General features: G+C 37.9%; 1 protein-coding gene across 1 annotated transcript; it reads right to left on the bottom strand.

Annotated features, from left to right (window-relative positions):
* Positions 1-90,098: 90,098 nt before the first annotated feature.
* On the bottom strand, positions 90,099-142,754 carry AGTPBP1 (ATP/GTP binding carboxypeptidase 1). Its single transcript, XM_068176365.1, is given in 26 exon segments — positions 90,099-90,324; positions 103,024-103,184; positions 108,380-108,556; positions 110,206-110,337; positions 110,698-110,827; positions 112,186-112,366; positions 113,124-113,277; positions 115,980-116,124; positions 116,809-116,896; positions 118,341-118,489; positions 118,576-118,659; positions 118,915-118,998; positions 122,462-123,177; positions 123,817-123,933; positions 124,950-125,047; positions 126,470-126,647; positions 127,058-127,266; positions 128,787-128,824; positions 130,436-130,529; positions 132,372-132,503; positions 132,759-132,905; positions 133,266-133,329; positions 133,754-133,821; positions 134,365-134,495; positions 141,593-141,663; positions 142,685-142,754. Coding segments are annotated over 25 exon segments (3,684 nt in total). The 5' UTR covers positions 141,625-141,663; positions 142,685-142,754; the 3' UTR covers positions 90,099-90,149.
* Positions 142,755-144,179: the final 1,425 nt, after the last annotated feature.

The raw sequence follows: 144,179 nt of genomic DNA, 5'->3' as shown, positions 1-144,179 counted from the left end.
ATCACACACTGTTCAACAGAGATCTGAACTGTGGCTTAAAAGCTATAGGAGTAACAGGTCTTTTAAAAACCCTTCCCTGTTGCATTTACTTTACATCTACACATTTTTCACAGCTGCACTAGTGTTTGATGGCCATTAATGAAGTAGAGTTGCCCTCTGACATTAGTCCCATACTCTACTGACTGTCTTTCCTTTTACCCTCCCAGGGCAGGACTCATGATTTACTGTATGAGACAGCTATTGGCAAAGTTGTTTCAAGAGTTCACTATTTTGCAAGACAAACATTTAAAATAATATTTTGAACAGTTTTTGCTAAGATGTTTTTGCTAAGTTTTTTGAAAAGATAATGTAACAATTGCTTACTGAGTACTCGTGACAGCAAAAGTAATTCCATCTGACCTCTGTTTCAATAACTCAAAGTTGTTTCCTAATAGTACAAATTATTTAAAAGGAATACCAAAATAACTTGTAATATAGCCAGAAAAAGTTTATTTGAAAATGGCTTCCAAGTGTCCTGAGACTTGCACCTTAAATGGCTACAGCTTTCCAAAGTAATTCTTCAGCAGCTGAAGCCTTTCTGACTCCAGACTTAACACTGACTACTTTTCAGTATGTGGTCTTGTTCTCTCTGGCTTTAGTGGGATTGCTGTCTTCAGTGTAAGGCACATTCTGAACTACTGCAGTAAACCAGGCCACAAAGAGGGGGTCACTTCACTGTGCACTTGCAAAAGAAGGCAGCCTTTCACAACCTAACTTTTTTGCCATGTTTTTATTAAAAGCTTATTGACATTGGCAAAATAATAGAAAATATTATTCATATAAAATATTGCACTTATTTACAAAAGTGTTCCCCAAATTTTGTGTAACATCACAAGCCTACTATCAGATGTCTTACATGACGCTTATGTGACACTTATGTGACACTCACTTTCAACTAGGATTATTCAAATCTAATGTGCAAAAATGTATATAGCCATTTACATAAGATTTTCAACTTTATGGAGAAACAAGAATTTGTCTAACAGAAAACACAAACACAAGTCAGAAAATAATGTTCCTATTTAAGTCTCAGATACAGACTTAATATTGTATTTGATTTAAACACATTTATTCTGAAGTCTCCATTAGGTGAATTTCAGTTTTCTAAGATGTCCCATTAGCTAAATAAGTGTGTTATCCCCAAATGTCAATAAACTTTTCTGAATATTGTCTCGCTTACCACAGCTTCTCAAATAACAGTGCAGTGAAATAATTTAAACATGCTATTAAAACAAGGAAGATTCTATATTGCACAAGGAAGTGCAATAGTGCGGTGAAATAATTTCAACATGCTATTAAAACAAGGAAGATTCCATATTCCATAGTGTTGTATTAGTGTTATAAGTCAATAAAACTTTAAGTGTGTGATTAATCACATAATAACTAGAACTATTTGCATATTTCATGTTGCTGTAGTATACAATCGAGTGACACCAATCTCTTCTTATGTTGACCTAGACATATTTACATAAAATACCTCTTTTACCTGTAGTCCTTCTTGGTGTTTCTATTCTGAATCATGAAAAGAGAACTTCGAGTTTTCAGGTTTTTGGAAGGTTTTTAATTCTATAGCTTTCTCCACCTTTCTTGTCTGATACAGAATTTCACCTGGGGACTTTACAAAATGTGCAACATTTTGCCCCATTGCAGCAATTTAGTCAGAGTTTCTATCAGAAATGTATCCACAAAAATTAGTTTTCAGTAGACTATAAAATGTGCTAACTGCGCTCTAAAAATGCCCTGTGTTGATTCATTTCAATCTGTTATTTGTTTGCATTTTGTAGCAGATATAAGCAAAACTGAAAACAGATGTCTGTTTTATTTCAGACTAGAAAAGGGCTACAACAGGTCTGCAAATACAATTCACCCCACAGATGCAGGACACTCATCTGTTTTCTCTAGCTACTGCTAAGGTCATTCCCATCAAGTCTGAATGACAAGACAATTAAAAAAATGTCTGTAAAAGAGCTAAAAGCTTAAAGGCTACAAAACAGACAAGACACCCTAGGAAGATTGCAGGAGGTACCAATGCCTTCTCAGTACTGTTCACAGAAATAGCAAGGCTGTGTTCACTCAGGATGTGCAGCTGGAAGTCTGTGCATATGGAAGACTAAACTAATACAAATCCTTTAGTATATAAATACTGTATATATGTATATAATTATATATATATAAGAGTGTATATGTCAGTCAGAGAGGTGAAGGGCAACACCAGTGAAACAGAACAGAAGTGGCAACAACAGAAGTGGCTATTGCAATTTCTGGGGGCTGCACACTAGAATGAGCTGAGCAGGGGGTTTCCAGAGTCAGGAAAGCATGAGCAAGAGCTGAGAGACACTTCAGGAGCTGTCAGCTCTTGCAAGCTGCATTTCATTAAAGGCAATTTATTTCCATTTAGGTTTACTGCTTCTTGAAAGAAATGCAAACACATTTCTATGTGTTGAAATTAAATGAACTGGTTTTGAGCCGAAATCACAGAATCAGAGAACCACAGAATGGTTTGGATTGAAAGGGACCTTAAAGATGATCCAATTCTAATTTCCACCACTATGGGCAGGAACATATCCCACTAGCTCAGGTTGCTCGGAGTCTCATCCAATCTGGCATTGAACAGCTCCAGGGATGGGACATCCACAACTTCTCTGGGCAACTTGTGCCAGGGCCTCACCACCCTCACAGTAAAGGATTTCATCCCAATTTATTTCTTATTTACATTAGATTTCTTCTAATCTAAACCTACCCTCTTTCAGTTTAAAGCCACTCCCCCTTGTTCTATTACTACATGCCCTTGTCAAAGGTCCCTCTCCAGTTTTCTTTCTCCAGCATTCCCCTTTATGTACTGGAAGGCTGCTCTTAGGTCACTTTAGAGTCTTCTCTTTTCTAGGCTTTTTCCAACCCAAACTGTCTCAGTCTGCCTTCACAAAAGAATTGCTCCAGTCCTCTGATCATCTTTGTGAGCCTCCTCTGGACTCACTTCAGCAGGTCCACAACCTTATGTTGGGGGATTTAGAGGTGGACACAGTAATCCAGTGAATTATCATAAAAGCAGAGTAGAAAAAGGGGAAAAAATTAAAAAGTAAAAGAAAGAAATTGTCTTAACTGATATATCATAGTTCTTGTAATTTAATAGTCAAGCCCTAATGACTGACATGTATTTTGGTGATTGAGTAAGTAGGTTAATTCATGCAACAGGGGCAGAATAGAGGTCATCACAGCAGCTCTCCCATACATTAGTTGTCAGAGTGATCAAAATGACAAGTTAACAAGTTCAGAAGGTCCTGCACTGAAAAGTGTAACCTTACCTGAATTTTTTGCTGCAGCAATATAGAGAGAAAATTCGATAAGTGAAGACTCTGGACCTAGTCACCAGTATAAAGATGATGAGCTAAGCTGAAAGCACCATGACCCAGGGGGTCACAGTTCTATGGTTAAACTTGTCCTAAACTGAAAACAGTCTTCTGCACAGTTTTGTTTTTGCTTCTGCTGTTGGACAAGGTCTATGATTTGGTAGGAGTGCTCCTCTGCCCACATTTCCTCTGTGCAGGGTTAGAGACAGGAACTGTGGGTGTGGCGAGAAGTGAAGGGTCTTCACTGTGAGCTTTGCCCCAACTGCTCCATCCATTCCCTGCCTTCAGACCCTCTGCTGCATCCTTGAAAGAATATTTCTGACTGGGGGTTGAAAATTTAATTTAGATAAGCAATAGTCAGAGGCAAAATGGAGCAGATGGGCCTGGACACCCGATTTGGGTTCTCATCTGCATTTTCTAGGACAATAGTTTAGAGACAAGGGAAACACATCTGTCTCCTGCATAAGCAGATTTAGTACTGCCTGAGGATTCTGGCTGAAATGTAAGCTCCCACATAGATTTTGTTAATTTGGTCATGTTTGTTGAAGGTAAAGAAAGAAGGAAAAAAGAAAGGGTTTATGTGAAACACAATCCAGGGGCTTACATAAATTACTTTTGCTCCAAAGCCATGTTGTAGTCCTGCCCTGATCTTTTTTGTTGAGAATAAAGAAATGCAGACAACATCTGTATTTTCTGTTGTGTGTCCTACCTTTCTCAAGACTGGCACTAACACAAACCACCTCATTGGCACTAAAACACAGGTATATCTCCCAGAAAGATTTTTACAGGGACTACCAGAATTTAACATATTAATGCAAATGTGAGAATCACATCTGCCTAAAGTCTTAGAGGGAGTCAGATATGCAGTTTTACTACAAATACACAGGAGCTGGTCTGCCTTTAGGTCAACATGTCCCTAAAACCAGCATAAGATTTTATTGGCAAACATGAGGGCTGACATTTGCTTAGAAAATGGTATGTCCAGAAAAGCAGCTTTCCCCTCTATGGTGGATTGTCAGACTTAGAAGCTGGAGGAAGTAATATCATATGTTTTCTGAAATAATGGGTAGCTTTTTAAGTAGTGTGGCAAGATTGATTCAGGATGCTGATCTGTTGATCCTTCCAGGGTCATCTTGATTCCTAAATAAATGAGTGTCTTTTCTAAATGGAATCTATCCCTTTTTTGCTAAGGTTTCCTGCTCACAGGCAATTCGTCAACTTTATTTGACAGATACTTTTTCTCAAAGGATTGGTTTTTATTTCAAAACAACCAGGTAGTTATATCTTCCTCAAAATAGTGCAGTGTTCCCTGTTGGCTTCTCCTGAGATTTCTCAAGAAGATATTAGTCTAAAAAAAATCAGCCTTCCTGAAGAGAGATGGAGAACTGGTACTTTCATTTCATTTGGTATTACAAAATGTGGGGTGACACCTGAGCACTCAAACCAAGATCACTGAAAGACCTCAGAGTTTGGGCAGACAGGCAGAGAGACAGGAGCAACTGACCTTGCAGCAAAGTCTAACAGGGTAACTGTGAAAATAATGTATGATCTTTTCACCTGAATTTCAAGCATCTGGCTTTTTTTCCCTCATCATTGATGTCTCTATGCGTCTACAGGGTTTTTTTATACAAAAGGTATTTTGCCTTCACCATGGCTTAACTTTATGTATATCTGTGTGCATGTATATACAAAAGACATAACCTATATATATAGACATCTTGATCATCTGTGCTATCTCATTACTTAAGAGAAGATTCCTCTACTGATGCCAATTGGCATACGCTTTTTTTTGTCTGCCATTTTCCAGATTCAAATATATTTAAAGATGAATGGTACAAATTAAGGTAATGGAAGCAAACTAACTTACTGCATTTTCTGAAAAGGAAGGTGAAATTACAAGAAAGCTGCTGATCAAATGCCATATACTGACACATACAATATGTTACTTATGTATAAGTTATATTCACATATGTTAAATCTTACAGAAGAAAATGGTTCTTGGCTATTTGACAGACAATAACTCTGATTTCAAAATTTATTTATACACTGTAGGACTGCAGTAAATCTCAAAGCATTTCAATCCTTGCTTTTAATAAAAAAAATTAGGCCTAATGAAATGAATAAATAAAAAGAATAACTGGCTTAAATAATTCTTCTGTTGGAGTCAGTAACAAAACTTCCATCCAATTTCAGACATTTAGTAAATTATTATATACAGCTACACAAAATAAAATTAAATAACTGATATATCTCTTAGATAGTGTAATGATATACAGAAAAGTGTATATAGAAATTTCTATTCACAGCTTGAAGCAAGATTATCTTTAGGTAGAAGATGTGCCCTCTTTTTATATCCAAATAAATGCACTTTCTACTTAAACAGATAAGGAATTAGAATGGTGCCTTCAGAAAAAATCAATTTTTTTCTTTCTCTCAGACCAAGAAATACATTCCACTAGCTATTTTGGGCAGAAAATCTTAAGAGTTCAATTCTGATTTTCAAAAATTTAGGTTGTAGTAGGAAAAGGGGTGTGTGTGCAATTATACCTGTATACATAAACAGATAGATTGCACCCATACACAAATTTTCACACCAAAAGAACTAACACTCACTAGCGATTTTCAAGATGCCTTCCCTTGACTTCTTTTCTGTTTCCTTCTCTCCCAGACTGCTTTTGCACACAAGCTGGTGCACTATATATAGCTCTGAAATTGAGTGATGTCTTTAAAAACACTTCTCCTACCTAGTTTTGCTGCAAGAAACTCCAAGTGTAGAGCTTGCTGTAGTCAAAGGTTTAGAGGGGCTTTGAGGGCAGTCAGGGATCACAGCCTGAGGCTCAGGTGAATGTTGGGAAAGGATTCATAAAGTCATAGGATGGTTTGGGTTGGATAGAATCTAAAAGATCTTGTAGCTCCAACCCCCCTGCCATGGACAGGGATGCCTCCCACTAGATCAGGTGTCTCAGAGCCCCTAGTCTAGCCCAGAGTCTAGACTGGTCTTGAACATTTCCAGGGGTAAGAAGTCTCTAGCCTCTCTGGGAAATCTGTTCCAGTGCCTCACCACCCTCACAGTACTCAGTTAGAATTGCTTCCTAATATCTAAACCAAACATACTTCAGCTTAAGGCCATTTCCCCTTGTCATATCACTACATGACCATGTGAGAAGTCCCTCCCCAACCTTCTTGCAAGTCCTTCTCACATACTGGAAGGCCACTCTAAGGTCTCCCCACAGCCTTCTCATCCAGGTGGAACAATCTCAACTCTCCCAGCCTGTCTTCATAGAAGAAGTGTGCCAGCCCTCTGATAAAGCTCAGAGGCCTCCTCTGGACTAGTTCCAACAGGTCTGTCTATTACTTATGTTGGGGACCCCAGAGTGTTCCAGCTGGGGTCTCAGCAGAGCAGGGCAGGGCAGAGGTGCAGAACTACCCCTCACCCTCCTCCCCACCCTACTTTGGATGCAGCCCAGGGCACAATTGGCTTTTCTGGGATGAAAGAGCACATTGCCGGGTCATATTGAGCTTTTCATCCACAAACAGCCCTAAATTCTGTTCAGGGCTAGTCTTGATCCATTCTCTCCCCAGCCTGTGCCTGGGATTTCCCTGACCCTACTGCAGGATCCTGCACTATGACTTGTTGATCTTCATGAAGTTTGCACAGACCCAACTCTCAAGCCTGTCAAGGTTGCACTGGATAGTATCCCTTTCCTTCAGTGTGTCAACGACATCACACATCAAACTTGCTGAAGGTGCAGTCAATCCCACTGTCTGTGTTGCTGGCAAAGATATAAAGAAGTGACAGTTGTTGGCATGGACTTCCTTTAGCATTTCTACAAGTGCTCAAACGACTTTCTCCATGTGCTTTGGATTTTTCTCAACTCCTTTCCCCAACAGTCTTCAGCATGAATATCTGGATATTGATGGGACTTCTCTATGCTACTAGTTTATCTTCCTCTGATACACACATCTTTTTCCCCAAAACTTTGCCAGGATCATTTCAGTGGTGTGTCTAAATAAATGGCCATAAGCCCCACTGACCTTGGACTGGCAGGGACAATCTCTGGCCTGTATTTCATCACCTACCTGGTGTCAGTGGAAGGTGAACAATCATATGGAAACCTTGTAGGAGGAGAGCATCCCAGAGCCTGAGGGGTTCATTCTGCAGATTCCCACACCACAGGTATTTGAATCTGTTGCACATGCATGAAGGAAAACAGAGACACATCCCAGAGACTGAGTCTAATATATACGCAACGCTTTCCCATCTGCCCCTAATTATCTCATTCTCAGCTCTCCTGATACAAGCACTGAAATCTTTCAACACTCGCCTTTCTGGAGGATATGTGAATTTCAGCCAGAAGTTAATGAAATAGGTTTCAACTGTATCACTAAGGTTTGAGTCTCTTCATAGTGATCTGGTTCAATTTTATGAATCTCTAGTCCCTATTAATATATTATATCTGAATTCATTTCCCCCTTCCCTTGTCTCCTCAGATATTATTATGCCTTATTGCAGTTACATAAATCCACTGCTCTAATCCCATCTTCTTGTTTATTGGGTAATGTTCTATGCTCAAAGGTGACTGGGTGATGAAATTGTATTATTTGTTTCATTCAATATCCTGAAATAGATCTTAACATTTCAGCTGTTGTGGAATATAAAAGAAACACAAAAGACCAAACCAAGTCAGCATGGAGACATTTTTATACTTACTATGATCCCTCCAGTTTTCCATAGGCAATAAGGAGAACAGCAGTGGTGACCCCCCTCACTGCAGTACAGACAGTCAGCCATTAGAATGGCTGTGAATTGTTTCCATAAACCATTTCCAAACAGTGCATAAGCCCACAACTGACATGGAAAGCAAGGAAAGACCCAAATACCATGTCACCGTTATTTGCTTCTCAAAATAACTGATTTTTTTCAACGCTCTTCCATTAAAGGAGGGAACCTTAAGACCTTTGATGTCACTAAAAAAAGTAGCTGGTTTAAATCCCTTAAGTTGCTCAAAATATTTGCTTGTCAGTCCCAGTATGACAGTCCACAAGCCCTTCGATGAACAAGACAGGTCATCCTCCAGACTCAAGAAACATCATCAGTGCTGCGGTGCTGGAGAAGACTCCACTGGTAAGAGTCCTACTGCAGACTGCAGTTTTGCACTGACCTCAAAGCCTGTTTGCTGGGAGTCCAGTGTGGGCTGATGGCTCAAGGCAGAATGACAGAAAGGAACTTGGAAAAAATGCATCCTGAGAGACACAAAATGTGTCTCTCTCTGCCTAAGAGGCACAGAGTAGGAGGTGCTGACAATTTTATGCTCCCAGGGCCAGATTTGAACCATAAGGGTTTTTCCCTTAAGGGTAGGATGTCATAGCACCCTTTTGGTCTTTCACAGGTCTGTTGTTCTGGTTGCTTTGGATTCTGTTTGGTTCATCTTTTAAAATCAAATTTTATTGCAGTTCTCCAGTGACCTGAGACAAAACAAAGGACCCTTTGCATTTATTCTCCTTCTGTTCTCTGGGGTCTTACCAAGATGCACTGAACCACAGCACACCTGGTGTCAGAGCTGGAAAAATAAGCATAGCAGCACAAACTTCTTATTCTTCTACTAAGATCTGGAATTGGTTTTTACAAAGCCAATAATGCCAATAACCATGTTGTGGACTGCTAGGCATAATTACCTCAGCTAGTGTATCAGACCTTTGGGATTTGTGGCTCTACTGAACTAAGGGGCTGTTCCTTAATTTTATATTTTTAGAAATTCAGTCTCAGTGTGAAATAGATCAGTATTTATCAACCATTTTTATCAGTTCAGGGTATAGAAAGTGAAAATTACTGACAAAACAGTTTAAAGCTAGACTGCAATCTCTCTACAAATGACAGAATACAGCAGATACTTGATCAGCCATCAAGGATCATTACTGGTTTGATTTGTGTGAAATGAAAGAAGTTGTGAATGCAATCTCTTAAAACAGCACTCAGCTAAATGGGTTATTTTTCCATTGGTAGCATTATTAGCATGTATCTTTACTTTACTCCAGGAGGAAATGGCAAAAATTATTGCAGTCATCTTCATTTTAATGCTGGAGAAACATGATGTGTGATGAATGATTCTTAATATCATAATTGTCTATACAAAAGGAGATGAAACTGTAACTGGAGAGTGTTGTTCATTTTCATTTGTTCTGAGATACATCATTCTTGCATGCTCCTTTCTCTTGCCTTCTTAATACCTTCATATCCTCTGTGTGAAACACAGAGAAACTAATCTTCAAATATTCCTCTTGTGCAAATAGCTATTCCTACAAATGTCTTGAAAAATCAAAGAAAATATTGTGGGCAACTTCAATAAAATAACTTATTAAGTTAAAATGAATTGAGATGTATTTTGTATTTCCTCTCCTGTATGGTATAAGCAGGTGTGCAATTGACTGAAGTGCACCATACAAGTGCACAGGGAAAAGTATGTTGTGGGTGGAATGCACGTTTTGCCATGCAATCACCTAGTATTGAAAAACTGCCACGTTTTCTGAACACACAGGCTTCTTCCATCATTCAGCATTCAGCTGGAAAAGCTGCAGCTGTAGCTAAATTGCTCAGTAAAATCTCCATTCTCAGCACCATGAGGGGCATACCCTCCGTATACCATTCTATACCATAATATATAGCATTCAGAATTACTTCTGCTTCTTCTGATTTGGCCATTGAGATTTATACGACAGATGACAAAAGAGAAGATGAATGCAAATATCAAAGTGCTATCCTACTTTATAATTTTTATTTATTAATCAGATAACATTTATCTGGTGGTTAAAGGATCAGTATGATGGACATGGCAGGGAGAGGCCATGCAAACAGTGAATGAGATTGATGCCAGATCTTATTCTGTTCAATGTTCTCACTGCCTGTGGCTGCCTACCATATTCCCAGGAAGCTCTCTGATCTCCCCAGCATTGGCTTCCAGCAGCAGAAGTGTAGTCAGGCTTCACTAGGCTCCTCAGGGGGCAGTCAGATATAGTGTGAAATGGAATTTTTTATTTGCTCCTTTTCAAAAATAGAACACCCATAGCAGCCCTTGGGGAATAAATGACTGACTTTTTGGATTCCATTTATCCTGGACTATGGCCTAGACCATCATAGACAACAGTCAGTATCTTCCACTAAGGCAACTCGGGCTGCTAAGATGATCTGCATTTCCCTCTATCTCTCATTTGAATTGCTTCTCAGAAACAATTCTTCAACAAAGCAAAAGTCTCTTTGTTTCAAGTAAAGCTAATGGGTAGTGAACAGATATTTTTAGCAAATATTCTCTACCAGGTTCTTCTTCAGTTACACTTTGTCAACCTAAGAAAATAACAGTTGCTCCAACTTTTGCACAGTGTTAATGTCTTTCAGACCTCTTCATCTTCTCATTTGTCTCCTCTAATATCACTTAAATCCTTCTCATAAATTTCCAGGAAATTATGCCTTAAATGAAATGGGTTTATCTAGCTGAGATCTACCAGATGATGCACAGAAAACAGTAGTTCCATCCAACGTCTCACACATGACCTTCTGTCAGTATATTGCAAAATGTGACTTGCCCTTTTCTCCCAGCAACATCAAAGTGCTGACTCAGGTTGTGTTTGACATCAGCTGTAACTCATAATCCCTTTTCCGTGGTATTGCAGCTTGCTGCTTAGTCTCTTCATTTCTATACTTCCTGCTGATCAAAATATTTCACGCTTTTTTCCCTTTGGTTTACATATTTAATTTCAGACCATTGGTTCAGTATATGAAGAATCTTTTATCATTGATTCTTCACTATCATTCATCCTGGCTCAGTATCATCCATGAATTCTAGCAGCATTCTTTAATCCAAGCCACTAATGAAAATAGTGAATGAAGCAAGCTCTGCAGAGTTGTGTAAGGTTCCCTAGAGTAAGCTGGAAAATGGCTAATATTAATTAATATTATTATTTTCTTTTTTTTAATTCATAAGTCTTTGTGTTATAAAACAAACAGCTGTGCCCAATGTGGTGATATCTTCTATACTACTTCTATTCTACTTACTAAAAAGCACATCAGGCCCAACACCATGTAGAGTCTTAAAAATATATAAAATATGTAAAATTATAAAATTTATATATAAAATTTCTGCTGTTCTTAATTTGTTTGGCTAGTTACATCCTCAAAGGTTAGTCTGATGGGATATGTTCTTGACAAATCAAATTTGGAAGTATTTTATCTCATTCGCTCTCCTCTAGGTGTTAAAGAATTGACTGTGCAATCATGTTTTAGCATCTTCCATGTATTAAAGTTATCCTGATGAGTTTGTACTTCCCCAAGTCATACTGTTGTACTTCTATCAATAGTAGGTACTACATTTGACCTTCTCTTGTCCTTAGAGATTTTATCTATGCTTCACAAATTCTTGAAGTTGATAACTAATGGTTCAGAAAATCCTTTGGTTTCACCTGAAGTTTTTTGGATTGAATTTCAGAGGCCTCTTTACCCTGAGCATTTTTAAATTACCCAGATTTTCTAGCCTTTCTTTGTCTGCCCTACATTTATCCCTGCATTAAAATTACTTGCAGTGGACAAACCACTGGCCACATCACTTTTCCATCACTAAAATGAAAAGAGAATTAACTCCCCAACATTCAATTTAATACCATGCAACAATCAATTTAATACCATGTTTCTCATCCCTTTATATTCATTTTTATTCCAGTACAGCATGCAGTTAACAGAACAATCTTTGGCACCTCCTGTGTTTTCTCCAGCTGTTTAAATATGTTTTTGTACTTTCAGCTTCTTTGAATTGCATCCTGTTCTACATATTTAAGTGATTGTTTGTAGAACGTTTTTAGTTAGAATTTTCTGTAATTGTTATTAATGAGTTACAGTTCGTGAACTATATTCATCATTATTTAATTAATAATTTTCTATGGTATTTTGTTTGGCCTTCTTGTAAAACATCTGCCTATCTCTAACGTTTTGGGAATAACAAATCTTCAGAAAAAAAGGACCCTGGGACTTGCAGTGGTTGTTGGGGTTATTCCTTTAATCTGTCAACATGTGCAGAAAGCAACATGGCCCAGTGAGAAACTGTGCAGCATATTTTTTCAGAACAATGGGGATTTGTGATTTTGTGAAGTTTGTTTGTCTTTTATTTGTTTGTTTGATATTAAATGGAGACTGGGACAGAAAGCAAGATTCATCTGAAAGTTTCCTTGAATTTAGATATGTATCTCCTAGCTGCACCAGTACTGCAGAAGACTGGGAATAATTTCTGCACCGTAAGGAGAGGTCTCAGGATGTTTCAGCTGCATCTGTAGTTTACAATGGGAGAGAAATGCAGAAGTGAGCAACCTGTAAAACATCTCTTCTGGAGGCTGGTACAAAGGAAAGCAAGTAAAAAAGTGGGAATAATTTGACCAGAAAGGTTGTTAAGACTCCATCCTTAACAAAATCCAAACTGAACTGGAGGTAATTCTGAGCAGCCTACTGTAGCTGACTCTGCTTCAGCAGGTATTTGGACCCTGCAATCTTCAGATATCCTTCCCTATATCTGTGTATCATTGGCACTGTGAGATGGTATTTCAGGTTGGTCCTGGCCTTCTATTCACGTGACTGAAGAAGCAGCCCTTCATTTCAGAAATGGAGATGCCAAAAGAGTTTCCAGAATCATATCCTCTTTTTCTCTCATACATACTTTCCCCAAACTCTTGCTAGTTCCAATTGAATTCCACCATTCTGGCCTTCTGGCTCAGAACTGATTCTTTAATTTAGTAATTATTATTCTATGTTTTACTTCAGAATGAAGTAATTAATGATATATCAATATGTTCTCACAACATGTAGTTAAAGGCGTAGGCTTTGTCTTGGTTGCAATAAACCACTTCACTTACTACACAACTCAGTATTTTAATTTGTTCTGTTGCCCTGTTGTGAAATTCTCCTATGAGTGGTTGTTTCAACAAAACAGCAACTACTGGAAAATTGCTTTTATCCCCAAACTCTTTTCTTTCAACATTAAAACATCTTTTCTTAATTTTCTGTTGCATAACACATAACACAAAATCCAACTAACTTTTCTTTCCTTTGTTTTTTGGACTAGGTCCACAGCAAGCCATGTGAAGGAAATAATGAACCAATTGATCAATTAGTTGGGTCAATAGCTCTGTTTTGACATTCTACATTAAGCAGTAACTAATTGCCCTATCCTAAATGCTTTTAAAAACATATCTAGAAAATCAATAACACAGTAACTGCATTTGAAACAGAAGAGTGTGCACAGCTACATACAAGGAAATGGGCAGGGATAACTGAGGAGTCATGTGCCACATCAGTAGGATTTTCTGCTGTTTTCCTTTTTGCTTCTATGAATCTTTATTTACATTATTTTCCCAACAGCCTCTTGTATTTGCATACAGGAAATCAATAGCTCACCCAAAGTGTTAGTAACAGATGACCATAGGAACTATGGGCTTTTCTGGCATCCACCAAGGCACAAGCATCTGTGCTGAGTCATAGAGCTGGAGATGTACCCAGGCAAGATAACACTTGCTGACTCAGCTGACTTTCACTTTCTCTGTTTTCAAACTTCCTATTTTCTCTCATTCTTCACATTTTTCTACCCCCTGAGCAGTAATTTTACCTGCTTCTCTTGATCTGTGTTATTGTGAGGCCTGACACACTGCTTTAGCTACCTGTTCTTCTGAATATTTCCCTTCTAGTACATTCTTATCTTCAATTTTTAAATTGTTATGCTCTTTTTAAAAAATTATTCAATGTGTGGCCAGTCATTGAATGGCAAGAGTAAAAAAATTTAAGATTTTCAAAAATCCTTCAATGAGCAATTTTCACATTTGGAACACAAAATATTTAGGGAGCTATTGCAGTCAATACCCCTTCATCCTCTACTCCACTCATGTTTTCTAATTGCTAATTTTATATCAAAATGCTGCAGGTATCTTAGGATAGAAACAACCCAAACAGATATACCCAGAAGTGATTTTGTAGGCATTAATGTTCTCCGACAAATTAAAATCCCTCCTGTGAAATCCTGGCCTCTTCAAGGTTTTTGAGAATTTTACCATTGATTTGAATTACTCTAGGATTCCTTCTATCATCTCAGGCACAACATCTGGTGAGGGTTATTTCATAAGAGGTAGTTTTACAAGCAGCCTGAGAACTAATCTCCTGACTGTGACTCCTAGCACACTTGACTCTTCATAGAGGTTTGTGATACCATATTTTTGGTGAGTGACAAGAGGCATGACACACATTACCACAGATGGGGCATCATGCTGTATTTGCCTCCTTCCCTGTAGAGGACTTGCCACAAGAGGTAGTTCCCATGGCTGTGTGTGTCTGTATATGCATTTCCTTGTTTGTGACAGATACCTTCAATGAGTGAGAAATCCAAGGCAATTCCACATAATATGTAACATCTTTAATTTATATGTTCATTTAATGAACACATCGAGATGATTTAATGTGATGTATTGTAATAGAAGGCAAATGATGCTTTTCAAAATGTTGCACATTAGACAAAATACATCAGAGGTGAAAATCATCTATGTAACAGATTTAGACTTGATTGAAGTAATTTAGGAATATTATAAGTTGGATTAGTTATTGAGCTGTTTGACCCATAAATATGTATTCATAAAGTGATTTAATTCAATAACTGGATTGTCAGGGAATATGACCAGAAAGAGTGAGGATTGAAACACTCCCTAGCAGACATTTCAGACACAGCAAAAGTGCTTTTCAATTTGGTGCTTTTATTACAAATCCCTGCTGTGCTCAACAAGTTTAGTTACAAGCCCAAGTGTATAAAGACAAAATTTTAGTTATGTTTGAATTAAGTCCTATAAAGAGAACAAGGAGGCTAACAGTACAGTAAGATGACCCCAGACTTGAAAGAACACTTGAAAATTTAGTACCTAATCAAGCACTCATCAAAGTGACATCTTTTGTAATTTTAAAAATCTCTTTTTAGAATTTTTCCCCCTGCTTAAAATTGAATATCTTTTTAAGATGACTTCTTGGACAGCTATATTACCCGTGACTTCCTGAGGGGGGAACAAATTACTGTGCCACATCACACTCGAGGGTCAAACATGGTTGAGTTTAAGGACTAGGTCATGTGGCTCTTAAGAGATCATTTAAGTCAAAGTTAAGGAATTAAGGATTCTAATCATCTGCTCTAAAGAGAACAAGGCAGAGGCCTGAGATAAAGAACAAAGTCCAGAGATGTTATCACAAATACTGCTTTTCCAGGAAAGTCAATGGTCATGAGAAATGATGGATCAAATGATGAAATTATGAGATTGTGCTGGTTGAGCTATTTTGCTAAATTTGAGCTGAGCAATTTGAGAATTTGAGATAATGGAAATGGAATGCTGGAAACAAAAATATATAAATATGCCACTAGTGTTTTTCAAACCATGGCAGATGAACTTCCAAAAAGATTCTACTCATTCCCACAGGTGTATTAAATCACCAGGCAATCAAAATATCTTTGAATCCACAAAAATTCTTCGATGTAGTTTTCAGGGACAATTTTCAAATCATATTTTACTAGACCTGGAAATATTCTGCATTTCTGTTTAGTCAGTTGCAACCCTAAATATAGGTGAATAAACTTGTATAAACCTGTACTTTTTGGTGAACATTACAGTATCTCTGATGTGTCTTTCACAATGTGAAGAGTGTTCACAATGTGGAAAAGAATCCTAAGGAGAACCATACGGTCATATGTAGGGGTCTTTACCTGTAGTGTTGGAGGAAATCTTCTCATTGACTGCAGCTGTCAGGCCAGGTGACCTCTGCTGATATTTGAGTTCTCTCTGAATGCGATGGAATGCTGAATATTGAAACCACACAGGGACTATTTCTCACAATGCCTTTTTCTCCTAGACAACACATGTGTGTTACCCATGTTATCTACCAGTTCTTTTGTGAAGAACAGAAGTGTCTTGGGCTAGAAACATGGATGTGAGTTTGCAATGGTAGATGCTATATTCACCTTGATCAAATTTCCTCCTACTGTGTCTGTCATCCCTACATTGATTACTATCAGCCTTCTATGTCCTATGCTGCCTCTTCAAGGCTCTTCACCGTTTTAAAGAGGGCCTGACCCATGTGGTCTGAAGACTGCATCCCCAACATTTAATTATGGAATTTGCTTTTGCAGAATAAGATGGACCTGGATTGGAACTGGATCCCAGATGAAGAAGGATGTGCTGTTCATTACCTTTAGTCCCAGTCTGAGAGAGAGAGAGGTATTTATTGGCTTAGAAGGTAGGACATGAATTTAGAGATAGACGCCAAAACAAACAGTTCAAGGGTCATCTTCCACTGATAGTCTTGCCCATCTCCTATAATTAGCTAATGAAACTATTTTATTTTTTTCACTCCTAAGGCAAAATGATAGAGGGAGAGCCTTTATGCAAGCCACATACCCTATTAAAATTCTTAGGTAATGGAATAAATAAGAAAATTTCACCTTTAATTTCAGGGACATCAACATAATAACAATATTTCTAACTGACAATTTTTCTTCATAATTCATAAATTCCTTGAGTGCTTTAAATGTTTCTCTTTGTAATAGTCACCATTCCTATCATCCATTCCCCTCAGTTTAAGAATGTTCCTCTCAAATCAAGCTTGTCCTCAAAAGAGCTCTTTACCATGAGAAGTGCATTAAAAATTACCATCAGTGGGAGCAATACAAATACATTGTGATATATTTCAGCTTGAAACCATCTGCGGTGGGAGATGTTTTACAATAAATTGCTTTTTCCCTAGGTACCTCTATGCATTTCAAGTCCTTATCTTTCTTCAAGGCAAGTATACAAAATATATCCTACAGAAATGTAATTATTTCCAAACAATGCCAGTCTATCCAGACTAGAGCTAGTATACTGGACCCTCAAAATCTCCACTTAATACCATTGACACCAAATCCTTTAAAAGAAATAAGACTTATGTTTCTTCTAACTTCTTTTGCTGTCTTTTGCTGCCTTCCTCTCATGAAGGTAGAAACATGAAAAGAGATTCTTTATTTAACAGTCTTCAAGGCCTTGAAAATAAAATTGTAATTCAAGGTGATTATGGAGCAAATAGGTGATTCCAATAAATTTGGTACACATCTGATTAATAAAGGCATCTGATTAATAAAGGCAGCCAGGATAACTTCCTGTGAAGCCAGACATTCCTTAAAATTCTACCCCATGCAAACACAATGCATTAATGCAGCACCTCTTTAATTAATGAGTCACAATTCACAATAAATCTGAGATATGCCATTAAAGGACCTTGGGAAGAATTTTCTTCTTTTTTGTGTAGTCTGAAAGGCATTGATCCATGGAGATGTGGCAAGAATGAAGATGCTGCAGATAAAGTCCATAATGGCTCAGAGTTTGGAAAAATTACAAACAACAGGAAAGATATTACTGAAAGATACAGCAAATGGTGCTGGGAAACAAGTCCACCACCTAAAGACAAATGAAAAATTTATAACCAACAATTAAAAATGTAAGTTTGTATTAATGGCCAAAACCTGTCTACTGGGAAACTTGGAATATGTTTTAGATAACCCTACAGCAATCTCTTTTTATCAAGATCTGGTATCTGTTTAAAAGGGTTTATTCACCTTTACCCATTAGGCATAATTGGGCATACAGAAGGAATGACTGAATGGAATTTTAGGATAATTAGAAAAGGTCTGTTCAGGAATAACTAGTCCCTTCAAACTCCAAAAATCAATGATATTACATAAATTAAATAATCTGCATAAAAAGCTTGATTGTTTCAAACCAGTATATTTACTTAAGAAAGTCACAGTAGTCACACAGTAATTACATCTTCTTGGAGTGTCCAGCTGTGAGGCAAAAAAAATTACTGCAAGTAGATTGAAACATTCACCTACAAAAGCAAACGAAATCACAAAACTCAGGCCCAAAACATAGTGAGAGGTAATGAAGACAGTTTAACCAAAAAAGCTCAGTAAACATACTTTAAAAAAACCATGTTTACTACAGAGATAATTTTATTCTGCAGAAGCAAAACAACCAAAGATTAGGCCTTATTCTGCAAGCTTGAATCACTCAATTTGATTTCAAATGCCATTTAATCTTTCAGTAAGTATTAAACATGTTCAAGTTTAACATGACGAAATCATAGTATTTCAACATTTTTCAAGATTCTGCACTCCCCCAGTTATCTTCAGTTGAAAGAATGTAACCAAATACTATAGATAAAGCCACTGCTTCCCTGCAGGCAAATCCAATTGTGTTTTGTGGCAACAGAAAATGAACAAGTTGCCATTTATTTACTGCAGAGACTATTTGAAATTGATTGACTGACTAAGTTATCACTCTTCTTTCAATCAAAAGTAACTCCTTGAATCATCTGGTTTGCCTTCGTGGCAAAGATGAAGCTTTTGAAATAGCCGAGTAGAGATGAAAAGGTGTCATCCATTGCTTGCTAAGCCATTTTAGAGCTTTGATCACCAAGAGGCAATGCATTCAAAATGAGGGGCACCTACATGTCCCAAGTGCACTTTCCCAAAACTTTCCCCTTGTCTTCTGCAGGGCTAAAGAGTCCATTCCTTCAGGCAGTGCAGGCAACATCATTGCTTTATAACACAGCATACCATGTCTCCTTGACAAATCAGTACATTGCAACACACACACTCTGTGGACTTGTTTCTGACAGCTACCACAAAGTGACTGAGATAATAATGAGGAAAACAAAGCATTACATAGAATTACAAAATACTTTTATAAATGTATTTTTCTAAGAGAGCAGTCTATCCTTTGAAAAAAAAAAGATAAATAAATTATTAAAAAATGTAACAACAACAAAAAAGCCCAACAGATCGGCCAAGCTATCTGCCTGTAAAGATGTTTGGGGAGAGAAAAGGAGTTTGTTTTTATCTTCTTCCATTATACTAACAACAAGAAAGTTCTTGTTTATCAGATGAAGATTCTTAATTTTATCCTTTCACCAAAGCATTATCTTGCAGCAAGGCTGTAGAAAAAGCAGATATTGTTGCTTTTAATTAACTGGAAGTCAGAGAAATCATCATTGCAGCTTGAAGCATGGTAAAGGAGTGGCATTAAATTGCATTGGAATACAGTTTTATTCTTCCTGTCAACCACCAGAGTTAATTAAGGCCATTGATCTACATTCCTCTTCTAATTGAGATAGCTGAGTCCTGTTGTGGTCCCTGAAAATCAGAGAGACCATGGCTTGAAAATATGCTCTTGACAATTCAGCCAAAGACATAGTGGACGTACTACTCTACTGGACTTCACTGAATGCGGAGATAGCTTCTGGCAATAACAACTCCTAATTTGGGCTCCTAATTTGTTGCCTAACACGAGCTATAAGTAATCTTGACCTTACATGCATATTCTGTACCTAATTTTGTTTAGGGACTCCTATGTCTCTCCCATGATGGACTCAATTAACTTGTATCTCTGTTTCTAAAGCCATCAAATGTTGTTCTATGTTTCTGTAAGTTTAGAAAATACCAGAGAAAAGAGACTTACAGGTGGATGTGCAAAATTATTACAGGTAGAGGGCTAAATTAATGTCTACTTTTTAATTAATTATTGCATTTCTTATTTTGCAAAGTCTGTTTCTGTTTAAATCACACGATTGCTTCTTTTCTTACACCAAGCTCACTTAAATTAGAATTAGTTTGTTGCCATAGCAATGTTTTTTCCTTTTGTAGCTCTGTTATTTCGGGTTCATTGCAAACTACCCAGCATAGCAGGAATTCAGACATGGAAAAATGTTTCAAATCATCTCCTCCATCCTTTGGACACCATACAGCTGGTGTTTAAACTATCTATCAGAGTTCACAGTTCATTCAAGATGTTAGCTAGTGTCATCAGAAGTGATTAGAATTGCAATGAATTTAATAAAGTGTTAAATAATACAGTTGAATATTTTTGTCACTACCCAAGCTGATTTTCAACTTTCCAGTTTTCCTTTCAGCACAGAAAAACAGTCTGTCCCAAAGAGCTCCTAAGCCACTTCAGTGTATTTATAGAAAACCAGTATGCTAAAAATGAACTGTATAACTCTCCATCAGCTCACAGGATTTCTGTGGCTGCTCTCAGATATTGTTCTTTGTTGTCACCTCTGGTCTGTTCACTTGACTCATGCTGCTGGAAGGCTGAGAGAAGATCTGGGCAAAACTTTTACAGCTGGCTTAAATAAGTATTTTTTTTTTCATGTTCAGAGGCAGGCAACTAGCATATAAATAACAGGGCCAGAACAGGCTTAAACCCTCTTTATAGAGAACATAAAGGTGGTAATGAAATGAACTAATATATAACAATAACAGGTGAGAGTAGCAATGATGGTAGTTATACTGCTTGCAATCATTGTCCATTTTACAATGAACAGCAGGAGTTGTTTCTAATTAAATGCCTTTTCTACACTTTTGTATTCCTACCCAAAGACACTTTGGGTGTTATGTAAATAACATAATGTTATTTACAGTGCAGTAAGAAGCTTGAAACATATCATTGTCATCGCAGGAGCTGAACTCCACTAAGAGCTTTCTCCTCAGGGGAACAGGAGAGTACCTCACACGACAACAGGCTGATTTGTGTTTCAGCTCAGAAGCTCAACCACTCCCTTCTTGTTTCCACTTTCTGGTCAAATAAGTACCTTTTGATACACAGTGTCAAATACACCAGCAAGGCTAATTCTACCAGAACAGGATGTCTGCATCTGAATCATAAATCACAAAAACACAGTCTGGGGGCCTTGCAACATTCACCTCAGTTACTATTTTTCTCCTTTGGCTTCAGAAAGTAAGAAATCTCTTATAATAACCTTACAAACAACTTAGGCTTTAGAATGTCAGGGAGCTCAGCTGGCATAACACCGAGAAGACATTAGCTTTGTGAGTAGTTGCTACTCAGCTCATCGAGGGCACTTAAATCTCCCCGTTCTTACTGTCACACCACGTTTTGAGATACTTTGCTTAAAATAACAGTTTAGTGTAACTCTCAAATATCATAATTCACATAGATCGAAACACGGTTTTCCCTGTCACTTTTGTCTCCATATTTAACACAAAATCTGTAGGTAGGAAAGGAATTACAGATGTTTGACACAGTGGGCTCAGGGCTGCTGAGCATGAGGAGGAGGGCGCAGTTCCCAGGACTTAACTCTCCAAAACAACTCCAAAAGAAGTCACTGGATAATTTGCAAAAATTCACCTGGTGCAGTCAAAATATGGTCTTTTGCTTGTTTAGTGCTCCCATGTTAAAATATTGTCTCTTCTAAAAAAGAAGAAAATTTTGAATAAAATCTGAAAAATAAGTGCAGTGTCTGTGCTCTGGAAGAACATCATTATCATCACAGCTGAGCAAAAGCCCCCGGTTGTGTATCAACACTGAAATCAAAGAATTCCATGCTGGCACAAACATCAAACATCATGTACTATAACTTCAGCTAAGGCTTTGGAGGCAACAATTGTAAAAACCTCATTTTTCCTGTGAATTTGGCCTTGAAGGGGAGCTGAGATGCACATCTTAGTGTGGGTACTTTGCAGGACCTTCATATCTCCCACTCATGGTTAACTGGTTACCCTGGAGGGCTCGTCTCAACCTACTATTTTCTCCCTGTCACCATCATGTGCATCATAAAAACATACCCATTTCTCCTAAAACTTAAGTCTAAAATTCCTTTTTTATTTGAAGAAGATATTGAAAGATGATGACTTCTGAGTGTGAATAAAGCAGCCAGTTTTGGAAACCCTTCAAATTCAAGCACATGCTTGAACTGCACCTCCTTTCCTTGTATGCATGCTGCCTGACTGCAAGGTACAGGTCCTGGCAGAAGCGCACTTCCCAAGGGAAACAAAGACATTAAATCCAAATATTCCTACTGACCACCTATCAATATTTAAATCTTGCTTGAAGAGTGATTTTCAGAAAAAGATTAATTGTGCAGATTATTACCATCCTCTTAGTGAAAACATTGAATCAGAAAATTCAATGTTGTATGTGTACTATACTCCCACTCTGTGTTGAGATAAATTTCTTTTGCAACACAAACTCATTTTCCCTCAGGTTGGCTCATGGTGAAAGATGTTGATTGGTCAAGTTCTATCTTCAGAAATGTATATGCAATACTTACAGAAATCATACACAAGCATGTAAGAATACAATTTGACTTAAAGGTCAAAAACTGTGATTGTTTAAAGCTCTTCTGAACTGTGGCAGGAGAAGGAACAAATTGCTTTTTGTTTATCAAAACAAGGAATAAAGAAGAATGACTTTACAGGTAGTTGAACAATGCAAAAACATCTGATGTTCAAGTATGGTGTGTATATATAGGAAGGGAGCAGGTATAAACTTGCACTTGATTGTACCTAGGAAATAAAAGTGGAAAAGTTGATAAAAGATTACAAAGTGAACCAGGCTCCTAAAAATATTTTGGCAAAAGAAAAATTACATTTTTTCTAATGCAAAAAAACTTCTGTGGATCTCTTTTCCTAATTTTCCTTAAGTCCAGGAGAATGAGGGCACAGTGCTGCCCTTATGTTCTTTGGGACAGAACTTACAAAAAGGCAGCAAAAAACACAACTGAAAAAAATTTCAAATGCCACTAAGACAGATGTGGCAAGCTTGTACTGACTAGTATGGGTAGTCTTAACAAATCTTGCTGAGCCACATGCTTGCAAGGCAATTCAAGGTGCTCTCACAGCACCTTGGGTCATGCAGCAACACCTGGAAGTATCTCATTCCACTGTGCATAGAAAAAGGCTTTCTCCTGTGTTCCTCCCAGAATCATCCAAATGACAGCACCTTAATATACCTTGGAAGTGCCTCAAAATCTGTGCTGATCTGAGCTACCTGGGTTAATCCTTGCTTGATGGCTAATTGTCACTCCCTGGCAATGAGATATATGCTCCAAATAGTTTTGGGGCCTCAGCTAAAGCAGAGGGGCCTATTACTTATCTTCTCACTTTGTTTCTCCAATTCTCTGACATATTGATTGTTATAATTTGGCTGTCCTGCAGTGCTGTCTATGGATACTGTCTAACTAGATATTGTACTACTGAACAACAAATTGATTTCTATCCTTTCACACACATCTATTCAGGGCCTGATTTAAGTCATGACACAATAGATAGCAGGTGGATGTAAGGAGCAGATGAGAAGAGCAGAATGTCCTGGCAAGCCTAAACAGATAAGTACAATAAAGCACAGTGGTTAATCCATACCAACCATTTGCTTAGTCCTGTCATGTCTTTTATAGGGGTCACAATGGAGAGGAGTCTGAAGGAGGGGTCTGGTAGACGGTAGCATGGAGTAGGGTGGTCTTTGCAAGGAGCATGGTCCATGCATGAAGTGCCCGGGGTAAAGCCTAGGGTGATGTCTGCTGATGGTTATGTTAGTGCTCTGCTACTTGGTTGCTTAGTGTGAATGGCAGTCAACTGTGTCTTTACATATTTTTTTTCAACATGTAGAAAATTTCACATATATGAGTCTTTATTAAAGAGTGTTTATCTTTGGTTTCCCCTGCAGAGAACACCTAGGTAAATAAATGCACAGACACACACAGATGTGCAGATGTACATCCCCTTCAAACAATAGCAAAGAAAATAGCATATGCAAAGTTAAAGCACAGAAGTCAATATGTGCCTCAGTGAAGCGCACCTAGGCTTGTTCCCTTGAAAACACATACTTAAGTAGCCACAAGCAGCTGTTGAAAAACAAGGATCTCCAAGAAATCAAATTATCTTCAAGCATGTTGTACTTTTATTCAAATAGATAACCTTTTCAAGGTTCTTCAGCCTCAATAGAAACTTGCCCTTGTGTTCTACTGCACAGGACACACTCCTTTCACTTCCAGTGGGAGATGACTGAGATTTTAAGTGCCTACTTGTAGGTTGTGCAAAAAAAATTGCCTGAGGTCTAATGATTTAATATTAAGCCGTAGTTTCAAGATGAATGCTGGAAACTGGAGAAATCCCTCTTTGGTATTTATGTGGTTTAAAGACTAAATGAACTGCATAGTTCAGTTTAGTAAATCTGTGGTCAACTTGATCACTTTAATATGGCAGCTAAGGTGGTTGGAGAGGAATGGTGTATTGAAAAACCATCAGCCTAAATATGTATCAAACCACAGGAAGTCCCCACAGACCACTTCCAAAGTCCCCACAGACACTTTTTCTGGCCATGAAGGTATTTTTAGGGGGTTTTGTTACTTTTTTTTTTTTTCATAACAAATCTAGCTTAAATGATAAATAATAAGTGATAATAACAGCCAGCTGGTTCCCATAGAAAAGAAAGTGACTGACAGAGCAGCTGCCATCCTGCTTTCTCTCACTGCCCTTGTAAGAGCTTCAAACTGCCTCTTTTATGTGGTATATTAACAGCACTGTTATGACTACAAAGCCCCAAATCCTCACAAGGAACTCTGCTGAGCAGAGATTTGAATGTGCTTTTTCAATTGAGTCATCAGCCAGTTTTCATCAGAGCCATAGAGAGTGCTCTCCTGTCAGAAATTAATTATGTGACCTGTGGGGCATGCTTTTCTGCTTCTGATATGCACTTGCCAAAGTCTTAGCTGGTCACAGCTGAGAGTGCTTTCAGACCTCCCTGCACAGCACCTCTGCATGAGACATTGTGAGAAACCTCTGAGCAATTAAAAAAAATCTGGTCCAAGTTTGCAGAAAAGTTCTTCTGGAAGCTGGAGAAAACAGTATTGGTCAATGTTGTTTTTACTGACATTGCATTTGGGGATTGCTTTCTTGATAAAATGCTATCAGCTTGAATGTTCAGAATTTTGGGCACAGTTTGCACTAGTTTTCCTGGAAATTCCATACTGAAAATCCATGCATTGCAAAAAAATACAGGGATTCCTAATGATTTTGTTCAGGCTGTTCCTGCATGACTGACATCAACAGAATCTTTACCACTAGCTGGGATGAAGTTCTAAAGTAGAAACTTCCATTTTCTAAGTATAAACTCATGTGAATTTATACCATGTTATTATAGACGTTGTTTATTTGGGTTTTCCCCCAAGATTGCTTTCTTTCTGATTTCTCCAAGAAGCTTTCTGTCTTCTCAAAGAAAATCATCATAACACTTGTTATTCACTGCAGCCTTTCAAGATGCAGGATTCTATGAAGGAAAGAGACCTAGGAGAAGTACAGAAGACAGGCAATCCCTAAAGCTGTCTCTGCTAGCACTGAGAGTTGGTGCAAGAGGCAAGTAAGCAGTTGCAGAGTATGCAAAATTTCCTTATGGATGTGCAAGGAGTGGGAGCGTAGCTTCATTTCTGAATTCACTCTGTAAATGTAACTCACAAGTGGGACTGAAGATTCGAAAGGGCTGCAGTGTGGAGGATTAGGATTTCCCCTGAGACTTCCACTGAGACGATTGCCAAGAACCTTCCCTACGTAACAATAATAACTTACTTATACTTACCTCCTCAGAGTGTTGTGAGGCTTAATTAGTTAATGTTTGTAAAGTGCTTTGCAGATGCAAAGAGTAATATACATACGAAGTATTATTAACTGGCAGAAGACCTACACGTGTGAAGTCCCTACAGCCTATTAAGACTAAATTATTCAGCAAGTTCCCTAAAAGTATGAAACAAGGGACAAAGAGCTCTCTCTCAAAAACACTAGAAGCCCACCTCCACAGCATCTCTATGTTCCACACCCCAGGACCATGGAATAAATATTGCCTTTGTTCCCTTGTCACTACACCCCAAGACATGTCAGGAGGACAAGGTCCATGAGAGCCCTGGACCAAAGTGACCTGAACAGAGAGTTGCCTCTGCCCCACTGGGTTAAAGAAAAAATTTTCATTTGTGACATGATTACAGTTTGAATTGTAGACAAACACCTTTTGTGACTGTCTTCTCCTGAGTGAGATGCATGGGACATCTGTTTCCAAGAGGGCCTGGAGTCTGATTTTCCTAGGAAGCCCAGAGTCTGCTACCCCAGATGACTGCAGTTGCCAAAATGGAGTAATAAACTGCAATATGAATCACACAATAATTGCTGTGCTTTAATACTAATACATAGGTGGAACCCTATGCACATGACTGACAAGCTGAAAATCTTCACTCAACAGAGAAAACCAAATAAAGCAACAAAAATGTCCTAGATATGGTTCTTCAGACACAATAGAGATAAGATATCATGTGATATATCACTGTTTAGCTGTTTAATTTCCGGCACAATGAGAATTGCTTGCACAATTCTTGGCTACAATTAATTTTTGTTTTTTTTTTTTTTTTTTTTTACTCGTGCATTATCCTGTCTTTCTTTATTCCACATGCATACCAACTTTCCTGTTGAATTTTCAAGTTGACTATCCGTAGCATCTCATAATACCTTTACACTAAACAGAAGTGTATTTTCTGGCATCAGAAAAGTACAGTGATATAAAGACAGTTGAGAGTATTTTTCCCATCTTGTGTCATCACAAAGAAAGTGTGTGTCGTTCAGTACTTGTGTTGCAGTTCATCTCAATCCTGAGATTATACTCAGAGGTACTGAAACTTTCCTGATTCTCACTTGTGCCATAGACACTCTAGTTGGCTTCAGACTCTCTCCTTCCTCTCATCCCTTGGGAAGAGGATATACTATTTCAGTTTGTCTCAGCCAAGGGAGAAAAGGATATGCGTATGTTGGCAGTCATTATCCTGTCTGTCTCTAAGCATGGAAAACACCAACACAAACCTCACCTGCTGTGGCAAGTCCTCCAACACTGAAGGTAGAAAAGTGCATGCAGCCTGACTGTTGATGAAAAACACTGCTGAGTATTGGGCACCTAACTCAGCCAATATGCCCACAAACTATATATAAATAAAATAAAGGCAAGTCTTAGGAGGTTTCCCCAAAACTATGCTTACTAACTAAATGTTTTCAGTATCACATACATAGAAGAAAAGTACTTATCTTTTACTCCTGAAGACTTAATATCAAAAATCTGCTTGGATTGTTTGAATAGCTGATCAATGACTGAAGAAATGATGAAATAATCATACACTGGAACCAAAATCTGAAGGAATTTCGGCCACAAATGTATTACAAAGTAGATATGCAATGACTCAAGATTTTATTTGCCATGGCTGACAGAAAAAAAAAAAAAGAGCAACAGATTCCAAGAGCATAGTATTTTTCTCCTGTCAACAAAGACTAGAAGAGAGATGTCCCAATCTTACCACAGGGTCTGCATTAGCAATACAGTCAGAGGTACTTACTTTCTTACTTACTTACAGAAAACAGCATGTGTAAGGTATCTATTAGGTGGATTTTCTTCCTCAAACAGCTGTACACACTTCTGTCAAAAACCAATTGTTTGAAAACCACAAGCTGAAAAGCTGCCACATTTCCCTTCAAGCACAAAGTTGTTTTTTTTTTTTTTGCGGTTTTCTCCATTCCATCTCACCACACATCAACTGATGAAGGCTCATCTTGTAACCAAAATAAATACAACCAACATAAACATATTTTCCATGATACACTAAGATCATCTGTTATTACCAGGCCTTGTGGTAACAATCTCTTTTATGATGCATTTATTCAAGGTTTGTCTTTCCCAAACTGTAGGGAATACTTAATTTGTTTTCTAAGCTGTACTTTGTGTAACTAAATAATTAATCACATTGATATTCTATCAATACATCTTTCTTTAATGGTTAAACATATGTTAATAATTCAAGTATCTATGGGTGACCTCGTTGCACTCCTGTGATTTTCAAAAACCCCACTGCTCTTTGAAGGCACTCTATCATTATCGTGTGCAGCACAAGTTAAAAGCCTTTTGCTTTTTCTTTTCTTCTCTTTTATTTTTTATTTCCTCTTTCACTAGACAGTATCTTGCCAGGAGGGGTCCTTTGGACCATCAACAACTTGGTGTTGGTTTTATGTGGAACAGGAAAGTTCAAGTGTTTTGAATTGCTGATTCAGGTACAATACTTGAACACAGAGTCACTATACTGAGCAGGCAGAAGGGTGGTACACAGCACAGTCCTTTTTGTACTCATCTGACAAAGATTTTAAATTGCAATTAAATTCATCAACAGAGTCTGAAAACCTCTGGATATTTTCGTAATTCACAGGTTATGTAATTATAAGTTATTAGAGTCTAGCAGTCTAATGCTGTCAAATCCCAAAATAACCTAAAATATAAATACAAAATATATTATATGAGTAAAAATTTAGAGCATATAAATAAATATATGCTCTAAAATATAGCCTCTCTTTAGCATGTGCTGCCTACCTACAGTGACGGCAGTGATGTTTCCATGCAAACTAGAAATGTATTTAAAGGAGCTCAGAAACAGCAAATACAGAAGTCTTCTCTTATGCCCTGAAGGGCATTTACGGGCAAACGTTTCCCTGTATTCCATATATGGGGAAAAGGTGTCTTACTGTCAAGTTTTCTACATTTTAAGGTGAGGAATAGAGCTAACTTCCCAAAAGTTACAGTAGAATCTTATGGCAGAGACCATAAACTGCAACAGACAGTCTCTTCATTCCTGTCTACTGTTTTAACATGAAAACACAGTTCCTTGTTAAAGCTAAGCAGACATACAATAAGAATTTCTTATCACCAAGTGAATCTTCATGTCTACTTTTGCAGTGGTTTTCTCTCAAAAGGTATGTAAAAATTTTTGTTGATTTAGTGTACTGGTTTTGGACCAGATCAACTGTGAAGGAGCAGAGCCTGGAGCTGTCTGGGTGTGGCTATGATGCTAATGATATTCTGTAGCATTTTACATTATTGCCAGGAGCTGGTGAAAGGGACTCTCTTTCACGTCAGAGAACAAAGGGTGCTCATTTTCCAGCGAAGACTGGCAGATGTAGTGGTGAGGTAGCACTGGTCCTGACCAGAGGGATCAGTTTGGGTGGTGTGGCTGCTGTTGGCTTGAGCTCTCCACCTTTTTTTTTTGCCTTTATTATTAATATTGTTGCTGTAACTGTTTGTTTTCTTATCTTATTGCAGTTTCCTGCAAATTGTTCTTGTCTTACGCAGTGGTTTTTGTTTTTGTGTCTACAACTCTCCTCTCTGGCCATCTGCAGGTGGAAGTGGGGGAAGGGGAAGCCAGTGAGCAGTAAAGTGGTTTTGGAGTCTCAGCATGGCAGGAGAAGGCACCAAATTGGGGAATAGCATTACTAAGCCATAACAGTCAGTGCATCTGATTCACACATTTTGGAAAATAAAGCAATTTTCTTAGGTAAACAAACTTTGGAGACTAATTATGGGAATTATGGGAGACTTTTCTTGGTCAGCAAAATTGCAAAGTGTTCCTACCTTTTTCTCTCTTGCAAACTTGTGTGTAAAACAAAAGCAGAGACTGGCTTAGAGTGGATTCAGCATGTGGAGTGGATACTGGAACAGACTTAGTTCTCTTGTGTGTGAGGAATTATAGTAAATAAATAAATAATTACAGAGGTGAGTGGGAAGTATATTTTTAAATAGCACCACTCATGATGTCAAAATCAGTCCTGCTAGACATACCATAAAACACAGGGTTTTTTTTCCCTCTGGAATCACCTCTTCTTAAAAGTATGAGGAGTGGAATAATCTACAAACTAACATAAGAACCTTTTGTTAATTTCTTTTGTCAATTTCTTTTGTTAATTTCTTTTGTCAATTTCTTTTGTCTTCAGCTCTATCTGGAAAAAAAAATGCAACTGTTTGTAAAGAGGTTATATCAATTTACCCCATCTAGGCTACTATGTAGCATCTATGTATTGGTACACACTGCTGTACCTTCAATTTCATGACAACACTGAGAAATATAGGTAGTTCTTCCAAGTCCAAATTAAAACATTTATGTTTAAGAAAGCTATAAAACTGACATTTTACCCTTGTGCTTACAGGTACCTGCTCTTAAAACCAAGTATTTTCCCCCAGAATGGCTGGGCCTTAAGCCATGCTTGAACACCAAGAGTCCCGTTGCAGGTCACCCCACAGGAAAAAAAAAAAGTTCAGAGGCATTCCCTCCGAAGAGGTTCTGGCAAGTAGCACAATGGTTACCTGTCAGAACTTCCCCTTGTAAACCAAGGCTTTGAAATAGCAGCTCAGTATCAGGATAAGATTTGCTTGACTGAGCCAGACTCATCTCAACAGCAATTCAGGACAAACAAATGCACACACACACACACACACACACACACACACACACACACACACACACACAAAGCCCATGTGCTTTCCTGACATTTCCTCAAAGTGGGACACACCTGCAAGTCTGTTAAATCATGACCCTGTGCTCAGGTATCAGTCAGCCCATCACTTCTTTGCAACAGAAATCATCCCAAGAATTACAGATCTTAGCTCTTCTAAGACAACTGAAGTCTGTGTCAGAGAGAGAGGGAAACCTTTTCTGAGAGCGTACTGTGGGCAAGCATTTCAACAGCATACACTGTACCAGGTGGTCAGATGACTTGTGGAAATCCTCCTGGTTTTCATTCCCAAGGGAAAGTCTTATATCTCTGAATCCACACACGCTGGAAGAATGTATTCCAAAACAAAGAATAATTCAAAGTTCAGTTTTGAATGTTTATTATTTTATCTGTGCCTGCTTTTAGACTTTATACCTATCTCCATGGCAAAACAAAACCATTTTTCTTTTTAAGGTAATTTTTTACATTGTGGGAAATATTATAGAAGCAAACAAAGCCATATATAGCATCCTTGGAGGTCAATACAAAAACAAAACCAGACCCTTTGCATGCAAAAGTCTGGCCCAAAGGCACAAGCCATCCCAAAATGTTGTTGAGGTTAGACAAAATTTATGAGGACAGCAGGGGTCTTTCTTGAGGAGTAAGGGATAGTGCTCACAACCCTTCAATGAACTTTCACATAGCAATGACCAAGAATAATAACCCTTCAGCAGCAGTTTTAAGTTGTTTATGGCTTTGTAAAGCCCCTCAGAATAGCTGGCCACAGATTTGGAATTATATCCCCATGGACAGAACAAACACTACTCTTTTTGTTGCACCTTACAGTCAACCCACTCCTTAAATACCATTTAATACAGGCATCAAATAATATTTGTAATTTACCATAATCTTCAGATATACAAATACATACTCAGATGACTATAGCCAACAGCTGTCAACTTGCAACTAAAATAAAACCTTACCTCACAAAGTCACTAGGAGCTATATTTTCTAGCTAGTCAAGATCATAATCCTTTACATAGCTACAACATCATTAAAATAAGCATATTTTTATCCTTTGTATCCTTTACATAGCTACAAGATCATTAAAATAAGCATATTTTTATCCTTTGTATCCTTTACATAGCTACAACATCATTAAAATAAGCATATTTTTATCCTTTGTGTTTACTCTTTTTCATTGTTAATTATCTACATATTTAGGAACATGGTTTTATTCCTTTACTTCTATGGGGACACTGCTGCCGCTCTGACTTGCTGATGAACCATCTAAGGCACTGAAACATGAATTAGCCAGCTGGAAACCACATAAGGTAGTGAAAGAGCCAAAATTTTAACTAAGCATTTCCAGACCTGATGCCCTTAGTTCTTTAGAAATCCCAAGCTCTTTGTGCAGGAATCTTCTTGGAAGAACCTGTCTGGATGAATCAACAGAGCTAAAATAAGAACATCCTGATCCTTAATTTAATATCGAGGTGGAGTTTTGTTTGTTTGTTTGTTTGTTTTGGGTTTCTGGGCTGTTGTGGGTTTTTTTTCTTTCTGTGTGATCTCTGACTTGCCCAGGATCAAAAGTACTATCACACCATGACAACCACATGAAAACACTTTTCTTCCCAGCCCTAAGCCAGGGTTTGTGGTAGCATCCTTTCTCCAGAGGCTGAGGTGGCTTTCTACCTTGGCTCAGAATGTTTTGGGTCCTAACAGTGTCCCTTCTCTTCCTATTGTGGCTGCACTGGCAGAGGTCATCCAGAGCATCTCTGGTGCCTGTTCCCAGACCTGGTTGTCCCTGCACTGTCTGGTCAATGATGGTGGCTTTCCTGCCTCTCTTTCCAATTTGTAGAGCACATAGCAAATATCTTCTCGTGGCTTGGAAACCTTTGTAGATTTATGGGAATTTTGCAAAAGAAGAAGACATAGCTGAGAAACTGCATTCTTTGAAGTGCTGAGGAAACTCTTACTGTTTATCAAACAGCCTACAGTGACGGGTTTTGCTATAGAAAACATCAATTATCTCTGCTTTGTCCTCTGACAATATAATAAATATTTGATAGTCATAAGGTGCCTAATGACAGGCAAGTTTCTAGGGAGGAGACATGATCAAATCAGCTCTGCACACACCTCACATCTTTGCAGTGGCATGGAGTCAGGGCCAATCACCTGGGTCTGTTAGAGAAATTAATTTGGCAGCTTTGGTGTAGTTCATGGCCAACAAGCAGTTGAACTGAAAAAAAATCGGTGCTGGGGTTGGCACCAGACTGAAACTTCTGTGTGATATATCCATTCTACATGCAAAAGGTCAGCCTTCCTCATTAGATTCCAGAACCTCAGAAGATTCTGGATGTTTTTCCATTTTCAATTTTCTATGCACATAACTGAAGAAAGAACTGTGATATCTCTACTCCATGATGAAAAAAAAGTACATAATGTAGAAAAATTTCCTCTCCTGGCGACTAATAACAAGTTGAAGCCAATAGGGAGGATTTTTTAATGAACTCTGACAGTGGCTAATATTTTCCACTGGAGCAGTTTCCTAGCAGTAATGGGATCACACAGACATTTTGTATTTTGGGGTACAGTGCTGGTATTTTCTGAGGTTACTGATGTTCTGATTTTTGTGATGTAGACAATGTGTTTAAGAAAAAGATTGTGTTGAATCAACATATGGAAGTAAACTTTGTGTTTCAAATTGTTATTTCAGCATTTTAGTATGATAAAATATAAGAATGCCATTACTTCAAAGAACGTCTTTTTGGTGCAATTTCCACATAGGCTTTTCAAAAACCATATATTCTAAAACTTCCTGTTCCATAAAAGGGGAGAGAAAATGGCTAAAGAAATGCATTTGGACATGTTTGTATTAAAATAACTATTGAAATAGTACAGTCTTTGTGGAAGAAAATCCCTCCTGTGAAGAACTACAAAGCATTATATTTCATAACAAATAACAATCATCAGGGATTTCAATTCTTGCCCTGCCCATGTTCCAGGAAATTTTTTCTTCACAATGCATAGAAAAAGTAATTTGTTCCATGAAGACTCACTTTCCTGGTCAAGATTCAAGTAATCTAAGTGACTTATCAAAGAAAAATCTGCTTACTTTAGAGCTGAGCATGATATAATTGGGATTGTAGTGTTGCTTTACAAGGCTGCTTTGTGCTTTACTGCTTTGCTCTGTCTGAAATATATTCATCTGAAGCACAGTTCAAAGTTAGTTAAGCAGTTCTTCCAATAAATATATTTGCAAAATGTGTGGGGTGTTTTGTTTTTTGGTTTTTGTTTTTTGGGTTTGTTTTGTTGTTGGCTTTTTTTGTTTTGTTTTGTTTTTTGGTTTTTTTTGGTTTTTTTTTTTGAAATGCAAAGACGGTGGTCCTGTTAATATTTAAGAATTTGCAGACATCAGACCCTCCTACCAAAGCTGATTTTTATTAATAGTACAAAATCTATTATGCTGCCTGTTCATCTTGTGCAAGAAAATGGAATCCACTCCAGATATTGTAAGACATTTTGTGAAGCTCACAAGTCTTGGCCCTCCAGAATTATTCTCTTCCTTGGCAGGATTACTCCAGCACCACCAAACAGAGAGACCTACAGTAAACCATGGCCCATCACAGGGTTGGGTGGGAAAGTGGAAATTTATTGCTACTGAGGATGTTGTTCACCTTGAAAAGCTAGAGTTCTAATAGGAGGGCTTCTTAAGCATGCCTTACTTACCAGACCAGCAGTATGAATTCCAGATTACCTTTTTATTAAATGCACATAAAAGGGATCAAGGTAGCACTGCAACAATTTTCAAAGTAGATCTAGCACAAACTTGGTCCTGTTTGGAAAGGTTCTGGAATGTTTCTGCAAATTCATCACTGGCTGCTAACAAAGGTAAAGGAGTTCTTATGGCACTGAATGCTGCCTTTTATCTTGAGTCTACCATTTTGCACTACAGCACAGTGAGAATAAAGCAAAAGCCCTGGAACAGAAAAAGCTACTTTTCTTTTGGAAACAATGTCCATCTTGCCATGACAGTTGCGCTTTTTCTTTCTGTCACTTTGCTTTGTTGCTTTTACTGTAAACCTGGGACTTGCTGAGAAAAAATTCTCATGGTTTGCTTGAAGCTCAGGATTCCATACATAACAAAAGTTATGGAACTACCTACTGGGGGACAGTGTTTGGTTTTCTGGACAATAGAATGTAACATATTTGTCTCGCTTTTCAGATCAAGAGATATTAAATGGTATACTTGCACATGGTATATGTATTTCCCATAGTAAGGTCTGATCCCTGCTCATTGTACAGAGACCTTTCTGAATAACAGCTAAGGGGCGTGTACATTTCGACCAGTAGTTTGGTATATTTTCATTTATGCTGCCTTGCGCTCAGAAGGCCTTTGAGTAGGAAATCCACAGTGAAAAGTCAGCATGCGAGCAAAGAAGAGTTTGGACTGTTTATGTTTCCCATCAAAATCCTGGAAAGGGCACTTCTGTACAGCCTTCCTTTACCTACCCAGTGAATCTTAGGCTTGCTGAGGCTTTTGTGCTATTGTACTTGTCATACAGTAATTGCTGAATGCCACAGATTGGGTTTTTTGGGCTGTTTTGGAGAAAGGAACAGGTGAGAATGAGAAATACCTGGCTGGAAGTCCTTGCAAAGGAATGCTGAACCTTTTATTTGTCCTTGCTGAAATGCATATGCAGTTCATGCCAACTGAGGCCTATATAAACCATTTAAATAATGGAGATAGACTGACTTCCACCCACTGAAGATCCCAGCCTGTATCCTGTTAGTACATTTTGGCATGGCCATAGCCTCACTACTTTTTTTTTTGTGCAGATAGAAAATAGAAAATCTCTGAAGGATCAATTGAAAGAGAAAGACTGAGTTACATAAAGGATTATTCCAATTTGTATCATGCAATGATCTGACCCAAAGACCTTAACAGTAAATTCTTGTGTCATCTGTGTGAAGTTCTTGTAGAAAAATTATTCTGTCATTCTGTCATTAGAGTCATAAGCCTTCTTCCTGTTTATTTTCTTTTCAATAAATTCTCTGGAAAATTCATGTTTTGAGTGGCCAGACTTCTCAGCAGATTCAGATGGGACATGCAGAGGACTTTCAGCTGAAAAAAATGACACAATAGTTTGTGAATATTTAAGGTACCTCTTTGAGGGAAAAAAAAAGGATAGATTCATTCTCAAATGCATTTTTAGGCACACAAAACATAAAGGAACTGTTCCACTTTCACCTGCCAGGACAAAGTTCCCAGTGAAGCCCAGGTTTGAACCCTTTCTCAACTGTGCTCTTTTGCTTCCAGCACAGCTATGCTCACCCTTGACTGAGTTTTTTTCCTTTGTCATGGATAAAATCTTTCAACCAAGGAGGAACAGAACATAACAAGGATTTGTAAAAAGACCCCTACACACCCTGGAAGCTGGACATTGCACATCACACTACCCTTCTAACTGAAATGTATTATTAATTCTGATGAGTATTGCTAGAGCAATACCACAACTTAAATACTTCCATGAATTCTCAAACAATAGCGTCATTTCATTAGCTCACTGAACCAGTGGAACTGAAAGAGAGCTCATGCAACTTCCTTCTTCATCTTCTGCCCACATGCCTGTTAATGTCATGATCCTGAAAAATTATCTGTGCCAATGTCATGTTGGACAGAAATTGCACTGACATTTTTCTAGCCTCTCAGAGATGGATACTCAGCAATCAGAACATCTACGCCTTTGCTGTCCTAACTGTTAGAAAGTTTTGTCCCTGACTTTGTTCTTGTTATGGAGTGGGGTTCTTTTCTCTTTCCTGTAAACTTTCATCTTTCTAGGGACTATTATCTTTCACTTTGTATGGGACTAGCAATTTTCAGTACAGCCTCTCCAAGATTCATAACTATAACATGGTAGTGTGTTGACACTGGCTCAACACCAGGTACCCACCCAAGCCACTCTCTTATACCCCTCCAAACTGGACTGGGGATAAATAAAAAAAACTAAGGCTTCATGGGTTGAGGTAAGGACTGGGAGAGATCATGCATCAAATGTGATCAGAGGAAAAACAGGCACAACTTAGAGATACAAAGTGAATTTATTACTGACAAAATCAGAGCAAGAAAATGAAAAGCAAAATAAGCTCTTAAAAACACCTTCCTCCTCCCCCCCCCACCTCCTTCCCAGATGTATCTCCTACCCCAGCAGTGCAGGGAGACAGGGAATGGGGGTTATGGCCAGTTCATCACCCAAGGCTTCTCCTGCTGCTCAGGGAGAGGAGTCATTCCCCTGAGGTCCCTCCCATGGCAGACAGTTCTCCATTAATTTCTCCAGCATGAGTCCATCTCATGAGCAGCAGCTCTCAGTGAACTGCTGCAATGTGAGTCCCTCCCACAGAAAATGGTCCTCCTAAAACTGCTGCAGCATGGGTCACTCTTCCAGAGGGTGCAGTCCTCCAAGGACAGACTGCTCCAGCATGGGAGCAGGGCCCCTCTCTCAACAGGTCTTTCACAGGCTCACAACCTTCTCTAGGCACCCACCTGCTCCATTATGTGGGTGGATCTCTGCATCCCCATGGACCTCCATGGGCTGCAGGGGCACAGCTACTTCACCATGGGCTGCAGGAGAAACTCAGCTCTGGCACCTGGTGCACCTCCTGTCCTTCCTTCTCCACTGACCATGGTGTCTGCAAGGTTGTTTCTCTCACATGTTCTCACCCTGCTCTTCATTGGCCACAAATACATCTGCACAATAACTTCCTTTTTTTTCTTTCTTTCTTAAATCTGTTATCACAGAGGCACTATCGCTGTTTCTAATTGGTCCAGCCTTAGTCACATAACATCTGTCTTTGGAGTCAACAGGGATTGGGTCTGCTCCACTGGACATGGAGGAAGCTTCCAGCAGCTTCTCACAGAAGCCCTGTAGTCCCTCTGCTACCAAACCAGGCCACACATACCCAGTTCAAACATTTTGATGGATAAGACACCGTCTTTGGAAATGTCATTTTGATATGTAGGTTACACATATACAGGACAGTTCTAGCCACATGGCTTTAGGCAACTGTGAAGAGAAAGTCTCGTTACAATATGCAGTCCTGTTATGAAATATATAATACCATTTCACTTTTGTGGAAAAATTAATTTAGAAAAATCCAACTTTAAAATTCAGTTGTACAACACCTGTATCCCATTCTATTCTAAGCACTGCTGAAAGAGCTGGCCTGTTGTTTCCTGACATGAAACTCATGTGTGCTACTTTGGGAAACCAGATTCTATGGTCAAGCTCAAACACAATGCTTGCACTCTTGTTTTAGGACAAAAACCAGTATCCTATAATCTCTCTGGTCACTGCAGGTTCAGGAGATTATTGTTCAGCACCTCAATTAAAAAAACATAAGGCCCTTCTCATGATATTCAGACATATTAACATCTCTTAAAATTCCTTAGGTTTTAAAAAGTCCAGGAAAAAGTAATTTCAACTATGAAAGCTAAAATAATTTTAGTCCTTATTTAAAAATTTCTAAAATGTGCTTCAAGAAAAAACTTAACTAAACCTGTTTTTCCAGAGGAAGATTCACAATGATGGGCTACATTCTTATTTTATTCTCTGTCATGGCATACTATTGTTAAATTTAGAGGAAAACCACTCTGAATGACTCCTGAAAGACACAAGCAACACTGAAACACTATCTTTTTCTCCATAAAGATTTGATTTCAATTATACCAAATGCTAAAGACTGTCTCACTAGGCAATCTTACACTTTAAGCTAATTTCCTAAAAAGTGTTTTGATTTCCTATGAATGTAGCAGGCACCAGAAAATGATATGCACTGTATTTTTCCTGTGTTTATTATTTTCTCTTCCTACTGGAGCCTTCTTTTTGCCTCATTACATTTTTCCCATTGCAAGTTTTGGTCAGAGTCCAGGGGATTGCAGTCAGGTTCTGCAGGGATTTTTTTTCCTGGTTCTTTCTGCCTATGCATATTTCATGTGCCCATTACTTTAGGTGCCATAAACACAAATTAAAACCAGCATCATTTCTGTCAGAAAGGGCCATATTTCTCTACTCATTCATTATTTATATTGGTTCCTTAAGTGGTGTTCTTGCTTGTTTGTCTCTAATAGAGGATACAAATTATTTCACAGCCTTTGTTCCTTACCAAGATTGGGCTGATCTGGAGCTCCACTGAACTTTAAAAGCAATGCGGCTCATCTCTGCTGATAGATAAATCCATTAACAATATTTGCTGCCGAACAACCTGCCCCAGGCAGCCACAGAAACCACATTAGCCTCACCTTTCACTGTGAGTCAGGGTAGAGATGATTCCTGTGCTTTGGGCCCATTTGAGCATTGAGTATTTAACCTCTGCACGTAGAATGGTCTGTGAACTTAAATGGGGCATAACCAACTTCCGAATTTGAGTAAATAAAGAGGTCTTCTGTGTCACTGTGTCTGGTCTGGTGAAGTTCATCTTCTTCTCAAGGACAAGTTCATTTAAAAATCCATTTGATTTCCTTCTCCTGCTGCTTCGATAAGGCTATCTCCAGATTCTCTGCAATTTTTACAAAGCTTCCTATTTCATCCTGTATGGTCAGATTTGGCTCACCTTTTCTTTTTTTGATTCCAGTGATATTACTCTCTGACTACGTAGTTCTTTCCACCACAGTGCGTTACCAACCAATGTATCTTGAGGAAACAGCTGCAGAGTCTCAGATATTTCATTTTGTTACGCAAAAATGGGTCTGTAAAGCTGAAGCAGAGACCACTCCACTAATCTTGACTACTGGTCATCTAAGGCTTGCAAAAATCATGACACTAAAGTGTCTTGCATTTATTTTCCTGGGTAAATGGAGGGAGTTTGCTTCCTACAAACTGCTTTTCACATTTTCGATCTGTTCCACACAAAGAGGAAAACCACACATTCCCTTTAAAATAAGAAAAATTAGCTTCTCTGCATGTCATGTGAATGAAGACTGAAGCACTGAGAACATCTAATCCTATGAAATTCATAATAAAATTGTGAGACTTGACAGCACCACATTAATTCTACGTTATTTGATCAGAGTGGTCAGTAGGTCTGTGTCATCACGTGCTGCAAGATCATCAGTGAGCCTACCCTAAAGAGGTTCTAGAGGACACCCATCTGTTACCAGCAGAGTCAATCAGGACACTACATAAATTCCCATTACATAGGCATAGGGCATTTGAAGGACATTTTATTTCCCCCTCAACACCTGTGGTGCTATGGATGTCTTGTAGAAGGAGAGGCAATAGCTCAGGTCTAGTACAATCCTCATAGTTTTGTGAATCCCAGAAGGACAAGAGCTTCATTTGAGAGCAATCTGTGGTTTCTTTTGCTGTCACTGACAGCTAACCTTGCAATTAACCTGACTTTGAACACCAATTCTGCTGTCCTCTTGGAGAGCTGAAGGACAGTAAATAAATGTGTTGGCAGTGGGTGTTTGCTGTAGGCTAATCTGTTTCCTTACTTTTGACATGTCCCAGCTACGAGCTGGGAAGGTATAGCATTTCCCTTACAGCCTGCTTGGGCAGAAGGAAGGATAGAGGAAGGGAAAGAAGAAAAAAGGAAGGAGAAAGAAAGGGAAGGAAGAAGAGCAAAAAATAGGGCCAGTCCATGAAGGTCAGTGCTTTCCAAGACGAAAGTGAAATACCAAGTATAGCCCTAAGTCCTACCAACTGTTTTCCTTCTGCCATCTATCCTTATTCTTAAGGGACTCTTGATAACAGAGATAACTGTTCCTACAATATCTACAAGCATTTTCACCCATTTCCAGAAATTTCTTTCCTCCCTTTCTCTTTAGGGAGTCCTTTAGACAGCAACGAAAGCTCTAAAGCCAGAGAGCTCTATCAGAGTAAAGGAATAGTATTTAAAATTAATTAAGAAAACAATACTAGGCAGGTTATGAGCCCTGAGTTGTGCAGAGACATCACTCTGTCTCCGTGTCTTCTGCAGACAGCAGCACAGCAAGGGCAGCAGGGCTTGAGAGCACTGCCCCCAAGTGCAAACCCAGGTCCTCCGCATCCTCGTGCCAGGAAAACCCTGTTCACACCCTCTCTTCAGTCCCTTGCCTTAATAAAACTGTCACAAGTCCCACAGCTGGTCATATTGGGATTTTGATTTTGCAGGCTGTAATTACTCCATCATTTCATCATTTTTACTCTGTGAACTATTATCTCGGCCTGCTCTTTCACACCTTCTTTTTAATCATCAATTTTTTTAAGTAACTCTGTGTCAACAAAAACTGTTTATATCATTGACCTTTTAAAGAGCTGGTTATATTAACTGTGTGATGGCAGGGCAGGGAGCAATCTGCAACGTGCAGAAATAAGAAATCTTCCAGCTGCACTGAGAAGAGATAGTAGAACTTGGCTTCAAAAATTAGAAGACAAGATTAGGTCCTTCCTACATCAAGAATACAGCTTCAAGACTTAGAAAACAAAATTAGATCCTGGCTATGTGGGGATGTTGAGGAAAGGTAAACTGAGCTAATTTAAGGTGTAGATTTAAATTGGATCAGGCAAACTACATTATATTGCAAAGGGAATTAAAAGAAACAGAATTAAGGCCTATTTAAATTTTTTTAAAAGTCACCTGAGTGAGGTAATGCAATTTTACCTATACATTTAAAATAAAATTTTATTAACTTTCCTGCAAGTCCTGTCCAGGCACAGACTAGCCCCAGATCACAGTGCAAGTGTAAACAGAAGCGGCTGGAAAATCGTGATATTCCGTCCTGTCTTGCTCTCTGGCACTGGTTTTCTGAAATTAATTTTGTTCTGCTCCATATCGGTGTCAGAGAAAGCAGCCTGTCTCCTGTTTCCATTTTCTGAATGCTAGGCAAATATGCAGTGACTCTGTCTGGTTCAGCCACCTGCAGAATGGGGAGGCTACTTTTCTTTAGAAAGGGTAAATGATGAAGAAAACATTTATGACTCTTGTCTATTTGGCACTAAAAAATATAAGAATAAACTGGAAAAAAAAACCCATACACAATTGTCTAAGTAAGGACAGACAGGTCAGTTCTTTTATTTTTCGTTCCTCATTATACAATTAATAACAATATAAATAATTCTGCTCACAGTCTTCAAAACCAGCTTGTGCCTTGTTCCATTCTCTGGATGCCAGCAAAATTGTTCACAATTGCCTTGAACAATATACTTAGCAAGGCTAATAAGCAGTTTCTTCCTGGTTCAGTTCCACATCACAGTTAAAGGTTAAGGAAATAAAATAAAGGAAATGTTAAAGGCTGTTTCGAAATATTGCATTTTATTCCCAGCTTCTTAACAGTAGAGTGGACTCTACAAGTGATGCCCTATCATCTCTTCCTTGATGATTGGCTGTATTAAGTCATACTACTACTTACTTTTAATAACTATATTCTCACTAGCATTCTTCATCATTCACATATCATACATCAATGAAAATAAAAGTTCTGAAAAAAATTTCTCTTCTTCTTCCTTCTATTTTCATGCTCAACCTTGGGAAAAATTAAATGCAGGCTGGAAAAATCACTGAGAACACTGAGAGCCAGCTGACAAATCCCTTGCTTATTGAAAAACAAGTGGCCTGGACAAGTGCTAACACACCAAAATGGGCAAGGCAGGAAGATTCTCATAGTCTTGCTCTGACATGGCCACATGTGACTCTGCCAATGCTCGATCTTTGCTGAGCATCTGTGCCTCACTCAGAACCTGTAAACCATGGCACCAGCCTGCTGTGGAGACTCTGACAGCATTAATCATAACCAGGTCTGTCTGGTGTGCTTCATGGGAAGAACCAAGGTCAGGCAGGGTCAGTGCTGCTGGGGCTGAGGAGGCACAGTGGAGAAAGTTGGTTTGGGTCTTTATATTTCCCTTTCCCAGAGAGAGATTGCAAAGGTAAAATATTATTATATATACATAACATTCATATATATACATATATATACACATATGAATGTTCTTTTCAGAGCAAAACACGTGCACCTAAGGCACATGCTTTCAGGTCAAGTCATCCAAAGGGCTTTCAAATCCAGCCAGGATCTTCTAGCTGCAAATAAAAACAGGACAGTGACTGACCTTAAACCACTTTCAGAATAAACCTTGGCTAGATTTTGACACTAAACCTTTTGGTGCTGTGAAGGAACCCAGCCAGGCCGACAAACTGAAGACACAGTATTCTTAAGCAGGTGGCAAAACACAACAATGCAATGGGAAAGTGGGGGTAAAGGATCCCTCCCAAATGTGAGGTCAAAGGCTGGGCAGTCCTTCCAGGACAATATTTCCAGATGTCAGCTTTTGGGAAGGAAAATATAGTGAAGAATATTGTGCAGCCACAGGGAAATACCAAGCACTTGTTTTAGTACAAAATTAATGAAGTCAGGGAAAAGATCCTGATTAAATCTATTTTTTAACATATTCTGAGGCTGAAAAATAATACACCAGTAAGGCAAAGATGAAGCCAGGTCATACAGGACATTTAGATTAGGCGGGATAAGCCCTTGCAAATGTGCAGTAGGGATTAATTGCACTATGGCAGAGGTGGAATAGATGACTTACTGTAACAGTTCAGGAGGTAGCTAACAGACAGAATAAGTCATCCTGAAAATGCAGCAAGGAAGCTTAGTGTCGCAAAGATTCGCAGCAGAAATGGCACAGCTCTTCTGCATGATAATAAGGAAAAGCATAAAGGGGTGAATTAAGGACAGAGGGCTGGTTTTGCATTTTAATTTCATTACTTTTGTCAGCTTATATTGTAAAGTTAAACATTCTTAAGAGGTATGGCAATTTTGTTGACTGCAAAATTTGTATCTGTTTTGCTTTTCCTTTTCTCCTAAGTAGGAGGGGGAAATATTTTATGACAGATTATTAAATCCTAAGTGTCTGATGTAGCTTGGCAATAAGCCCTTTTACAGGGATGAATGCTAGAAATAAGTCTCTTTAGTGTATGCACTACATGGTTATATCACAATTTTTTTCAGGTTATCACCTTCTAAACAAAACCTCAGCCTTTATATAAGAATGACTTCTTTACCCTAGAGACTCAAAAACCTCTCAGGGAAATGTATATTTAGACACCTCCAAAAAGTGACTTATTTACCCTATTCAATACACTAAATCTGGAGATTAGATGATTCACCTGACAGACATCAGGGCCTCCCCAGGAACTGTTTTGTTCTGATATGCAAATATGCATCTCATGCCTGCTTACCAGGGAAAAATAACTGTATTTGCACAATATCTTGTAATGACTCTAAAGAGGTGTTGAAACATCACTAGCATTTTCAACCCCCTACACAAAAATCAAACAAACACAAAGACAGTCAATATTGTCCCTATACAGTGGGATAGTCAGCAATGCTGGGACTTTGATTAAGGGTTGGCGAGCATTTATATCTCTGAGACATCTCTTGTCTTCAGACAGGCAGTTATTTTGTCTTCAGATTGGAGCAGGCAGTGGAGAGTCTACAAAGAAAATGTGCTCCTTAAAAATGTAATTGAGTCCTCTCTCACTTAGGGTATTCTGACTGAGAGTACATGGCTGCTACTCATGTAAAGGAAAGCAACGTTTCTGCAAAAACCATAGTTTTTTATATAGGAAGAATGCTATTCCAGGCTGTCTTTCCAAGGTGGCTTGAAAAAATGATGTGAAGTGCAATAACTAAAAAGAAAGGAAAAGTCAATGTCTTTGTTTATCATGGGAAGCTACATCCATCCTACAGCAAGAGCTTATATTTTTCCCAGAAGGTTATGTTACCCCAAAGGCAAATTCAGCATTGATTTTTTTTTCCCAGGCCTCTAGAATTTAGGGAAAGGGAAAGGGAAAGGGAAAGGGAAAGGGAAAGGGAAAGGGACAATATAAGAATTCAAACAAGCCACCTACATTCTCTTTGTTTCTCTTCATGTTCAAAGGGACAGCATCAAGAACAGTTTCCCAGCTGATGACTGTTCATACCATTTAAATTATTAAGATATACTCTAGCCAGCAGCAACGTGACAGCCAGTGGTTTGAGCATCTCCAGAAGAAAGGTCAGGAGTTCCAGAGAATCTGAGTGGATTAATGTAGAGCCTAGTTTCAGAGAGATATGAGATATTTTGGTGAGTAGTAACAGGGTGGCAATTTGCATAAGAGACTGACAATAATATTGATACTGTCACTTTCTGGAAATGGCAAACCATTTTTAGAATTCTAAGTGAAAACTATTCAATTTTTATTGAGCACATTATGAGATACTCAGTGTAGAGGCTGGAAACTCTAAAAGCTGCAGGAGAATCAGAGGAGTACAAAGAGACAGAATCAAACCCAAAAAGCTAAGTAAAAATGCAAAGGATAAGTTGCTATCAAATTTTCAACTCAAAAAGGCTTCTCTTTGGGACTGCAGAAGAGAGAATTTCACACGTTGGGTCAACAGAGGCACTGGTTTGGGAAAAGCCAGATTTTCAAACTGTGTTGAAATACAATGAAAAGGGGATAAAATAAAATGCTATGGTTTCCTTCGCTTTATGACTACAATAGACACAAGCTTTTCTCTGCAAGAGGTACTCTGAATTACTCTGCTCACACAGGCTTAAATGTCCTTCCACTCCAGTGCACCTTCTCTCTTCCTTTTCTTCCTCTGCTTCAATCTCAGTGAAGACCACCAATTTGTGACAGTGTGGATGTCCTCTTTCAAACTTCTCAGTGCTGAGGGTTCCACTTTTGCCACCATAGTTATAATGGATGACCAAACACAAAATGTGGAGAAGAAAAGTCCCTACATTGAATTATGTTTTTCAGTCATCCAATCATGGTATTTTGCTCTTATAAAACATAATGCTTTTCATTCGAAGACCTCTGAGCTTCTAATTGATTATTTAATTAAGTCACAAAATGTTCCTGTGATATAGGAAAGTATTGAAATGAGTGAGTAAACTAGTATAGATGAATAGTCATTAGTCAAGATGACTAACAGATGAGAAATGTACTAATAAAGGGTAATTGCAGTAAAAGAAAATTAGCTAGAAACAGGTTAGAAGAGTGATTTTTAGAGAATAGTTCTGAACACCTACACTCTTTCATATCCAGCAGAAGCTGTGATAGTTCAGAAGTGTCTAAATACCAGACTAGGTCTGATTTACCTAGGTACACTGACACGGACAGAAGAGACACTTTTGAAACAAAAGTGTGTATGTGGCATAGGAACACACTACTGAATGTACCTCTTGATCAACAGGCTGAACTGACTCCTCAATCACCTACATGGACAACCACAGAAAATGGGTTTAGCCTAGGAGCCCCTACAGACTATACTCTACTCATCACCCATCTCCAATGTCTGTTGTCATTTTAGATTATACTGGCCCAGAAGTCTGTCCTGAGTGGATCTTACTGTTGCTTGCCTCCAAAGGTTGATATGCAATCCCCTTCCTACACAGATATCTTTCCTATAACTGCATGACCAATACAACCCTGGTTCTATTTAGTCATCCCATGTTCAGTTTCCCTGCACTTTATGGCACACCAGCACCTTCTCCAGAAGTAACAGGAGAGAGGAGCAGAGAGAGACAGTTAATTTCCCCTGTCATTTATCATTTATTTCCCCTGTTGAGTAGTGAGGGTACCAAAGGGCTGATTGATGCGGAGTAATGCTTAGGTAAGATTGACAACTATTTCCTCCTGCTTCATACACATAACCAGCACCCACCTGTTTTCCTCCCACCCAGAGATATTTTTGAAAGCTTCTTCTAGCAAATTTCTGCACCAAAATTAAACCCATATAGCAGTCAGCCTTATTGCCGTGTTCCCACGTCAGCTGTGTGTCATGACAACAGATGATAGAAATGCTGCTATTCAGGCTTCAGGGTACGTGTTTCTTTTTTTTTTTCTTTTTTTTTTTTTTTTTCTTTTTCTTTTTTTTTTTTTTTTTTTTAATTTTAATAGCTTTAAAAAGAGCTCTGAACAAAAGTGCTTGCTCCATGATGCAGCGCTGAGCTAAAGCACACAGGGCAGGTATACCTGCCCACATGCCAACAGGCAAAAATAAGTAGAGTGGGTGAGGTTTCCTGTAGCACTGTGGGGGCTGAGGGAGAAACACTTTGAGGAGAAAAGAATATGACAAGATAAGGAAAAATGGAGAGGCAGAAGCAGAAGTGCTTCCCTTCCCTGCACCCCTCCCCTGTGGGCCTTCAACAGTGGGGCAGCTCCGTGCACCACACATGGATGTCCCTGTACTTCTACATGTCCTAATACTAGTCAAACCTCCCTGCTTTAGGGTGCTCCTTGGCAGACTCCAACCTAATCCACCAGAAAGGGGCCTGTTTGTCTCACCCTGGTCTGCAGTGAAGAAAGGGAGTTTTCTATTTCCAGGCAGGAAAAGCTTGCTCTGCAAACATCATCTGAGTTATTCCATGAGAGTAAAGCACTAACAAATAAATACCTCCTCACACAAAACAGTGTTATTCCCATAGGACATAATTTCTCCCAGGTCAGACACGCAGATACTCCTTTCTACCCAAGAACTCAAAATTTGTATATATGGCCTTGGTTTTGGTCATGCACTTTTTGTTTGGTTTTGGTTTGATCTTGGTTTTTTGTTTTTTGGTGTTTTGTTGTTTTTTTTTTTTTTTTATGTACAGCTAGATCCTGAAGGAAGAAAAATAAATGGACCTAATAAAATCATGGTCCCAGTTACTTTAGGATCAGGCTACACAAGGGCAGTCAAAAGCTTGGAGTCACAGAGGAGGGCTCTCCAGCTGGAACTGCTGCTGTTCACAGCTCATACTTCAGTAATCGTCACATTTGTTTCTGTTTCACAGCATCATAAAAGACAGCAAGCAACTCCTGAGCCAAGCAAGAATTTAAATACATCTTTGAGGTCTTTCCCATTTAGAAAATCGCTTGTGTCTGTGTTTGATAGTAAGGGCTGCTCCTGAATATAAATGCTTCTCTGAATCAGGGCTACACAAATATCAGAAGCTTAGATCAAGGAGCTGATCTGTCCAAATCAGACATTAGAGGCATGATGAAATGCTGCAGATCTTCCCTTTAATGAAACTTAGTTTATGAAAACCCTTTAATAAAGCTGCTGTGAGTATATTTACATTCCCAAAAGAGAAAAGCTCTCTCTCAAAATGAAAAAAAATTACCACAATTAATAATATCCTGATATTCTTCATAATGCCAGTAGATTGCATGTTTTTGTTGAGCTGTTCATCATTTTGAATTTCCATGCATCTCTTTATTCCACAATCACATCTACACCCGCTGGGGCACTTTAGGGACTAAAATTGATTGCTGCATATTAAAAATAGCAAATGAATCTCATTCTTTCTTTTGTACCTCCCCAGTTTATTCAGCATACAGAAGACAAAATCAATAGCATCCTGCCTGAGGAATAGGGTTATTTTTGTATTTTTTTAATACTGCTGTAGATTTTTGGCTTTACTCTTGAAACTGTGATGCATTGCACCAATATATTTTCACTCTATGAGTTTTCGGATCATCTGCATTTTGCTGTGCTAATCCCGGATGTTTAATATCAAGGAAAATAGTATTTATATCCCATTCATCTATTTCTCCAGCATCTCCTGTGTATCTGCATGTTCGTTTTCCATTGAATATTCAGAAATATTCAGAAATTTGCTTCTCAGTGGTGCAGATCCAAGTAAACATTTACACCTAAGCTTATGTATAATTTAAATTTGGGTTTGAGAAGCTGAGGTGCATCCTTGAGCCAAGCGACATAATAGAATAAAGGAGGGAGGGTGTGTTCCTGTGGGCTCTGACTTTTGGGGAGAGCTGGGTCTTGTAGATCTGGGTAGAATTCTGGAACTGGTCTGCTTCTTGTTTTAGAAAAGAAATGTGATATTTCCTTTCCGTCCATCTTTCAGCACTTCCACAGTTGCCCACTGTTTTCAAATAGATGTAAGTGGAAGAAAATTATTCGGGAAATAGTATCTTTAACACCTAAGAATGTGTGTAATCCAGGTGACCTTAATATGTCTAGATTTCTTTTTCTATTCACTTTGTATATTTTTTTCAGATGAAAACAAAGGAAGTTCAGTGTTTCAACCATACTACGTCCTTTTTAATATAATCTCCCTCCTGATTTATTAACAGGTGGATTTACTACCAATAGTTGTCTTTCCCCAGCACACTGATAAAATGCTTTCTATTTGTTCTCATGTACCTGAGAGAGGCAATCCACTTTGCCCTAAATGTCCTCTTTTCTCTGAAATCATCAGCTGCATAATTACTCTATACACATGGATTCCTGTACTGCCCCAAACCATTCATTGGTTCAGGGTATTTGATTTTATTTTTCTTGATCCTGAAACACAAGACTCAAGACTTTCTATATTATGACAAAATTCTGTCTGGTGTAACTTTTTGGCTTTGTTTTACTATTCTCTTTAGTTTTAAGGCAGAACAGAAAGTACAAAAAAATACACTTTTTCCTTCTTTCACCATCTCTTCTGGGACTTTTCCCTGAAATGTGAACAGACTTTTCCATTAAAGAAAAGCAGATGTTTTGCAACAGTTTTCACAACTGTAAGTTCCTGACAAGCTATATATTGTAGATATGTCCTGTGCAGCAACCATCGTATGAGTATCTTTACATCTAACGAGTCGTAATAAAATTAATATGAATATGTACCCCAGTAAACTAATCTTCCAGTTTGGGAAAAAATGAACTTCTCTTTGTATTTCCATATATATATTTCTCCCCTTGATAAACTGATTTCAAGGAAACCATATACATACTTACAGTGATGTGAATTTGTGATAGAATTTGCAAATATTTTAGTTTTATTTCTTTGACTTCTGCCTAATTTATGTCTGACTCCGGTGTGACATGATGTGTCTAAACTCTGAGTAAATGCTTACAAATTTGGGAAAAAATTGAGGTCTGATATGAACTTATATTAAATTTATCTTGAGTGCACTTCAGACGCACTAACTGATTGCATCTCAAGCAATGTACCCAAAGAGGAGTCATCCTTGAAAGACATCTTGATTTTTTTTTCTTTAGAAAGTACAATCATTATCAGTTTGCTTCTGTTTCCTTTTTCCTTTCACTGAGGCAATGTTTGTTCTCTCTAAAAAAATGGAACCAAACAATGCTATTATGTGAGTCATCAGAAAAGAGCAGCAGCAGTCGTACTTGGTTGTTGATGGTGATCAGTTTGAATTGCTTACTGCCCCCCTGCCTGTCTCTTGGAAACTTTGGCATTTGGAGAATACCTTGGATTTACTTGTTTGGGTAACTTGGTGCCTTGCTGCTCATAAGACCATAAGCAAAACCAGTTATACCTGAGAACTATGTTTACATTCCCGAAGCATTGCAAGTCTAGTGCTGCAGACTTTCCTTAGCTGACTGCAAAACATCAAACACTAATAACGAAAAGGGGTGATGGCTGCCTTCTAAGTATAATACAGGATACATCCCTAGCTAGTCCAGAATGCACTTAATTTTGCTAGATGTCAGGAGATGTCATGCTGCCACATAAAGATGTTTCCTATTGTCCTTAAATTGATCGTTCAATCCACTTGCCATCAAACAGTAAAAGTAGCCTTTCTGCTTTCATCTCACTATGAAAGGAAAAAAAGAGCAGATATACATGGCAGTAATTATCACATCCCATGGCTTTTTTTAGGAAGAACAGCATACTATCAGAGCACCAGTAGGCAAAGAGAATAAGAAAAAAAAATTCACTCTCTTGGAGATTTTACTATGGACAAAATCTCTTTTTGTTTCACTGTAACACTTCTAATACTGCCACCTGAGTTAGAACCTCACGTCCTTGTGCAGTTGGACATCTGACAATAGTTGGAGTAAAAAGATTTTGAGGCACACATCATCAACATGTACATAAAAAATTACAAGCCTAAACAATTCCAAACAATCCAAGAAAATTACTGACATTAAAAAGGATTGAAAAATATGTTCTCCTTCTTGAATCAAATGGCAATGCGAAAGAAATTCAGCAGACCTCTGCAGGTTATGCTACAGAAAAATTGTCATTCACGGATGTGTTCTGCAGGTTCTACTAGTCAGCAATAAAGATTTGTTTGTTCTGTATTAAAACAGAGAGAAGGGGGAATCACAATACTGAAGCACCACTTTCAGGTTCCCAATCGGAAATTAGACACAGCAGTAGAGGCAAATTAACAATATTTAATGCACCTAACAAGTCGTAACAGAGCAACTGGCTGAGCCTGTTGCCCGGCCGGGCGCAGCTGGCACCGCCGCTGCGGGCAGGGGCTGCCCGGGAGCGGGATCCGCGGGAGCGAGCGGCGGGAGCCCGGGACGCCGCGCGGCCGCGCCCCGCCCCGCCACAGGCGGCGGCGGAGCGCCCTCTAACGGCGAGCGGCGGCGCGGCGGGGGCTGCGGCGGGGCTGCGGCACGGGCTGCGGGCCCTGCGGGCCCTGCGGGCACTGCTGCTGAGGGACACTCCCCTGCTGCTGAGGGACACTGCCCTGCTGCTGAGGGACACTCCCCTGCTGCTGAGGGACACTGCCCTGCTGCTGAGCGACACTCCCCTGCTGCTGAGGGACACTGCCCTGCTGCTGAGGGACACTGCCCTGCTGCTGAGCGACACTGCCCTGCTGCTGAGCGACACTCCCCTGCTGCTGAGGGACACTGCCCTGCTGCTGAGGGACACTGCCCTGCTGCTGAGCGACACTCCCCTGCTGCTGAGGGACACTGCCCTGCTGCTGAGGGACACTCCCCTGCTGCTGAGGGACACTGCCCTGCTGCTGAGCGACACTGCCCTGCTGCTGAGCGACACTCCCCTGCTGCTGAGGGACACTGCCCTGCTGCTGAGCGACACTCCCCTGCTGCTGAGGGACACTGCCCTGCTGCTGAGGGACACTCCCCTGCTGCTGAGGGACACTCCCCTGCTGCTGAGGGACACTCCCCTGCTGCTCTCTGCTCCCGCCCCACCGGCAGGCGACCCCTCGAGGCCTCTTCCCTTCCCAGCCTTCTCCCAGCCGTGCTTGTTTATCCTCTTATACAGGGAGAGAGGGTGGGAAAGTGCCACTGAACGGGAAGATTTTGCAGCATACTGTGGTCTCCCAGGGATTTTTGGCAGGTTCTCATTTCCTCGGGGAGCCAAGAACATTTTGTCTCTGCATCTGACATACTTCTCTCTTGCCTTCGATGTCGTGCAGTCTCGAGGGGCAGCACTGCCTGGAGCCATCTCAGAGGGGCTGGCGGCTTCTACGGAGCTCAGGTCACAACCCACAGCGAGTGTAAGGACAAAAGTCCAGGGCACGAGGGTGCAGGCAGCAGGGATGGATGAGGGTGACTCCAGATGTTTGAGACCTTGGCCCAGGTCAGCCTCTAGGCCTTATGAAAGCGACTTAAGAGACATACTTGGCAATTCCTCCACAATAAGAGGCAAAAGTTTCAGAAGAGAAATACCAAGCACAGGGTAGGGCCTGGCCAGACGTTTCAGCAAAAATTTGTAGCTGGAGGTCAAAACAGTACATTCTGGGTCAATAAAGAGGAACTAAGTGACGCTCACCCACTGGCATAGGCCAACACCCCTCATCAATGCAGGCACCTACAGAGGCTAAAGGTTGCCTCAATGCCCAGGACTCAGGAATGCCTCACACTACTTGTCAGCTTCTTTCTGCCAGCAGACATGAGCCTTTCATCCATCCTAGTGATGCAGCATTTTCATTGCTAGAAATCCCAAGCCTGTTGTGGCACTTCTGTCACATCAGACTGTATTCTCAGTCCCTAACACACATCTCCTGGAGACACAGCAGGCACCAAAAGCATCCTCAATGGGTTCACCACACCAAGAGGAGAGACTGAGGAGGTGCGGTGTGGGACCAGATCTATATCTCACAGTATCAGCTGGATTCAGCATTGTTATCTGCAGGGGCTAGCAAGGGAGAAGTGGAAGAGAGGTTGGTGCCATGCACACCCTCCCGTATTCATCCACAACCCACAACTCCCACTCTAGGGGTGGTCACACTCCAGTGGCCACCAACGGTCTAGGAAAAGCAACTTACACCCCATTTTGTGGGTAAAAATGGAAGAGCCTGGATAACAAAGGCTATTATTAATTCCCATCTGTTGAAAGGAGGCTGCAGCTGTTTTGAGAGGTTTTCCTGCAAGCTATGCAGATCTGCTCAGAATTTTAATGGTTGTTTACCAACCAAAAAGCATGCCATTGAAAGAGCAAGATGTTTCCAAGCAAACATGGTGTGAACATCATTTCAGCCTGGAAATAAATCTCTTCTCTGTTGCAAACATTTTTTCTAGGTGAGAAAAGATGGTTTTGTATTTGATTCTTTCACTTTTCAACTGTTCTTTTTTAAACTCATCCTTTGCCATCTAAGAAGCATACAGGAGAAGAGATACCTTGAAATATGCAATGCAATTTTACACACACAGAAAACATTGTTAACCCCAAACATTCACTGTGCTCACTGTAGGTAGCCCCACAAAACACTGGTATGCAGTTAGAGTAGTATGAGCTAGGAAAACTGGTTTCTGTCCAAAGAATCTAGCAAGCCTTGAAGAAAAACACTGAACACAAAAGATGAAAAAAATGAAAAGGCTTTGTTATATTCTGGTAAGTCTAAAGACATGTGTTGGGCTTTTTACCTTATCTTTTCTGCTGTGGTCATATTTTCAAGGGGATTGTAATTGCTGAGAAATTAACATGGCTTTAGCCAAACTCTCTAATGTGTGTTATTTATATCAGAAATTAAACCCCTGCAACTATGGCTGTGTTTTATGTCTGTGTGTAACTAAAAGACCTGCCTCTGTGATATTAATACATGCTGTTTCTCTGTGACATGTATCTTGTACATAGCAGAAAGGAGCACTCATATTGTGCTCATATTGTATCAATATGAGGCTCAAAAATGCCTCATATTGATACAAAAAAAGCCCAAAGGTTTTTCACTACAGTGCATTAGAAATCCAAGCTCTTTTTATTTATCTCAGTAGTCTTTGAACTGCTTGTCTTGGAGAAGGTATTTACAGCTGAAATGACAGTCCCTGAACACAGCCTAGCATTCCCGGTATCCCTGCTGTAATGGGGGGATGGGAAAGATCCACTATCACCCACCATTTAGCCAAAAAAGTTATGACCATCCTGCATTTAAAAAAGACTATGCCTGAGAAACTGGAAGGACAGGAGTGTTAAGTGACATAGTAAATGGTCACCAGGAAATGACCAGGTAATTAATATAACATAGAGGCAGTGCTAAGGAGAGAGCTGGACAGCCTGCTGCTATTCCATCAGATCATGCAACTGAAAATATTAGTGAGAAAATGAAACTATTTTTCACTAAGACAGAAGTGAAAAGCAATCTGGGCAGTGTGACCTTCTAATCTGAGTTAAGTCAACACATAAACAATAAAAATGGACTAATATTTCAAGGAATTTTGTTTTAATGACTGTGTGGGGTTCAAGTTACTGTGGGTATTTTCCTGTAATATGATAGAATCCCACTAAACGGTCATTAGTGGACTTCTGGTAATGGAGACATGAAAGCTCTCTGTGTGTCCTATGTTTCTGTTATAGGGGTCCAAAGGCTACTGAGATGGGTTTCACCCATATCATTTTGAATTTATTTTCTCTTAATAAACGGAAACCTACAGTTTTGTATAATGGCAGTGCAAAGTGGATTTCTGCTTTGTGATAGCTAATTCATGGTAACTAGCTTCTAAGACAGTATGTGAAAGTGAACAGCTGTGAACTGATAAATATTAGGAATTATTAAATACACTTTTTTACAAATATAGCATTTACCCATTTCTTACAAATATTTTTTCTGTTTTAAAGTTCAGTCTCCAGCATAGCACAAACAATGACTGAAATAAGTTCTATAAAAGAAACACAAACAGATGGGAAATCAGGGAAGTGGTAAACACAATAAAGTAAATGGCATGACCTAAATTCACCAGAGATATCAACTGAGTAAGCCAAGGTTAAGAAATCACCTCTCACTGCCCAGTGTTTTCCTTATTGAGAGTGTTGATGCCCTCTGCCTTGTCTGAAAGACAGATGTTATTTAAGGAAAGCAGGAGCCTCCCTTGAAATGGAAAATATGACCCACTTTCCTCCAAATTATAATAGCTTTGAAATTAAGGGGCTTTCTGGCAAAGAGATATGGGAAAAGGAATACCAGTTATTTGCTAGTGTATGTCTGTGTAACCAGGCAACAGCAATGCTAGCACAGCAAACGAGAGCAGAAATCCCAGTGAAGTTTCTTCCTGCTCTTTGAGCACTTTTGGTGCAGTTCTGGGCACAGCCGGCAGGGGGCGCTGCTGGCTCCCGGTGGGCAGAGCAGGTGCGGCGATTCCCCCGCGCCTGCAGGGGGCGCTGTGGCGCGGGTCCGGCCCGGCTCCCTCAGGCAGTAATGGCGGACGGGCTGGCAAAAACGGGCCCCAACAGGAACCTCGGAACGGCGGCTGGAAAGTCAGGGTGGGCTCACCTAGGACAGCAAGCAAGAGGCAGCAGAAACTCTGCAGCTGTAGCTGGAACCGCGGGATGTCCCAGCAGGCAGGGGATGTGGAGCTATGGTGTGGCAAAACCCCAGAGCTGTAGCAGAGGAACACAGCCAGGAGAGGTCCCCTTGTAGGGGGAAGGGGCTCAGGGTCCCCGGGCTTTCTCTGAGGCACCCGAGCAGATGGTGAAAGTTCTTTTTTTAGTGAGGTAGTGTATTAATAAGGTCCCAGTGTAATGGCAGCTCTTACAAGTAGAGCTCCACTGATGGTAGAAGAAAACAGGAGATGGAACCCCGCAGTGGTGCTGTGTTCTCACAGCAAATGCAGCCTGTCTCCCCCTCCAAAGCCAACAGGGAAGAGAGCTAGGAGTTGCGCCCAACCCCTTCCCCCAGCCCAAACCTCCAGGTATCTCTGCTGCTCCAAGAGAAACCCCTCAGATAAGAGAAGTGCAGCCAGGTGTCCTCCTCCCCTGTGCTTGGCAGCTTCTTTTGTCTCTCCTAAGTACCAATCGTTATGCTTTCTTAGCTACAGATGGGACAATATTCCATGACAGAAAGAAACAAAAGGAAAAATCCTAAACCCCAAAACCCTCCCATTTTTTAGAAATGTTAAATAGGTTTTGAGGATATAATCCGGCCACCCCCAATCTTTTTTAATGCCTGCTGGCATCCATGGATATGATCTCAACAACTGTAGGTGCTTTGATTTACTATGGCATAATATCAAGAAAGCACATTACCTGAAAATAACCTGATTTAATATACCCTTTATTTTACCAGTGCACTGTCTGCATGTATCTACAGGTAGACAGATAAATCACAGAATCATAAGAGTTGTTTGTATTGGAATGGACCTCCAGAGACCACCAAGTCCAACACTTCTACAGTTAGCAGGGACATTTTCAACTAGATCAGGTTGGTCAACAGTCTGACTTTGAATATTACCAGGCATGGGGTATCTTCTAGCTCTCTGGACAACCTGTGCCAGTGTTTTATCATCCTCATTGTAAAAACTTATTATATCTAATTATGAGAAACGACCGCTCATGTTATAAAATTTTAAATGTTTATTAAACCTTAACAAAAATACAACAAAAGGACTAAGTAAGGAAAAATAACAGCGCTGGGAGCCCCACCCTTGGCTGTCAGCCATGTGACTCCTCTTCAAGATGGATGCTTTGCCTTTTATATCTATAGCCCCTCCTAGAGCTTTGCCATTCAACTCCTTCCTTGCCATCCAGTGGTGGAGGTCACTTTCTTACATTCTGAGTGGAGGTCAGGTGTTACCATAGTAACAAGCTGACCTTCCTAAATGCCTGGATTACCAAGACCATCCCATAATAACAATCGTGGGGGGAAACACATAGCAGTAACATAACTATATATTTATAAAACTTCCCTTAACATACATATAATGTTCACCCCTTAATTGTGAGAGCTAACAATCTCATTACTCATCTATAGTATAATGTAAATTGACCCTCTTTCCATTTAAAACTATCACCCCTTGTCCTATCACAACAGATTCTACTAAAAGTTTCATTTCCATATTACTTGTAGGCCTCTTTCAGTTAATGACAGGCTGCAACAAGATCTCCCTGGAGCTGCCTCTTCCCCTGGCTGAACAACCTGAGCTCTCTCAGTCTGTTTTCCCAGGAGAGGTGCTCCAGCCCTCAAACCTCTTAGTAGCTCTGCTATGGACCTGTTTCAACAGGTTAATGTCTTTCCTGTGCTGAGGACCCCAGAGCTGGAAAAGTACTCAGGATTATTCTTTAAACACAAGAGATATGAAATTGGTTTCTTCGTGTTTTTTCTGTCTTGCCTTCTTCTCTGTCTTGCTTCTGTGTATCATATGCTTATTAGGAAGGACAAATCTAATTTCTTTTCTCAGAAAGTTTCAGAGAATCACAGAATGGTTAAGCTTGGAAGGAACCACTGGAGGCCCAACCTTGATACTCAAAGAGGGCTATCTACAGTAGGTTTCCAGGTCCATATCCAGAGAGCTTCTAAAGATCTCCAAGGAAGAGCATTCTACCACCTTTCTGGGAAACCTATGCCAGTGAGAAGTCAGAGTATATCCAAATTTTAGAAGTGTTTTTTTAAGCTTCTTAAGTAAACTTATAGAAAACTTATACATTGCCTAGCACAAACAGCCATCTCCTTGACTGGTGGACAAGTGATGGCTATCTATAACAAAGAACAAGAAGAGCACTAGGGCTTGCAATCATGGCACTATTTGGGATCTAGAAACAAGTAATGTCATCATAAGATTATGCATGTAATTGCATTGTCACACAGGAGGATTTATAATGTTTATCTGCTTAACGGTATTTGAACCACTTCAATTGCTCTTCAGCAGCTGGTCAGCAGTAGGGTGGAAGGTTCAGTGCATGCCTAATGAAGAAGGGCTTGAGAATCACTATTGTAACACTGTGCAAGGAAACATGCATATTACTGATATGAGATGGCGCATACTAAGTTTTACTGCTGTGGAACATACAGATTGTGTGTTGTCTCAGACATACCCATTCTAGCTTCAAATTTGGCAGAAAATTAAGGTGGTTTTTGGCTAGGCAAAGGTCAGCAGGAATATAACTATTCTGTTGGAAGTCTGGAGGCTAGGGCTTTGCTCCGAGCATCAATGGAAAAGTCACTTTTTCTTTCTAAGCTTGCTTCCTTCACACAGTTGCCTGTTTGAATTGCAGGTAACATGGGGCTAGGTTTGCATCACAGTTCAGGTGGTAGCTTTTAGTAATAGTTTTGGCTGCAGTCTTTTCTTTCTGATTTAAATAGGGGTTTGCATTAAACTATTCACAAAGAGCAAAGCTTTTCTAAAGACTGAGACTTTTGGTTTCAGAGAATTACAGAATGGGTAAGGGAAGGGACCACACTGGGTCATCTGGTCCAACCTCCCTACTCAAGCCAGGGTTGTATGAGGTGTGGCACAAAATTGTGTCCACACAATTCTTGAATTTCTCCAGTGACGGAGACTCCCCAAACTCTCTGGACAATCTATTCCAGTGCTCCATCACTCACATAGTAAAGTTCTTCCTTGTATTCAAGTGGAACTTCCTGTGTATCAGTTTCTGCCTATTGCCTCATGTCCTATTGCTCAGCACCAGAAGGAGAGCCTGGCTTCATCCTCTTGACACCCTCCCTTCAGATACTTCCAGATATTGATGAGGTCCTCTCTCAGCCATGTCTGCTCAAGGCTGAACAGGCCCAGCTCTCTCAGCCTTTCCTTGCAGAAGAGTTGTTCCAGTCCCTCAGTCATCTTTGTTCACAGGACTCTCTCCAGGAGCTTCAGCTCTCTCTTGTCCTGAGGAGCCCAGAACTGGACACAGCACTCCAGATGTGCCTCACTTGGGCTGAGTAGAGGGGCAGGAACACCTCCCTCAACCTGCTGGCAATGGTCTTCCAAATGCATCCCAAAACACCATTGGCTTTCTTGGTCACCAGGACGCACTTCTGGCTCATGGACAGCTTGCTGTCCACTAGGACCCAAAAGTCCTTCTCCACAGAGATGCTTTCTAACAGATCAGCCTCAGCCTGTGCTAGTGCCTGGGGTGATTCCTCCCCAGTTCAGGATCCTGCATTTGCCTTTACCAAATTTCAGAAGGTTCCTCACTCCCCATCTCTCCACCCTGTCGAGGCCCTTCTGAAGGGCTGCACAGGTGTTGGCCACTGCTCTAAGCTTTGTGTATCAGTGGCCTGCTGAGGAAGCATCTCTCTCTTTGTCCAAATCACTGATGAACAAGTTAAACAATACGGAGACCAGTACTGACTCTTGGGGGTCATCACTAGTGACAGGCCTCCAACCAGACTCTTTGTCACTCATTGCAACCTTCTGGCATCTACTATTCAGCCTGTTCTCAATCCATCTCTTTGTCTAGTCATTTAACTCACACTTCCTGAGTTTGTCTATGAGAATGTTGTGAGAGATACCATTTAAAGCACTGCTGAAGTCAAGGTAAATAATATCCACTGCTCTCTCTTCAACCATACTGATTGTTGTTTCATTACACAAGACAATCAGGTTGTTCTAATATATTTTATCTTTAGTGAATCCATGCTAGCTACTCCTCATCCCCTTCTTTGTGATCTTCTTGTGTTCTATGTTTTTCCTCAACAAAAACAATCAATAGACAAATAAGCATCCTTCAATCTCTATTTTTTGTGTAGTGGGAAGAAAACTTAATATAAACTTAAAAAATTGCATTCATTTAGGTAGTGTGGGGTTAACTTGCTGTGGACAGCCCCTCTCCAGCTGTCAATAATATCAAAGTATCTGTGTCTGTATCTTTTTCTCTGTGTATATACCACTGAACAGCTGCAAAGAACACAAGTGTCATGTTAAATGCCAATAATTTAATCAGTTTATATACCTGTAATGCCGAGAAGTAGTATGATTAGAAGCATTATTGCAGACAGTGGAAAACTCCTGCTGTGCAGTGTTTTTTTGCCCCTAACAAAACTCCTGAAAACTGTTGAAAGAACATTTTTGTGTTGACTTTTTGGGGCCTTGATTTTTGGAGATTTGGGGTTGCATTGTTGTTTTTTTGGGTTGGTTGGTTTTTGTTAATTTTTTTTCCCTGTGTATTATCTTGATCCTAAGCTGCCGAATATGAAATAAAGTCAATAGATCACATAAAGTTATACCCTATAAACACTTGGGAGTTAAGATATCTACTGCAGAAGCACAGTGGCAAAAGTGAAGTTCTCAGTTCCAGAATTTTCCCCACCAATGATGCATTCTTAACCAAAATGTGGCCTTCTGACACCATTTACTAAGAAACCCTGTAATTCTGTCCAAATTGTTTCTAAGACAGCCATGCTTACCACACTGTATCAAATAAACATGCCTCAAATATACATTCAATATTTAAGAAACTTTCACCTTTTGTTAAACTAATATAAATCCACTGAAGAATTCAATCAGTGAAGCTACTTACTTACTAATACATCAGATTACCCATATGCTACCCCATTAGTGTTTTTAACTGTATTGTTAAAAAGGTAAAAGAAAAAAATTTGGAAAATGAACCTTTTTCCTGCCACTATATATTTTATATACATTGCCTTTCAACTAAGTTGCCAATGTACATATGCAAAAAAAAATAGCAGACAATATTTTATATCCTTGGAGCTCTATTTTGTAGTTATAAAAAAGCTGTAGAAGGCAGAAGATGTTTTAAGAAGGAAACAACACTAGAGTCTACATTTTTATTTCAGAAAGATGTTGGCAACATACTCAGCTGTTGGATTGTGTTTTTATATTTCTGTAACAGTTCTGTCATGGTTTGCCCCTCACCCCCTATTTTCTCCCAATGGTTCCACCCTGAGCTTTCCCTCCTTTCCCTCCATGCCAATCTCCCTGAAAATGCTCAGTTATTCCCCTGTCCTCTCCCTGGTACCCTGTCCATCACTCAGCTCCCCATCCCACTCTCCCAGAATCTTCCACCTTGGGCGTCGAGTGAGTGGATGAGGGCCAGGGGTCCCTCCCTTGAACTTTCCCCATTGGTTTATGTATCTGTCTATCCTTCCACTTTCCACTCCCCCAAATCCCCCCATTGGTGAATAGGTGTCCCTTCCCCCTTGTTACCACCCCGGTATTTAAGAGGTAGTGAAAGCCTTGAAGGCACTTTTAGCTGTTGGATACTATGGCGCTCGGAGCTCCTCAGAGCATGGATTAAACCTGAGACTGTTTCCCCAGCCTTGAGTCGGCTCCCTTATTGCCTCCTCGGACGCCGCCTCTCCTCCATACAAGGCAGACAGCGAAGCGCTCTGTCTTAGCCGCTCCCCGACTCTCCTCGAGACACAGGGGAGTGTCTCCCACAGCTGACCATGCCTCTGCTGGACAGGTGAAGCCAGGGGGCTTCAGGGTGGGCACGGCAGCATTCAGCAGAGTTCTCTGGAAATATTTAACTGTTGCCCATCTTTTTTCAGCATAAGCACGGAAAAGAAAGGTACATTTAATATTTTGTTTTGGCTTATTTATTCTTTATTTAGAAAATGTCCTGACACAAAATGGACAATCATCAAAAGAGCTGATGGCAGGTATCAATCCAGACAGGTTTAAATTAAGGAGGCATAATTTATATTGACATTTTGCAGGATGAGTGCATAGACAGGGAAAACCACAAAGATACAGTTTTTAGAGTGTTCAGGCAATCTGTTTGTATTAGTACTAATGTGATAACTTTCTCTGTACTTCTCTAACCAGAGAAGTATTTCCTATTAAATATGCTGTAACTAGCACAAGAAATAAGTTCTTTCAAGTTAGATTTACTAAGTCCAAATCTACTGTACTGCTCAGAACACACAATTTTCCATATAAATTTAGGGTGTGGGGGGTGAGGGTGGTTTCAGCCTTTTAAATCAGTGCTGGGGAAGGAGATCATCACTGGTTTAACCTATGAGAGCACCTTAGTATGCGGCAAAGCAATGCTGAATTTTAACCCAAACTGGGGACTATATTCTATTTTAGATACAGGCATAGGTCTCCGTGTGACTTTGGGAGTTGTGCTTGCATCCAAGGGCAGGTTTTGACCTTTAGACAATTTTTTTGTTTCATTTAAGTCCAAATCACATAAACTGTTTTTCTGTGGTTTGAAGGGAAAGTATTACATCACTTTTATACTAAAATGAGACGTTTCCTTTGTATATCATAGGTAGAGACTGAACTCTCTGTCATTAAGTAATCAGTAATTAATAAGTAATTGAATAACCAATTAAAGATTCAAACCTTCCTGTAAACCTACAAACACCTTCTTACCCTTATTCAGGTAATTGTAATGTAAGTGACCTTGTCCTTATGTTTTGGTAAAGGTCAGGGACAATGTTAAAATAGTAGCAAGAGGCTTTGTGGAACCATTGGCAGAAGTTTTAGCTTTGTGTATTTTTAATGAGGAGACTAATCAACCTTCCAGACAAGAACAATGCATATCAACTTCTGCTGGAAAGTTGGTAAATTGTGATTGAAAACTTTGCTATGGTTGGAACTACTAAAATGATGGCTTTCAAATGTTCCTTTTTGCTAAATCCCAGCAATCTTTCATTGAAACTATCAGTACTGCTTATTATATTCATTAAGTCTTTTCTTAGAATCAAAAATTCAGCCGTTGGCCTTATGTGGCTTTGGTACTACCAGATGTTAACATAAAAACCTCACAACTCATTCGCTCATTTTTGTTTGCTTAGGGCTCTTCCTCCTTCCTCTCATCTCACATTTCCGCACAGGGTAGCTATACTTTTTTCTCCTCAACCTTTCACAAACAATTCAACCTCAGGCAAAACCCATGCTCACAGCTTTGCTTAAGGCTGGTAGAAGAAGGACAAAGCTAGGAGTGAGTCATGCCAGAAACATGTGGATGACTGGTGAGAGGGCTCTGAATAGGGTTATAGATCAAGCTTCCCTAGTGCTTTTCCACTGTAGATCTCATAGAAGTTCACAGATTTTAAAAGCAATTATTAATGCTGAAGAACTTGACACACATTAAATGTACATTAGATGTCTTTCCCAAGACCTCATAGTAAGCTTTACAAAGAGTTGAAGTCAGGCCACATGATTTCTAGTGCCAAGCATTTTTCTCCAGTATGTCATAGCCCTTCAAAACACTCTTGATTATTGTTTTTGAGGAAGATAACTTTTGTGTATCAAGGACTGCGACATCCAAGTCTCCTGAACTCAGGCTCTGAAATCCGTGTAATGCTATATTTAAATAAATAACAATGCTTGTGAATACTCTAGAGCAGGCAAATGTTGACACGGACATCAGTGGAACAGTCTTCCCACTCTCTCTGCCTGGATCTCTTATGTTGCCCTTAAGAATTACATGCAGCAAAGGTCTGTGACAGCACTCTACAAAAAGTGCTCTTTGTGTATAGTAAGAGAGACAGTGAGGATGAGATAGTACAGAGCCTTTTACAGGTGTTTTCCTATTGGCAGCTCCTTCCACACCAGCAGTTTACCCAGGCATTGCATCCTGCAGATTGTCATTTTCATGGCCTTGTTACTCTGGAAAAAAAAAAAAAAAAAAAAAAAAAAAAAAGTCTTTTCATGTTTTCTTTCTTAGTACCAGATCCAGGCTCTCCCCTGTGTTAAAGGAAAGGTTATAATAATAAGGTCTTGCAGTGCCTTTCATCTTCATTAAAAGATACAGGGGGATGTGTCAGCTGCAGGGCAGACATGGGAGATGGAAGCACAACATGAGGCAGTTTTGTGTTTTTAAAGCAGGTTTTCCTGAAGGGCTTGAAAGGGCTTGAAAGTCCTTGTTATATACAAGAAAGACAATTTATTGGTTAAAACTATTAACATAAAAAAGATTCACTTCCTGTACAGCTTTTCATACTTATCTACAGCAGATATTGCTTTCCGTAGCAACATCTTCTGAAATAAAAGTGAGAAGAACTCACTTCTTCCTGTTTTCAACATTTGTAATATTTTGTCTACTCTGTAAACATAATTTATTCGTGTCAGGAAAAGAAAAAGAGGAAAAAACATATTTTTGTCAGCCACTAAGGTATCAATCACTACTCCAAAGTGAGAGTATCACATTCATGTATATATCACTGATAAAAATCAGACTTATATCTAGCCACATTTTGTCTAAAGATCTGGACACAAAGAGGAGATTTGGTTAACACCATTCTATTACTCCAGTAACTTTTACAAGTGAAAAATCTGAAATGCAAAGATACTCATTTCACTCTTGTAGAAGTCAGAGGAAGTGCCTCAATATGCTGGAAGTATCATGTTTTTCCATTCTCATGAGACTTGACAAGCTATATTTTACATCTTTCTCAGATGTTTTGATTTAGTTTTTTGTGTTCATCTTTGAGGAAAAAGACAAAGAGAAGCAGGTGAGGTAAGTGGTAACGCCTAGATTAATTAGTTCTCCAAGCAAAAATATGTCTCAGTAGTAGAAACTTCAGACAGAGAAGGAACAGGGGGAAATGGAAGTATTAACTCAGAAATTAGAGAGCTAATGAATCTTTATCCAATGAAAAAAAAAATTAAAATATTGTAATATAAGAGTAACTGTTCTGTGCTACACAAGTGTTGTTTTAGCTTCAGAAGTGCTGAGCAGAGGGCTCTTGTTCCTGTTGGTCAGCTGAAGACACTCATGTTATGTAGAAAGAGTGTCAGGAAATGAGTAAATGTTGTTGTGAGAGGAAACCTGTTTCAACTGCCATGATTGCAGTTTAGCACTGCTGCACCCCATTGCTGCACTTCTTTTATAAGTCTCAATTTTACAAAGAATAAAACAGTCCTGTTAAAGAAAGCTGTGAGCACAAGAACTGTCTGGGAGGATACAAACACAAAAGAGAGAGAGGAAGAGAGAGCACGAAAGAGCAGGGATGCGCATGTACTGACAAAAGGGAAAATAAACATGTTTCTATCTAATATTTAACTGATTTATTTTGAATACTTAAAAAAGAATACTTTCTTCTAATTATTCTAATATTCTAAGTTTTAAAAAAATTAGTAAAAAGTAAGGCTTGTTTTACACATCGTTTATAAGCACCACTACCTGCATGCAAGGCACAAAAACTAGGCACCCAGGCAGACAGCCTACCCATGTTTGGACATCTCACAGTCCATCTGCAAAACCAGGTCCCAGCAGGTGATTTTCTTGTCTTCCAATGGCCTGCCACTTCTGCCTTACATCTTAGTTTTTTGTTTTGCTCTTGCCATGGTACAAGCAAATCTGGATTTATAAGTAACATTTATGTTGCACTGGCTGCATGCACGAGACAGGTACATGTGCCTTGGCACCTCATCTCTCCCCAGAGGCACAGACATATGCTCAGATCTGCAGTCGAGGATGTGGAATGGGGGATAAAGACAGCTGGGATGCATTTTGTGTCTTGCCAATCACCACCTGGGAAAGGATCAGCAATTCTCTTTGTCTCTTCTGCTTTTTGTGGAATATCTTCTGCATAAAGGCTTTCCAAATAGATGGACTTTCTGTTACTGCAGGTGTCTTCCCAAAATGGGCCTCCTTCCTGCTTGTGACTGCTGGTGCTGCAGGGCTGGTTGTGAAGGCCTGTTGTTCCCCACCACTGACCCAGCACTCAGACCCCTGCCACTCATCAGCATTCTGTCTTTGCAGCTAACCCATAGAGATCCTCATGCCTGGGGAGGAGATCAGCCAACAGGAAATCACATTCAATGCAGTAACCATGTGAAGTCTGCAAGAAATGTCCTACTCCCAGTTTGCTGTTTTGCAACTGAGACAAGCAAATCTGCTTCTCAGCTGAGAAAACAGAACAGCTATTCTTGTGATTATGAAAAAATAAAAGTTGAGGAAACAGACACAATAAAAGAAAAAGCCCAGCCATCAGAAAAAAACACTAAGCAGACAGCACATCCTACCAAGAGAGATAATATCTGCATTTATTTTACTAATGAATAACTAAAACTGATACATGTATACTTAAATTTGTAACACTGCTCCCATTGGTCTGTTATTTTGTGAGAAATACATAAAAAGAACAGCTCAGATGCATTCCCAAATACTGCATTAGAAGCCAAAATTCATTCAAATTACTTTCATTTGGTGAATCTTTTTTTCAGAAGGGCATGGCCTTCACCACTGACCCTGATCTATGTATTGCAGTGTTCTCTGATGGTGATTTTGGCATGTCAGTTCAGAAGCATCAGCAGTGAAAAATGGGAGAAGTTATATATTTTGATTATAACAGAGTACTTAGTCAGGAAGTATTTTGTTTTCCAATCTGCTGTGGATAGAAATCCCTCTGACAAATCCTTCAGTCCTCCTGTTTCTGTTTCCCTGTTTGTATAAAGAGAATGAGCTATTTTTAAATTGCTATGAGAAGCAAGATGTACTTTTTTGTGTGCAAAACCACAAATACTGTTTTTTTAAATGCTGTCACCTATCTCTCTCTGTTATTAGAGACAATATATTGTGATCTGAAGGACATAAATATGTTATTGTTTGGATGCAAAGTCAGGAGTATTATAACCCAATGTTATTTTTATACAAGGCATCTGAACAGAAATTGATATTTCAGAAGGAAGGTAGAGCATGAGAAAACAAGTGATAGCCATACCATACCTCCTAAGACTTCCTCCTATTCCTCCTCTTTCTCCTTCTATTCCTACAAGTATATTGAAAATAGAATGAAAGAAAAGGAGCAAAATAATGAAAGAAAATAGAATGAAAGAAAAAAGAGGATCACATTAAACGAATTGGTACACAGCTGAAATCAAGAAAGCATCCCACTGATTTCAACATATTCAGCTTATGGCTTTTTAAGTTTAATTATTTTAAGAGAATTGTTTTTCTCTACAAGCCAAAAGATGTAATCACAGTTAAAAATTTCAGAACCAGTTTTGTCTTCTTAAGCAAAGAAGTGAATAATCATGCATTTATTACAAAAAGTAATTTTACTGTTAAAGCAATTTTGAAAAGAGAGTAATCTGACTTATTTTTACCTTATTTTTGTTGTCAACTTTTCCTTTTAGATAGGCAGATTGTATTCCACTTTATGTCATTACTCACAGACATCCAGCAATGTGTTGATGTCCGTATTTCCAAATGCAGAAAAACATATCTCATAATTTAAATTTTTTATCTCTATTTGTCTGTCACTGATTTTCAGAGAGTGAAAGGAAGAGATTGTCATAGTGTTGGGTTTGTTTCTCTTAAACATCTGTTCTCAGATGCTAGGCCCTCTGATGTTTTAATGTATGCAGTAATAAGGCACTTGTCCCAAAAAGCAGGAAATTGTTAAAAATCTTTGGGAAAATTATATGTCTCAGAACTTGACACTAACAATACTATAATAAAATAATACAGAATAAACTTGTATCTGTCATCATGTAAAGGGATAGCAATTTAAGTTAAATTATGAAGGGGTCTGGCTCCAGACTTTCAACTGGAGCTATTTGTCAGTGCTAAGAATCCTGTAGCAAACACAGTATCCAGATTTTCTTGTTTGGAGCAGGTATTTTCTATTCCTTTGCATATAGGGACACCAATAAATATGAAGAAATTTTTTAGACCATCTCTAATAGCAACACTTAAATGAGCCAGGTGTGCATTACTAACCCTTGCTATTAAACATTCACATCTGTTTTAAGAGGTCATTGTGACTATCACACACTTACCCAGTGAAAGGGGTAGGCTTTGCTATCCTCATAAGAACATGCATCTCGTTTTTCTGGAACATGACTGTCCCTCAGACTTTAAGTGAAAGAGAAGAGGGAGACTTTTCCTCCACTCTAGTTGAGCCACATGTAGCCAAGCAGAATTCCCCTTCCATGTATCTCTTATGAAGCAGTTATCAAGGAGATGTACTATCTCTTTCTCCCAAAGAACATGTCAGAGAGGATGTCAGGAAGGATAACTCCAGCTGCTTCTCAGTCAGAAAGATGACAGCTCTAGGTGGAAAAATCTGGGCTATTTTCTACAAGGGAATGTGTGACCACGGAGTGTTAAGGTGCTGGCTAGCTGTCTCCCTATGTGGCCAGAGGGCACCATGAGAGAGACCGCCCCTGGGTCTCTGCTGAGACTTTCAGGTGGCAGTGTATGCAGCGGCTTGGGTGGTGCTTGCATGAGAGCACTGCTAGGATCCAAGGAATGAAGGAGAGGACACTTGTATGGGGTCCAACGAAGTTTTATTCCAGGGATGGGTCAGAAACAAGTGCCACAGAAATGGGGGTCTGGCTAGGGTATATAAAGGGAGTGGGTGTGAGGGATGGAAACATTACACAGCCAGTGGGAAGACGCCAAGGGAGGAGTACAGAGCTTAGTACACCCAAAGCGGATAACACGGGGGAAGGAAGAAGCCTCACAGACATATCCTTTACTGAACAAGGGGTGATTGGCATAGAACATTTGCAAAGAAAATGGGTGGAACTGGGTTGATGGACAGGAGAGGGGGGCAGCACAACTTAGATTGACATGAACATATAAGGGTAGAAGGGGTGGAACAGGGAGATTGACAACTTGAGGGGCAGCCAAGTGCTGGGAAAACTAAGGAGTAAACAACTTGGGACAAACCATTGTGGGAGGAATGAGGGGTACCTTGGGCAAAACCATTGGAACTAACTAACATCAAATAACTACCTTTTATAATAAAACAGCTGTAAAGCTGTAAAAACACACCACCACATGGAGAACAGGAATGTTCTCTCTCCGGAGAATGTCACTTCTTTAGCTACCAGGCATTCATACCTTTTACTAAGTGAGAAACCTCTCACCACTTATTCTGTAGGATTTGCAAAACCAAAACAAAATTCAGACTTTAAACAACCAAAAGTGTCAAAAACTTCTTTAAAACAGCAAAAATTCAGAGCAGAAAGCCAGAAGTTAATACAGCAGATGTCAGACCTCTGCTATTTCCAGAGCACCCAGAGGAACACCTTTTTCCCCCTCATCTCCAGTCTTTCCATTCTAGATATCTTTCTAGATATCTTCCAATCTAGAAATCACCTCCAAAAAAACAAGGAAGGAGCAGAGAAGGAAATTTCTTACACCCTACACACAGCCAGAAAACTTTTTTCCCTTTCCAGTAGTTCCCAGTTTGCCTCACTCCCCTTAGTTTTTAACTACCACCATAACTTTAAATATTTTGATCTACAAATTTAGAATCTGAAATTGCCCTATCTTCTCCTTCTGTGATTGCTGTTACCATGTCCAAGGGCAGGATTGCTGGTATTAATAACTGTAATGAACAGTTTCCAGGTGTTTCCCAGAGACGCAGGCAGGGCCTTCCTAGTTCCCATGGCAACACTGGAATGGCTGCTGGCTTTAGCTGATACTGAAATTTCAATTAGCTAATTGTTCTGTTTGTTTTCTCTAAACTACCTGGAGATAACCTGCCTCCCTCCACCACACCGACATTCTGGGACTAAAATGCAAATAAGAAAACCCCCTGGGATCACGGGAGTATTTTTTTAAGGATAAAGACACCCCTAAATAAAAAAATTAAACACAGTAGAGGGGGATAGACAAATGCCCTGGCTGAGGAAGAGGGGAAACACATCCCATGATTAACTTTTGTCTGTCACCATCACCTAAAAAAGACTAGACTAGAGTAGGCTGTGGCAAGTGGAGACGGAAGAGACAGAGCCCCCTGGGGCTGCCACCAGGGAAGGAGAGGGGACAGCTGTTGTTCTGGACTTCAGCAACAGACTCTGCACTCCACGCCTTCTCACCCTTTGGCTACCGGTTGTGCCACAGGGAAGAAGAAGGTACAGCTGCTGCTCTGGACTTCAGTGACACACTCTGTATGCCTCCTTTCTTTCGGCCACCTGGGAAAGTTACAATAACGGGGGTGAGCTCCATTCGGGCCGCCTGCCCAGCTGATCTTTTTAATAAAGAGCTGAACATTAATAAAGGCATTAGCCCTGTTCATTTCAACAACCACAACTTTACTGCCAGCATCTCACCTTTGGAGGGATCAATAAACTTCAGGTAGGAATGACTACTTCAGTTCTCTGTAGTCAAAGGGAAAAACAGAGCTGGTACCATATGAGCCATCATCCTCCTACCTGCTGGAAGAAATAATCTGAGAGGTTGCCAGCTATAATTTTTTTTTTCCAACAGAAAAGTTGACTGATATTATAATATTTGGTGTCCTTTCTATATTAAGCATGCATAATGAGTTATTTTATTAACTAGTTATTAAAAAGTTCAGTGATAGACACCCCTTACCCACAACACAGAGTATCAAAGACATTAGGAAAAAGACACTCAGCTTGCCATGGTGTGATTTTGGAAGTGAGGCATGCAGAGGACAGGTATCCTACTTGCAGAGAAAGGCCAAGTACTATACTGAGAGAAGCTGTAGTGAGAAAAGGAGAAAGTGAAAGATAGATGGTGATACAGAGGAAGGAGGGAAATCATAACCCTTGCTAGGCAGAAAATCCCACAGGGACAAACCAATAGAAACTAGTATTTTCCGAGCAGTAATCTGATCTGTCTGTTCAGCTGGCTTTCTGTGGGAATAAACATGGTATAAAAAACATATCCCCTAAAATGCAGGTTTTCTGCTGATCCCACACAACTAACACTATGGTCAGGTGAAACATATTCTGATTTAATCTAGGGAAACCTCTTAGGAGCTATTTCCAGTTAGCTCAGCTGTGTTGCTCCACACATCACAAGTGACTCAGAGTCATAATAGCTTGAAAATAACTAACAGTTGAGAAGAGAAATCAAAGGCACAAGGCAGAAATGAAAGTCATGTTTCCAATTGCTTTTCATACAAATCATCAGAAGCTAAATCAGTCTATAAAAAAGAGATTAAACTTTGTTCTTCGTATCTTGGATTACCTTTTGTGTGATTTGCTAATTTAGCTTGTTTTTCTTTGCCTTTTAAGTAGTTTTCTATAAGCAGAAAGCAAAGAAAATGTCTTGATTTTGCAAGATATTTTCATTTGAAGGCAAATGAATTAGTGGCATTTTACAGTAACTTTTTAATTATGTTTTCTTTTTAGGACCTTTCTCTTTAAATCAGCACTGATGCACTGCTTTCTTTCTCAAAGGTTATGTTTCTCTCTGTGGGTGGTTTTGACATCACAATGGCCTAAGAAACCCTTTCTTCAAGGAATCATTTGGGAAGAAACATGTGAGTATATTTTTTCCATGTACTATTTTCCATGTTTTTTGAATCTGGTGTGCAAGAAACCAAAAAAACACCTCAATTTCTCCTAAAGCAGGTTGTCTGAGATTGAGAAGCAGCATATTTTCTATTGCCACCTGTGTAGCAGTTGTTTTCTGGGTGGTTTTCCTTATCTCCTGTAAATGGGCCCATCAATGTCTTGCCATGTGACTCAGAGATAACTTCCCTCCAAAAGCCGTTTCTGTTTAACAGGTAATCAAGGAACCACCGCATGACTCAGAATGACATCAGCCCATTGTGAGATGCTCTACTCGGCTGGGAGGAGCTAAGCATTCCCACCTAGATATATTCTGGGATTTTTGGACAGAAAGGCAGCCTTCCCACAGGTTTCCAAGAGGACACAGCTGGGGTTTCCACTGTAAAACTACACCTTTTCTACAGGACCACTGCTCCAACAGAAACCACATCTGCCACTCCAAGAGGAATGCAGCCACTCCAATTTAGACTGCTACCAACACACTGGCCAAAGGGGTGTCAGGCTGTATTCAGACTCTGTCAGTGGTCTTCCTTTTGTATTATTGAAAGTATTTTGTTTCTTTTCCCTTTTCCCAATACATTGTATTTCTGACTTTGAGTCTCTCACTGGTTTTGCTTTCAAACCAGAACACAGGTCCAGCTTGTTCATCTGGCCTTCTAGAAACATCAAATAATGGCAAATCAACAGGTTAAAAAGCAAGCACAGCTTCCTCACATTTCTTCTTCCAACAGAAACACAGGTATTTTTACTCCAGTATCACTAGCAGGAATACAAAAACCAGTCATGTACTCCAGTTACTGTCATATTTCTCCTAGAAAATTAGCAACACAATTCACATAGCAAATTAAATAGGAAGCACTCATGAATAGCACTATAGAAATATAGCTTGAAGTATTAGTTTGCAAATAACAACTTTTTCAAAAAAACTAAAAATATATGGGTTGTATTAGGGAATTTGGGTCCAATTATGCCCCATTAATCAATACAAACTACAGGATATATTGATAAGGATGTAGGATTCACTTTGATGAAGTTTTCAGTGAAAAGTGTTTTATTGTCAATATTTCTGTTCTTGGCTGGAACAACTTAAATAATGGTTTTTTGACAGAAGAAAAGAGTCAAACATTTGGAAAACTGTGGTGCATCTCATCCAGGACAAAAGCAAAAGTAATTTTATCTGCATTCTGGGGAAAAGCACCCACAGAACCCACTAAAAACTTCTCACTCACCTCTATGTTGATAAAGGGTAGAATAAGTGTTGCAGCCATAGGTTCACAAGAGATACATTACAGTTAAGCAGTCCAGAAGTGTATTGCCTGTTTTATGAAGAAGGGTAGTTCATTGAGTATAGTGTTGCAAACCTCATTAAAGCTCCAATTTCTGAATCAAATAGTTTTGCCTGGCAACAAGATCCTTAAAACGCATTTTTTCTTGAATGTCTGCTTTAGATTCCAATCCCTTGTTTTTCCCTTAAGACATCTGAAACCAGGCTGCAACTTGTCTTCCATACACCTAGCCCATAAACAAGAGAGATCATGCACAGGTTTCTGTGGCAGACATAAGGACCCCATTCTCCTTCTGCCATGTGAAAATAACATCCACACCACACACAGTGCAGTCAATGATAAACAGGAGGATAAACTAAGTGCTTAAAAATGTGCAACTTCCAGCAGAGATGGAGATGAGAACTAATTACCTTGTTTAATTCCCAGGCATAATCCTAGGGATTCATTTGTGGCTGTTTTAAGTGAGATATGCAGACAACTGTAACATTATATCTATGATTTCTTCTCCGAGTTGCCCAGGAATAGGATGGAGTATTTTATGAGGGCTGCATTGCTGCTGAACCTCCAAGGACCATAACATAGAGAATTAAACTTATTGAACTATTTTTGTTATAAACCTTTGCTTTCAGCTATACAGGGCATTCTACAGTTTTTACCTTTCAGTAATAAATTTTCCAAGCTAGCCTTTTGGATTAGTACTACATACTTAGAAAGATTGTTGGAGGACATGAATACAAAAAATCCTCCTACATGCTTTAAAATAAGAGGGAAGTAGAAAACTATGTGTTTGCCTCAATGCCATGCAACAGTCATAGATTCATTTTGCACAACTTATGACTGAGAAGGTTAAAAAAAAAAAAAAAAAACAAAAAAACAACCAAAATAGTTTAAAAGGGCAAAAGTCAACATTTAGCAGGGAGGAAATTAAACAAATTGCACCATGTCTGGGTGTACATTAGTTTAGTTTTATGGAAAAAACAAACTTCCCCTGGAGCCCCATATTTCAGGCATGGGATGTTTCTTTGCTTCTCCTATCAATTTTTGTGAGACCAAGGCAGAGCAGCTCCCAAAATTTTCAGCTTGCAGCGCCATCCAAGGTGACCCCAGGGGTACTTCACCTGGCTCTCCCTCAATCTCCTGGGGGACAGCTGCCACAGCACCTTCCTGGAGGACTCGGACTTTGCTTTCCTTTCCTACAGACAGCCCTGTTATGGCAATGCTGCCATGCAGCAAGTGCATCTCCCAAGACAGCCTCATTAGCAGCAGCTCACCAGGAAAGTGGGGCCCCCTCATTCAAGTGGTGGGTCCTCTGGCCTGCTCGCAACTCTTTTATGTGCATGTGCCAGGGTATTGCTGTTTGTCTGGTGGATTTTGTTACTGCAGCCCTTCAAACTGGTTTTTGACTTGAGACTACCAATTTGCTTCCCAGAAGGAGATTACAAGCAAGCCAATGTGTCGTATCAATTTATATATAATTCCTGGAAAGAGCCAGCTGTCCAAATCAATAAACTATATAAAAAGGTCCATTAACAAATCCTTGAACTATCCATACAGCTTCTTCTGGTTTGCTGGAGCTTGTGGAAAGGTGACAGCTCACACAACAATATGACATTACTGATTTGTAGTGAAGGATGTTGTGATGCTTCCCTGTGCAGATACAGCTCACTTGCATAGGAAAAACTGTAGCTGTTTTACAGCATTGACAAACAAAACTTTCCATGGCCTAAAAAGCTACTTAGTATTACAATGGAGAAAACTGAGTGGAAAATCAACATGAAATAACTAGCAATTAAGTAAAATAATTAGTATAATAAAAGCTGGACCAAATCTTCTCTTCAAACCACACCTGAATCAAAATTCTTCTTTTAGTTGATACAGACTTACGTGGCATCCCACAAGCTGCTACTTCTCGTATGCAGATCCAGCTGTTCAGAGATGATCAGAAATTTACTGTGTTTCCCCACCCCAAAGTTATCAATTGTTAAAACAACAACATTTTACAGAAATATTCAGTACTGACGCCAGTTCTCATTAAGAAAAGAAAGGGAAAAAATTTACATTAACCTGAACAAATCAAGAATGGGTCATTTAGTATCTGCCTTACTTTAAAATTTTTTTTCCAGATTGTTGGCATTTCATTTTGATTACCACAAAATTCTTTTTCATTATAGTTATTTTCAACATTTGCTGTTAAATTTGTAACATTTGCTGCCAATTAGAAAGTCTGTTACCAAGTCCATTTTTTGCTGTTCAAGATATCTGTCTTGTGAAGGAGTGAACTGGATTTCAACCCATAGCTGGAAACACATAGAAAAAGGAACATAAAAATCCTAGAAACACTGTGTTAATGTGATGACATGATTACTTTTATGTTAGATGCAAACACATGTGGTTTTATCTTTTTTGCTTTATTTATAAAGTTCTGCAAAGATGTTTTTTGTGACTGTATCTCATCAAATCAAATTTGTGTGTTAGTCTAGGCCTGTGAGCCATCCCAGTGACTTAAAATGCTACTTCTGTGAATATGTTTGAAGCAGAGAATAATAAGAGCCTGCAGTGAAACTTGATATCTATAAAAATTGTGAAGTCAAAATAATGTACTGCTTGGCATATCTTAAGATACTTCTCAGCAACATTTTAAAACAGAGTGCTTGCACAGAAGGATATTTTTTGTCCACTGATTTGATAAAACAGACTAAATAATCTCTGAAGAACATGGTGAAGAAAGTCACACAGCTGCAGTTAAAGGGATGTCATCTCCTCTTTGCAGTTATGACTTAATTCTCTTTGTGCTTTCTCTTGTATATACAATTTTAAGTCTTAAAACTATTTGTATTTGCTTTTGTAAGTAAATACACACTCCACTACTTGCTTCTATTTATTTAAAATAGGCAGTGATGAATGCATGTTATTAACTAAAAAGAGAGAAAAATGGAGGGATGTCTGACAGAAAAGGTTATATGACAAGAGCTCATGGTTTTGTGCTGGTGAATGTGTCAGTGTCGTGGTTTGACACGGAAGTGAATTTTCTCAGGAAGTTGGAGTCAAACCAGTCAGTGGTCAGGTTTGGATACTGGCATCTGGAGTGATAACTGAAGGTATGGACACGCCTCTGAGAACACAGGGGGTTAAAAGCAAGAACTCCCAAGAGCTCGCTCTCTTTGGTTCCGGTCAGGGTGCTGTGCAGACCTCCCCTGCCCAGCCATGGGCTGGGTGGGGGAGGGGAAGCCATGCGGCCTGGTCAAGGTGAGCCGAGGGGACTGAAGGACTGGAACTGAGCCAGCTCCTGTGGACAGAAGGGCGGAGAGAAAGGGAGATGTCTTTGTTCCCACACACCCCTCCCCCCCCCCGGCAAAGGGAAGGAGACGGAGAGCCTGATGGCACCTAGAAATTTGCTGGCAGAGTAGAAGGAGAAGAGGGGTGAAGATGTCCAGTGGGGGAGTTGGAGTTCTGGGCAGAGATTTCAGTTGTCCAGGGAGTCTGAACTTCTAACCCTTTCCTGAGAAATGAAGGTTTTGTAAAATATTACTCCTCCTTGATTTATAGTGGAAGAGAGTCAGTCTGGGACCTGAGATGTTAGAAGAAGAATTTTTTTTTAGGTGGGAGGAGATGATGGAGTAGCTTTTGGCTGGACTTTTCTTGTTAGCCATAGACTGAACCAAATTCTCCTGCAATAGAGACTGCGTTTTAGGGGGATGCAGTGGTGAACCAAAGAGACCTGTTTCAGTGACTACCAACAAAAGAATAGAGAACAGAGAAAAGTTGAGGAGGGTGTGGTGATGCCCTGTCTTCAAGAAGAAGAGGATCTCTGTTCTTGAGGCCCTTGGCCCCAGGGGAGGAAGAAAATAGGGGGTACTGTAGTCCCAAAATAAAAAACTGAACTGTTGTTTCTTTTAGTCCTTAGCAAAGCATCCTTAAAGGAGCCCTATGAGCAGTCTGTCCATGCACAGTGGTGAGAGCACTGTGACATGGAAAGGAGAGTGTCACACTGGCAGATTTTCTCCGGGTGGTTGCCATGTGTGACATGGAAACACAAGGGTGGCAATTGTGTTTCCTGGGGGAGTCTGTGGTGCAAGAGAGACTTCTCTCTCCTTTGAGGGACTGAGTATTGATTATCTGAAGGGTGGCAACTTGATCAGGAATCCTGGGTGGTGTCTCACTGTGGTTTTGTTGGAAATTGGGTGGGAGGAGTAGGAGTGTTTTGGAAGGTCTTCATCCAGGATTTAGTGTGTGTGTCTTTTATAGTAGTAGTAGTTTAATAGAGTTTTTTTCCTTTGTTATTAAATTTGGGCCTGCTCTGCTCTGTTCCTGATCACATTTCACAGCAATTATTTGGGAAGGTGCATTTTCATGGGGGCACTGGCATTGGGCCAGTGTCAAACCATGACAGTCAGGTAGATGGATAGCCATCTGCACCTGGGATGTCAAACTTCCAAATTTGTTTTATTGGTCAGTTGCTCTTTTTATTGTCTCTCTTCACATCTGTGCATGTCTAAACTCACCTACACAAAAATAGAGGCTGCACACATTTTTCAAGTTTTTTTGGTTGCCAAGATCAGCAGTCCTGAGGCAGAGCAAGGTTAATACTGGCATTTTAACACAACAATAACCAACACTAATGGTTTGGGGAACAGTGTCAGAATCATATCCATAGCAAAAGATCAATGAGCATTTGACTACTGCTGTTCATTCTATGTTTTTCCTAAAAGCCCAACTGAAAGAAACTCATAACAGACATTGTCTGGCCTTAGGTAGACAAGCATATGCAACAGACAGATCAAGAAACTGGTTTTAGGAAAATTTAAAGGCTGCAGACTCTTGACTTGCCTTTGTAAACATGGGGAGAGGAAACAGCTTCTGTTCGTCTCTGAAGAGGTGGTTACTCATCGCACATATGCAAGCCATAGGCACTTTTTTCCCAAGCATTTGAGAGAATGTTTGCCTTTCATTTGCTGTAAAATAAACAAAATAGTTCAAGGGATAAATTCTGATTCACAGGCTATAGTTATCATCACACAAATTTTAACCTGCCCCTCAGTCTTGTAGTTTTTTCAGCTGGATTTGCATGGCTAAGAAGAGTGAATCATTGGGTTCAATTAATGAGCTGATAGGGAAACATCAAAAAGGGATAGTGATTTGCCTGAATGTCAGATGGTAATCAACACTGTAATTGCACAGCCAGTTTTAGTCAGAATGGATCCTTTATTGATATGTACTGCAACTATGTACTTATACCCTGCAAGTGGTTGGGTGCAAAAGCCAGTGTCTGCTTCAAATCTAATTTATGAGTCTCTTTTTCCTGGCATCAGATGTAGTTTGTTCTGGAATCCCCTATCCCAAGGCCATATTCAAGTAGTTGATAAATGAGGGATAGAACCTTTTCATCCACTCAACATTATACCACAGACAATTACAATGTTGTCTGCAAATGAATAAGATTTTCTCTTTTTAATTTTTCATCAAAATGCATTACAGCTGAAATGTCTCAGCCTGCATCTGTGACTTTCCTATATTTAAACACCAGTCAGTCAGATGGAGAAACCTTATCAAAGAGACTATTAAACACATGCAACCAGAATTATAAGAAAGTTAAGACAGAGAAGTTAATTAAAAGATACATGTCCTCAGTGTTTAAAGCTATAGATGTACTGTTAATGACCGTGTGTGAAATAGAGGAAATAAGATTCCATAGATGAAGAAAAGCTGTGGGAACTTTCATAACCTTTTTCAAAATAAAAATACGTCCAGCAAGTCCTGAAAAAAAAAATTCTTAGTGACTCTGGTGCAAAATGAAGCAATTCTCTGTTTGCAGTGCATTGCAAATAACTGATGCTGTTTTCCTTGCTGTATGGAGTTGTTCATGAATTGTAACTGAGGTGGTACAATGCCTGTTAATTCATATTAAAATAAGTTTTGCTCCCATGAGAAAGCTTAATGTAACACAGTAGGCTTAGAGGATATTGCTAAGACCCAGGGCATCTTCCTCTATGCAATATAATAATCTTCAAATCCCTGAATTTTCTTCATATTCTCTATTATCAAACATTTTAAATAAGGCTTATTTCTCAGTTAGTAGATCTGGCAGTTTACTACATTAACCAAAATCTTGCAGCAGTGTCCTTTCTGGTCAATTAGAGACACTGAAATTATTATCATCTGTTACTGGTCATGGTATTATTCAGGCATTAGCTGTGCACAGGTTTCCCTGTGCTTTTCTCCCCATTACAATGCCAAGTCCAGCAGATGCTGGGCACTGTTGTCCTGAATCAAGTACTGAAGGAACCTGTCTATTTGGAAAAAAAAAAAAAAAGCTGAAGTAATATTTGACACACAGGTTGTTAATAAATAAGTAATATATAACACACAGTAATATTTAAAAACAGGTAAGCGGTTATATTTCCTTGTATTTCATCTGTAATGTAGTGTGACAGAATTTATCATTGCTTCTCTTCTGCAATTGCAATAAAACCTGCAGTTAAACAATTGGAAGGGATTGTATAAACTCAGATTATAAAACTTCAAAATTAAAGACTGCAGCAATGATAAAAAATAAAATCAAAAATTAATAACAATTGCTTCTTTAAGTGTTTATGCCATAATTCATAAATTTCAAAGAAAAATGCACATCTCATGTCACAGGACAGAATGGATTATTTATTTTGTGTCAGAATGCTGAAGCAGATTGCATGAGAGTGAATATGAATTCTTTCTCAGTCTGAGGAGTGTGGTATGAACTTATGAGATCCCCAGAGTAGGGCTGTTCTCATGCATTTTGGGGTCTCCAGAAAAATCCTGTGCTTTGTGAACTCTTCTCCAGTTCCTCTGTGCAGCCCCAGAGTGATGGTGCCTGGCTTGCCCTTGCAGCTTTTGCCTGCCCACAGAGACTCACCCCAATCCGCTCTCCCACCCATTCCAGATGCACACCTGGGGCCACCTGTGACCATCTCTGACCTTGGCATGGGAACCTTGCCACCTCCAAAGTTCTTAACCTGTCCCAGCCCCTAGAATATGCTTTCCCAATACTTCTCTCCCTCCACACATCCAATTTGCTGTGCATTGGACCTGTCTGTGGGCAGACAGCACTTGCCTGCTGTGCTGTGCCCCTGCACATCACGGCCCACAGCTGCTGTGTCCTCTCTCAGGAGGGATGGCATGGTACAGAGTGTGTGTTCAAGGTCTGCAGAGGAGAGCAAGGCTGTGAAAACAAGCTCATAGTGTGACTGCCATCTTTCAAACAAGGCAATCTCCTTTCTTTTTTTCTTTTTTTTTTCTTTTTTTTTTCTTTTTTCTTTTTTCTTTTTTCTTTTTTCTTTTTTCTTTTTTCTTTTTTCTTTTTTTTTTAATAAAAGGAGAACTAAATGAACTATTTTAAAGGTGGGAACTTGATAAAGTGAACACGGGCTGATAATTTCACAAATTCCATTATTTCAATTATCACCTTATATATTAGGTTGTTGGTATTATCATTGCATGGTTTGGGTCGGAAAAGGCCTTAAAGATGATGTAGTTCTGAACCCTCTGCCATGGGGAGATCAGGTTGCTCAAAGCCTCATCCAGCCTGGCCTCAAACAATTCAAAGGATGGGGAGTCTACAGCCTCTCTCAGCATCCTGTTCCAGTGCCTCACCACCCTCACAGTAAAGATTTTCTTCCTATCATCTATTCCAAATCTTCCTCTCTTTTAGTTTAATCCCCATATTAAAATCCATTAGGTCTTGGAAGTCAGCATAGCAAGAGCAAGAGCAGTTTTTCATAACAGAATTTTTAATGTTCTGGCCAGGACCTAAACATAGGGCAAACAGTTTATTCTGTTTCCACTCAGAACATATTTAACAGGATGTTGTACCCCCTGCAAAACTGAGGAAAGTTGAAGACAGCAATTATTGTGGATTTTTCTTATAAAGCTACTAATTATTCCAGTCTTTTTTTTTTTAGGTTGTTTTTTTTTTGGCTGAATCACCAAAATGCTGTGTTTCACATTCGTATATCTTCTGCATTTCTCTGGCAATTTTTAGTAATTGCTGTAGGGAAAAAACAAATGGCAGACAGGAATTTTCTTTTGCATGTTTACATTACAAACATCCCAAAATTAATTCTTTCTTTGGTCCATTTCTAGGCTAATGAGGACATGAATGATATCTTTTTTTTCAATCTTTTTGTGACATTAAAGAGAGTTACTTTCATAATTTCAATTATGATCCCAAACATCACAGACTTCAAATTTGCAATTCTCTCTCGTCTTTTTCGAACTTTGTGTCTCCCAAGGTCTGTAGAATGGAAGAGCAATTATCCCTTTTTGCCTTGACTTCAAGAGCAAACAAAAGCATGAATAACAGCTCTTTTAAAAAAACTTAAGATAAAAGCAAGTTATATTCTGAAAAAGTGGAGGATCTAACACTGGAAATAAGTTTGTTTTTTCATGTTACTATTTCTCATTCTGCTATAAACATGATTATTTTGCATTCTTTCCTTTCAAAATAAGCACAAGATAAAAAAAGGAGTTTGAATTCTTCTATGAGGAAATCTTAGGGAATGTTGAGCTTTATTATGCAAATAAATTAATAGACTTTTACAATTTTCCTGTTAAAATGTCAGTGTGCTCTACATATGTTAATACAGAGATGAAAAAGCTCTTGTCAGATTTTTTCCTTCTTTTTTCAACACACATAACTCGATTAAATAATTTGAAGATAGTGAGACTGAAACAGCATTTACTGGTTCCTAGAGTGCAGTGAAAGACTTAACTGTGTGCTCCATAAAAATTGCATTAGTGTAAAGCTGCATTTAACAACTTGAAAATTATACAGACACTCTTCAGGCCTCATATTCTTACAAAGTGTGATGCAATCTTTAGGTATTTTCCCCTTACATCTGTGCCTTGTTCCCTGCATGAAAGAGACTCTGTATACTTAATGAGTGTATTCAGTATGCTGTTTTGTACCAATTGCTCAGTGCAGGATCTCCTGCCTTCTTAACTTCACACTATTCAAGTTATTCTGAAACCAAAATCCTCCAGTTCCTTGCAGGACTCTTGGAAACTTTTTTTTTCTTTTCTTTTTTTTTTTTTTTTTTTTTTTTAATAATACAGTGACGTTCACCACTGTATTTTTATTTAACAAGGTCAAAGTAATGGAGGGCTTCTGTCCTGCCTTTCCTTTGTTTAGGTTGCAACCTGTTAATGTTGACCTCACAATAATAGTGTAATGCATCACTAGCACACCAATTAAGTCTTAACAGGCGCCGTGGGTTTTCACTGGCTTGTGTTTGCACCCCTTTCCACCTAAAAATACAAGAGGATTGTGGCCACCTATAATCTTAGATACAGCAAACAGAATATTTAATAGGACAAAAAACTGTAGCACAGGACTTTCACTGGGATTAAACTGCCACAACACTTCATTTAAGTGAAGATATTAAACAATACTGAAAACAGCAACATCTGCATACACTGAGTAAATATGGTCAATTAATGAAGGGAAACAAAACAAGCTTCTTTTGCTGCAGGTTTTTAAACAATCTGTTTCTGCTAGGGGCAATTATGTTGTAGCTAGGTTAAATGGCTCCTCATATCTTTCCTAGATCTGTCGACACTTGCTAATGGTAGAGTAAGGTTACAAACTCATTCCCTGGTTCAGTAGCACAGGTCCTATACCTTTTCCAGGTGTGACAAAAGAAATATATTAACATGGAAATTGTGTCAGTATAAAGAAACACACTGGATATTTTTGCTATCATATAGATACCTCTGGTATCACCAGAGGGTCAATTGCTAGCTCTTCAATACAACAGAGTAAATTAAAACAAACCAGAGAAAGAAGGTTAAGTATTATTTATTGATTCCTGCTGGCATTTCGTGGTCAATACTTGTTGAAAGACACCTCCTTCACCACTCCATTAGACCAAGGCTTGCCTCATCATTAAAGACACCCTTTCAAAAGGAGAGTCGCCAGGGAAACACAATATAAATATGACCTGTATTTGCCACTCAGTGCTGCTTGGAAAATCTCTTGTCCACAAAAATGGCTTTCTCCTCCAGCACTTCCACAGCACTGTTTGCAAACTTCTGCTGTTTATTTTGTTATAATATATTTACTGGCAGCCAGGTGTATGGTGAAAATAATGAAATTTCAGATGCATAAACAGGAACTCTGTATAAAAATAAGACACAGGTTCTCCTCAGAACAGTCTTGCAGCTTTGAAACATGCTAGACTCCACAGAATGCCATGTGGGCTGCTTTTTTCATGGTTTTGTAATTCCTAAGGGGATTATTTTAATAACTGGCATCATGTGGGCATATATGATGATATATTTTACATATATAATACTATCAGGCAACGCATTCTAACTGTATTACCAGTCATCATAGTTTTTATTATAGCAATCAATATTTTGTGTCCTTAAATGATGTAATATAAATGCCCATCCCATCTTACAAACCTCGATATGGAAAGCACATTGACATACATTATGAAAGAAGCTTTCAAGGATGCCACTAAAAAGAAGAAAACAGAAGAAGCTAGGGTTCATACTGTACTTGAAGTGGTAAGTGGTCTTTTGCAGGAAACAGTATTGTACTGCTTCTTCTCCCTGCATACCAGGAAATTTCTTTATTCCAATCAAGACAATACCAAAATTTAATTAGCTTAAAAATTCTTTGAGTAACTGAATTTTAGAAACAGAGATTTAGTGATCACAGAAATCACACGGAATTTGTTTTACCTGAACTATGTCATGTCCCCATCTCTCTCTTGTTTTTATGCATTAAAAATAAGTACTTATAAGCTTCTGAAATCCCTTTTCCATATCCTTACTTCGCCATATCATAAACTCTTCTCTTCCTCCTTTGGAATAATTTAAATCCTTACCACTTAGAAATATATCAAACCTTTCAGTTGGGAATGAGAAAATGTCTTTTCAAATTTCCTGAGACTTAATCAGTTTCCAGCAGACAAATTTGGCTTAAATGTCTCTTCCTGCAAACCCCAGAGCTCCATCAACATATAAGGCTTCCCACACATAAAGCTGGGACCTCAGACACATTCTTTCCACACTCAAATTGGAAAAAAATCTAAAATTTTGTTATTGGACTCCAATTATGTTATTCAATTTGTATGAGCACACACTAAGGGTGAACATAAATCCTTGGGATGTGAATCACTAAATTTAACAGGGATGATCCTGTTGTAGTTAGATCCTGGTTTCAAATACCTGAAAGGAGGTTGTAGCCAGTTGGGGGTCAATGTATTTTCATAAGTAACAAGTGACAGGACAAAAGGAAATGACCTCAAGTTGCACCAGGGGAGTTTTTAGATAGGATACTAGGAAAGATTCTTTTTCACTGAGAGGATTATCAAGTATCGGAACTATCTGGCCACGTGGGTGCTTGAGTCACAATCCTTGGAGCAGTTTAAAAAGTGTTCAGATGTGGTGCTTAGGGACATGGTCTAGTGGTGGACTTGGAACTGTTAGGTTAATGGCTGGACTCAAAGATCTTACATGTCTTTTACTAGTGAAACAATTCTATGATTCTGTGTTTTTACTCACTGCTTATCATGGACAAAAGGCAACTGGGATGCTGTGATCTGCTATTCAAAGTCCAAGTCTGCTGATCACTCCAAGAAGGCTCTGGTGGGCATTGGCTTCCATGCAATGTTCAGCCTGACAGAGAGACACCTCCCACCCACTGGCACACATTGGCACCAATGGCTCAGACAGTGACATCTATCCAGCTGCTCCCTGGTCTTCCCTAAGATTTCTATGCTGGTGTTTTCTTTCTTGAATCCTTGATTGGTGAATGATCCCATCTCAACACCCCTGCTCACACCTCCAGAATTACCTTTCAGACCACTGTGGGGATGTTCCCACAGCTGTGCCAGCAGCCCGGCCCCACATCAGCAAGCAGTGTCCCATTAGGGCCTCCCGCTGCGATGGGAAGCTCATCCAAAGATTGTGGAAAGGGAGTTTCACAGGTGGCCAAGTTATTACTCAGGACACATTTGCCTTCGCTGTTCACATCCACAAAATGTAATTATGTTATTACATTTTTTTTCATTGACAGGCAACTTTGCCCCATAGCCACCTTGCCCTGGTGGACAAGTCATGGAGGAGCAGGGATCTTCTTAAACACTAGTCAATGTGACCCTTAACAATCAGTAGTTGTAATTTATCTTTCTGTCCCTCTCACTCTACCATAGAGCACAGCTGAGAGGCAAAAGAAAATGTGTCCACCAATCTCTAGAGTTTGTGAGGCAGACACAGTGAGGTGAACTATGTCAAGATGAAGACCTCTTCCTCTGCTGTGACTGACATCATTTTTTCCTCAACACAGGAAGCTGCTTGAGAAGAAATGACTTGGCTTCCTTATAGAATTAGCTGACCACGAGGTCCCCTGCATGACTACATCAGATTTGATCCATCTCCCTATTAGATTTTGGGGTCAGGTACTTAGCATGAAGGGATTTTTAGAGTTAATATGTCTCTGAATTCACTCATAGATCTGAAAAATTATTCTTCCAAAATACTGTCTACTTATGTTCTAACCATTTTGTCTTTGGACAGAAGGAACAAGTACCTGACATACTGACAAATGAACTACTGTACTCAAACAGATGATCTGGGGAGTCTCCTTTCATTCTGGAACACAGTCAGGTGTACATGTGGTAATAGCAGCATTTTCAAGCAATACTTACTGATGGAATTCATAAGAGAAAGCTTTTGTCAAAAGTGAGGTCAGACTCAAAAGAAGAGGATGATGTTACTGGCTCATCACTTAAGCTAAAGGACTGACTTGACTAGACTGGATGCTTCAGAAGAGGAGAGTAACCTAGAGCAGACATTGATTAAACTGAACGGGTGTAAAAACGTACACAAGCACAAGGTACTTTTAAATTTGACTTATGTCTTTTGTGATTACACAAAAGCCAGAACAGGAGGATGACTGTTGCAGAGAATCTGAAAATTTTGCAACAATCTTCACAGGACAAAAACCCAAAGCATTTATTATTTTGGAATACTGTCTGACCCAGTTTAAGACTTTCCATTTGGCAGTATAAAGCACTAAACTGTGTGGGATGATGATCAAAGCTAAGTATTAAGGCAGCCTGTTGGCTGAAGGTTTGTGCAACACATCTCAGTTTGTCTTCATAAAATGTACAGCCAAACCATTTTAATCTGAGGGGTCAGCTGGACTGTTGTTAAGGTTTATGTAAATACAGTACCATTAAGCAAATACTATACAAAATATTAAAGATCATTTGTCTTCCTTATGCTGTGCTTCATGTCTTGTTTGTAATGAAATCTTTTCATGTCCATTTTCTTTTGGGAACGAAATGAGCATGAATGCAATGCTATCAGCTAAGAGCATTTTATGCTATCACAGTAACTTTTATCTTTATGTGTCTGGAGGGACAGTGTAAAGAAAAGTCCTATTTCAGGTCATTTAAAGTGAATATTCCCTCTCTATGTTAACAACAGCATTTAATGTATGGAAGTACTATTGTGGAGTTTTGTTAGTCAGATTCTTTTATTAGTTAGCATTCACCCTGTGAAAATTTACAGTAATGCAATAATGAGGTGCTGCTAGTATATATTCTTTCAATCTACCATGAAAAAAGCTGCATGAGAAATAACCCCATGCCAGAAAGAAGGGCACACTCTAAGCACAAACATCTTGTGGTAAGAAAGTTACAAAGACAAGAGGCAGAATCTGGTTGACATTTCATAACCATATAATTTGGATCAGCAAATCCTAGTGAGTCATTTTGTTTGAAGATAAAACCATATTTTGTACCAATGACCCTTTCCAAACTGCTTCAAAAGCTGTACAAGAGCTCTAATAAGAGCTGTACTGAGTGTAGTAACACTACTGTATTTTAGTGGGGGTTTTTTGTTTCTTTTTGGTTTTTTGTTTGCTTGCTTGTTTTAAAAAAGGCAAAAAGAAATACACCAACGAACTTTTTCTAATAACAAGAAATAAGCGAGTGTCTTCCATAGCTATGAAGTATTGTTTAGGGACTAGACAAGTTCTTTATATGATACTGTTAAAAACAGCCAAGACAATATATTCTTTACTAGGTGTCGCAGCTGTTTGGCATTTTGTACTTAAAACCCACCTTTAAAAGCAACCTAGTTAGATTACTTAAGCAAACAAGATGTGAGCTCACATCTCAAATCACTGGCATCCTGATGACCTTAGAAACACTGATAAAAGAAAAATATCCTAAGACTAATTTGACACTGTGACTATTGTAGATCCTTAAAATTATTTAGACAACAAAGTTTATGAAGCTGTTCAACTTAAAGAAACATGACAGGTATAGTTAAATAAACTGCAACTGTATTTACAAAAGTTACATTGATGATTTCTAGTAATCACTTGCTCTTTTCAGACAGCTGCATAAAACTAGATTATCTCATTTTATCTTGAGCTTTCCCTCAAAAAATTGCTGAAATCTCAAAATTGCTGCTACAAAAACATATATAGTAAAAATAACTCAACTACAGTCTGAGTTGAATTGTAAAGGGATGACTTACTGAGAAACAATCTTGTGCCTTTCCTAGATCAGATTAATATCCTGTTAACTGTGTGGGAGGGAAAGAGTCTCACCAGAAGGCTCTTCTTTGAGCTCTGCAAAAATCTTCATTGTGGTTCCTCCAGTCTTCTTAAGTTTTACAAACATTGCTGAATCTCAAAAATTTTCAGATAGTTATAATTCAGTCAATTAATATGCAAATGCCACTCTAGGCCTGTAGCACACTGAGTTTAATTTCACAGAAAATAAAATATGTTTTCTAAAATGCTATGCACACTGCTGTCCTTACAGGTAAGAACATTGCTGCAAATGCTAGGATGAGGAATCCTTAATTATCACTAACCAAAAATAGGGAAGCAAAAGATTGTAATTAATCCTTTATTAGGCGTTTTTATTAGTAAGTATTGGTATTTGGGGCATGCACACTAACACTGCAACAATTATATCTATCACAGCATTACAACAGAAATTATCTGAATCCTTCTATTTTTGCATTTTGTGAACAGTGTTTACTGCATCTGAAGTCTTATTTGAGATTCAAACCAAACTCCCTGGTAAGTCAGGCTGATAAAGATATCCACCTTGCAAAATGGCCAGGCAAGATTTTGGCACAAATTGCTTTAAGTTACATTATACAAGGGGATGTCACCAGTCAAGACACAGTACCAAAATCTGTGATGCAACTTGAATTATTTCTGGAAAGGGAACAGAGTAATTCATCGTCCAGCAATTACTCAGAAGCAAGACAGTAAATACAGATGTAATTATTTTTTATAGTCTTATTTGTTGTTATTACTAGAGGAAGATCTAGGGATCTTCTTTGCCTATATAGAACCAGTCATCATTTAAAACAAAAGCCACATTGAAATGCCAATACATAGAATAAAGATAGTCAATTGTCTGGGACAGACCATGCTCAGTGACTGATTTGTGGCAGTCCAAGATGCTGCCATTCTTTGCTATCATTCTGCCCATTTCTTCAGGGCAAATGCCATAATAACAGAATGGAATGTGTGCTCAGGTGTTAGCTGTTCCTTTTTCAGCTAAACACCAGACTTCTCACCAAAACACATAAATGGGGGCACCAGCATTTGTCTGTCAACACCACTGCCACAATGGTAACAGGTACTGGAGAGACATAAACAGTATGGAGCAGTTCTCACTGCAGCAGTTCTTCCCATGAACTGGCATCCCTGTGAGCACAAATGGAGACTTTACATTTCAAAAGGCAAGTACTGGAAAAAGTTTGAGGTAACAGCCTTTGCATTTTCAACGTGTAAGACAGGGACAAAGTTTCACCTCTTGCATTAGAATTACACTGGCAGAAGCTCAGACCAACAGCTGCCAGAATGACATCTAACACCTAAGTGATGTATAATGCATAACTGCATTACAATCTAATGTATAAACATGTTATCCTAAGACATTATAAAGCTGATAACTCTATTTTTGCACAGATTAAAAGCTGTAGGAGTCATGAGAAGAACAAATATACATATGTACTCAGGAGGAAAGGACAATTTTGTATTTCTAAGCCACAATTCTTTCTAAATGGATGAAGTATATTTCTAGTCTTGCCAGTAGTATAGAAATAGTGCTCCAAGATTAATACAAATTCAAATGAAACCTAAGAAGACATGCACAATACACTTAACAAACATGTGACATCCTGTATTCTCTGAAATTTAAGTGAAATTTTTTATGAATAATTTTATTTATGAATATTACTCCCACTGAAGTAGGAGCCCTTAAGGATGAAAATCTATTTATGCGGATAACTAGTATAAGACTGACAGGGCAATATGGGCATTCTGAACTGCTGTCATTGGACAGAAAAATAATTCAAATTCTGTGGCAAGGTTAATTCTTCCATTTAACATGTTCCCAAATTCCTCTACTTTCAATTCAGAGGGCTCCTCTTCAACAGAGCAATAAATAAATTTTCTTATTTACAGTGTGTAGTTCACAGAACACAAAGAAAGATAACTTCCACTACAGAGAAAAACTTATAAGGGACTGAGACTCTAAATGTTTCCAACTTTTCCATGTTTTCCATCCCTACCTCTCTCCACAAGTTTATTAATATAAATTTAAGCCTTTAAACAAAAATACAGTTGCATATAATATGGGATCAAAACCCCTTCCCCAGTTTCAGAATCAGGATAGTATGGACAGGCATTACCAAACAATGCTGAATTTGAAAGAACAGATCCTGGTGCAAATCCAACTACTGGCTGAAAAACACTGATACAGTTAATTCTCATAAATTTTATTATTTTTTAATCCTTCTGAAGATGCCCTTCCCCTTTGAAATACAGTTTTATTTGGAACAACAAACAGAAAATCCTCATAAGTTCAAAACCTGGTATAACTTAGAAATGTTATTCTTCATGTTCTTAAAGCCCTTGCACATGCAGAAGAAAATGAATGCCACAACTGGGTCACATCAAGTAAAAATAATTTTTGAAAAGTATTTTTCATTGCAAAACATGTCAATTCTGTAAACCATGGACTACAACTCTCTTAATTTCTCTATTGGATCTTATTTTAAGCAGAGTCAAGAGGCAATAAGAATTAGAAGATGATAGGAAAAGATGAAGAAGTGTAAATCCCATACCTGACACCTTGACTTTAAACATGAAGAATACAGAACCACAGAATAATTATTCAGCCTGGAAGAGACCTCAGGAAGTTACAGCCCAATCTCCTTATCAGAGCAGAGTTAGCACTAGGTTGCAATCAGGCAAAAAAGATTTAAACCGAAATGTACTATCCCCCTTAAAGCAGTTGAATTGGGTATATAGTTAACGTGCCTCTGGTAAAGTGAACATTTTTTAACTACCTGCATATTCAAGAAGAGAAATGGAGCAGCTGTGTAGCTGAATATACATAGAGTGTACATACTTGACTTCTTCCTGTAGACAAGTACATTTAACAAGAAAACTTCAAATTAAATCATGCCTATCTTATGGGTGAGTTTTGTATTTATACAAGAGTCTACTTCTTCTAAGCACAGGCTGCACTGGTCACTGTGCAAAATTCCTGAACTCTGAACAGGCATTAGTAAGAATTTTCACTTAATACTGTGGCAAAGAATTTTCACTTAATACATGATCATAAGAAGCAAGAAACAAGTGCAAAAATTCATACATCATGTTCTCATTTTTAATTTAGTAATTATTGAATTGTTTCAGAGCAGGCACTACATTGCTTTAAACACAATCAAGTATCATTGAAATAATGTCAAAAAATAACCTCTTCACCTCAGTATACACACACGCATATACAAAGACATACACAAATTAATTTAGAAATCTGTACATATATATTTTTCAGGATGCAACTCAAAGAACTATACCACAAAAAATTATTTTCTGTACTCTGTCACACTAAAAATTATAATCCATTTCTCTGAACTTAGGGTTTAAGGACACAAAATGCCATGCAGTACTATTTAGTAGAAAATTAACTGGTAAATAAATTTATCTATATAGGGCTTAAAGAATACACAGAACTCCTTAAATAAAACAAATGCAAATTTATTGGAAATATTTACTGTCCTTGAGCTACGCAGGCCCCAGTTATTTATGTTAACTGAAGCTTATCCCCTTTGTAGAAAACAGCAAGGAAGTATGTGATTGGAAATCCAGGATACTTTATTTTCTGTTACTGGCAGCAAAGCTGGTTCAAGAAAGGAGTATCGTTGTTGAATCTGGGTCTCAAAGTCCATCATCTTGATTAGTTGCCTCATAATCACCTGCATTATCAGCTAATTCAATGTCTTCATCATTACTCTCTGCGCTGTAATCAACTTCTTCAAGGAAGCGAGGCTCATCTTCATCCAAAACATATGTAGTGGGGCTGTAACAAACAAGAATCCATTAATCATGTTAAAAGTATTATTTGGATTAACACATTCACACCATATGCCCTGTCCCTTTCCTGACATACAGTAATCCAAAAATTACCTCAGGAAAGGGGCAGATTACCTGAAATGGGACTGGCTTTTTAGTTGTGTGTAAAACAACTGAGAGACAAACCCATGCTTGTAATGCCTTTAACTAATTAGTTAGTCATATACAACTCATTATCCAAATGTGCCATGACAAATGCGCTACACTAATGGCCCGTAAGAACTTAATGTAAATACAGCAGTATCAGAAATGGCTGAAGATTAATCCAACTACCTCAGGACACAGCCATTGCTCTAGGGTATAAACAAATCACTGTAAAGCACTGTAACCAATTACTTTATACATATCAGAGATGATAGAACAAAGGGTCATAGTTACACCTACAATTAAGTTCCCACATGAATCACTTAACTCCCATCAGATTCTCACACATTTGTATCCTGGTAAAACTTAAAATTTGTCAAGCACTGCAACTCTGAGGCAATGCATTTAATGAACTGAAGCTCTGCCCACAGAGTGGTCTATGCCCTTATCTAATAGCATTGAAGAACAAGAGGATTAACACCTTTAGTGTTAACTGGAAAAAGGTTAAAATACAACTTTCTGATCCTCTTAACTCCCTAGAATAGAGGAAGGGATGATGGAAGAAGCAGAAAAGTGTTTTCCAGACCCAGTTTTACTCAGGACATAAAAAAGCTATCTGCTTAAAAGCACTAAGTACTCCTTAATATTTAGTAAGTATTTTTACATTAACTTTAAGCCCAAAAAAGGTTTTGTAATGCATTTAACCTAATAATCAAATAATACAGAACTCATATAAAACAGTGAGAATGTCTTTATTGAGAAACATCATAATAACTTGTAGAAATATTTGCATATTAATTTTATTTTCTCCAAAGATACACAAAATCTAGCTTGGCTGTGGCTTTATAATTAAAAAGACTAATCACTGCTTCTTTCTAAAGACCTTTTAGGAGTTCAGCTGCACCACTTGAAATCTGAAATGCTATCTCTATTCAATATAAATAAATTTCACAGTATTCTTCCTCTACCTGTAACCTCAATGACATGCCACACTGTACGATTTTGTACTGTTGACAGTTAATTCAAATACAGGGAGAAAAACTGTTCCCTAGCTTAGGGAAAAAAAAATTTACATTCAAAACTATCTGTATCATGGTTCACTAAACAAGCCTGTACACTATTAGCTATGTGAAACAGAAAGCTCCACAAAACAAAATACTTTTAAAGTTATTTAAGCTGTAATTAGGGCAATAACCCACTGCTGGTTAATGAACTGGGTGTTAAAACCAAAATTGTTTCCATTTAGAAGAGACAAAGAGTGAAGAAAATAACTAGGATCTCTGCTAAGAAGTCTCATTCATTTCACATATGGGGAACCCAACATACAATACGGATACATGTTTTGTATGAAGCACCTGTGGGAGAACCATCAAAGGAATACAAATTTTTTGTTCTTTCATCCTGTAATGCTTTCTGCCCTAGGAAGTCACCACCTACTAACAATTCCTTTAAGGAAAGAAGAAGTCAGGGAAATAAAAAGTATATATGTTTCATTTATTTAAAGAAACAAATGAATGGGACTCCACCAGATGTATTACGTTCTGACAAGTCCACAGATTTTTTCAATTTGTGCTTCTAATCATTTAACACAGGTACTGATTAATTAATTTTTGTATGCAAGGAATCCACACTTCAGTTGAATCCACACAGAATAGACTGTGTAATTCACAGGAAATTTAGCCATTAAATCTGAATATTGACCCAATAATATGTAATATTTCTGAACACTGACAGAAAACTACAATGAGCTATGTCAAGGAGAAATATTCAACCTGTGACAATGGGATGTTTATGGCATTAGAGTAATCACTTAGAAAAATTCATCTTAGTGAGGTATATAGAAGAGTAAAGCTCTTAAAAATTCTATCCACTTTTTTTAGTTAATGTCATTTGGATACTAAATTAACATAGTCGATCCTGTTAAGAGAAAGCAACCAATAAAGCCTACCTTATGGAAAAAAAACACAGAATTGGACACACAAGGAAACCACATAGTTCAGCTCTTCAAAGTGTCTTTTCATTACATATAATATGTCCTGTATTAAATCGTCTTGAAAAACCCACAAGTATACTTATTCAATATATTTTTTTATAGTTGTATACATTTATTTCACCTACTCAAGTATGTGTAAACATGTAGGCAATGCCCCTAACTTCTGAAAATTCAGGCACTGTGAACAGTCATAAAAAGCCAACCTGTTTGCTCTAATACATTTTAGATATTTGCCCTGGCACATGTACATCCAGAACTGATGGGTACATTTCACATTTAAAAAAGCAAAAATCAACAGTATATGTTATTTTCTCTTCTTCCCTAATGGTATTCAAGAGAAGAACCATTAGAACAGATAAAAGATCTTACAGAACAGATCTTACTTAGAAAGCTACATAAACCTTTAAAATAAAAACTGTCTCTGATCTGCTGCCTAATAGTCTTTGCTTTCTACTACCATCCATATCAACACACCACAACTTCTCAATTATGTGTTACTCAAATAATACTATAATATTTACTAAGGTTATTTTTTCCACTTTCCCTTTCCTAAATTTTCATTCCTCATAAAACTATCCAAACTGTGTCACATACTACTCATATATTTACTTTCCCTTGAGATGTTGTCTTTTGATGTAGCATATGTTAGCCTGGAAAATTTAACTTTTCAGTAATCTCTGTTCCTAAGGTTAGCATGAATCTGAGAAGTGTAATTATTATTCCACTGTTTTACTGAGGCTGGATCACAAGAAATACAGAAATCAAATACCTAAAAAAATGTCTTACTGTTTAATCAAATTCTTTATTTGCCTCCCTGCTGCTCCCCACCCTCAGCGGATCCTGTAGCGATATATTTTTAGCTGCTGTCATGCTGATTCTATGGGTTTTAATTTCCTAACTTTTCCCTTGGGCTCTTTCTAATTAACTTGCTCAATAATCCTTCTTCTTCTACTCCTACACCTCCTGCTTTTTCTTTTAAAAGGAAACTATTATTTTTCTCAGGTTAGCAGAAGTTGTTTATCCCACACCTACAGTATTGTAATGTAAAGGATGCCACAATCTGTGTATTTTCTTTGAAGTCATGGCTGTTGAAAGAGAATACTATATGAAATTCTGAAGTTCAGTGTATCTTACCTAAGCAACATTTTATGGGTAAAAAGATTAATTCCTAAATGTCTGATTAATACACTTGATATAATACTATGGTCTTCAAGTTTATGAAGAACTTTTAGAATACCTCTTTCATTTAAAAGAGTATTTTCTTCATTACCTGCCGCTAAATACACTGAATTTAGGAATTAATACAATAGTTTTCTAAAATGCATTTTAATTATTAATTAAAATACACTTTAATTATTAAGGTCAGCCAGGCACACACAGCAGCAACAGCAGTGGCAGCCATGGCAAGTTCTAGGGGCTGAGCACTAGAAAAAGCTGGGCAGGGCCTCCACAGTCAGAGAAACATGAGTATGAGCTGAGAGACCCACCAGGAACCATCACCTCTCATGAGTGAGTCTGACATGGTGTGAGTGTTGCCAGCAGATTTAAATGGCCCCAGAGAGTGCCAATGACCAAAGTGTGGTGCCGTGGTCATGACATGGTGCAGCAGTTCTCCAGGAAGGGCACACAGACAAGGCCACTTAATTCTACTTGGGTAGGAAGAGGAAGCAGTCTTCTTCTGTAACAAAAATGGCAGCTACACATCACAGCTGTCAGACTAAAACCAAGAGAGACCACAGCCACCTTGGGTATTTGTCTAGACCCAAAAAGACTTGCTGAAGACTAAAAGAAGCACCTGGACCCTCAGCTGCAGGAAACTCCATAATCTGAAAGTCCCCCCAGGCCCTGAAGGCAGAGGTAGGTGTCATGGGTGCAAATGTGCCCAGATAGATAACCTGCCTTTTGTTCAGGTTGCCATGTTGTATGAGAAGCTCAACAAGCAGCATACGATCTGGGAATCCAAGCAGGAGACTGAGATTAGGGATTATGCACTGACACAGGCAAAGAGACAGTTGCTGCTTTAAGACCTTGGAAACAGAAGGTACATTAGCATCCAGCCTTGAGATAGGCCTGATTGATTTGTAAGGCAAGGGAGACTGGACTCTCATCTCTGATTGGAGCAAAAGAAAGAGTCTCTCCCTTGCTACTGAATTGCGCCTACATAACAAATACGACACTACGAGGCTCAGAGGAGAAAACTCCACAATAAATAGTCAAGAACAAAAAAAAAGAGAATGCTACAAAACTGGTACAATCAACCATTCATATGAGAATGAGTGCCACCAAAAGTGCACGAAGCATGGTAATTACTGGAGAGTCATCACTGAGACACATGGAAGCAGCTATTTACCCTCCAGCTTCTCTAGCAAGATTTGTTGCCTATCAGGGCCACATTCATCATATCACAAAGAGGTTACTAAGACTGGTAAAACCAGAGAATTATCAACAACTCCTACTCTTTCATGTAGGGTTGAATGAGGCTGCAACTATGAGACTATGAAATATCAAAAGGGATTTCATGTCCCTTAGGAAGATGTTGAAGGAAACAGGAACACAGTGTTCTCTCCATACCTGGAGACTAAGAGCAAATCATGCCTTACCCATTTGATGGCCTTCTATGATGGGATGACTACAACAGTCAACACAGGAAATCAGCTTACATCATCAATCTAGACTTCTGTAAGGTCTTCAATGTGCCACACAACATGCTTATCTCCAAATAGGAGAGACATGGATTTGATGAGTGGACTGTTTGATAGGCAAGGAATTGCCTGGATGGATGCAGCCAGAGTTTTGGTCAAAGGCTCCATGTCCACATGGAGGCTAGTGACAAGTGGGGCTCCTTAGGGCTCTGTTTTGGGACCAGTGCCCTTTAAGACCTTCCTCAATGACACTGACAGTCAAAAGCTCCTGCAGCAAGTTCGCAGATGACACAAAGGTGAGCAGTGCAGCTGACACAACTGAAGGACAGGATGCCATCCAAATGGACAAGCTTAAGAATTGGACCCAAGAGAACCTCATGAAGTCCAGCAAGTTGAAGTGCAAGGTTCTGTAACTGCATCAGGGCAATCCCAGACATGAGCACAGAATGGGAAAATAAGCCATTGAGAGCAGCCCTGCAAAGCTCTGTGGATGAAAAGCTGGACATGAGTCACTAGTGAGAGCCTGCAGCTCAGAAAGCCTACCATGACCTGACCTGCATCCAAAGCAGCATGGTCAGCAAAGTGAGGGAGAGGATTCTGCCTCTCTGCTCTATTCTGGTGAGATCCCAACTGGAGTGCTGCATCCAGCTCTGAGGTCCCCAGCAGAAGACTGATATAGACCTGTTGGAGTGAGTTTTGAGGAGGACACTAAGCTGCTCACAGGGCTGGAGCATCTCTCCTATGAAGACAGGCTGAGAGAGCTAGAGTTCTTCAGTCTTAAGAACAGAAGGCTCCAGTAATACCTCACTGTGGTTTTCCAGTACCTAAACAGGACTTACAAGACAGAGGAAGGATAACTTTTTACAGAGTCAGAAAGGGATATGACAAGTAATGTTACTAAACTAAAAGAGAAGAGATTTAGATTAGATACTAGGAAGAAATTATTTATTGTGAGGGTGGTGAAGCACTGGAACAGAGTGACTAAAGAACTTGTGGATGCCCCATCCCTGGAAATGTTCAAGGCCAGGTTGGATGGGGCTGTGAGAAACCTAATCTAGTGGGTTGCATCCTTGTCCATGCCGGGGGGGTTGGAACTAGATGATCTTTAATGTCCCTCCTCATCCAAGCCATGCTATGACTATTATTTTTTAAAACAATAGTACCTTACTATGTGTTTTTAATTTACATTAATGCTCCAAACATATTAAAATTTAATAAACCTTTTCACAAATACGGTATATTTTTTTCATAATAATATTTTAATTGGCCCATAAAATATATACTTGGGATTTTTAATTATCCACAAGACTCAATTACAGAAAAATTAATCCACAAGGTAGACGTAACCATTACCAATTTGAACCCCATGGAACTCAGCAGTTTTTTGACACTCCAGGGGATGTGTATACATTTTACAACTTTGGAACAAAAAATTAAGAAATAAAGTATGGAGAGTTGCAGCTACCTGGGGAGTTGTGAAAAGAAGGAGAGAGAATTCTGAAGTACTAATGATTTCTTTTAAAACTGATTTGTCATGGGAGGAAAAAAAATCTTAGATGAGAAAGACAGTTACAAAGTATCACAAAGAAATTGTTTCTCCATACTTTCCCTTCTAATTTCTTTTTAGTGTCTACATTCTCTTCTGGAGATTAGCAATCCTGCTGCAGGAAGCAACATTACATATGCAACTACAAGTGCTGTCCAATTCATTTGATCTTAACCAAGGTAGCTTTTGTAAGTAGTAAGTAATAAGTTTTTGTAAGGAATGTAAGTAATTCCCTTTCTCAAGGGAATTTCCAAGGTACAATGGGATGTATCCAACTATTTTCCAAGCCATAAGAAGCTGGATATCCAAATCCTCTTTAATTATTTTTTAAATTTCACATTTAGAGTTACAGAATTTTACTCCAGAGCTTAATCACAAGTAACATCAACACATTCTATGTGTTCTCACCCTGAAATACATTTTATGAAATTCAAAACTGAATCAAATCAGCTGGGATTCATCAATCATTTACCGTGGTCCATAGCAGTATTTGGGTCATACCATCAAGAGTAGAAGAAAACTTAAAGAATGTATGAAGAACTTATAAGCAGCTCATCACACTTATTTTTTTGTTTGTTTGTTCGGGGCTTTTTTCCCTTGATTACTAGTTTCCTTATTTTGCCCTAGAGAAGATGAACAGTATTCTGAATACTACAGTCTACACAGAATTAAAAGCAATCACTTTCACTGAGGCCAGAGCAGGGGCCTGGTGCATGGGCACTGCTAAGAAGCCCACAAGTGGAATTCTGAATCTGATTTTTAATAGCTTTTTCTTACAACATTCAGAATGGGACAGACTGGACAAATGCTGCAGTATAAGATGCCTTCTTTTCAAAAAAGCTGTATTCCTAAAGTACTGGAAGAAAGGCCAAGCAAAGCTTCAACCATGGAGGAGAGTAAGAAGGAAAAAACCTTTAGTCCCAGGTGAAGAAGATTAGGAATATACGTATGTCTGGGCAATGTTTAAGAGTTATTGAGAGGGAGGGAAATAAAACAGGACAAAGCCAGTTTCTATCTGACAGCCTAGACAGAAATCCCTTGTAAGACTTTGTACACACTCCCACTGTATATACCCCTCACTTCTTCTCTCACCAGTCTGATGTTTTTTTCTCAAGTGTAAGACTAAGTGGAGGAAATGGATTTTTCATCAAGTTTTGCCCTTCCCACAGCTCCTTTTGGCTGTCTGCTTTTTCTACCATTTTCTAGACATGCTGGGTCCCAAAGCTCAGTCTGCTTCTCTGCTATAATTAAATCAAATTAACAAACACAACCACATCATGTTCTAGAACACACTAATGAGCCTCAAAAGAATCATTGAAATGAACTAGAATTTCCAAAAAGTGGTGAAGTTTTTGAGCAGAGGATAAGTCTAGTAAGTTGTAACAGTAATGAATGTGGTCATATGTTTTTGTTTCATTGCATATAGACCCTATCAAAACTGTCAGCACAACAACTACAGTTCTCAATACAAGACCAGTATTACATTTAGTCTAATCTTTTTCTTTTGGAACTGGGATGAAAACACCTTCAAATGGGTTGGGAATAATTAAAGAAAAATTAAGTGTTTTATTCATCACATAAAAGGTTAAAGTTTGCTGCCAGAGGAAAATAAATCTACTTATTGCTTTACTTTTCTTGTTTCAGACATGGTTCAAAATGAACTCATGCAAATTCAGCCTATGTGTATTGAAATACTGGCAATATAGTCTAAAATATTAACATGTACTTAGTCGTAATTACAACCTGGAAAACCAAAAAGAACTTGAGAAGCCCTCAAAATCATTTGCAAAAAATAAAATCAGTGCTTCTGTGTTTAAACTTGCCTGCTTAGTCTTAAAAGCATTTAAACTGATTTGGTAAAAAATAATACCAGTAATATCAAAAAATAAAGGAAATATCCACAATCTTAGTAATTGCTCTACTCTAACCCTACAGGAACGCTACAGCTGTGTAAAAATATTCTGGTTTCTACTTCCTATTGATGAACTTTATACCTGCTTTTCCTGTAGGTAGCTTCTCATTTGTCTCTAATGGCAAGTAAAAAGCAGCAAATCATATGAGCATAAAGAAAGCATAAGCAGTTATTTTGCTGTAATAGAAAAGTGAGAACTGAAGTCTGGGCATATAAAACAAGAAACTATGTGAGTGTATTCTGACCCATGACTATCTCTGAAGAGGAATAGAAAAAATCTTTACAAACTTTGCTTGACAGAGGTTCTTTGTATATTTCTACCACTCAAGTGAATAATAAATGCACACCTTGGCTGAAAAGATTTTTTCAAAATATGGCCTGAGGTATACATAAAAACTCTGCTTCTGAGCCTCTGGCAACAAAAGAATGAGACCACCTCTTAACTTCACCTATGTCAATATTGATCCCTTTGGCAAATAATAAAAGAAGAGAATGTGCAAACTTAAATAATATATAGCACATCTATTGCTAATATTGGAGGTTCTGTGAACAAAATTGTAGTTTCTTATTTATCATAGAATCATAGAATATCTTGGGTTGGAATGGACCTTAATCATCTAGTTCCAACCCCCCTGCTGTGGGCAGGGACATCAGATTGCTCAGAAATCCAGGTACAAATACACAACATATTTCAGTCTTAATGCCATATTTTAAATTAAGTAATTGGAATTCACACATTCAGTTTTTCCATCACAGATTCTCACATACTTATACAGTATTGCTAAGTGAACACTGAGAGCAAAGTACCTATTTTCTCACTTCATGCTGTGTATTTTGCTGTTTTATGTTTCAGTGTTCTTAGATTTACATTGAATGACTTTAAGAAATAAAGCCATCAGGACTTAAAAATTAAACAGATGTTAACAGATTCCTCCAATAAACTTCAACATTTCTTATGTCAATATTCTATATAGATTAAAAATATTAAGTCTCACATGCACAGAATCTGATTTTTTTCCCACTCTCCTAATTTCTTTAGTGCAGGAGCACTTGGCTATCACCTTTCACCATCTGTAGCTGTGTAACACCCAAAGGTCATGTTAGGGGAAACAATTAAAAAAAATTCTAGGTATAAATTCACTTTTAATACACTGAATGAAGTTATTTAATCATCTCTCTCCTATTTAAAATTTCATCTTGCGGTACAATTATTTTTGTGATTTTCATGATCTAGTCTTTTGGATGGAACTGAACCTGCTGGGTTTTTTGAATTTCCAGAGTACTAGTTACTTACTTCACAAATCAGGATTATAAATATTTCCATATAGAGTCTCAGTAATAGTAAGCTTATTATGAGCCTAATGTTATATTTTTCCTGTGCTCATATGTAGCCAACAACATTATGTTTATGCAGGACTAAGTCTTTTATCAGTGCTTTCTGAAAATCCAGATTAAAACAGTCCCCTGTGACACTCATTTCCCAGCAATGAAATGTCAACCAAGTCAGAGGCAGTTTTCCCCTGCCCCCAGCATGGTTGTACTTCACATGCAATTAGTTTTCATACATAAAAATTTTTTAGAGATAGCTGGATCAATGAAGTATTTTAGCTGGTAAAGGAAGTTCAAACTATGTGCATCTATTAATATACCACGACTTGCTGTATTTCATAACATTAAAACAAGCTATGTGTTACCATTTGTTCCTTTTCTCATCTAGCATTACTGAAGTTTGCTATCAAACAAAAAACAAACATGCCATCTCACCCTTTTTTATCCCATTCTGATACTAAACTGTTTTTGATGTGTCTTTAGCTTCCTAGCAGATACTAAGGAGGTGTGACTTGTGTATGATATGACATTCTTTAATTCAACAGATGCTATCATATGGAAAATCCACCATAAGTAACATTAACAAACAGGAGCAAAGGTAAAAATTGCAAGATGAGATAACAACAATTTACTGAAAGCAGCAATGCAAGAAGAAAGGAAACAACAACATTAATAACAAAAGGTAAAACACAATGGAATAATTTACATAGAAAGTGCAACAATACCAGACTCTTCACCTGCCACAGTTTTTCTCCCCCCAGCCTAGCCAGAAATGAGGGAGTCTCTTACTCCAGCCCCTGACAAGTGATGAGATGGTATCAAATAACAATAGGGTCTGGTCAGGCCCCTTTCTCTTTATGGTAAAAAATTAAAATTGTTCTGGCCAAACCTAGGGCACCTTTCTATGTATATAATGGTTAATCCAATTTCCTCTATAGTGCTCTTAGCCTGTCAGCAGATACCACTGGAAAGAGCCTGGCTCTACCTTCTTTAGAACCTCCCTTCAGGTATTTGTATACATTGATAATGTAGGCCTTTTGAGCCTCCTTTACTCTAGATTAACAGACCCTGCTCTTCCAGCATTACCTCCTGTGGGAGGAACATCAGTCCCTTCAACATGTTAGGAGCTCCTCACTGGACTATCTCTGGCAGGTCCATGACACTCTTGCACTGAACAGCACAATCCTCCAGGTGTGCAGGCCTTGCAGTGCTGAGGAGAGGGGAAGGCTCACATGTTGACTGCTCATGAACAGCCCCTCTTCAAATAGCTGCAAATACTTTCCAGTATTAGTTGTTTGATCACCTTATCAGGGATCACAGTGAGACTGACCAGCCTGTAATTCCCTGGATCCTCCTCCCTGTTCTTCCTTAAGACAGGCAGGACACCTCATGTCCTTTGAAAGCACCTGTCCCAATCACTATTGAGTGGCCTCACAGTGACATCAGTAAGCTCCCTTAGTACACGTGGGTGCATCTTATCAGGACCTCTGGATCTAGGTAAGATTAGCTTGCCTAAGTATTCTCCAACCTGTACCTCTCCCACCATAGGTAGGCCTTCCTTACTCCAATCCTTCTCCAGTGTCTGGGTCCTTAGCACACCAAGAGCTGATCTTTCTAGTAAACACTAAGATGAAGAAGGCAGTCAGTACCTCAGCCTTTTACCATTCCTGTGTCACCAATGGACATTCACCAATGGACCCATATTTCCCCTAAAATTTCTTTCACTACTTACACACTTACAGAAGTTTGATTACCCCTAATCTACTTTCTGACACTACCTTTTCCAAGAATCACTAAGTCAGCTTTAACCAAGCATGAAACTTGTTTTGACAGTAAAATTTTAGTCATTACAAACATCTGACGTTCAGCTAGTGAGCAAATGATACTGGGGGGGATCCAACCATCACTGGAGCCAGCGTATCACCACTACTATTCATACACTTTTAACCACTTTCCTAAGACATCCTCCTATTGTTACTCCTATTGTTTTTATCATCTTCTAGCTTATGCTTCGCTTTTCATTATTATCTGTAAATGGTATGCATGAACAAGCTCCAGTTTCTCTCAATACTTGACATTCTAGGGACACTGATGGGTCTGAATGAGGAAAATAGACATTATTTTCCTGTCTTAGGGTGTCACAGATGCCTTCCCATAGCTCTGCTACATTTCCATGGTCTGAAGACGAATTGCTTATTAAACTTACATCCAATGTAAGTCTTACTGTCAACTACTTCCTTGTATCAGTTGTCCAAAAGCAGTAACAAATTTCATTTTTCCCCCAAATTTCCACTCCATTGCCTTAGGTAAACTGGAGCTACAGACAACATTAGTAAAAATATTATACCATGTAAATATTACTCCTTTACAATGATTTGTTTTTTTCAAGTCTGGAACTCTGCTTTATTACTCTGTCAACCATATTTTCAGATAAATATGTTTGTATATTCAAAATCACTTATTTGCTGTCCATCCTTATCCGTACATGTGGATATTTCAGTGATTAATTACATGAATGGAAAAATGCAAAATATGTGTACATTTGCAAGCCTATCTACAGCTTTAAGAACCAGCAACTTAGTAACCTGGCTACTGAGCATATAAATTTGTTTTGTGACCCAAACTATTTCATATATTTAAAATTCTTCAAGTCTGATTATATATCTCCACCAGAGGAGAAATAAAAAAAAGAAAGTTAGGAAGAAATACTTACAGTTCTTACTGCTTTACTTCACATACTTTAAGTCTGTTTAAACAAATTTTTAATACCACAGCAAGTAAAAAAAAAAAAAAAAGGAAAAAAACCCACTTTGAAAGAGACAATTGAGACCTAAGACCTACTGCTGAATTTTATGGCCTGTAATAATTCCCCAAAGACATTAAAATTGCTAGTGTTTATTCCAGCAGCAAATGTGACATATAGACTAACTCTGTCTGTGTTGTTTTCTTTCAAACTTTGAAGCAACTGAATTAACATAATAGGTCTCCAACATATTCAGATTATTGTTACAGTAGCGTCACAACACATCAGTGTTATTTTTGATCAGTGGAAGAACATTTTTGAAAGCATCTTTACACCACTTCAGAAACAGCAATTTTTTTCCCCGAAAGAAAAAGTGAATATAATAAAAGTGTACTACCTTGTCACTTTACAGCTTGACTCAATCAGCTCATTTTCAATATCCAACAGACTAGAAGGCAGGTTGTATTCCAAAGGTGAGGACATTCTTTTTAAACGCAGCAAGCCAACACAGAACTTTGCTCCCATCTCCTCCAGTTCTCTTGTACCTATCTGCAATCCCTAATTTGAAAATAAGATTTAAAAATACAAAATAGGTACAAGGCAGATGGACCCACACATACTGCAGAATAGCTCTTTAGGTTAATATTTTCTTACTTTATTTAATACATTCTCTTGCTTTAAAGACAGAACAAATCAGATTTCTAGAATAAACACTCAGAGTATCAGAGAAGACTCACGAATACCTACATGATTCCTTCAAGGCTGAACAGACACAGCCACCTTTTTTTGAAGCTTCCTAGCCTACACTTCTAGCACCCCAATATTAACAAATCTTTTCCCAGTAGTACTGGAAGAGAGACAGAGATAATGTCTAGGTTCATAAGTATAAATTATTTTAAAATAAGAATTTAAAATACTAGATTCCTCAATATAAATTCCATCAAATAGAATTTAAAAAAGGAGAGAATTAATATCACAGTTGTGATCAAATTCATTGCTATGTTTTGACACATAGGTAAGACTACTTAAGGCAGCAGTTACTCCATGAGACAGATGTCTCTTCCCCACCTGTAAGTTAGAGGCTACATCTGTTAATTCTGAAAGCATTTATTCATGTATTTAGTAATTAAAACTAACAAATAAATTCTCTAAAGCTATAGATCTTTTTTGACTTGAATTACATAGCCAGGCATTTTCCTCTGCAAAGACTATTTAGAAGGTAGAACTTATGTAATACTCTCCAAGTTTACATATCCGATAAATCCTCCCTTCAGGTAATTCTACATTTTTAATTTAGCCAGAAGTGCAGTATACAAGGACATAACCTCTAACCTCAACTACTTTATAAAAAGACCGTAATCTAGACATAACTCAACAGTTATATAATTAGCTAGTACTACCTATATATACACTAGCAAATTCGGCACAACTTCACTCAATTTCCCCCTTTGCAATTTCTGTACCTCTGGAGAATTTAAAAGGACTTTAGCTTGGATCTTCTCAATCCCTTAACATACAGAGTCGTTAAAAAGAAGCTTAGACAAAACAAACAGGGAAACAGAAGAGCCAGGAATTGGTGGTAAGCTAAGTCATCAAGTACAAAAGAAGCAAAAAAGAATAAAGCGGGAATTTTTTTACCAAAAGCTAGGGAAAAAACACACAAACTTTGTACGTGTTGCCACATTGACACTGCATTTTAAAATGCAAGGTTTAAAAGAAAGTATGTTACTCCAGAAATGGTACAGCCCACACCAACACATTCTCCATGTGCTGTTTTGAACATACTTAATAGAAGAAAAGTTTGATTTTTTTCTGAGTTCTTTTTTGCCTTGGTAGTACTCATAAACAAGGTGCTTTTTAGTAACAAGAAAGATAAATCTATATCTATGATTCTGAACAGTGCCATCCTCTGGCCAAATGGTACTGAAACCTGTTAGCAGTGAACAAGAGTTGAATATTTGAGTATTATTCTTAATAGTAATACTACTTACCTCTTTTATAATGCTTTTGTGCTGTAGGTTTCAAAGCACTTATTAATAAAGGAAGAATTATCCTCACTGTACTGATGGAGAAATGGAGGCAGAGAGGGTTGAAGCGATTTGCACAGTGTCTCACAGCATGTCACTGACCCCGCTGGGAACAGAAATCAGTTCTCCTCACTCAGTGAAGCACCTTATCCACAGAGGCCAATTTTTTGGCTTTGTTTTGTATTTGTTTGCACATCATTAACTTTTGAAGACCCCAATCATAGCTGGGGCTCCACTACGCTAATCACAGGAAGACAGTCCCTGCCCCAAAGAGATTAAAATAACATTAAGGTCAAGAGGCAACAAAGTATGTAGAAGAGGAAGGAGAAAGGTAACAGTAATCTCACTGTTACACAGGTTACTAATGTGCACAACTTGATGCTTCAGAAACTTTTCCAGTTATCCTCTGCATTTGTTGCTGAAGAATTTATCGTTAGTTGGCAGGTTCCTTATAGACAAGATTTGTCTAACAGAGTGTCTCTAAGTTGAAAAAGAGTACAGCATGAAGGAAAGTGCAAAGACAATTGTTATAAAGATAAATAGCATGCGCATGTTCTGTGGCTGCTATTTTTAGCACAGCAGAAAGAGGATGTAACTAAAGAGAAACCTAAATGGAGCAGATTGGAGGTGGATAACTGGGAAACACCTGAAGGATAAATTTTGAACTTACTACACTGAAGTGTCTACAAAGCCTCATGCCAAATCTTGATTTGCTTCTTTCATTTGTTTTAATCATAAGGGAGAATGTAATATCATACAAATGCCAAATACCAAATTTCTTAACTGATTCTTCCATCAGCCAAACCTCTTCATTGCCATGAAACAAGATCCAAGTTTGGTTCAGGAAGTCATCATCACCATCATCAGTTGCCCTTACTAAGGGACCTGAGGTCAAGTTCATTTTCACTGAAGCCTTGAGTACACTCCTTTTCTTTATCTTCTAATGATCTTCAAGTGTTGTTTTAGTACCTTTAATTGAGGCCTATTAAAGTTACTTACAAGCTACAGGCATTGTTTTAAGCTCAAGTCATCTCGATGTAGCTTCTTTTTTTTTAAACGCAATTTAATTTCTTTTTCTCTACATCTTATACAACTATCTTTCTTCTAGACAGTCAAATTTGAGATGGAGAGTTGAAGTCTTCCTTACTAAGCATGTCATGAAGGAATCTTCATATCAATAGAATATCTCAGTGATTAGATTTGCCACTTGAAAGCGAAGATACAAAAACAAAGGCACAGCAAACTATGACCTCAAGTGGAGAAGAATATTCCTGTAATACATACTTAATAAAAGGAAAATAACCATATAAAGATTTGGAGAAGTCAACTGGTCAGTAAAACACCATGTAGATCTTCTGATTTCTTATTCAGCAGAGGTTACAAAGACATAATCATTTCTGAGAACTCGAATTCTAGAGACTGAAAAATCATGGTTACTGAGGAATTTGTTAACCAAATCTTTATTTCCTGAAGTCTTCTCTTTATGTGCATCGTAAGATTACCAGGTAACAAAATCTTTTCAATTAACTTAAAAGTCAAGCAATACTTCCAAATGTATTAATCTTCAATCAGCAAAGACATTAATTTCTATTTCAGGTAGCATGAATCATTGAAGACATTGTTCTTTTGTCTGGCATCTTAATTATGCTCCATAGTAGATCCTGGAGAATCCTTTCACCTGAAAGTTTGTTTTTCCATATCCTGAGTCACAGATGACTGACCTATATTTACAGCACTTACTGTCATGAGACTACAAAGATTCCATGTGACCAGCTCAAAAAAATTTGTTTCCAGAGACAACTCTGTCACCAGAGATCCTAAAAAGAGGTAAGACTAGCTAACTTCAGCTCAACAGCTTCCTGGCTGGAAATAGTCTAGATTCATCATGGTCCAAATAAAATAAATTAGAATAAAAAGAAAAATTATGTTCTACTTCGGCAAAGATTCAGTATTTCTTCCACAAAGAACCAAATTGTTAAGTAATCCTCTCCATGCTTTGAACAAAATTCAGCAAGGATGCCAAACCAGAAACAGACTAGCGAAGTGTTTCAGACCTTTAGGTTTCCATCGCTCAGATCTTAACTCTCATGTCCCTTAGGATGGGAAGTATGAGGGAAGGGAATTTCTATAGTTCAACTTCTCTCTGTTTTGAAATAACGTATTATGACATGTGTAATCTAAATTTATACAGTAAGTTTATCGACAGACTTACTGGCCGTACTCCTTCCTCAAAATAAATCTCAAAAATAAACCAACCAAATGCAACAAAAGCCCCCACAAAAACCCTGAGCTTAAGACTTTTCATCTCTTTCATCTTCTCACTGGAGAAATGCAGCTCTTTGAAAAGTCCAGTCACCTTGACATTTTAGATATATTTTCTTTATAACTCAGAGCATTATCATAGTGAAGAAAAAATTAAGAATCTTCCTGTATATTCAGAGGATGACTAAGAGCTCACAAATTGCTTTACTCCATAAAATGAATGGCAGAACAGTAATTTAGTCTCATCAGTTAGTTTATATGATATAAAAGAATGCTTGTCCCTTGAGTAAATGATTCTTCCACAAAATTCAGCCATTTTTTTCTTTCCTTACTGAAAAATAGCTTTGGAGGTTTTCAAATCTTGAAAGTTTGTACACAAAGCATCTTCAATTCACTTTTCTTAAGTACTTCCTGTAGCAACACTGCTAAAGCCATGAGGGTCCATGTCTAAGAATATTTTCAAAATTTCAAAATAAGCAAACTAGATGATTTATCTTTTTTAAAATCTCTGTAATAAGCTTTATCATCTGAGGAATATTTTGACAACAGCAGGAATGACTCTGTTGTTAATTGACAAAATGTAGTACTTACAAGCCTACTGAAATTCTCAACAAAATACCTGTCTTTCTACTCTATAAGGATATAAGCACAGATGTTGGAGTATACATTAATATACTAAATATATCTTCTTTCAACTCTTTTTTTTCTGTTTCTGTCCCACCCAGCCTTCTAAACCTCTTTCTGTCAAGCACTTTATTTGAGGCTTGTGATCATTTTCTTGATTAGCATGCCTAAACTCAACTTTCAAGCAGAGGAAATCCACTTCTTCCATGCATGCCGTCTAGTACTGAGACACTACCAACAGAGTCACCTTTTGTTTTCAGATACGCAGCCCTGATAACACTTTTCAAGGAGAGAAAATGAAAACAAATTGTAAGTCATGAAGCCACACAACTATGTGAGTTCAGAGATGATGTGTAAATTGTAGTGCTAGTAAGCGGGTATGAAAATGTGTTGATTTGTAAGCCTGTTTCCCCAGCTATATGGGAAAATTCTGTAAGGGACATTGCTAAATATCTGTTGAAGATCCATGATCTGCAACGGTGAAGTCTGAAATTGCCATATATAAAGGAAATTTTCATTATAATATTGGCATATGCTACTACACAATCATAATAATCTGTTGGACAGAACAGTTTTGGGTTTTTTTAACTGCATGCGTACACATGTGTTACAAGCAATGATTAATATTAATCTTGTTAAAACAGCCCATAAGCATAAGTGCTATGCAACCCACAAAGTTGAAAATTTTATCATTTCATCCTAACACTAGCCTACCCAGACATTAAAAGGTTTCAAAAGCTTAAGCAAGCAAGAATTGAGCAAGCAGGGTTACAGAAGAAGATACCAATGCAAAGGGAAGAAATGAAAAAGTAAGAAATATTAACTGATGTATCCTCTTACTTTATACTTGCCCTGGTCACATCCACATAATGTGCTTTCCATTGTGTAGCTCCTTTGTACTCCTATCTCTCTCCAGACAACAACTCGTGCTGTAGATTCCTTGGACTTTTCCACTACAAAGCTGCAGCTGCCCATGCAGAATGCGGGGGCAGTCTGACTCAGGATCTTGGGGAGTGCCTGCAGGACAGCAATTTGAAAAAAAAAACAGTGATTCTTTTATTTCCCATATGGATGGAGGTGAAAAGGGACAATGTAATCACAAACCATTACCAGAAGATTTGGTGCAGTTTGCATTAAAAAAACAAGAAAGAAAAAATTCTCCATCTTGAGTTTTCAAAACTCAGTTGTTCAAGTAACAGTGTCTTCAGGCCTTTTTCTAGTTTTTAAAATACTTTTTACAGGTTCAGTCACTAAAATTGTCAGTCATGTGAATAAGGATCAGGATACAGGAGAATTCTTCTTCAGCTGATCACCATCCCTCCTAACTCACCAAGCTAAGTTTGCTCAAATTAAGTGTACCACATACTCCACATAAGTATTTAATTCAACTGCAGACTGTTTCAGAAATCCCATTTACAGACCTAATAAAAGCAGTATTTTATTAACACATATAATTCATTTGCATTCAGCAAAGCACTTACGTGCATATTTCACTTCAAGCATGTGAATCAAAGTTCAGTTCTGTTTACATGACAGTTTCAGTGAAAAGGTCATGCAAATATATATATTTCACTATTGCCAAATGACTGTTCTTTACAGTCATTTTTATTTGTGTCAGTTAAGACAAAACACAGGACTGCTTCAAATGTATTATTTCAGTAGTAATACATAACCCATTAGTGCAAGCTTGCCCAAACATTTCAGTCCACCTTTTTGAAAATGTAAGGCTTTTTCCAACAGCCCTTATTCACTACAGTAGTACATGCTGAAGTGACAAAACCCCACATAAATGTGTTAGGGCAACAGACATGATTGGCATCTGACTCAATATCCAGGCAATCACACAAGAAAATCAAGAAGCCACAGATTTATTTATTTATTTATTTAATCTTTTTTGGTGAGGGAGATATAAAGAGGGAGAAAAATCAGAAAGCATCTGTACTCAAGGATACATAACGAGTGTTTTAATATGCATTCACATGCTTTTGAAGTTTAACTCTGAATCTTTTCAAAAAAACACAGGGCCTGCACGCCTATAGGTCACACAGGTTTGCAGTTCCCATGAGGCAGCAATGGAGGGAGACACAGAAAAAATAGGTAACACTCCAACAAACATGTAATTCTCTAAATTTTTTTACATTTTTGAAAGCTTATACAATGCAGAGGATGTGTTTGTACAAGTTTATTATATATACCTAGTTAGGGGCACATGTCTTAACTACACTATATCTTTATATAAAGGAATAAATAAAAAGGAATCTTGTATATTTCCATATACAAAAACAACTGTTTCTCAATACAATTCAGTTTCTTTTTTGCCTTGTTGCTAGAATATTGTTTGCCATGCCTCAATGATTTTTTTTTAACCTGGTAATTACAAATGCACAGAAGCATATTTTCCATCTATTTTGTATAAAAGTAATATTAGATACAAAAAAAAAAAGTAAATATTGATGTAAAGAAACAAAAAAAAAATAGCACTCTATGTATAATGTTTAAAGTTTCATAAAGTGTACTTTGAAGTACACTCACAAACTAAAAGGAGGTGATTTTAAATAAGTCTGCTTATGCTATAGAGTCATTATTTGCATAGGACAGGATCAGGATACTATTTGAAAAGGATGTTCCAAACCAATGCCAAATAAAAGGTAAAATGTCAAACTCACCCTGTAAGCAGGGTCTTCCATCAGGTCACAAGAGGCAGCATTAACACTTGTGTGCCACATTGTCTCTTTGATGCTGCAGCCATACATAAATACATTCTTTTTACGAGAATGACCATGATAATCACAGTAGACCTATAATAAATCATTTGGCAAAATAAACTCAAGGCATATGGAATTAAAATTTTAAGAAAGTAATAGAAAGACCTTTTTTTTTATTTGTACTGTTGAATGTTCCAAAGAACTAGGCAACGCAATCCCTTATATAATTAACTCGCATTAAGACAAAAAGTGTGTGATTCATCTAAGGAAGATTTAACCTTCTAGCTTAGCCCATGTAACAGATTTACATCTACAGGTTTGCAGAAGACCAGTTCTCCAAGTCAAATTTAAGTGTGACATGGTTTACAAGACCATATCAAAATGTTTAATTTATAGAATAGCAATATAGACAAAGTTAAAAATATTCAGAATTGCTTACACACACATACTTACCAAAGGCAAACGTTTTATAGCAGCCAGATATTGCAGTAACCCTTTAGCATGGTAAATAGTGGGATGCAGATCTGGATTTGGATTTTGCCACTGTCTGTTTAAATCTTCTCCACTTAAAGAGCAACGGTGGCTATTGTTGGGGGGTGGAAAAATGCATGATGTAGTCTGTATTATCATACTTTTAAATAAGCCTCCCCCCACCTCAAGTTTTCTTCAACACTGCTTCTTTGGAAGGAGTCTGGCAAGAAACAAACTTCAATTTTCTAACATGCCAAATAATAGAAATATTTGGGGTATTTTAAGCTATGTTACAGAAAATCTAAAAATTAATTAGAAGTAGCCTCTTAGGTGAAGCCAACTGTAATATTACTTATTTGCTGTTGAAACTGAAGGCTTGCAATTCTATCCAAATTCTAGTTCAAAATCAGTAATCTCATACGTATGGTATCTTTACAATTTTGGTATCTTCTGTAATTTAGAGACTAATGTCAACTAGAAATCTAATACTTGAAATGCGAAGTTAGGAGACAAGGAGCTGTGAGAAAAAAAAAGGACAAAAAAGCCTGAAACGACCCAGAAAACAAAAAGATCATCTCTGTATTCAGTCAGCTATCAGCAAGAACTTTTAAACTTGCAGGATTTCATGATCATGCAGTCATCTTCACTGCATTTGCCTTTAGACTGTGTCTGCTGGGACAGCCTTCTTAATGGTCCCTGTACCCTGATTTAATTACATGTATTCTAGTATACACATTCTTTTACATATATAAAGACAAGTTTCTACTGAAATTAATTAGTTTTACTTTTGTTATTTTGTTCACAAAAGCTTTTAAAATAGTACCTATAGTAGATGAATAGAAATTGTAGTGTCACCATAGCAAAATTTCCATTTCACATGAATTCCCTGCAACCAAGTAAATGTAGAGTGCTCCATGTTTACTCAAGCAGTTTCAACAAGTTCTGAAATATCCCTTAAATTTATTAAGAAAAGTGTAGCAATTGAAATAACTACTATTAATAAACTTCACTCAAACCAGGATATGCTATTACCCTTTCTCTTGCACACCTATTAACTTCCCACCTTTAAAAAAAATTATGTAAAAGGCTTTCTCAGATATAAGGCACTTTCTTTTTTCATGTAGACCATGAACTTATTTAGCTATTCCTAAATGTAGGTGTGGTCTCATATAACACTCTTACACAAATCCAAGACAAAGACACAATTAAAATTTCATGTCAAATCACATAGAGAGGATTATCATACATGAACGTCTGGAAATACTTTTGTAAAACTTAAATTCGTGAAGGACTGTAACTGCCTTTTAAGAAGCCAAAAATCCTAGCAATATTGCAAGTGTCCATTGCTTTTTTATCACATTATGTATTGCATTTGTAACTTTACAGGATTAGTTTAGATTATTTATTTTTAAATATTGATGCAAAGAATTAGAATACAGGTTAAATATTTGTGAGTAAATATATGCTTACTTTCCATTGATGACACCATCTGGATTGAGCATGGGAATAATTTTGAAAATATAAGATTCCCGTAAACACTGCGCATTTGGACTATTGCTCATAAGGTATTCCAGTGTTCCCTTCATAACCCAGCTTGCATTAGTCTCTCCAGGATGCACACGAGCAGACAGAAATATATAAGGACGATTCTCTAAAAGAGATATCCATAGAAATTGCAAAATATGGTTTAAGCTAAGTAAACAGTTCATTGATTGGAAAAAGAGCCAATAATCCACTGCATTTATAACAATGCAAAAAACATTTATAAGTTGAGTATTACTGAGTATCGGTATTATTGATAGAGCTTGCCACAACATTTTTGAAAGGACTGCTAATTACAGAACTATCACAATGGAGCTTTAAGTTTGATCAGACAATTACACAACTAATTTGAGCTGGCAGTTATGATACAACTTTCATGACTTTTTTCCCAATAGCCAAGAAAAATACTGAGGTGGACAAACAAATCAGGAAATGGCAAAAGTTCACTTCAAATCACAGTAGCTAGATGTTAGCTTTATGAAAGATTTTTTTGACAAGTTAATAACCTCAACATTTAAAAAAAAAAGTTAGTAATTCAGTATTCTTTTCAAAGAAGTGCTGTCTGCAAAATGTAATGTACCTAGCAAACCTAATGTTTTGCTGCTGCAAACCTAGCAGCAAAAATTTAAAATACATCAATATATGATCTTACATTTAAAGATATAAATATCTTTGTTTCACTACCACAAATAAGTATTAAATACAAAACAAATCCTGAATACTGATGCCTCTTAGTGTCACAAAATTCATTAACCTTATTTTACATTGCTATTTGTACACTGCACAGTGGTTAAGACTAAATTTTTTTCTACAAATACCTAATTTTACATTATTTTCAGTTGATGAGAAAGAAGAGTTATACTTACTGAACTGACAAATATGTTCATAGTAATTGGACTCTGGCATGGCTGTAATAGTGACTAACGGACAGCTGTTGCCAGCCAGGGTCTCACAGAGAACATCTTGCCGAAAATATATCTGTTGAGGATTGTGCATAGATTCGAGCTTCCTAAGATGCATCTTCATACCAAAAATAATGAAAAAATACTTAAAATTCTTTGCAGTAACATATGACAGCATATTTCAAATGTACTATTTAACATATCTTTCTTTTAGATCTTCTAAATAATGTTCAAATTTCCAGGATAATTTTGACCATGAAATACCATTTTCTACATCTCTGACTGATTGAATACTTCTCTTTACAGAGTCTGGTTTTCTAACTGCTTTGAGAAACAGGAAGGAAAAGAGGGTAAATTATTATACACAGATGGTACTATAAGGGTATATGGAAGGTCAGAACCTTTGCTTCATTAAGGTTATCTGATCAGGGACCTTTTCGCTGCAAAAAGAGGTAATAAGTAAAGGAAGAATCAGTACATGGGACCAGAGAGCTGAGATGTAACGGAAACCATAGCAAAGACCAAAGTCACCATTCCCTCTTTCAACAGGCCATTAAGAACCTATAGACAAAGACTCGGAGAGAGTCACCTGATAAACAAGGAGGAACCTGAGAGTCACCTGATAAACAAATGGAACGGTACCATACAAAACTCAAGCACCTGATTCCTACAGTATGCCCTTAGCCATCTCTACACAGCCTTACTCTCTACCCTGTGCATCCAAGTGCTGTGTGGACTAGTACAACTAAAAGGACAGATGTAAATCAATTTGGGGTCAACAGCTGGAATGCACAAGGGTCTCAGCATCAGTGGTTGGAGAAGCCAACCTCTTGGGAGTATCTCTATGGGTACCACAGGCTATGTGTCCCAAGTCCCAGCTACTGTTGGAATTAAAGCAGACTCCAGCAGCTGGAGCTATAAGCACTCTTCACTCAGTGATGTCAGCAAAGAAGCAAGGGGACATCTCACTGCCAGAGACTGCAGTGGGTAAAGGTTCTGGTATACAACCACTGAGGCAAGGACAGTGTGTCCATCAAAACACATCTGGTGGGACAATAAGGGTTGAGTTTCTCAGTGACAACACCTGTAGCAGGAACAAGACCATGTGCCTGGTAACAGCTGCTAGGGATCAGGGCAGGGTGGGCAAGCATATGCATCTTCCCTGCAGTGGTGTACGTGGGGGCACACGTGAAACTTACCAGTAAACTTCATGGTAAGCTACCCAGACAGTATGGGCCCCAGGTCAAGGGAGAGGTATCTAGCAGGCAGGCAGTCCATGCTAACTTCTGGGCAGAGCCACAAGTGGTGAGTGCCTCTGAGATAAGTGTGCAAGTGCACATATCTCTTTGCTGGTGAGCATAAGGCTGGACTGGACTCCAAACTGGAGGCCTGCACAGCAGGTAAGAGAGACCTGGGATTGAGACAGGGCTATGGCATGGATGGGCAATGCCAGTGTTCCACGAACATGCTTCTGATTCTAGAGAGTAGGCTGGCTTGTACTTTTACTAGTAAACAGCAATCCACACCAACTGCAGAGGAGGATGGGGTGTCTGTACCTGTTATGCAAGTAGTGTTACACAGGGGTGTGCCTTGTCTGTGTCAGTCTGTGTAGCCAGCCCTGCCAGGCAGGAGTGGGCATGCATAAGTATGTGTGCATAAGTCTCCTTCTCTCTCTGGGATACATACTCAGACTTGCTAGTGAATATATAAGCAAACAGGAAAGCAGGAGCCATGTCCATCAGCCTGGGACAGAGACCCCCAGGTACCTTGGTTGGCCTCCAGCAGCTGGGCAAGAGGAACCTCCAGGACCAGGAGCTGCTGGAAGCAGCAGTTGCTTATAACATCTCCTAACAGGTACTTCTTTCAAAAGCTGGCATAGTTTAGTGAAAAGCTGAATTTAAAACTGCTCTACACTGGCCACTGAATCCTCTGCTTTGCTTTTATTGCTGTGACAGAGGCAAACAAGAGACATTCTAGCCAAATGAATTTTGCTTAGTATTAAAAGCTTCAGAAGACTTCTTTAGACAATTCATAAACCTAAAAAGATCTGTAATTATCTTAGTTACATCAGCTTTAGTTATCAAAAAGTGTATGTAGAACAGGATACAAGTCATTTAACTCAAACACAAATACTCCATCAAATTAGCACTGCTTCCAGTCAATTATTACAGAATCACAGAATGCATGAAGTTGAAAGGGACAAGAGTGGGCCATCTGGTCCAACCCCCCATAAGAAGCAGGGCCATCTTATAGCACATTGCACAGGATTCTGTCCAGCCAATGTTTGAACTCCCCAGGAATGGAGATTCCCCAAACTCTCCTTGCAATCTGTTCCAGGGTGTCACCCTGATACCAGGGCTTGGTCACTTGCACGGTAAAGAAGTTCCTTCTCATGTTCAGGTGCAACTTCCTGTGCATCAGTTTGTGCCAGTTCCCTCTTGTCCCAATTCTTAGTACCACCAAGCAGAGCCTGGCTCCATCTTCTCAATACACCTCCCTTTAGATACTTCCAGACATTCATGAGGTCCCCTCTCAGTCATGTCTGCTCGAGGTCTTTCCTCATAGGAGAGATGCTCCATTCACACAATCATCTTTGTGATACCCAAGAAACCCGTTAAGCCTGTAACCATAAATTTTATTTTTCCTGGGACTGTTCATTAGAACAATGTATACATTTTGTGAATCTAAATACTAATATTATGAAAAATCTCCCTTGAAAGGAGCATTTTGAACTTGATAAAGAAATTAATTCAGTCACAAATGTGATGTATTATACTAATACTATAAATAGTCAATTATATAACAGATACAGCCTCTCACCTTTAAAGTTGAGTATGTATATGGATAATGGTAAGCAAAGTAGCATACATCATCTTTGTGCTGAAAAGTCACTGTGAATGTAATTGTGTAATAGGATTTTCCTTTCTGGCCCCCAGCAGCAATTGAACTTCTTGAAAAGTGATTCCTAAATCAAAAAATGAAGGCAATACACACATTAGAATGATATTTTTTCATACCATTGATTATTTCTGAACATCCATTCTAAGGGTCAGAAGGATTTTTAGTGACTGTATTTCTCTTCTATGTACATACAGGTTCCCATGAGCTTTAAAGATACTTTATTGTAACAGTGATAAACACACTTGCATTGACAAAAGGTGAGCAAAAAAAACAAGCAATAAAATGAACAAAAACAAACAGAAAAAGCAAGCAAAGAGCCACTAACCAAGAAGGATTACACGTCAATATGCTGCACCATCTGATCCTGTGTTTTAGAACTCCTCTACAATAATTCCACCACAGATTACAGAAGGCTCATCACAAGGACCATGAGACCAGTATTACTGGAATTTACTAATAGGATTTAAAGTAAGCATGCATGTATATGTTCCCTTGAAAGCTTCCCAGAAAGAGTGTCCAATTTCTAAGAAAAGTATAAAATATTAACAGCTTAAATAGCAGTTAAAAGGAAAGCCTGTATATTTCTATCACATATATTACTCTCTGTAGTAACTCAGAAAAAAAACCCTTTTCACAACAGAGTAACATAGAACTATCAAATGCAGAAAAAAAACTTCTGCCCAAAAACTGTACCTCTTACACCTTCAGTGTAAGATTTGCTGTACGTTTGGTTTGTGTGTGTACTTACTTGTAGTAACAAATATCTGTCCCAACACGAGTCCAACACGGTCGAGAACGTAGTGCTTCCTGAACAGAATACATGAGGGGCTGCATACCTGAAAGAAGAAATACATCTCACTTTAATGCTTACCATTAAACAGAAACATGTTAGCAGTAATGGACCACCTCAACACTTACATACAAGTCTACAAATTACCTCTACTTATTCATTCACTATCAGAGTGCATTTTCATGAATGTCTGGGTATTGTACTGTGTGCTTTTTGAACCAGATGACAAAAGATTGCTGATTTTCAGAAAATAACAACTAAAGAAAAGAGTAACACTTATGGCAGACCAAAATGGAATGTTTAAATGAAAGCTGAGGTTTGCATGAATGGTAGAATACAAGCAGTCTTCAGTTCCACTCCATCCAACTCACACTATGAAAAGGCTTCACAGAATACACAAAAATTTGATACTATCATTAAGTCATGCAAATAACTGAAAAATAACTGATGTTTCAGGACAATTTTTTTAACAAGTAGCTCTTTAAAGTCTGGTTTTTTTCAATAGTGTACTTAAATTGAATACTTAAGATGAAGTTAGAGGAGAAAAAAATACATAGTAATTGAATATAATTTATTTATTAGATTATTAGCCAATCACACTGACTGATTCAATCAGTGCAATAAAAAAAAAATCAAAAGAAATTATTAAGTATGCACAACATTTAAAAAAAATCTGAACTGACTGATGAAGATTATTAAGTAATCAGTAAAAGCATCCTATTACTGGTCAAACTACCTGGTATTCTGTGACTTTATCAGTGGATGAAAGTGTATAACAAAGGAGAATACAATATTACTTGGTAACAAAAGTTCGAAGCTCAAGGTGGGAGGAGGAATTTCTTCCCTCTTAAAGGACAAATTTCACAATATATAGCAGGAAAAAAACAGTTTTAATCTGAGTGACATGCACACTACATATACACTGCCAAACAAAAGGAAGAAAGATATTTTCAGCCATTTGTAAATGTTTGAATGAGGCACACACTGCAAACACTACTTATTAGAGACAGCAATGTTCACTTATGAACCCCAGTATTTCAAAGTAGACTTATTTTTTCCTTACCATCAATAAGACAAAACTGTTTTGGAATGTCTCCACTTACATTCACATCTACCCCTATGTAGAAATGAATTAATGATGACAACAGCCATTCTTCTTCATCTGAGTGAATCAACAGGTTTTGTTGTTGTCCTCCCCTGCCCAATGGTCTTAAGACAATTGTAGTTGCAGTTACCAGTAAATTTCTTCTGCTTTGGACTCACTTACAACAAAACTCCATTTTAAAAATGGACAGCCCTTGGTTTAAGATGCATTTCTTCTTTTTAACTACAGCTATCAAAATATTTTCTAGCAATACTATTAAAATAAAGAATTTAAACTGACAACATGAATACTGCTAATCCTGTGGACAAGGGAAGGAAACAGCTGAGTTGACTATCACAAGTATTTTTTACATATGTCTTCTCAAAGAAAGGGAAACACATCGTACCGTAGTTGAACTGACTGTTTGACTTTTCACAGTTGATGATGTTAAACCGATAACCAATGCCAGTTTTCATTCCACTGACTTCAAAGTAGAACCACTGATGATAATGATTGCTATTTATATCTGAGTTCAGAATTAGATCATACTCATTTCTGAAAATTAACAAAAACATATCAATGATTGTAAGAAGCAGAAATAAAAGGCCTAAACAATGAAAAGTAGAGTTCAAATATCTTACTTTCTGATCTGAATAGCTTTGCGCAGATTTCCAGATTCAAATTTGGAATTAAACTTCAAAACATCTGCCTCCTCTGGTACAGAACTATGGGTAGAAAAAGGGACCAAAATTAATAAAACAAACTTAGCTAAACCAAATACCTTTATTATAGTCCTCACTTATCAATTCAGAAACTATTTTGATCCTTCCTCCAAATACGGCTTAGATAGCAAAAGCACTGTTATGTCAGATCAAACTTAGTATGAAATCTGCTGTAAATATTATGAGTCACATCACAAAGAAAGTAGAACTGGCTTAGAGTATTACCTGAATATTGTTTACAGAAAGGTAAAAGCTTACCTCAAATTATCAAGGTCATATACAACTCTATCTATAATGTCATTTTGATAAATCAGTCTTTCAATATCTTGACAGATTTTTGTCCTAAAAAAGAAGAGCAGAGTTCTCACTGAAATTGTCACTTACTGTTTCCAATCACAAAAGAGGAATTGCCTCATACAGGAAAACTAATGAGGTTGACATGAAGACAGTGGTACAGTTCAGACAGACCTCAGCTTCACCCCCACTTATGTGCGCAAAGTAAAGGTGTATTTAAGTTTAAACACCTCCATTCACAGCTGCCTGAATCCAATATTTGTATGTGAGGGAACTGAGTTTTCATGCACACAACTCACTGGGTTTTATCTGAAGGAAAAAAATGCAGTTTCATACTTTATAATAGAAGCAGAAATTACTCAAACATTACTTATGTTAATGCTTTAATACATGACAACACTTGTTAACATTAGTAACTTAAATGAATCCTACCATAACCAAAATTAAAGAGTTTTAGGGAGTAGGTCGTACAGTGAGTGTGTTAGTGAACTAGCTTTTCACCTCTGGAGATCTAGGTTCATTTATCGACTATGTAACAAATAAGAAAGAATTTGGTGGTGTCAGCCAAATGTCAGGTGTGTGCTTATCCAGATCATAAAACCATTGCACAACTGGCAGTATCTAGGTCCTGGGTTGGAAAAGTAAGAATGTGTTGCAGTTCAAGAATGAAATATAGTGGCAGAGCTGTGTGGAAAAGCTTGCACAGCACCTGCAATAAGAAGAAAAGGAGGTAGATTAACAATGAAGAATACAGAAACAGAATGGTAAAGTACATTTACTGGAAATTCTCATTTTAATTAAAATAAATACTCTTAACAAATGAGAAAAAGAAGGTAAGTGCACAACTCTAGCACATTGTATTAAACTGAAATTAACTGAAAAAGAAAAGAAGTCACAAGTTTAAATTCAACTGACAATATTGTGACAAGGCTGACTCACCAGAATCCATCTGAATAGGTTCAGCTCAGGACAGAATCACAGATTTTTGACCTTACACTTGATCTTAGAAAACTCATTCAATCTTGGCATGCCTCAGCTCTAAAATGCCATAACACTTCCTAATATCACAGGAGTTTTGCCAAGACAAAATCCATCAATGAAAATCCACAATAAGTATTTTATAAATAATAACATCATTTAAATACTGTTATAATAACCATTGTAGATGAAAGCGAAGAAGAGATAGTATTCAAGATGCTCATGATAAGTAGTAGCAGACATTTTCACGTTCCAAAAAATGAAGATAAACTATTTAATGAAAATTAAAGGAAAAAGAAATCTAGCACCAACACTGTTGATATGAGCCCTGTGCTTAGAGATTACTCCTTTCTGGATCCTGATGATTAGAAAACACTAATGTGTACAGAAGAAAAAAACCCAAACAAACTAAATTTTTAAGGAATAGAAATATCCAAATTTATAGGGTGTTTTACTATATAATAATTTTCTTCCTAAAAAGATATAGTAGTATAAAACACTTCAGCTATAATCAATTTCATTTATCCTAACAACAAGACATTGGTGAAATATTTGGTGATAATTAATTACATGCTACTAAATTTAAAAGAGAAAGAAAAAGTACTCCAAAGCACAAATTCAAAAACATTTAATCTCCTGACACATTGCAAGACTAAAAAATCCCCAAATCCTACATTGTTCTAATAAAAATAAGAAGAAAATCCATTAAGTCACACTTAGACCCCACACAACATTTTCTCAAATTACATGGATGGATTAAAGCAACTATTTATTTTCTATGTAAGACTTACCCAATGAGCAGTAACCAAGTGCTTACATAACAGAGCACATAAATCACACTGAATGTCAAGAGTTAGGACACAGCTTTGTAAAAGACTTTAAAGCTTTTCCATGTCCCCTACCAAACAATTTTTACAATCTACTATAAACTATGAAATCATGAAAAGATTATGCCGTTTTTAAACAATTTCTGATAAGATTTTTATATTGCAGTAACAAGACTGAGTCATTTGTAGAAAAATGGAATTCTTAAAACAGTGTTCCTTTAAAATGTGATGCTGGATTTTTGATTCAGGTTTAGCCATATTACCTGGTATTTCATTCTTGTTCCCACAAGACCTCAAGAAGTTACTTTCAACATAAAAAATACAACAAAAATAGAACATTTCAAGTTAAAATATAAGCTAAAATTATCTTAATGGTCTAGAAATCAGCCTTTTGTACAATAGTACAAAGTTTATTTTTCCAGTGCTTTATATCTAACAATGAGCACTGGAAAGACAAATTGTATCCGACTACGCTCATTTTTTTTTATTCAGGGAAATTCAGAATTATTAATTACTAAAAAAACATACATAAGGATTTGCAAGATTTGCTTAAATGCAGTTCTCAGGTGATTCCGGACTCAAGACTATCTCCCTTCTAAATCAGCTGAATATATCTAATAAATAACCTGCTAGGGAGGATTCTCCTCCTTCAACACTGAACAATATGTTCATTATGTCATTAGTGTTCCAGCACTTGTCATTTCACTACAAAGATCACTTTTTCATTACTTGTGTCAAACAGCTGAAGGATTTTCATTCAACCACCTAAAGACACTTAATCTCTTAATCATTTTAATATCTAAATATAAATACAAAGAAACTCATTAAGTTGCTTATAGTCATCAGTATAAAGGTGAAGGTATTTGGTCTCATAATTAGGCAAGTGGTGAGGTCTCATAGCTCTACATGTTCTGCTAGTGTACTCACATACGGTCTTTATAGTAACTCACTATGTAATATTAGCCAGCTCTTCACACCACTTCCGCAAATTATTCTGAAGAATGTCATCACTCTTCATCATCTTCTATTATCTCTCAGTGAAGACATAAAAGGGTGTGTTGATATGTTTTTTGTTATGTCATTCTGCAGGACCTAACACAAAGTGCATCCTCTGCATTTGTTAACTCTAAATTCTCTTATACTGTGAACACTAAAGCCAAACACTTTAGTGTATTAATTTTTTAACTTTCTCCACTATGTTTCCCGGAAAGAGAGATTTTTAGTTCCACAAAGAAAAGAGGTGAATAATCTTTTCATTATTAACTGTCCTATCTTTGCTAAGACCTGAAAGGAGCATTCAGGTGAGGATTTTTTAGTTTGGTTGGTGGTGGGTTTTGTAGGTTGGTTTGTTATTTTGCAAACTACAAGATTTACATGGGAAATGATGAGGAGGCAGAAAGGGAGAATATAAACTGAATTTCGTATTTAGAAATTGAATTCCAGAATTAGCAATTACAGAATCAGACTGTGTTCCTCTTTACGGCTCTGTACTGATCAGTGCATACTCACCTACCTTCAAACTGCTTTTCACTGGCAACCATTTTAGATGCCCAAGTAAGCAGCAATTGTGATTAACAATTGTTTGTTAATCACAGCCATAGTTAGGGTTGGGTGGGACCTCTGGAGACCATCAGGTTAATCTCATCCTAAACACTGTTTTTCAAAGGAATGAAAACAACAACGAAGCAAGGAGTACGGTAACTCACCTCTGCACCCCATATCGCCTTTCCAGAATAGGTTCCTTAAATGGGGGTGGAATATGGCCAAAATAATCTGGATAGGCCACTTCTGAGTATTCTGGAATAGACTTTGTGTTCTTCACCATTTCAAGATAAAGATCACAGTCATGAACTGGTGATACATCAGAAACTTGAAGCATGATATGCTCTCCTGATGAACTAGATCTAGAATCCTCCTCCTCCTCTGAATCCACTCCAGTGCAGCAGAGTTTTCCCAGCTGGACAGATGATCCTTCAAAGAGACTACCTCCACAGGGTGAAACATGCTCACAGGGTTTACTACAAGCAAGTGTGGTAATGTTAGCTTTGCTATCCTTCTTTACTACACACCCTGCACCACAATACTGATCACTTTTTTTTGCACTATTCTGGAGACTGATTCTGTCCAAGCCTTTCACAATTTCTTGGCTTAGACATTGGCACGATGGAAGCATGTTTCTTTGATCATTTTGGTGATGTAAACTACTGCCTTTCATGCTATCTTTCTTTGGTAGTTCCAGAAACACTGGCCTCCTATTGTATTCCTCTGTCAATAAAGGATTGCACTCCTTTAAAGCAACTCCTTTTGTTGATGTGTTTGTTTCAGTAGAGTGCTCCTCACTGGCTGTAGGAACAACAATAGGTCCACTCAAATTTGCATCAGGTACAAAAGGCTTTGGTTCCTTGGAAACTAAGTCCCATTCCTTAAAAAACAAAGGTGAAAAAATAATTTAAAAGATTATTAACAAAAAAAAAAAAAACCAGTTCACAAGTTTCAAGTATATTAGAAACATTTGTCTTTCCTTGTTTTAAATGAAATTTAAAAGGTGACAGCTGTTATAAGGCATCAGAGCAATGAAGTTTGTCTTTTACATCAGTTTGTATTTTCCATCAGAGCAATGAGTTTGTCTTTTACAAGAAGGCCTTAAAGCAATAACAAGCAGTTCATTTAAAACAAAGTATAAAGTCAATGCAATTACCTAGACATTTTAACTACCTATTTTAAGTAGGTGCACAGCATTTAAGGAAATGCCTAATACAATTAAGCATTCTCAGAAATCTCACGTCCTTCTTCACTATTTTACTTTCTGCTGTATTCAATAATCAGACATCAGAAAACAGTTTTCCTTTATATCTACCCACTGTACCCCTTTCTCAGTAAGACTGAAGCAACCTTAGCACCTTACTAAATAATTTACGATAAAGTACTCCCATATATAGGTCCAGAACTGCAGACCCCTGATTCTTGGCTAGAGGAACTATCCACCCAAAAAAGAACATCAAAGTATATTCCAGAGTCAACATGACATGGCCAGAAATGTCCTGGGGATGATATACTTTACCTGAAAATTTTCTGAAAGTTCTGGGAAAAATTGCTCATACATTTTCAGTTCTTCTATGGGTCTTCCCAATTCCTGTCTAGGTTTCAGTTTATTAATATCAGTCTCAATATCATCATTCTGAAAGATCACCAGAACAAATTAATCTTGCATCCCAAATTAATGAACTTCAACACATTAATCTGAAACATTCACCTTTACACCTGATACAGCCATGCTTTAAAAGATAAAATACCACTATTTCAAAAGTAGCTGAACTGCTGCCTTCACCATGAAGATCTAGACTGCTCAGTATTATTAGTATGCCTACACCTCCATTTCAACAGCAATATTACAAATATCTCAATTTACTTGCTTTCATCCAATCTTAGTATACACAGATACCAGATTTTACATGAAATCCGTACGTATTCTCAGCACAAAACTTGGAACGTGAAGACTTCACCTGATTGCAGTGACAAAGCAATACTGCTTCTATGGAAGATACTCCCTCCATCAGGGCTCATGAGATCCTTGAATATATTATGTTTTTCCAGTTCATGGATAGACAATTCTATTAACTCTTAAATACACATAACACAAAAATAGAGAATAAGGCAGTTCTGACTAAATACCCATCCATATCCCAACTGGCAGCTAGAGAACAGGAGAATACCTTCCCTAAGTGGTACAACAGTTAGAGGTATGATGTCTACCTCTACAGTTGGCTGAACTTCAGCTACCTTGCTGAAACACTGATCTAGTCAATCCCAATCCAGAATGCTGGAAAAGGTTAGAGCAGCTCCTACATATGGACCAGTTTATATGAGAAAAGCAGGCTGAGAGAAGTACAAGATGAGAAAAGAACACTGCTAAAGGAGTGGTTCTGTTCTGTGGTTCTGTTCCATTGCACTCCAGATACATCATGTGTGAAGCAAATGAATTTTGACAAAAATCCTGAAGCAATCTGAATAAGAATATTTTCAAGCAGCACCCACCTTCTTTAAGTTTCTGAAGCTTTTTTAATTTTAGAAATTGCCCTGAAAAACTCCTCAAACTGCTTCTAACACTTAAAATGTGCTTATATACCAGATTCAAGCAACTTAAATAAAATATTGCTATATCTGACTTTGCCTATTAATTTCGTCTCTACCAACCTTAAAATGTTGGTCCTTGTCATCATCAATTTCAGTTTCAATTTCTGATTCTGTTTCAGCATCATCGTTATCATCACTTTCATCTACTACATCATCCACTACAATACAAAAAGGTTTTGTAAGGCAGATTATACATTTAATCCAATTATACATGCTCAAAGAAGACTTTCGATGCTCCATGTTTATTTTCTTTTTCACGTACTCCTTGAAAAAAATGTGAAAACCAACTAGTAAACTAGTGCTGGGGGGGGGGGTTTGTTAAGTTTTCTCATAGTGTTTTCCATGCAGAAAATTTGCTGATTGTCATTAAAAGGCTCATTTAGAAGTTTGCAAATTATGCTGATTTTCTAGTGTAGTCAGAATGACTACATGTACTGCTTTTACAATGCTAACTATACAAGATTATACTTTTAATAAACCCAGACCTCTACCCACCCCCCAACATTCCACACGTCTTTTAATATAGAGCTTTTTCCTTTTAAAGCACTATGTATCCTATTTCCTTTAGGTTTTTCACTTCTTTTTATAACAGGTAACAAACCTATTAAAAAATCATTAGTTCACTTTAGTAAACTGAGACATTTCTAAATAGCTACTATACAGTACCAATCTACTGTATTAAGCAGAGATTTAATTTCTGTGGGTTTTGAAACACACTTCTAAATCTATTTCTACTTTGAAGACAAAACATAAACAATCTTTGAACTACTGGAGTCTGACCCACATGAACCCCAATAGGATAGCTTACTTTCAGGAGATTTTGTTTCAGGAGGTATCATGAATAAAAGATATTAATAAGCTGACTTTGACCCTTCATTTCAGATTAACTTTCTGACAGCAACTTCATTAGTTGCTTACCAGGTCTGAAGCTGTTTCACCTTACTGGAATATTTATTAATCACCTGAAAATAATGAAAGGTGTTCACAATGGGATGAATCGATTTTCTACAAAGAACCATATAAATGCTTTGCAGTACAGTGTTTTCTAAGAGACTGCAACAGTCCAAGAAACCAGTTCTACTTTCTCACCATGCAAATGAAGGAATAACCACAATAACATATAAAAGTCAGTGCTTCAAATGGCAAACATTAATCTAAACTCCTCACATTCTAATTTATCAAAGTAACAAAAAGAAAGGAAGGGATATAAGCTCCTGTAAGACAGGACGTACACTACAACATGTTCCACATAAGAGAATGTATACGCTACATGAGTTGAAAGGAGAGACCATTTAAGTTTGAATACAGCCTGTTCTTTACACTTCAGAGTTTGGTGAACATCACTTTTTGGTCCTTATTCCTCTTTTATTTTATAACCACATGTGTCTGGACAAAATTTCTATCACTTTAAACTTAACATTAGAAATTGGTGCTCCACACCAACAGTCACAGACCCTTTGCTCGTTGAGAAGTTTCTCAGAGTCCTTTTAGAAGAAAACACAAATAAGTGCAATTGATTCCATTTTCTGCAAAACAAAATTAGACATACTCAAAGACAAAGTACTACAAAATCACCATACCATCAGGAGGCAAATTGTACAGCTGAGCCACAGGACCACTGGCAGGAATAACTGGGAGTTGGAAATGGAAAGCACTTTTAATAGTTGGTAAAGGAAGACGATTTTTGGGAAAACATTTTCTCATTATTAGGCTGGATGTATTGACAAGAGGATCAAGAGTTCTTACTGCAAGGCACTCCTGTTTACAGCAAAATAAAGAAAAGTATTTCTCAAATTGAAAGTCAAACTACATTTATACAGTATTTACAAAAAAAATTGGTTCATGTCTTCTTTGAAGGACAGAAAAACTTCTAGCAACTCAAATTCATCTTATTTAAAAAACCAAACTTCACCATAGAAAGACATTTTCACCCCCTCTTTTTTAAAACTAAGTTCAAGCACCCCTCCCAGAGATAGCCACAGCAAAATAGCAGCAAATACAGATTTAATTCTATACTCTTTCAATGTTTCAGTGGGGTACAGAATATAATCCCTATTCCCATAATCAGGAATGACCATGAATCTCATAAAAGAAATATGACAAACCTGAGGTCATAGCCAAAAAGGCAAAAACAACAGCATAAAAAAACCCTATCAGGATAAACTTACCTGTGAAGTGTTGTACAGAATTTTCATCCCATTAGCATCAATAAATGCTTTTCTTCCCAGTTTGATGTTTGTAACACTTTTAATGCACTGTAACACTCCTTTACGTATCAGCATGTATCTGTGTCGACTATCGTGACGGTGCCAATCAACATAAATCGTTATAAGCACCTGCACGTATCCTCTGTCTACTGCTCTCCTGGCATTTGTTTCTTTGCAAAAAAAGTTAGGAAAGAAAATTAAAATTACCCAGTGACTTCAATATTATTTTCAAATTTTACTTTCAATGTTTAAATTATTATTTTTTTCCAAGTTACAGAATTGTTTCAGATTGAGTATTTTAGCCACCCCTTAGCAGTGTTTTACATCAACCTAAACAGAAATGACTGGAAAACTAAGATCAGTAGCCTAAACCTCATTCTTGGAACATTTCACATAATTTTCATGTTTTATTAGAAGAATAGCACGCATTACACTTAAAAGGCAATTTTAAGATGCTGTCACCCAGTAAATTAAAAACCAAAAATATTTCTACAAAGCATATCTATCACTATCTACACACACTGTCCAGATACAAGATTTGAAACAAACTTCACTTCTAATCCATATAGTTTTACAACTATCACTCAAATTTCATAAGCTGAAAATACTTCTACCCCAAATACTGGGTAATCAGTATGACAGCTGGAATATACATATATAGTAGACTAATGTTGTTATGAAAATATTTAAATGTATAAAGTATATGAAGTTACAAGTTAAAATCACTAAGGAGAAGACATCCCTAAATAAATGAACAAGACCTCCTGTTTTAAAGACATACCTTTTGAACACCTCATTTTGCTCCCCAATGTTAACTGCCAATTTATAGAATGGAATACTGACAACAATTTGGAAATATTTCTTTCCCTAAACTTCCCAAGGAGAAATTGAAAAATTCATAAATACACAAACCTGTAAGACCAAGGTATTACACTGAATAAACATTAATAAACTCAGCACCCTGTGACAGTCAGTACAGAAATTTCTCACCATTTGTTTGAAATGGTTTTCTGCAAATCTCATCACATCTCAATTCTTATTCAACTGTACTAAAACTACTATGACTGTTGTCGCTTTAACACAACTCTTTGAAGAAAATGATTTTTTAATTCCTTGCTAATTACAATGCTAGTTCAAAACCTGCAAAGATGACATTGTGAGGATCAGTTCCTGCTGGCTGAGACAGTCCATGTCTGGAAATACACCACTGGTTTTGTTACCTTTAATTCCACTTCATGAGCATCACTGACAGATTTGTTATTGGGACCCAAGTCCTAATTATTCAGGAAGGTACTGAAGAATACCTGTACTTTCCCTTGGCATCCAACAGATATTTTCACATATACATGTAAAAAAGTGGCACGGGAGTTAAGCTATATACATCTATTACTGAATGGCTGAGGTGAGTGAATTTAAAAAGATATTTGTCCACCTTGGACCTAGATCAGTTCTGCAGAAGTAGTACAGCCTTTCTGCTGCACAACTAGCGAAACACTAACCAAGTATTAAATATTCATGTATATATACAACATAAATACAGCATCAGAAACTGCAGATGAAACTTATTTCTAGGTTCCCTAGCCTTATTTTTGTTTTGGCCACCAACTTAATGTTTAGTTTTACTGTATCCATATATACACATACACCCATTATAGCTCAAGTAGACATTTTCTTGTAGTCAAATACTTACTTGATTTTAGCAATGCAGCAAGTGTGTCTAAAGCAACCCTGTCAACATAACAAGAAAAGTCAAAACAGTAACCAACCAGTAAGCTTAATCTACAACACTGTAAAACTATAAATATTATTTACTGGTTACAGACTTATATAGAGTCTAACTTCATGTTTTCCTGGTTGCACTGTTGCAGACTTCACTTTTATATTACTACAAGATCATGTATTTGAAGTCTGATGACAAAACTTAAAAAATATCAATGCAACATCTATACAAACCTCCAGCTTTTCACTGTGACAACATAACGTTTATGAACGACACTCACTGGTTGTAATATTGTGAAATTCATGTCTTTGTTAGCAGTAGAACAAGTACTTCCACAAAGTAGAGGATATTATTTTAGAAAACTGTAGGTCAATACCAGCAGGCAGTATATGAATATATTAAGAAGCAATGCCCATCAATCTGAACTACAACACAAGATGGTCAGCATGAAATTTTTCTTGTACCCAAAGATCTCCCCTCAATTCAACTGTGCAACTACAAAACGTATATACTTATTTTTCACCTCTTTGTGAAGATAGATCTGATGCATCTGATCTTGGACCATGAACAAGGATATCATGATTAGTCACATCACAGAACAGTACATTTATATGTGGAATTTTAGCTGAGCCTTAAAGGAACAGAACACGTTTTTTGAACCCTACTGCTGTGATAACAAACACCAGATTTTGATCACATAATGCTATTTCTTTTTTAACAAAGTTAGAATATGCAGAATATGAAATTAACACTTTGCAAATCAGATGAAAAATTTAGTTTTCCACTGCTATGTACTTCAAAAAGGTGGCATATATAAAGAAAGGATTATTCAGTTACATCCACTTGACTACTTTTTAACCGTACATTCACCCAAAAAACCCAATCCAAATCAAAAAAGCCCAATCTAACAACAAAGCCCCAAATCTACAACCACCACCAGAGTGGGAATCTAAAGTCACCACCTTCACCTACATAATGAATTTTAATTTTTTTAACATAATAACCTACAAGACAGTAATTGCTAAGGCTTCCTATTGTATGTTTTATGTTCTTCTACTGGATGTCTATTTGTTTTGCAGAAAAATGGAAAAAACATTCTATTATCAAACAAAAGGGACAGTATCACAGTAAAAGCACAAAGCAGATAACTGAATAAGCTGAACTGGAAGAGACACACAAGGATCATCAAGACCAACTCCTGGCCTTGCACAGCACCACTCCCAAGAGTCACATCCTGTGCCTGAGAGCATTGTCTAATGTTCTTGAACTCTGTCAGGCTTGGTGTTGTAGAAACAAACTGAAAAATGATGGGATTGTCTTGATCTTCTTGTTATGATTTGGGGTTAACCACTGTACAGTTTCCATGCAGGAATATTAGAGATAAAGAATAGTGTATATTATTTTACCAGTACTGCAAATAGACATTCAAGTATTTTGAGTTACTCTACTGGGAAAAAAAAAATCTCTCATATTTGTGATACTCCTTCCCATCACCCTTCACTTTAATCTTCAAATATTAATTGCATTTGATTTCTCCAATATGGTTTTTCATTTACAAGTAAGTTGTGAAAAAACTTACAAGGTTTTACCATATAGTATATTAATGAAATCTTACTTACTTCATAAGGCTAGTGTTCCTTTTACTAAAAGGGCCAATAATCTTAAACATCAGTTCTACTACTCCATTCTTTCCCAGAGATACTGCATTTACAGCTGGAAGTTAAAAGCAATCCATTTTAACAAAATGTAGTAAGAAAGGCAAAAGAAAAAGATCCATATACTCAAAACTAAAATCCATACAAGTTAATTTTGAAGTACAAAAAATGCTAGACATTTTAGTCCTTTAAGACATACAGTGACAAGCAGATGCTATTCTACACATAATTCTCATGACGACCCAATCCTAATAAAACTTGGAGAAGAAGAAAACTTAATTATTGCTTTACAAAATAAAACCACATACTACTTCCAATGCAGGCTTCTGCTACCTTTGCTACTAAGATACAACATAAACCAAATTTTCTTTATAGAAATTCACAGCTTATTGAAGCAGCAGGTTTTCTAAAATTTCAGGTTCTATGACTTGCTGTCACAGAACATGACTGTGACCCTTCAATATTTGGACAAACAGGTATATTCACCAGGATTTGAAATCCAAGAGTCTGCTATTAAATTTAAAAATGACAATTGGTATAGTTTTCCTGAACTGCATGTTCTGAATATATGTTCTCAGAAAAAAAAATTATAAAAGTAATCTATTTGAATGGGACCAAATGAAAGGAAATTATACTAAGACCTATTTTAGAGAAATATGTGCTTAAGGTATATGTTTGAAGTTCAATAGCCAACTGAAAATACATACTGCTGACACAAACACAGAAATTCCATTCCTGACTGAGTTTAGCAATATGTTCTCCTAACAAACTAGGAAGAGAGCAGCTAAGAATTTACTTCAATATAATAAATTCTGTTATCACTGTAGAATTTAGTACGTGAACCCAAGTGGCAATTTCATCATCATTAGCAGCAACATCATATCAGAATCTAAGCCAAGTTAGGACTTACTCTAATAGTAACTGTATACAAACTTGAAGAACTACTACTCATCAGACAATTATAAACTACTACTTTTTATAAAGAGTGAGAAATACAGAAAAACAGAACTGATCTAAGAAGTCAAATTAGAGTCTCAGTCCCATTTTCAGGATGAAGCAAGTTTTCAAATAAGCGATGTTACTAATGTAACTATTTGTATTAGACTTTTCATTTTAGGAGTGTTTCACCTCATTGTCAGACAGCTCAACAGAAACAAAGCTTCCATGTTTTCAAAACTATTAGGGCTTTAGGAATTATTGCTGCTCATGTGAATGATCTGAAAACAATCTTACAGATTATCAAATCAGTTCTCTGAGGAAGAACATGGCCACGTTTTAAATTTCTTTCACATAAATAAGAAGATTAACAACCATTTCAAGCTCAAATGAAAAAAATTAAGAGCATCTAACTGACAGCTGAGATACAGAAAGAACCTCACTATTTTCATCAACTTCCTACTGCCTGCCCAAACAACTAGGCTCTTGTGGAAGAATATTAGTCCAATAGTGGAGAGTGGAGCTCTTGAATAAAAGGAGTAAGGAAAAGGTTTAATTAAGAAATAATTAGGTTAAATTGAAATATTTTCTGTGTTAACCAAGTTTTCAATTTGTAATAAAGAAATGACTATAACATCAGAAATAAAAAACATGAGAATGAATAATAAAGATAATAATTATTCATCTCTAAGTGCTTCTGCAAGCACAATGATAGCATTTCTAGTTTAGAGCTTTAAACACCAGCATTTAAGCAAATTAGATGGCTCAAAATTCCACACACCCAGTAGCACTGATAAAAAAATTTCTAGAATTTAAGCATTTTGAGGATATAGGGAGAAAATCCTCAGAAAAAAATAGTTTAAATAACTAATATTAAACATGCACTCAGAGTTGATATTTTAACCTTATCTAGATAAAAAGCTTTATTCACATTGGAAAGAAAATAATTTTCTGCAATACTTACAGTTGGTTGAATAAACTCTTAATACTTGCAGACATGGCAATACTAGCCTATGGTTTTGCAAATTATGCTTCACTAAATTCAATGATATGTTTAGGACACCATTTATTCTTGCTTTCATGCCAATCTTCTTGTCTGACATCAAAGAAATACAAGACAAATCACACTGATTTTGAAATTGTTAAAAAAATAGAAGTTAAGTTACTGAACTCTTTCTACTGATGTCAACTCTGCTTATCTACTTTCCACCAATCTTTTCTCCCCTCTAATTACTTCACTTTATTTTTTTTCTACTCTATCAATTCTGAATATGTGGATGCTTACACCGTAACAGAAAAACAATTATTAAGTTTCAATTATAAAACTGTAATTATTAAGCCATAGTATCACCTTTTGGACCAATTTTTGCAAGAAGAGTATGAAGAAGCACCATTAGTTCTTCATTTGGTGGAGAGTCTTTGCTGGCAGTCAAAAGCAGCTGTAACAAGATCTGTGTCCCTCCTTTGGAGACTAAGACACTTGCTCTCCGACCACCACCTAGAAATTAAAACTGAACTGATACATCTAAAGCCAAAGAACAATTAAATATCTAAGATACAGTTATAATGAAGTTAAGTCTTTAGAACAGCTGTATTTTCTTTATATATGACTGCACTGTGCAAGAACATGCTAGACTTACATTACAGCAACAAACTACTGTGTAGGATTATTAGAAAGGTAACTTCAGTCTTTACATTCTTTTAATCCTGCATATGCCTCAGCAATCAACAACAAAACCCAAAATAATGACACTTTATGAAAAACCCAACAACAATAAAAATTAACTAGAGAAAACAAAAAACATCTGAAAAAGCAAGCATAAATATAATCATATATTGCTCCTTAATGAAAACTTACCAACTGAGACTATCTCAATGAGAATATTTAATATATTTAGAATAGTTTGAGGATCTCTTGTATTCTGCAATAAAAAAGAGATCTGTGTTTAACATAGCAGTCTAATAATGGTTTGGATACCTAAAGATAGGAGGAATTGCCACCACAAAATGAAACAGAACTTTGGATGTAACCACGTAGCAACCACCCCACTAACCAGTCCAAATTAACCACAAAACCAATTAAAACAGACTTTGTAGTATGGTACAGCAATTAGAACTGAGAGATGGCAAGCAATTTCCTAAAATATCTAAATATAAGGGAGAGAAATTCACAAGTAGGTTACTTAAAGACAGTATGTATTCATAACAGACCAACACAAGTTTTGAAGACTCCATAGGATAACAATATATTTCATAATACAAATATAATAGGAAAGACATACATTTCATAACAATAAAATGCAAAACTGCTATGAACTCATAACAAAAAAAAATTAAAGATTTTACCTCTAGGGTTGACAGGATAATTTCTATTCCAGTGGAGCCCTTGGAAGTCATCTCCTTCCGGGTTTTTTCTGTCAGAGAAAAAGACCAATACTGGCTTGCAGTAAAAAAATATGGTTTTTTTACTGCAAGCCAGTACATCTGCAAATTGACAAGATAATTTACACGGCAAATAATAAAACTTGTTTAAAAATGCATATTTGTGTATACTAAGAACTAAGTAAAAGACTTAAGCAAATTTAAAACTAATTTATGTTTTCAATTGTTCAACAATCTTGTGATGGCCTAGGAAAAAAAGTGAAGAAAAATATCAGTAAGGAAGTTGCCTTCCAGATACTTCTACTTTTCATATATATATATAACACACAGACATAAATACATATGAAGCAAATTATTACTCAAATTATAGCTATTTGACAACACAAAATGAACTCTGCACTACCAATATTATACTAGATACATTAAATATGGTCTTAAACAGATGGTTTCAACAATCAGTCACAAAAACATTGGATAATCAAGTTCACTAAATCAAAACTTAAGTCCAACACGGGAGATACAAGAAGCAAGGGTCAAAAAGGAAACAACTAAAACCACAAAGCTTCGACAATTACCTTGACTCTGGACCAGATGAAGGATCTTTGAGGTAACATATCTGGCACTGTCTGATTCTCCTAATACAGAGTCCAAATTGATCTTCTCTAGCTGTGACAGCAGGTATATAGTCCGAGAATTGGCAGAAACACTACAAAAAAGATATGATTTTTCCATCTAAATCAGAGAAAAAAGCTCCTAACAACAGAAACTTGATGCTACAGTAATGGGTGTGCCTAATTTACTTCCATATTTTATCTGAATTGGAAAACAGTCTTAATTCTCAATTCTGGTAAATTTACAGATTTTGCAAAGCCTGCTCTGCAACAGACTAATTGTATGTAACAGAATCTCTAAGAGCAACTGTGAACAGGGAAATCAGTTGCAGCAAGTAAAATGCAACTATAGGTACAAATGTTCTTAATCTATGCCATCTAGAGTGACTGATATTTATTAATTTATCTTAAGTGACAAGATACCCTATCAAACCTGCCATTCAAGGGAAAAATGGCTACAAACAGACCAGAAAATTGCTTGTCCCACAAGATGGCATTTCAGAAAAGGAAAAAAAAATAATGTCATTCGTGAAGTGAGCAAACTAGTGCACACCAGCTGAAGAAAAAGAACACCATTTTGAAGAAAACAACTTAGGAAGGTTTCTAGAATTATCATCCAAGTTTGGATTAATTGTGACTACAAGGGCATTTTGGACTGCTATTGTGGGTTTATGCTGGCCACATGCCAGGCACCCAGCAAAGCCACTCACTCCTCTCCCTCTGCAGCTGGACAGAGAAGAGAAAATTTAATGAAGGTTCATGGGTTGAGATAAGGACTGGGAAAGATCACTCACCAAATATCATCATGGGCAAAACAGGCTCAACTTAGAGATATGAAGTGAATTTATTACTGACAAAATCAGAGCAGGATAATGAGAAGTAAAATAACCCCTTAAAAACAGCTTCCTGCCACCCCTCCTTCCTTCCAGCTCTGCCTCGTACCCCAGCAGTGCAGGGAGACAGGGAATGGGGGTTATGGCAGTTCATCACCCAAGGCTTCTCCTGCTGCTCAGGGAGGGGAGCTGTTTCCCTGCTGCACTCTGGGGTCCCTCCCATGGGAGACAGTTCTCCATCAACTTCTCCAGCATGAGTCCATCTCATGAGCAGCAGCTCTCAGTGAACTGCTGCAATGTGACTGCATCCCATGGGCAACAGTCCTCCCCAAACTGCTGCAGTGTGGGTCACTCTTTTACAGGGTACAGCTGCCTTGCCATGGTTTGCACCATGGGCTGCAGGAGAACCTCAGCTCTGGTAACTCGAGCACCTCCTCCTCCTCCTTCTCCACTGACCTTGGTGCTGCAGAGCTGTTCCTCTCACTTGTTCTCACCCTACTCTTCTCTGGCCACAATTACATCTGCATAATATCTTTTTTTCTTTTCATCTTAAATCTCAGATTACAGCAGTGTTACAGTGTTACCGCCATTTCTGACTGACCCAGCCTTGGCCAGTGACACATCCGTATTGGAGCCACCAGGGATTATCTCTGCTGGACATGGAGGAAGCTTCCAGCAGCTTCTCACAGAAACTGCCCCTGCAGCCTACCCCCTGCTATCAAAACCAGCAAACCCAATAGTCCTGCCAACAAAAATTTGCCTTGAAAAGGTATTTAAGTGACACCACTTCAGTCCAGGCATTTATACAGATAAGTAGAAAGTAAGAATTGCTCTAAGTGTTTATTCTAAACAGAGTCAGTATAGAAACTGTTTTATTTGTTCCATACTTTTAGATCATAAAAATTATTCAGAATAGTTTTGAGATTCACATTCCTACATGACAGTAATTTTTAAACAGATGTTTAACATTTTAATTGTCATGCAATTAACTACTGGAAACTATGACTTCTATGCATTAACTACCTTGGCTTTTCATTCATAACATTAGAGTCCTACAATAATCAACAAAAATTCATTTTACACACACACTGCTTTACCTACAATAAAAGTAAAGTCTACGATACTAGCTTTATGAATAGTCAGTCAGTTTTGTTTATAACAATGAGGAATTATTACTCCACAATTTATATCTTACATCTGTGTAAAGATTTCACACTTACAGTTAATTCTACTAAAATGCTAAAATTATGGGGAAAAGTTAGTTGAGGGCAGAAGTTATGCTGCCAAGAAGTCAAACTGATGTGAGAGCTGCACAGGAAACTGCTTCCACTGCTCTCACTGTTCTACACAGACATCTAAATGAGAAGCATAGCAAAAAATAATTACACATGATACTTACAAGCTGGTAAGAACAAGAATAAGAAACGGTTATATTAATTATAGCTTTTAAATAGGAGTAATTTTATATTGTGAAGTAAGCCTATCACCTTCCCAGTTATTTGCAAGACTTTAATTTAATTTTTTTATAATTAATTATTACAGTTTTTAATTATTAAAATTTAATTATTTTTTAATCTAAATTAAATCTATCTTGGGTGCTGAAACATTAATTTCCTTTTGTAAGTAAAGCATAATCACTCCAATCCTTTCTCATCATCTAACACCATGCTGAATAGTATAAAGCCATTATTATTTGTATAAGCTTTGTTTTGGTTATCTCTGCTTCTCCATTTATCCATTGAACTTGAAATGCTCCAATATTGACACAAGATTGTAATGAAATCCACAAGCTCTGCTGATCCAATACACAAACTGACCAAATTATGCAGGATGTTATTTTCACCAGCTCCACAAGCAAAAGAAGTAGGAATCCAGGCAATCCACATGTAAGCCAATGTGTAAGAGAACTGCTACTTCAACTTTTGTGTGTGTTATCACTTCCATTGTGGTACACCATTGGTCCCACAATGAAATTAATGTGGTTTGAAAGATGAAAACAATCCAAGAAAGCAAAGCTGATGCTCAGGAATAATAAAACATTAATTAATTAATTAATAACAATAATAGCAGTAACAATAACAATAACAACTGTTTTTTAAAAAAGTTTTTGCAAAGATGAAATTCACTTATAGGCATTAAAATGTCAGAGCAAACCTGGTTTTTGACTGCTGCAGACTAGAAAACTCAAGCAACACTGACACATGGGAACAATTTACCATGTACAAGAAGCTGGCATCTAACACAATTTTTCCATAGTTAATGAAAGCTTTAAAAGGTTTAGGTAGGGTAAATAATTCTCAGTACTGGGCAGTATGACAACTTAGGTTCTAAGATTTAGAGTCATAATTTCCTCCTGGGGACAGAGTTACTATCAACAGCAATAACTGCTTATTACAGCAGAGTTATCTTTAAAATGGTTTTAGCCTATTCATCTTGTATAAAGTCTTCCAACATAAATAGAGCTGTCTACATTTCATGTCTTCACCATACACAATAAAGCATCCCTAAAAATTAACATCAGCCAACACTGAAATGCAAATAAAGTCTTGATTTCTTCTTAGTTATGGTTGAGTTTTCTTCCTTAAACAAGAATTATACACTTATTTACCAATATTCTACACTAATCTACATAGTGGTTATAAAACTATGACAGATTTGAATGCCTGCACAGTACATCAAAAAGACCATAGGACAGGAATTACAGCAGCCAGACAGACATATAGCAGCAGAGTCGGTAATATTGCTGTGACCACCCATCTGACCTCCGAACAAAATGAAAGCACAAGTTGTAATGAGACTGTCTCATATTTGTAATGTAAACATGTATGTTTTGACCCATTAACTATTCAGGATCCAAACCTAAAAGACAGTTCTCCAAAATAGAGAGGCACCATGGAATTCAGTATTTTCAATGCCACAATAAGAAACAGTCAGAATGAACTCTGTCTGGTCCAAGCTATGTTTTCTCCCAAGCTGCCAACATTGCAGAACCTTAAATACACTGAAGACTCTGGCCAGAGTTTTGTGGTGACCAGACACAGAGACACAGCAGCAGCCAAAGACTCAGGAGGAAGAGCTGAGACTTTCCTGGCCTTGGACTGTGAAGGCATAAAAGCCCAAGGGTTCTTTTGTTGGTGGTCACTCCTAAGAGACACCAGCTGTGTTACTGCAGCATGAGTAAACTGATTTGTAGAATGAGACATTGGAGACTTTGCTAAGGGAAACCTGGGGTCAAACCAGTACAAACGCAATGCAGACCAGTCTCGAGAATTCTGCCTTGAGTATTCAAAATGAATTTGAATCATCACCCATCAAACTAGAAGAAGACTAACTACAGCTTCTATTCAGTCAAAAGTCATAGTCAGAAAAAATGGGATGACTCAGACTGACCTGATACACCAACATGCAGCTCTCCAGGTTTCAAGCTGCAGTGAGTACCTGAGCTTGTCACTGATGCTGGACAGCTGCAGAAACAATATGAGACTACATTTCCCACAAGGTGAAGAACCCTTCTTGTTATTAGGAGTGACATTTTTCACCCCATCCATTCTAAAACCTTCTCATAAGAGCACTCTGTCACTGAGGGTTACATAGAGTCTCTATCATCTTTAGCTCCTAGAAAACATGACTAAAGAGCACCAGAAGAAACTTCTTAAGACCATAAAAACTATTCTCTTCAGATATGGATAAACACCAGAGCTACTGTTCATGACACATATATGCCAAGCCAGTCCATGATGACCTGCAAAAATGATTCAATAACCAAAGGCAATCTCATTCTTTGTATCCCTTCATTTGAAAGGCTTTCTCCCTGAAGTTTAATATTGTCATTTCAGGCACTTCTTACTATAAATGCAACACTCCTTTATCTGTTCCAGTGACATACGTCTCTAAGCACAGTATCTTGCACATATGTCCATCAAGTATTCTTAACCATTTTCTGCATTTTACATGAGTATTTTGAAATAATTTGGTCCTCCAGTAGTTTTGCAGATCTTTCAAGTTGTCCATAATTTTAACAACTTCCCTCTCTTACAGGTTATTAGTAAAAAACCAGAATATTTCCCACCACTAGCTGTAACCAGAAAGAGAGAGCACATCCAGAAGTAAACTGTGCACCATTTCCTTCTGACAGGCATCAACTACCACTGATCTTGTATTCAGTCAGTGCTCTACTCTCTCCAAAAACAACCAACAATTATTATTCTCTGATAGATTTGCACTTTCTTTAAGCATCTTGAGGTGAAGTTTACCAGGCTAAGTTGAGCCAGTACAGTTCGTGTCTCCACAGGCAGGAAACTCTTTCTTCATCCCACATTCAAATGCTACAGTTCAATATGCCCCTCATACCCACACTTTGCCTGTGCAAAGGAAGCACCCCTGTCCTTATGTTAAGTGCTACCAAAACTTAGAATGTGACTCTAGCTAACCAGGGAGCTTTGTGGATTTCCTCTTTCTCTGGTCAGGAAAGTCACAAGTAGATAAAAAGGAAGCATGCCCAGAAAGTGAAGAACAGAGGACTTCAAGGCTTCACACTTGAAAGAGAACTACCTCAACAAGGGGTTCATATTTGAAAGAGAACTTCCTCAACAAGAAAACATCTTCTCAAAGAGAGATTCCTCATTACAGAGACACTTCTTTTACTCCCAGAAGATTTAAGCATTTGAACTCTAATAATGAAGAAGTGCTAAATTCATAATCCTCTATTACTCACTGTATGCCACTTTCTCAATGCAAATGTTAAAACACATCATTGTAGCTTTCTACATGTCTACACACAATGAGAAAGAGAACTCTAAGCCACGTCTGCTCATAAAAATTCAATTATCTTAGAATGGTTTTTGGCTATTGACCTTGCAAGAAGCCTTACAAAATATAACAGTCAAATGAGAGATGCCATCGGTTTCTCAATTATACCTACTTCCGCTGAAACTGCTGTTTGCAATTAGCCAGCACACAGATGTCTAAGGGAGTTCCTTCTTCCCCCACAGTAAACAGATCTGCATTTTGGCACGTTACCGTGAGCCTTCAAAACAGGCAGGTTTTTCATGAGTTTGTTCGGATTTTATTCTAACACAAATAATTTCAAACTATGGTTTTGGTTTTTTCTCTCAACCACTTCCACAGTTAACAAGTAATTGTTAGAGAGCTGATACTTTTGATTGGTTCATAGCTATCTCTGTACACAGAGTCACCAGAACTTATTCACAACTTAGAGAACAACTGTTTTGAATTGCGGGGATGGAAACCTTCATTTTGTCTCTAAGTAAAGAAGAATAAATGGCAATTAAGTAGCAACTGTGCAAACATCTAATATTCTTTGTGATAGTATATTTTATGCATTATAATTTTCAAGAATACTCATTGCTGACAGACAGCTTCCTTTGCTTATTATAATGTCTAAGGGGCTAGTCTACCACAAGAACAAAACATAGGAATTTTTTAACCATTCTTTTGATCTACCCCTCACAAAACCAGGAAAAACTGGCCTAGTATAAACCCGTGCCCTGTTCACCCAAAGTCAGCAAAAGTAAGGGTGATTCTACATACAAGAATTTAAAGTCAAATTTTAAATAGATCCCAACATACAAGCATAATTCACAATACCGCATGTTCTTCATGAAAATTCACACAGAAAGTAACTGGTACTTCAGAAAAGTAAGACTGAAGCCAGAATTCCCAATTTCACTGACTTTACTTTTTTTTTAAAATCTGATTAGATGGTTTAAATAGCTGGTATAATCTCTGCTACCTTAGGAAAAAAGTAAGATTGAAAGCCTTTAAATAGTTTTCTGATGCTAAACAGCCTTCCAGAGAATCTCACAAATTTCTCAAATTCTAGCTAAGACAAGTTCACATGAAAATAACAAACACAGCTTTTCAACCTGACATCATCGGCATCCCACTCTGGTTTGTCCTAGCTATGTGTTGGACTGCAAGATTTTTGCAGGATGACTTAAATCTTATGACAAATTCATGGCTTCTTATACAGTATTATAAATTTCTTTAATTCCTTCAGTAGAAATAACTTCTTGTTTTGCCAATATGTGCATAAAATTATGAAATTAATTAAATTTTCAATTAAATTTAATATGTATTTTCTATTTGAATATTTCCATAATTATCTGAAAATTTATATTTAAAAAGTTATTTATTAAATGTGAAGATACTTTGTGTTAATCAATACTGACTCCCTCAGTGTTTCAGGACAACTTGCACATCCCTACTAGAGACTCACAATGTATATTTTATTTATCTTTGTACTAAGAAGATAAAGATATTCTTACTAAGATAAAAACTGTTTTTACACAGATCCCAAATAGCTTGATGTTAAGAGGTGACTGTAGTTTTAATTTTACCTTTTTTCAGATGATGCTTTTGTGTTGTTCATATTGGAAATATGATTCTTCAAATCACCATCTCTGACAACCTGTAAGATATTAAACAACTGCATATTATTGACATCTTTTGTTCTTTAGAGAAGAAACACTGGCATCATACTGAATGTCCCTTCACTAGAAAAGCAGTGATTGCATTTCTCCACACTGTCACAAACTGTTCTCCCTTCACACTATTTGATCCAGCTTTTAAAATAAACTATTGCTTTTTAACTATGGAGTATGATTCTGCATTATAATTCAAGCCTACCAAAGTTCAAAAAGTCTGATTACAATAAAACAGAGACTTGTATCACTCATTTACTAGACATTATTTTCCTGTCAATGACAGAATTTTATCAAGTAAAGTTTTTGCTGAAGCCAGTAAATACATTTCTTAAACATATTTGACAATATTATGATATGCCACAACATACTGATTTCTGACTCCGATTTTATGTATCTATAGAATAACTAAGGCTAGAGGTACAGTGAGAAACATGGAGTATTTGGTGTTCTTATTTAAGCAAGACCTCAATACATTCCTTGGACAGAAACCATATCAGTGCCAAGGACTCAATTTTCCTATCCATCTAAGGACATAGCGTCCTCAGGGCACACCGCTTCCTCAAATGGTGCCTTCAAGCAATTAAGGTTGCAGTCTACAGGACCATGAACTGAGCACCAGTATTTCCATCTGAGATGTACTATGAATGACAGACAAATACTTCCACTGTGAAAAAAAAATTGTCCCCCAAGAGCTCAGTGGTTAATTTAAAGGAAGAAGACAGAAAAGGGGAAAATGGATGTTCAAAGATATGAGTGCTGTAAATGAGTAAGATAAAGCACTCTTCTCTTGGGAAATGCAGGCAAGAAATTCAGCCAACTGTACACATACAGCTGCCCACCCTCTCCCCCAGTCCCCTTCTCCCCAAAGATATTCATAAAACCTCTCAAAAATCCTTATTGTTCAGTACATAAAAATAATCAGGTTTTTTATTACTGGTAAATTCCACTCCACTGCTAAAAGCCTAAAGCAGATGAAGTATAAAACAGGCTTATTTCCAAACTTACCTGAAAGCAGGATCTTTTCCCAGCATGCAGGAAGAAAATGCTTAACTTTTCACAAGAATTCCAGCTTGACTCAAGTTAACAGGTGTCTTAGCTTTGTCCAAGCACCCTTCAGGTGTACACTATCTTGAAATCCTTTAAAAAAAATAAAAAGTTACAAGAGAAGAGCTTTGTCCACTACATTACTGACAATTTCATGAATTACAAAGTCTGGATTATTCCAACTAGGCTGCAGTGGTGGAAATCAGACCCCCGGATTCAAGTAACCAAGAGCTGTTTTGCTTCCAGCAAAAGTAGGACCCGCTGTCATGCAGATGATGAACAGTCCGCCAGTGCCAATAGTGTCTATATATTGTTGTGTACTGAACTGCTGTACAAGTGGAGCCAGCTACTGAGCTGAACCATCTTGAACTGCAAGGTCTTTGTTTGTCTAAATTCACCACAAAGTATGTCAATAAGCATTAGAGTACTTACTGATGCTGCAGGTCAAAGGGAGAAGTGAAGTAAAAAAGAAAAAGCACAAGAACAAAACAAAAAAAACCCAACAAAACTAACAACAGATGAGAAGGAGCAAGGAAAAAATGAAAAGAGAAATGCACACAGCAGCAATCCAGAGATGTGGTGGGACTTCTATGCATACTAAAGAAAAAAAAAAATTCTCTTTAACATTTGACTAGCTAATGCAAAAAAAACTTCCACATTAATTTAAAACTTTTAATATTATCCTTATTTTGAATAAACATTTAATAGAAAGCTAAAGGTAGAAGGTGAATGAATTTACACATATTTTAAACAATGCCACTTGCATTTCAGTGGTAGCAGAGCAGACAAAAAATTACCACTAGTTCTGCTTGCAAAGGACCAACAACAACTGAATGAAAGCACTTCAATTTGGAGGGAAGCAGAGGAGAGCAAGAAGTGCTGACTAAGTAGAACTCCAAACCGATAAATGCTGGATTGTCTGCAATCTCCCTTTGCCTTTCTGCCTCGCCTGTGAAATGTTATCTCGTTCATCCTCCCATCTAGACAGGGGAAACAGGCAGTCTTCACAAGATCAGAAAGCGGCACTGTAATAATTGTTGTAATAATGCTATCAACAGTACAATAAATTAAACGGCCTGCATGAAGTTACACATAATTTTCACGTTTTCCTTTCTCCTCAGAAAAGCACATATTTGCCTCACTCCTAGGTGAATTCTTTGTCATTGAGTTGCCTTCTCTGCTGATCAAGATTTTCAATACCCTGAAAATTTGACCCTCACTGACAAAGTTCATGCAAAAGCAAAGATGATACCCCCTCCAGTATTTACCTTTCATATGAAATTCTGGCATTTGCCAAAATCTAAAATTAAGAATAATATGGAATCCATGGAATTCTTGGTTCTTAGATAAATACTCTAACCACAAAACTACTCTACCAAATGGCAAGGACCATCACAAAGCAATTTTCTTTTGCTCAAAACAATGGCTAAAGAAATGAACTTGCACTGTTTCATTC

Source organism: Anomalospiza imberbis, chromosome Z, assembly GCF_031753505.1.
Source record: "Anomalospiza imberbis isolate Cuckoo-Finch-1a 21T00152 chromosome Z, ASM3175350v1, whole genome shotgun sequence".
In the NCBI taxonomy this organism is placed as follows: domain Eukaryota; kingdom Metazoa; phylum Chordata; class Aves; order Passeriformes; family Viduidae; genus Anomalospiza; species Anomalospiza imberbis.
The sequence above is the reverse complement of the archived record's forward strand: the minus strand, read 5'-3'. Positions and strand labels throughout refer to the sequence as shown.